At 62.0% G+C, this 121,896-nt stretch overlaps 1 protein-coding gene across 1 annotated transcript; it reads left to right on the top strand.

The window, feature by feature from the left end:
- Nucleotides 1-626: 626 nt before the first annotated feature.
- EEFSEC (eukaryotic elongation factor, selenocysteine-tRNA specific) lies at nt 627-111,302 on the top strand. Its single transcript, XM_055557006.1, has 7 exons — nt 627-1,108; nt 47,557-47,764; nt 55,049-55,145; nt 55,953-56,117; nt 93,374-94,030; nt 98,228-98,384; nt 110,923-111,302. Exons 1-7 carry the CDS (start codon nt 811-813, stop codon nt 111,108-111,110), a joined length of 1,770 nt encoding a protein of 589 aa, XP_055412981.1. The 5' UTR covers nt 627-810; the 3' UTR covers nt 111,111-111,302.
- The last annotated feature ends 10,594 nt before the right edge of the window (nt 111,303-121,896 follow it).

The following is a 121,896-nucleotide window of genomic DNA, read 5'->3' as shown; positions in this document are numbered from 1 at the left end:
TGGGACCTGCGTCTTGCTGGCAACGGCACTCCAGCTCCTGCAGGGTGTCCCTCACACTCCTCCAGGCACACCTGCCAAGGCAGAGCTCTGTCCTTCCCTGCTCGTGCCCAGGCACCGCCGGCCCCAGGATACAGTCTTAATCTGGACGACTTTCAGACAACCCAGAGCTTCCATCTCCTTGGCACTTGTGGAGATGGGGCTGGACTCCCCGACGGGGTTCAGGCCCCACCCCGAGGCCCACTGCTGGGGAAGGAGCGGCGTGTGAGTCGGCTGCGGTGGGACTGGAGACAGGAAGACCTGGCCTAAAGCCTCAGCTCTGCCGCCGGTGAGCGTTTAGATTTAAGTCCGGCCAGGTCATGGCTGCAGCCCACATCCCCAAGCATCAGGGGTTCACCAGGCAAATGTTCCTGAATTTCATACAGAAACACTCTTGACAGGCGGGGGTGGTAGTCCCAGCCGCTATGCTTGGCTGAAGCTGAGCAGTGGCAGCCCGTCCGTGCAGTACCCCTCTGGGCACTTTAAACCCTGCCGATCTCTCCTGAGAGCCACCTGCTGGGCCCAGGCAGGCATTTGGAAGTGTGGTCCGTGCCGCTGACCCGGGGCCACCCCTTTCCTGTGGGCGGCACGGCCAGAGCGTGGGGGCCGCGGGCCCGGCGCGGGACGTTCCTTTTGCTTTCAGTCTGGCGCTTCGGCGGCCCCGGCTCCCCGACGCCCCGGCGGGCGGACCGGGACCGGAAGCTTCGGCGGCGGAACGCGCGAGCCGGGCGCGGGCGGCGGCCGGGCCGGCTTAGCGGGAGGACCGGCGGCGGCATGGCGGGCCGGCGGGTGAACGTGAACGTGGGCGTCCTGGGCCACATCGACAGCGGCAAGACGGCGCTGGCGCGCGCGCTCAGCACCACGGCCTCCACCGCCGCCTTCGACAAGCAGCCGCAGAGCCGCGAGCGCGGCATCACGCTCGACCTGGGCTTCTCCTGCTTCTCGGTGCCGCTGCCCGCGCACCTGCGGCCGGCGCCGGGGGCGGGGCCCGAGCCCGAGCCCGAGCCGCGACTGCAGGTCACGCTGGTCGACTGCCCGGGCCACGCGTCCCTCATCCGGACCATCATCGGCGGTGAGCGCGGCCGCGGGCCGGGGGCCGGGGGCGGGAGGGGCCACCCCGGCGACGCCGAGCGCTTTAGTCTTCTTACCGCGTGTGTGCGTGACACACTTGCCACTCGTTCGCAGCACAAGTTGGGGAAGCTCAGAGACCCGCACGGTGCCCGGAAGGCGTCCACTCGCTGTCCCCTGGTCCCCCGTCGCCCGTCCCGGGAGTCGGCCGCCGCCCCCTCCCGCGCCGCTTCCGGGCTCCACGTGGAGACAGGGCGCCTGTGTATACGTCGACTCCTCCTCTTCTTGTTCTTCCTTTTCTTCTTTTTGTAAACAAGATGGTAACACCACATGCACTGTTTCACTGGATACGCCACGCTGCCGCCCCTATAGTGAGGCAGCACCCACTCCAGAGTTCTCGCCTGGAGAATCCCGCGGACAGAGGAAGCTGGGGGGCTACAGTCGGTGGGGTCTCAGAGTCGGACACGACTGAGCGGCTAAGCACACACACACCACAATACATCATTGCTTTTCAACATCACGTGGAAATCCGTTGTACACCGGGACCACCATTTCTTAATGTCTTAATGATGGACATTTCTGTCCTTTACCGTTTTTGCTCCCGATGCTTCTTCAGTGAGTTTTCTAGAGCAGACGTCTTTGGTGGGTGTGCTTGTGTGTCTGTAAGGAGAGCCCCTAGAACTGACACGCCTGGGCAGAGGGTCTTGGTGGGTACTTCTCAGATGCCCTCCTGTGATGTACCGTTTCATTAATTTTAACAGTACATGTAGTACACGAGTATGCATTCTACTCCTGAAGAAATAGAACGTCACAGACCAGGTAGAAGGCCCCTACTCACCCCTCCCTTCCCTCCAGAGGAAGTCGCTAGTGCACCTCTGGGGAATTGCCTTTTCACACCCATTTCGGTGCACTGGACTCCACGGACAGGGCTTTAAAACATGTTCCTTTTATGTAGAAAGACGGTCCTTTAACGCAAGCGCATGGCATAAAGGGTGTGTGGCTCAGAGACTCTCCTCTCTGTGGACCAAGACCCTGGTATCGCCCGCCTGTCTTCTCCTCCTGTTCCTTCTGACGGCACTCCCTGGGCCCACGGGCACATGTGGGAGCACAGATGGTTCAGATGGCTTCACTGGCCTGCTGGCGGACAGCGTCACTAGGTGCAGGGGGCCCCGGCTGTATGATGAGGGTCAGACATTTCCACCTTGCTGCCTCCCGACTGGTCCATGCTGCGGGCAGCCTGAGAGTTTCCTGTTTTCAGGAGAGGAAATGGAGGCACTTCTTATGGGTGTTAATGCAAGACCTGAGCACATGGAGGCGATGGGCCCCAGGCTGCTGCTCTTCTTCCTTCAATAGATCAGATGCGCGCCTTCCCCTCGGGGAAGTGAGGAAAAAGTGGCTTTTTCTTTTGAGTGGAAGGGAACGGCGTTCGAGGGTCTGCCAGCCTGTGGCTACAATCCGGTGTGTGTGCAGCGATGCTGAGTGAAGCGGTGTGTGTGCAGCGATGCTGAGTGAAGCGGTGTGTGTGCAGCGATGCTGAGTGAAGCGCGGTGTGTGCAGCGATGCTGAGTGAAGCGGGGTGTGTGCAGCGATGCTGAGTGAAGCGGTGTGTGTGCAGCGATGCTGAGTGAAGCGGTGTGTGTGCAGCGATGCTGAGTGAAGCGGTGTGTGTGCAGCGATGCTGAGTGAAGCGGTGTGTGTGCAGCGATGCTGAGTGAAGCGGGGTGTGTGCAGCGATGCTGAGTGAAGCGGGGTGTGTGCAGCGATGCTGAGTGAAGCGGGGTGTGTGGGGAGTGCAGCCCCAGCCCTCCGCCGAGGAAACTGCAGCTCCCTGGACAGGGCTGGGAAGCCGCTCTGCTGCCCGTGACCTGGGTCTGTGAATCCTCACGTTATCCTCATGACCCAGAGGCTTCGCACGTCTTGGTCTTCTTGAGACGGCTCTGGAGGCTGAGTCCTGGCTTCTGTCCCCAGAATCCTGCGTCCTGGACCTTGTCCTTCCTCTTGCCCTCTCCTCCTCCCTCGGCTCATGCGTCACATGAGGGATGGATGTTCATAAGATCAGGTCCACTCTCAGCCTCAAGACTGTCCTGAGGTTGCTCGTTGCCCTCGTGAGAACCTCGGTCTGCCTCTGCCCACTGCGAGCCTTGTCCCTGTCTCCTGGCCTCCCGACACACTGGCCTACTCCTTTTTGGATGGGCCAGTCTTGCATCTGCTGTTCCCTCCTCTCGCACCATCTGAACCCTCCTCACTGAAGCCTCAGCTTGAATGTCGCCTCCTCAGATAGGCCCCCTCGGACCTACTGGCCTGGTGTCCCTGGCTCTCTGCGCTCCTCCTTTCTCGTGTCCCGTTGTTCCCTGCAAGCCCTGTGTGCCGTCTGATGCGCCGGCCGATGCACTTGATGTGCTTGCTTGTCGAGGCCTCTGTCCTCTGTGGGAGCGAGCGGGAATAGCGTCTGGCTCACCAGTGTGTTCTCAGTGCCATGACCAGAGCCAGGCCTGTGGGAGGCACCCGATGAGTTCCGAATGAATGAAGCCATGTGCCAGCCCCGAGGCTGTCAGGGGTGGTGGTGACAGGTCACCAGCACGGTGTCCTCCCCCTGCAGATTGACAGTGGAGTAGAGAGTGAGCAGAACACAGGTCAGAGGGTCAGCGCTCATTCCGAGCCGTGCTGACCAGCCCCCGGAGCACTGGCTCTCTCAATGTGAGTGGACAGGGTGCCTGTCCGCCCTAGCCCCTGCAATGGTGTTTCTGGGCGGTATTTTCCTCTGATCCATTTTACAGTATAAATCTTTCAGAGTTAGAACTTTGCCAAGATTCAGTGATGGGGCTTGAGTGGGGGTGAGGGACTTGGACCCATCCTCGCTCTTGCCCTGGCAGGAAGGAGGAGGTCTGACAAATGCTGGCGGCTGGGCTCGGCCATCTGTAGTCGTCTGTGGCTGCTAGGATTAACAGCGTAGTGTGGCCCTGGTCTCCTGTGCTTGTGGGTAATGAATGGCCACTCTGTGCCCGGCCGTCGGCCTGATCGCTGGCGCCCTGTGCCCCCGCTTCGGCGGTGCTTCCGCCAGGCTTGCCCCGCTCTGGGCCTGCCTGGCCAGAGCTACTGAGCTGTCACACCTTCCACGTGTGGCTGTCGTTCCTAGCCTCGGAGGGCCGTGGGCAGCCCCCGGGAGCCTGTCTCTGCAGCCTGGTGGGGGGAGCTTTCTTTATGACACTTAAGCTTCTTCCGTTCTCTGTTCTTCCACGTCTCCGAGCTCACGGGACAGCATGGAGCAGCACGGTGCCTTCCGCCGTTCTCTCCAGGAGTACGCCTGCAGTCTGTCTGCGATGCTCTTTGGTCCCACGAGAAGGCCCGTGTGTGAATGACCGTGCGTTTTCCCCCAGGTTTTGACTCTGCTCATTGGCTGTCTGCATTTAGCGCCGAGCAGGCTGCGTGGCCCAAGCAGAGGTACCACACGGGGGGCCTGGCCACTCCAGGAATTCAAGTATTTTCTTCATGCAAAACCAACCAAGCCAAAAAGACACTTCTTGTTTTCTCCACCCCTAGTCTTTCAATGGATCTGTCTAGAAATTCGTTGTGTTGAGTTATGGCATCTTACGCTTGTCCTCAAATGCTGAGGCACGTTTAAGGGCGATGATACGAGTGGAGGCGCTTCCTCAGCTCTCACTCCTTTGGCTCCTAGAATCTGTTGGCTTTCGTCCCCTGCTCCTCGGTGCCGGGTAGGACCCCTTCTTCCAAGCCCAGAGCCCTCGGCGTCTCTAGGAGACCCAAGTCAAGCTCCGCCTGCAGCTGCAGCCGCTGGCCAGCGGGTGACTTTGCTGGGTTTTGGATGACAGTGTGGGAGCCGTGTAACGTCAGAGACGTGGCCTCGAGTTTAAATGAATGCAGAACATTTGAGCAGGAACCAACCAGGAAGAAAAATGGAAGCAGGTAGTCATATCTCATTCTGCTGGGGTACATTTTTCTTCTCATGGGGCTTGCCCTTGAGAACAAAACATATCAAATGTTAAATCAAAGAATATTTTCTGGTCATGCCAAGAATAGAAAATAATGCAGACTTGCTTTGGCGAGGCGAATGTTTTGCTGGAAGGTTATAATCAAAGTCAGGAGGAAACCGTAGCCACAGCTTTTAGTAAAGCTGTGATCATTTAAAATTAATTGCTTTAAAACTTCTCACTTAGCCTCAGATTCACTCCATCCAGGTTGGAATAAGATTTGGGCAGGCGTCCCAGGAGCCAGCCAGTCCCAGGCCCTAAGACCTGTTTCCTGCACGCTCGTCCTTGCGTTGGCCGGTCCTGGGCCAGGCTGGGCCTGAGGCTCCCTCTGACCAGCAGGCCTTTGAGGCCATGCTGTGGGAGGTGATGGGGAGAACAGTCTCTGGAGCTCTGGGGACCCAAGGGGACCGGGAGGCCTTCCACCTGCTGTTCCCGTGAGCCTGGAGGCCTCTGGGTGGCTCTTGGGCCAGGCAGCGTCGACTGTCAAGGCTGTTTTCTTAAACATTTGTTCTGAGATGTAATTCACATACCATAAAATCTGCCCGTTTCAGATGCACATTTAAGCATCTTCAGCCTGTTCCCAGAGCTGTGTAGTCTGTGCCACAGCCTGAGCTGCATCAGTGTGAGAAGATCCACATAGCCATAGGGGTCCCCACCCCTTCTCTGACCCAGGCCGAGCCACGGCGGTCCACACCCCCTCCCTGACCCAGGCCGAGCCACGGCAGTCCACACCCGGCTCCCTGACCCAGGCCGAGCCACGGCAGTCCACACCCGGCTCCCTGACCAGGCCAAGCCATGGCTGTCCACACCCCCTCCCTGACCCAGGCCAATCCATGGCTGTCCACACCCCCTCCCTGGCCCAGGCCGAGCCACGGCGGTCCCTACCCCATCCCTAACCCAGGCCGAGCCGCGGCGGTCCACACCCGGCTCCCTGACCAGGCCGAGCCACGCGGTCCACATCCCGTCCCCGACAGGCCGAGCCACGGCGGTCCATACCCCCTCCCTGACCAGGCCAAGCCACGGCGGTCCACACCCCGTCCCTGACCAGGCCGAGCCACGGCGGTCCCTACCCTCTCCCTGACCAGGCCGAGCCACAGCGGTCCACACCCACTCCCTGACCAGGCCGAGCCACGGCGGTCCACACCCCGTCCCTGACCCAGGCCTGGAAGCCTCTCGCCTGCTCAGCGTCTCTGTCTGTGTGCCCGTTCTGGAGTTTGGTACAAATGAATCCCACGTGCCATGGCCTTTTGTGTCTGGCTTCTTCCACCAAGCGTGTTGCTTCCAGGGTTCATCCGTCTTATAGTGTGCAGGATGCCTCATTCCTTTTTTAAAATGCATTTTTGTTTTTAATTGTGGTAAGATATATTTTACATAAAATGTACCGTCGTAACCATTTTTAAGTCTGCAGTTCAGTAGCCTCCATCTCCAGAGCTCTTTATTCTTACCAAAGCAAAGCCGTGCCTGTTAAACCTGCCCCGCCTCCTTTTCATGGCTGAGTAGCGCTCATTATATGGATAGACCGCCTTTTAAAAACCCAATCATCATGTGAAGGACATTTGGACTGTTTTCACTTTTGGACGATGATGAGAAACTCCACTGCGGACATTTGCGTTCAGAAGTTTGTGTGGACGTATGTTTTCACTCTCTTGGGTTTATACGTAGGAGTGGAGTTGCTGGGTCAGAGGGCAACTCGGTCTGCTTCTCGACGAGCTGCCGCCCATCTCCGGCGGGGCTTTCCGCTGCTCCGCTGGGCTTTCCCTCCAGCAGCGTGTGGGCGTCTCGTTTTTCCACGGCTCTGCCAACACTCGTGACTGCCTGGCTTTTGGACCGTAGTCATCCTGGTGGGTGTGCGCTGAGAGCTCACGGACACCTCAACTTGCGTTTCCCGGATGTTCGCTGGTTCCTTTTTCTCTGGAGAGCTGTGTATACAGATCCTGAGCCCCTTTTTTCAGATGGCTCATTTGGCTTTTGTTATTGAGTTGTAAGAGTCTTTATGTATTGTGGATACCAATCCTTTATTAGGTATCTGATTGGCAAATATTTTCTCCCCTTCTCTGGATTGTCTTTACTCAGTAATATTTGAGGTAAACAAGTAAGTGAGTTGAATTAAGTGGATGTAGTTTGAGAGGATTATGTGTGCCCGACATTATTCAGGTGGTGAGGGGTGAGGGGTGTCTGGAAGTGCCGTTTGCGAGTTTCTGGAAGGCCCTTAGGCGCCCCCACGCCCCGTCCCCGTCCTGGACCTGCCCGCTCGTCCTCAGCGACAGCAGGAGGAGGCTCTTTCCGTCTGTCCTCCCCATGGAGGGTCCCGCCCCACACCGCGGTCTTGTGCAGGTATGTTTTGATGGCCCCTGTGTTAAAGTCTTTTTTCATGAAAATTCATCGCCAGCATGTCAAAACCAGGAGCTTTCAAGTAACAGGTGCAAGTGAGTGTGCACTCGAGTGCAGAGTCCACGGGCCAGAGCTCTGGAGCCTGGGGCACCTCCTGTCGGGGAGGCCCGGGGAGGTGCGGCAGAGCTCACACGGCGCCCGGGAGCATCTCCCATCCACACGGGGGCTCTTCCAGGCCCCAATCATCTCACTGCGTCCTGCAAACTGGCCCCAAGGCGGGGGTTTCCCTCCACACTGAGCATCGCCCCCGAAAGGAGGCTGCGTGCTGCTCGGTCGGAGCAGCTCCAGGCCGTGTGTAGGGCCTCAGCCCTCACTGCTCTGGGGGGAGCCCGGCTCCTGAGCAGCAGTTTGTACATAAGTCAGTTTGTCAAAAGCACAGACTTGTGCCTCCATTCTCCCTGGATTATTGGAGTTCTGTGTGTTGTTAATTGGGTCTTTATTTTCTTGTAATTAGGCTCCTGCTGCTTTGAAGTGGCCGAGGCTGCTGGGGAGGGGGACCTAGCTGACGCGGTGATCCTCTCTTGGCAGGAGAAGAAACAAGTTTTGCTGTTGAGAGAGAAGTTGAGTTTCCCTCTGCCGTATCTCTCGTGCTAGGATGATGCCTCTGTGTCTCGGGGCTTCAAGGAGACTGCGATCACTTCCTTTGTCTCTAACCTACTTCCCGAGGACGTCTTTTTGCTGGCACGCACAGGTGCTACCTGCAGATAAACCCGACTGTTCCCTTTTAGAGTTAGTACTGGGAAATACCAGCGCTGACCTGCTGGGCCCCCTGGACGCGGGCCCCGATCCTTTGCCACTTGGGGTCACTCGGTGGCGTAAAGCTCCTGGAATGGGGGGCTCAGCCTCTGTCCCCTGATGTCGGGATGAAGGCTGTCTGCCTCCCGGCTGTGCGGCCGGGCGGTGCTTACTCTGCTGGGGTCACTTCCAGGGGAATTTCAGAGCCCCCTGCCCTGGGCACCCGAGACCCTCCTGTGTGTGTGACCCCGGTGTTCCCTGCTCTCTGAAATGCGATGTGTTTGGAGGTGGTCCTCAGAGCTTCTGCCCCAGAGGAAAAAGACTTTCCGTAAGTAGGGCTGCTTTCCCCAAGCACCTCTGGGGTCCACGGGCGGGCAGAGCACAGGAGGCTGGGAGGATGCTGGAGTCCCCAGCGGCGTCGGCTGGGCGGGGAGGGCTGGCCCCCGTTGGCTGCACTGGGCGTGTTTGGAGAGCCAGTACGGGGTGTGCCCAGCACTGCCAGCAGGCTGCTCAGGGATGCCGGCGTGTCCCCTCGCAGCACAGCGCAGTGACAGCCAGGAGCCGTAGGTGACTGCGGAGTCCCTGTCCGCCAGACTCCAGTGGCCCCTTCACACTGAGCAGCGCCCCGATTCTCCACAGCGGGGCGGGGGGCACTCCCGTGACCCCCGCCCCCCTCCCGCTCCTCCCCTGGCATCCTCAGCAGCGCGCCCCCTGCCTTCTGCCCAGCGCGGCCGCTTCCTGGACAGGCCTCCGTCCACCCCACGCTCGGTGAGCACCGCCTGCAGCGTCTCAGGTCCCAGCCCCTCTGCAAGCTGGCCTCCTCGCCCGAGCAGAGGACTCGCTCTGAATGGCTAATACGCTTTATTTCACTGCCTAAAAGGTTTTCATTTTCTCTCCGTTGGTATAAAGGCCAGACTCGGCGATAGGCTGACAGGGCCCTTCCTGAGGGGCCAGTGTGTCTGCATTTCCCAGGACCCCAGGCTTAACAAGCTGCTTGCCCATCTCTGGACAGAGAGACCGGGGTCTCTCTGGCTCTACCACATCTCTGGGAAGCCTCCCCGTCCCCACGCTGGCCGGGGGGAGGGCCTGACCCACCCGCTGGGCCCCAGACCCCGTGTTCTCCCCTCCGTGGTCAGTGCGTTCGCTGCGCCCCATGTCATCCGACTCCAGGACCAAGGGCAGGGCCTCCGCGCAGGCGCAGAGCAGAGCCGCGGGCGCGCGGGTGAGCAGGCCGGCCCCTCCGCCGGCGGCCCGCACCCTGCCTCCCGCGGGGCTGGGAGCCCTCGGCCACACAGGGTTCACTGCGGAGCAGACCTGCCTGGAGGTCAGACGAGTTAATCTTTCAGTGGAAATTCAATCCTCATATTTCATTTTCAGGCCACTTTGCGTAGCAAAGTAGTTTAACTCGGAGCAGATTTCTGCTGTGCTGATGGTTAATTTCATGGCCCACAGAGGGTCAGCACGCCGGGGCCGGGGCCGGGGCCGGGGCCGCGGCGACCCCGTGCAGCTCGCCGCACACGGTGAGGGCCCGCAGCCTGTTGTCTTAGGGAGGCCCTCTCAGGCATCCTTCAGCACGGCGCTCTGGAGTTAACAGGGTGACCTTTTCAAGAACATTTTTAAAAGCTACAACACAGATCCCTCCCACACCGTATATTTTCCTTTCTCCACGCAGTTCAAAGGGGCTGGGTTGTCTCATAGGTTTTTCGCCGGCGATCTTCAGCTTGACCCTGGTTGTTTAAATCTGCCGGAGGAAATTTGAACAAACTTGTACTTTGGTAATTCTTCTGCCTCTGTGAACCTTTAACCCTAAGGTTTCTTGGAGAGCCTGGGGCTGCATTGTCACCAGCCGTCCCTGCTGGGGCTCTCAAAGGCCATTGTCTGGCGCGTCTGTTTCCACTTTGCTACTGGAGTTCTCTGGAGGAAGGGTATTAATTCAGACCTGATCTGCAACAGGACGAGGACTTCTGAACTTGCCCCCGAGCTCGGGGACGGGGAAATGAACATAATGTGAGCCTGTGGGCCCCGTGGGGTCCTGCAGTAGCTGTGGAGGTGGGCGGCCTCCGGGGCGGGCCGGCGTGGTGGCTTCCCACGGTGACCCACCTAGGCCAGCTCTTGTCGGCAGCAGGACCAAAAGCAGTTCCTGCTCCTGGAGGTCCAGCCTGGGGCCCGAGTTCTCCCCTGTGACCTTCCTGGAGCAGCAGGTCCTCAGGAACCCAGGAGGCTGGATGTGAGCCGGGACCCCACACCTTGGCTGGGCGCGCCTGTGATTGCACCCTCCTGGGGAGAGGGGCCGGGCTGGGCGCGGGGCCTGCCAGGTCTCCATCGAGTTCTCCCCGTGCTCCCCACAGGAGGGCCCCGAGACCCCAGGAGTGTGTGGCACCTCAGTCATGGCGTTGGGGGCCCTGGCATTTGAGGCAGACTCTGCCCACCTCTGTCCTGACGGCTCCTCCTGCATCCTGGCAGCTGCTCTTTGCAGGAGCCTGGGGGCTGTTGGAGCCCCCGGCCCGCCCCCATAGCTTTCTTTCTCTCCTCCCAGGATTCATAGTGCCCTGAAGATCTGGCCAGCTGACCTGATTCCTTACGATCAGACTTTGAGGAAGGAAAGGCAACTGATACATTCACTCATTCATTCATTCTGCAAACCCTGAGCCATACACGCACGCTCGGAGCAGGGTTTGCGTGGGTGAGCGGGACAGAGTGGAGCTCAGTGTCCGCTGTGGGGGCAGTGCTGTGCTCTGTGAGCGTGCGGGGAGGACCGAGCAGGACACATGGAGATGGAGCAGTAGGCAGGCGGGTCCTGAGGCTGCCCTATGTGTCAGAGGCTGGTCTGGCTGACTCTCAGAGCCAGTGTCCACAACAGGAACCTGCTGTGGGCTGGCCGGTCTGGACAGATGATACTGTCTGGAGCCTGTGTCCCTCCCAGGTTTGCCAGAGGACGAGGCAGCGCGTGTCCTGTGGTCCCGATCAGAGGCCAGGAGGGGGACCCCGCCAGCTGCACGCGCCGAGTCCTGTGTCTGGCCCTGGACTTTTCTTCCCAGGGAGGAGGGCAGGACCATGGGGAGACGGGAAGCGGCAGGTACTCCTGGCTCACCTGAGCTGGACAGCAGCCAGGACACTGGGACGCCAGGACTGCGGTCTGCCATTAACACTGGACTGCCGAGCTGAGCGCTGGGCATTGCAGGCAGGGACTGGAGGAGCTGAAGTCGCCGGCACCCCTGTCCTTCCCTCCGGGTGCCCGCTGGGCTGAAGGGGCTGCGCTGGGGGCAGACTTTGCACTTTCTTCCCCCAAAGTGGGCTCCCTGGGGGCTCAGCTGGTGAAGAATCCACCTGCAATGCAGGAGACCTGGGCTCAGTCCCTGGGTTGGGAAGATCTGCTGGAGAAGGAAAAGGCTACCCACTCCAGTATTCTGGCCTGGAAAATTGCATGGACTGTATATAGTCCATGGGGTCACAAAGAGTCTGACACGACTGAGCGACTTTCACTTTCTTTTTCACTTTCCCCCAAAATGAGTTTGGCGTGAGGGTTGGCCGGAAGGGTGCGTGTGGGTACAGCATATGGGCAGCTTGTGGTGCAGAGCAGAGCTGCAGACAGCCCGAGAAGCCCAGGGCTTTCCTCGTGGGCTCCCGCCGGCAGGCTGGCCTCCCGCTGGGCTGGGCCTTGGCCTCTGCTCCCGTCGGGTCCTGAGCTGAGGGTCAGTGATTTACACCCCCGAGGCTCTCTCAAGATGCCGGGGTAGTCATCTGGGCATGGAGCCTGGACCCCAGGGTGCAGGTCACCCTGCAGGTTGGGGCCCATCAGGAAGAAGAACCCTGACTAAGCTCTAGGGGTTCCTCTGAGAAGCAGCAACTGGGGTCCCCCCACCTGTTTATTTCTCCCCCTGGAATCAAGTGGAATATTTTCCTGGAGAATATTGCCTAGATAAAAAGAAGTACTCTACACTTGTTTTGCAGATTCATTAGTCATTTCTATAAGTTCTTAAAAGTAGATAGGAAGAAAACCTGCCATGGAAACCGATGAAGTTTCTCTTCGAGGAATGACTCTCTTCTAGGAAAGATAAGAGGCAGTTATTTTGGGTCTGGTTTTGTCAGCCGAGTCTCTCCGTCTTCCTCTTACCTCGCCGTCTGTCCCGGAAGGGGACGCTGGAGCAAGCTCCCCGGTGACACATGCGTATCACCCTTTCCTGACCGCGTCCGGGCCGTGGAGAGGTGGCGCTGGGCGGCGGCGTCCCCGTCTCCCTGCCGACTCGGGCCTTTTCGGGCACAAGAGGGCAGTGTTTGCTCGCGGTCCTGGGTGGACACATCCCTGTGGGGTAACAGGTCAGCGGAGTTAGAATGACCTCGGGCTTTTCCGAGACAAAATAAACCGTAAGCCGCAGCCAGGGTGGCTTCCCGTGTACGCCTTTAAGCGCTGACCCCTCCAGAAAGTAGCTGCTTGCTGTCTTTTTTTTTTTCCTTAAAAAGAAAAATATTGTTTCTTTGAACGTTTATTTTTCATTTTTTTTAATCAATGGAAATATGGTTTGCAGCCTTGTACGTACAATGGCAGAGGTTAAAGTGTTGCGAAAGCAAAACAACCGCCTTCCAATTAAAAGCCATATGGGAGGGTTTCTGTTTGAAGCAAGGGGTCAAATGTATATGCCGCCCCTTTCGCGTCAGCGTAAAGATTACTGGGCTTAACTTTTAAAGTGTTTGAAGATGTGGGCTCAGGTGCCAGCCCTCGTCACTCGGTTTTCCTTTTTTTCTGCAAGTTTGTGGTGTTAGCCAAAGCAGGGACTTTCCAGGAGAGAAAAGAGGTGATCTGCCTGCCTCCCTGGGTTCACAGCTCTGGCTGAACTCGGCCGTGTCTGCTCTTGTACGAGGATTTGCCCATTTTCAGCTCCTCCGTGGTGTTTCCCCGAGCAGCTTTCAAGGCTGGAAGACATGTCTTGGTGCCCAGTCCTCCTGATCCCCCGCCCCCCAGATTCGGCGTCCCACAGCCTCCTTGATCCCCTCAGCCTGGAAGTGCAGGTTGCAGGTGCCTCTGGGAGGGGACAGCCAAGCCCCCGAGGAAGTGGGTGGAGCCCAGGTGTGGCCTCCGCTGTCGGACAGCCCAGCGCAAGGCCACGTCCCTCCCGCCAGCTGCACACCTGGGCCACAGGCGGTCGCCCCGCTCGCTCGGCGGGTTTTCCAGAGCATGGGCTGCAGGAACACCGGCATGAGGGTGGAGAGGCTGTGGCGACGTCACCCCTCCGCCCCGCTACAGGAAGCCAAGGGCTAGGGGTGCCGGACGCGAGGCCAGAGACACAGACGGAGGTGGCTGCCGCTTCTCCATCACCAGCCCCTCTGCCTGCCTGCGGCCGGGTGTGGGGGTCCAGGCGGAGCCTCCGAGAGCCATCAGGAGGAGAGTTGGGTTCCCAGGCTTGGCCTGTATGAGTGCCCCTCTTTTCACCTTTTGTAGTCACAGCGTCCGTCTTCCCAAGTGACTGTGTCCACAGGACAGACGCAGCGTGCACGTTGGCTGTGTGAGCATAGCTGTCCCCTCGGGCCCACCCGTAGATCAGTGGCGTCTGATGCAGAGTCTGACTGTGCCCGCCCTGCTGGAGCCTGGGGTGGCCTTCTCGCTTGTATCCTTGTGAAGCCTCTCTTCCGGCTTTTCTTAGCAGGGAGCCTGAGCGCAGGCTTTCAAAAGAGCCTCATGCCATGCTTCTCCAGCAACACAGTTTGTGAAAAATGCCGGAACCCTCCACTTCCAAGGGAGCCGGATTTGTAAGCGGACGGAGCGCTGCTTCCGCCTCGGGTCCTGAGCTGGTTTCCATCTGCGGTGCCCAAGGCAGGGGTGGCGAGCAGGGAATGGTACAGACGTTACTTGGCAGTAATTTCCAGGCAGATTCTTGAATGCCGTGTGTGCTTCGGGTCACCGTCAGCTCATAACGGAGCAACACGGAGTGAGAATCCCTGCCGTGGAGACGTGAGCGGCGCTGACGTGCGATGGCACGGATAGGAGCTTTCTGTGAGCGCAGGTTCCCCGTGCTATCTGGAAAATTCAGATTGAATAGCCATTCTGAAGTGCTCCCTTTTAAAAGAAGTCCTTCCACGAGCACTGCAGCCCGAGTAAATACCAGTAATTTTTATTTGCCTCTCCCTATCGGTGCCCTGCTGCAACGCTCCCGCACAGCCTATCTGGTCTTTTCAAGTGAACGTCAACTGATGAGTGTCGGCTTCCAACCTGCATTACGATCAGCCCTTCACACCACAGGCTTCTCCCGCGCCTCTGCCTCTGCAGCTGATTGCCAATACCCCACAGTACCTGGAGGCAGCCGCCGGGGGAGGGCACGTGCTGAAGCGTGGCCCCGGGCGCACAGGGCAGGGCTGTGTGCCCGCGTGAGAGGGCGCGGGGCCTGCCTGTGCCTCTCGGGTGGGTGAGGGGCTGCGTGGACCCGGGAACGCAGAGGAGGCTGGGAAAGTCTCCCTGCGGCCTGGAGGAGATGCCCGCTGTGGCCTCTGCCCACTCGTGGGGGCGGCCCTGGGGCGGCTGCTCTGAGACCTCACAGGCCAGGAGGGCAGAGGACGGAGCGGACATCCCTGGCCAGGTTTCCGGCGCGTCCTCCCCCTACGGGCATCCAGTGCGCTCGGGGGCCTTCTCTCCTCCCGTAGTGCAAATGGCTCAGCCCCAGGACGCCCAGGTTCGCAGCCAGTCAGACTTTCTGGTTTGCAGACACGGTCACCACGGGTCCTCTGCATGTCCTCCGGGAGGTCCATGGCTGACCTTCCCGAGGGGCAGAGACTGCCGGGCTGGGCCCTGCGGCTGCCAGGACTGAAAGGCGACTTTGGCTCTGGTGCTGGCCTGTTGTGTGACTGGCCGTTTGACTTTTCTGAACCCTCGTCTCTTCACACGCTGCGGAAAGGAATGGTGACTCTTTTATGGGACTTGCCATTAGGACCCCTGTGGCAGCTGTGATAGGGCCAGCTCCGACCTGGTGCCCTCCTGCCGGGGGCGTGCAGACCAGCTCTGAGGGTCCGCGTGGGACATCCCCCTCCAAGGGCTTGTGAGAGTCGAGCACCCCCTTCCCTCAGCGCTTCAGACAGTGGGAGCGAGCTCTGAAATTATGCAAGAGCTATGTTTCAAAGAAGGAAGCGAAATTCTTGCATTTTTTCAGGCAGAGAAGGGGAGGGAAAATAGATTCATTGTTTTGCTTGGCGGTTCCACAGGATGCAGGACCAAGCTGCACCCCCCCGCAATGGCATCATCGGCTGACTTTCTTTCTCTTTCTCTTTCTCCCTCCCCCCGCTTCCTACGCAAACTGCAACAGAACCCCCCTCTCCCGTACTGGGGACGTGCTGATGCTGGGCTCTTTTCTCTCCGGTGGTCTCTGGGCTCCTGGTCAGCACCTCCTGTGCGTTTGCTCTCCGGTGGCCTCTGGGCTCCTGGTCAGCACCTCCTGTGCGTTTGCTCTTCGGTGGCCTCTGGGCTCCTGGTCAGCACCTCCTGTGCGTTTGCTCTTCGGTGGCCTCTGGGCTCCTGGTCCGCACCTCCTGTGCGTTTGCTCTCCGGTGGTCTCTGGGCTCCTGGTCAGCACCTCCTGTGCATTTGCAGGGGGGTAGCCAGTGCTGGACCCGGGCTGATCTCGGGTCTCGCAAAGAGGCTCCCCGCCCGCCCTGGGGAGGGTGCCGTCCCTTGCGTGTGGCCAGGGCTAGGCCGGGGAGTGGATGTGCACAGAAAGCTGGGGGCTGACCCCTGGGTCCTGAGAGCCGGGGTCACAGGCCAGGAGGAGGCTGGCAGGCGCCGGGGGAGGTTGTCTCGGGGGACCGTAAAGTCCAGCGCCCACTCCCAGTCACACCTTCACACAGCCTGGGCGGGGGGACAGGGCCCAAGTGGGAACCCCTTGGGGGCAGTGGCTGCTCATAGCCTCAGTTTCCTCGTCTTCAAACTGAGGAGTCACGGTGCGGGCTCTGTGAGACTCCACAGAGAGGCTGTCTCCCTTATCTCAACGCACGACTCTGAGACCGACAGGGTTCTCTGCAACCTACGAGGTCTCAGTAAGTGGCGTTAGCTGTTAGGACCGCAGCTAAGTGTGATGTGATGTTTTAATTTTTAAAAGACATTTCATGTAAAAATAAACCATCTGTCAGAAGTCTCCTTGTAGGAAAGTTTCCTTGTGGGAGAGAAGGGCCAAGTGGATGGCATCTGACACGGCGGGAATGTCAGCTTGTCGGGCCTACTTTGTCATCGGCCGTAATGTCGTTGGGGGGAAGCTGAATTGACCCACTTGAACTACAAGTGCTTCGTTCCGTGGATCTGGCCGTGAAACTGTAAGGTGGTTGGAACTGGGAGGAGGAAGGGCCCACTGTATGAAAGAGGCCCGGAAAGCAGGAGAGACGTGGACATTTGTCAGAAAGCAGCGTGTGTTCTGCCAGGAGAGGCTGGGCTGCCAGAGGCCCTCGGTCGTCCTGCCCCTGCTGAATGCGAGCGGACCCAAAACATGTGATGAGGAACAGGCTGTCTTTAAAGCGATCTGGGTCTCCCCACGGCAGGAGAAGGACACGGAACACACAGCGGCACACGCGGGAGCACGGAGCAGCTGAGAAGGCTTGAGGTTTCGAGTCAGAAGCTGAATTTGAGCCGTTAGCTGTGTGACCTTGGACAGATTCCCCGACTTCCTGGGGCCTGGACTTCCGGTTAGCAAAATAGGAAAGAATCGTCCTAAGGATAAGAAACGAAGCTGGTGCGGGACGAGCGTTCAGTAAACAGTGTTCTTGGGAGCATTGCTCCCCCGGCAGCAGGCCCCGTCTCTGTGGCCGTGAGCGTGGGCTTCCCTGAAACGCTCTGGTTCCTTCTGTAAACGAACACCTGGACCATCAGTTCAGTGTCGAGGGAGGCTCGTAGGTGAGTTCACGTGACTCAGCCTTGGAAAGCTCCTTTCATTAACTCCTGATTTTAGTACCAGGACAGAAGAAGGCTCTTCAGAGACTGATGTGGTTGAAACCTGAGCTCAGCCTGTGTGTACACCTGGGGAAAAATTCAGAAAATTCAGGTTTTTCCAAAGACTGGATGGGGTACCCTGCTTTCAGTTGGGGAAACAGTTTCCCCCTGAGTTTACTGTTTATTTGGGGGGGCATGTATGTTTCCCAGTGTATCAAATATAATACATAATATTGATGTATTTTAAAGTTTTCGAGCTAACAAACATTAACCCTTTATGAGGGTTTTTAAATGGCCTTGCTGATTTTCCGTTTCCCCCAGATTCACATGAGTGAAGTTTCTGGCAGCTTTGTCTGCCTGGCCAAGCAGACACCTCCGTTTGGGACAGCGGGGAGGCCCACGGCAGCCAGTCTCACTGCAGTGAACTCAGAGACCTGGCCAAGCAGACACCTGCGTTTGGACAGTGGGGAGGCCCGCGGCAGCCGGTCTCCCTGCAGAGAACTCAGAGCCCTGCGCGCTTTCGCTGTGCCGTGCTGCGGGTGGCCGAGGGCACGGGGCTTGTTACGGTGGAGACGTTTGTGTCTTGGAGAAGCAGGCTCCAGTTTGTGTTATAAACAGGAAGGTTGGTTTGCGAGGAGGTGGACGAAGCGCCCAGAAGAGAGAGGGCACGTGGCAGCTCCAGGGCTTGTTCGTAGGTGTCGCACCGTGAGCCGGGCACAGATGTTCTCGGTGTAGACGGTCAGTGTCCGGGTCTCCAGAGGGGCCGCCCACAGACGCATGGCCCTCGAGAGCGGATTTCAGGCTCGGGAGGGGTCGACGTGTGCCTGGAGACCCCGGGCCGAGCAGGCTGTGCCCAGCCCATAGTGCTGAGCCGGGGTCCCCGGGGACTCAGCACGACTCGGGCCATGAGGGCTCTGTTACAGAGTGACTGGACTCTGGGTTATTTTAAAGGAGAGTCTCCTGGGCAAATGAGAAGCATGAAAACTGTCTTCTTTTCCTACAAGTGAAACTTTTATTAAACACTTTTTCCCCAGGATCTTTTCAGCATATGAAGTGAAACTGGAAGCAGTCTCCATATGTAACTTATATGTGGGGGCTGAGAAGCACGAAAAATTCAGCTTCTGAAGACGACTCTTGACAGGAAGTCAGCAGCACCCAGACCGACCGAGCGGCGAACGTTCTCTGAGCCGTAACTGCGGTACCTCAGCTGTATGCAGACTCAAGCTAGCTCAGCGGTGATGTCTCAAACTGTGGCCGTCTGGAGGGGCTGCGTCCGGGGCTGGCGTGTGTGGCTGTCTGGAGGGGCTGCGTCCGGGGCCGGCGTGTGTGGCCGTCTGGAGGGGCTGCGTCCGGGCCGGCGTGTTGGTAGAGGCAGCACACAAACTCCCAGTTCAGAGACACACCAGCTTTCCCGTGAAGCTCACTCACCATGCGGCTTCCCAGAGTCTTTCCCGGGGAACGTCTGTGATCGCAGAAGCCCAGGACCCGAGCCGAGCGAGACTGGCCTCCCGCTCCTCTACCGTGAGGCTCCCAGACCTCCTTTCTTTACCAGGCCCAGAAACCGCTTCTCACCGATAGCTCTGCCTTCTTAATGCTGAATCTCCCAACCCCTGCTCCCTGCTGTTGTTACTGGAATTGTTATTTTCCTGGAAAAACTCCTGCTGAACCAGCGTGGGTCTCCGCAAGAGAAGATGCTGCCGTGCGTTTTGGCCCGGTGCATGGGAAGCCACGCAGGGAGTGTGCCTGTGTTTGCAGGCATTTGCACCTCGCGGCCGGGAGGGAGACTTGCTTTCACAGCCTAGAAGGGCAGCCATGAATCCCAGTTCTGGGGGACGCCAGTGTGCATACCGACTTGTTCCAGTGAAAGGAAAGGAAGCCCTTGGTCCCGTTTGAGTCTCTGGGATGAATGGGGCCTATTTCTGATTCCGACTTGACTGAGGCAGTCTCTCCGTTTCCCCAAGTGCCGCTTCCCAGGGTGAACAAAACATGTTCTGTGTGCAAGAAATGTGAGATGCTGGCGGCGCGGGGGAGGAGCGGGAGAGGAAGCTGTTTGCAAACCTACTTAAAATAAATTTGAGGGGTCAAACATGGAACGCAGTTGCCGAAGAGAAAGGAAAAAACGCCTTAGGTCAGTTCAGCTGAGTAGCTGGGCATTCACGTTGGCCGGAGGACTGAGTATTTCTTGCTAATCAGATATAATCGGCCCAGATAATATTTGCGTATCTGAAGCTCGATCTCATTGCCTGTACATCAGGGAAATTAACCTAGCGGGGCATGTTTCTGAGTTCGGTGATTTGGACGAACAGACACCACTCGGAGGAGACGTGGGCTGTGCACCTCGTCGTCCGAAGCGTTCAGACCGGGGTCTGCAGTGTGCCTGTCAGCCCTGGGCCACGCAGAGGGGCTGGCTGGCGTTAGCACTTCACTGAAAAGCGATCGGTACTTCTAAATTAAACATGCAGAGTTATCTTCATGAGGCATTGAATGAGGTTGCTGTGTTATTGAATTTGGCCCACAGTTTAGCCAGTTCAGCAGGGTTTGGGAGTGTCTGAAGCAAATTAATATGCGAGCGAATTTGAGTCAGCAAGGTGGATGACTGTCTTATCAGGACAAAAAAAATCCTTCCCCATGATCCACACTTTTCAGGAGGTAGATAAAACCTGTTGTTTGAGGTTCCCATCTAAGAGTGACGACTTCAAATTGCAGGTTTTAACTAGTAAAACGCACACGATGGAATAGTTGCATTAAACGGGGAAAAAATAGCTCCCTTATCTGCATGACATGTAGCATAGAGGAAGCCTAGGTTTGCGGGGGAGGTTGTTGTTTTGGTTTTGCTTATATAGGTTGGAAGAAAACTTCATTTTCTTTGTTGTAAAAAAACTGAGGTGGTCCGAGCACCTGAACTTGCTTTGTCCTATAAGGCAGAGTGTGATTCTGCCTCTGCATCCTCTAACCTGGCCCGGCGCCTCAGCTGCTGTGGTTTCCTGAGCCTGATGGCCCGGCTGCTTCCCAGATCAGCCCCAGCCCCTGTCCAAGGCAGCCCCTCACACCCGCCTCCCAGCCAGCACGAAGTGTGTTTCTCATGGACACTGAGCCTTGCACACGAGGCTGTGCAGTCCGGGGTCAGGCATCCCTCATCCTAGTCCCGTCTTTAAAACGGGAAAGTGAGGCCTTGCAGAGGGGTGAGGAGGAGCGTGTGCCCAGGCAGCTGACACGGCGGGCGGCCCGCAACCCCGCCCCCGGCCCTGCTGCTGAGATGCTGCTGAACTGGGCTGGGAGGGGAGGCCTGTGACAGGGCTGGGGCTGGGGGTGCAGCCGCTGCAGCTCAGGGAGCTGGCGGGTCACTGCTCCGCACTGCAGCCTGATGCTCGAGGGCGGGCAGGAGGCCTGGCACAGCAGGACGCTCCAGTCTTTCACAGCCACCTGCAACTTTAAAGCAAAACGAGGAGAAGAAGGGTTCCCAGGGTGGCGACGGCCTTCACTTCCGTTTTCCGTGGAGCTCCTCTCCTTCTGGAAGCTCCAACCTGACCGTCTGCCTAATTGGGACCTGATCGAAGGTCATTCTTCCCTTTCCAGGGCCTGAGCTTCCCTCAAAGCATGCAGCCCCGGCCATGTGGGGGCACTTGAGGACACAGCCCTAGAACTCACGGCTGGCCCGCCACGTCCTTCACGTGGGAGACACGGGCCGCGTTCCGGGCACACGTGGGTGGTGGCCCCTCCCTGGCACCGGGCCGCAGGGCTCCCTCCGGGCCCTTTCTGCTGCAGATGAAGGGTGCAGTGCTGGCCAGGATGGCGGTCACGTTGCAGCCCCAGCCCTTGCCGTGCGGAGCGCACGCTGCATCTGCCCGCTCGTCTGCCGCCCTCCACCAGGACTCGCGCTCCAGCCGACGTTCCTCCCAGCAGATCACGTGCTTGGCAGACGGTGTGCCTTCTGAGCACTCTGCTGTGTTTTCAGCCATGGTCCTCGGTTCTCAAGGGGTCCTCCCACAAGCCTCCAGCCCGATTTCAGATTTAAGGGGGCAAAAACACAGGCACAGAGCAAAACAAGAGCCTTGATGTAAAATGGAAGTGGAACCTGGTGGCAGCCAGTGAGCCTGCGACAGGGTGGGAAGCGTCTCCTCTGACACGTCTGTCCTGGAGGAGTGTGCTGGCCCGGCACGGCCTGTCCCATGGACCCCGACCCGGCCCGGCATGGGGGGCGGCGGCTCCCTACCCTCAGGAAGGGCCCGGCGTGGGGGCCGGCGGCTCCCTACCCTCAGGAAGGGCCCAGGAGTGAGAGGTGACCATGAGCACTGCAGGGCCAGCGTGGCCGACTCCTTTCTGGTTTGTCGGTTGAGTTTGTGGACGGCGGCTGATGGTCACAAAGCTGCGGCCGAGTCCCTGCTCTGCTACGTGGTCCCCGCTGATCCCTGCAAGATTTCGGGGAGGAAAGTTTGTGTTTGCTGTTGCTTTTTAGTAAATGAAGAAGAGACGACTCAGAGGGTCCCACACTATATAGTGGGAAAGAGACTGATCCAGAAGTTTTATGAAAAGTGCTCTGTTTTCCTTTAGGCGCCTCACACCCGTGGAGGGAAGCACACGGGGCCTGGAGGATGCAAGGGCAAGGTGTCCTCTGCCTCATGTCTGGGAGCTGCCCTGGGGTGACGCTGCACACTGTCTCGCGTGGAATCGGGATGCCCTCTGCCCCTATGCACGTGGGGCCCAGAGTGTGGAATCGGGGTGCCCTCTGCCCCTGTGTGCCTGGGTCCCAGGGTGTGGTATCAGGGTGCCCTCTGCCTCTGTGCATGTGTCCTGGGGTGTGGATCAGGATGCCCTCTGCCTCTGTGCACGGGTCCCAGGGTGTGGAATCGGGGTGCCCTCTGCCTCTGTGCGCGGGTCCCGGGGTGTGAAATCAGGGTGCCCTCTGCCTCTGTGCCCATGGGCCCCGGGGTGTGGAATCAGGGTGCCCTCTGCCTCTGTGCGCATGGGTCCTGGGGTGTGGAATCAGGGTGCCCTCTGCCCCTGTGCGCCTGGGTCCCAGGGTGTGGTATCGGGGTGCCCTCTGCCTCTGTGCATGTGTCCTGGGGTGTGGATCGGGATGCCCTCTGCCTCTGTGTGCGAGTCCTGGGGTGTGGAATCAGGGTGCCCTCTGCCCCTGTGCGAGGGTCCCGGGGTGTGGAATCAGGGTGCCCTCTGCCTCTGTGCGCGGGTCCTGGGGTGTGGAATCAGGGTGCCCTCTGCCTCTGTGCGCGGGTCCTGGGGTGTGGAATCGGGGTGCCCTCTGCCCCTGTGCGCACGGGTCCTGGGGTGTGGATCGGCGTGCCCTCTGCCCCTGTGCGCGTGGGTCCCGGGGTGTGGATCAGGGTGCCCTCTGCCCCTGTGCATGTGGAATTGGTGCGTCCTCTGCCTCTATGCACGGGTCCCGGGGTGTGGATCAGGGTGCCCCCTGCCCCTGTGCGCGTGGGTCCTGGGCCCTGCCTGGTGGCGACCCCACCACACCCTCCTGTCGTGCTGCTGCCCCAGCCCGCCTCCAGGGGCCGCATCTCAGGTGAGTGGCTGATGGAAGGAGCAGCAGAAGGCCTCTCTTTCCACTCACCCTGTGTGTGGTCTCTCATCTCCACCTTTGGAATCCCGCCGACCCAGGCTTAAGTTCTGGGTGCACTGCTTTATGACTTGCTGAGGGACCTCAGGCTACTGTTGAAGCTTTCTGAGCTTCAGCTGGGTCACAAGCGAAAATGGGGCTCGTAACCTCTCCCCGTGAGGCTGCTGTAAGGAAAAGGGGAGACGCTCCAGCCCGCGCCTCCCGCTGTCAGTTAGCACTGCCGTAAATCCTCTGGCCTGACCTTTGTTGTCTTATCTGGTCCCGATAAAGCCCAGGCCCCGTCCCTCTGAGTGACTTCAGTGAGGTCCCTGCAGAGGGCCGACCTCTGATAGCGGTGGCGTGGGCATCTGATGTCACACTGTCGCCCCAGAGCCCACGGGCTTGGCCTCTGGGCTGTGCCAGCCTCCCGCCTGCCCACAGGTCTGACGCCCACCCTGCCTTCTGCCACTGGTGCAGCTGGAGCTCTGTGCGCGCACGTTTGATCCAGAGACGGCCATGCCTTCCAGGGACCAAGGAAAGCTCCGGAGTTTGGCTTCCGGGAGCGTGACCTGGGACAGAGGCGCCGTCTCCCGCCACCTGTTTCCGCGTCTGTAACCGGGGAGGCAGCATGCAGCCCCGCGTGTCATCAGCACCCCCGGGGCGCAGCTCCGAGCAGGTGCCCCGCAGCTCTTGGCTGTTTTCTTCTTACCTGGCCAATTCCTAAAACTACTGGAGGGGAATTTGAGCATCTGACCCCACCCGAGTCGCTTCCTGCCCTCTGTCGCCCGTGGCAGGGACGGGCTGGAGGCTGGGCGGGTTCGGGGCGGGGGGCGCGCACCGAGGCTGCTCGAGGACGCGCTGTGTCAGGTGTCTCTGTGCCCCGGCCCCTCTCAGGACCTCACGGAAGCAGAGTCCTCCAGGAGCTGTGGACACAGCCTTCCTGACAGGCTCAGCCACTGAGCTCTGTCCTCCGGGCTCATCCCTGCTGCAGTGTGGGGCAAAATTTCCTTCCTTTTTACTGCTGAGTAACGCTCCGTTGTCTGTATGTTCTTCCAGTTTTCCACACATAGATTAAGTACATGACCACACAGCGTGCGCACCAGCCTGCTTGTGTTTCCAAGTGTCTCTGCGGCTGGCGCGCAGCGTGCTCTTGCCCGCGTTACCGCTTGGCCTTTGTCAGTGCTGTCCGTGGCGACGTTGTGCTGGGCTGCGCTGAGAACAAGCTGTCTGCTTCCTCGCCTCTCGCAGAAGTCGCCGTGTGGGACTCGCCGCGTGTGTCTGGAGCTGGCAGTGTCTCTCGGGGACACTGGGGAGCGTGTGGTCTGCGCTGTCCCACTCCCCTCCGAGACGCTTGGTTGCACGGCTGAGCCGCTGAGGCTGTGTGCTGTGCAAGGCGGATCCACCACTTCTGACACGTGATGCCCAAATTCCACAGCCTCTAGAAGTTCAAAGTGTCTTTTTGGGAGTTTAGATGAAAGCTGATCTGAACTGACTGAGGCTATCAATAACTTTTTGTAAAAGTTATTTATGAACCTTTACTTATAAACTTTTAATTTTTTCCCATTTAGTGTGAATATAGGTAATGCCGCATCCCTGCTGTGTCATTACATGATGTATGGTATATTTTTATTTGTGTAGAATTGCCTTTCTATGGGTAATTTTTTTAAATGTATTCATAATCTTGTAATTGAAGTACTTCATAAGTAACTCCTTTTTACTTAATGATACAAGGTGGACATCTTTAATTTGTAATAGACCATTCCTTTGTATGGTAGGTATATATTTTTGAAAACTGGTTTTATAACAGCTTTATTGAGATTTAATTCATACACCGTACAATTCAGCCGTGTAAAGTATCAATTCAGGGGTGTTTGGTATTCACAGAATCGTGTGCACGTCAGCACCACCACCGTCAGGATAGTCCCTCCCCCAGTAGGAGACCCCGGCCCCGCACCGTCAGCCCACCCCGCTCCCCTTGCCTTTGGCAGCTGCTCAGTACAGCGTCCTCTGTCCCTGGAGGTGCCTCTGCCTGACGTCCTGTGTAAACGGAATCCTGTGTGATACATGGCCCTCTGGGTCCGGTTGTTCCACTGTGCAGAGTGCTCTGGGGGCTTGTCCACCTCGTGGCAGGAGCCTTGCTTCTTTTCCTTTTGTGGCCGGAGAACGTCCCATAGCTTGAGTAGGAAGCGCTCTGGTGTCCATCGTCTGAGGGCATCTGAGTGGTTTTCAGTTTTCAATGCTTATAAGTCATCGTGGACATTTGTGTTCAGGTATTTGTATGGGCGTATGTTTCCGCTCTCTTGGGTTTATACCTAGGAGAGGCACGGCTGGGTCAGACTCTGCCCCTGGTTTCTGAGGGTCCCCCGCCAGCCGTCAGGCTCTGCCCCTGCTTTCTGAGGCCCCCCCCCAGCCGTCAGACTCTGCCCCTGCTTTCTGAGGGTCCCCCTCAGCCGTCAGACTCAGCCCCTGCTTTCTGAGGCCCCCCCCAGCCGTCAGACTCTGCCCCTGCTTTCTGAGGCCCCCCCCCAGCCGTCAGACTCTACCCCTGCTTTCTGAGGACCCCCCAGCGTGTTCTCCACAGCGGCTGCCCCGCTTTCCCAGGGACATGGGGGCCTGGAGTCCCCGCAGCCTCGCCAGCACTCGCGGTCTGTCATCACACCCATTCGAGTGTGCGATGTGCTGTGTCGTCCTGGGTCCGGGGCTGAGGCGGGGCCGGGAGACAGGGAGGGGGTGCCTGGAGTCGGAAGCGGACACTGGGCACCAGCTCTGCCTGGGGACGGACGGCAGGAAAGGGGGTGCCGGAGCAGGGCGGCGTGGGGCGCAGTAGAGCAAGGCTGTGGTCACCTCGCGGCCCTTTGTCGTGGGGCAGATGAAAGGGGCCCCGATCGCTGTGTTTATGCCAGTCGGGTGCGGCCCTTGGGCTCCTGGCGAGCTGCCGCGTGGCCCCGGGCGGAAGCTTGGCGCAGTGCCGTTGTTGACCCTTTGTACTGGATGGGAGAGTATCTGCCTTGCAGGCCAGGCCGGGGATCAGGTATTTGGAATGCATAGCTAATGCGTTCCACCCCGACCTTTGGCATTATTATTCCACAGAATCACATCTAATTGACTATTTCCAAGCGTCCTTGTACATTTCACCCGTAGAGCAGGGCGGGCTGCCCGCAGCCCCTCTCTGCTGGGGCTGCCTGGGAGCCGCCCCTCCAGCCTCGCCCACTTGTTGGCAGGGCCCCTCTCCTCCCATGGGAGGACAGCCTCCCTGCAAGGAGGGCGTCGCAGGGATGCCCTTTCTCTAAAGGAAGAAGGTTTCTCCTCAGGGATGGCGGGGCTGGGGGTGGGCAGGGGACAGGCGCCGTCCAGGTGGGGCAGGCTGGGGCAGGCAGCCGCTCCCAGCCCTGCAGGGCTGCCCACGTGCCTCCCCAGTCCCTCCCCCTGGCAGCCCCTCTGCCAGCTGGCGGCCTCATCTCCTCTCCCTGCAGGATGGACACGGCCACTCGGGGCCGAGCCTCAGACACCTTCAGGGCGGCGGGGACTGCGCTCCACTTAGCAGCACTTACTAGAAAGTTGGCTTGGCCCAGCCTTTCTGGGGGCTGATTGTGGAAAATCTCTCTAGAGCCTTAAATAAATTCTATTTGTGATTTCGTAATTCACCTTCTAGGAAACATCGACATGAGCCAGAGCCATGTGCTCAGAGACGGCCTCACCTCCCACAGCAGCCGCCTGGTGGGCAACCGAGGCCCCTGTGCTACCCTTCCTGGAAACAGTGTTGACAGAGGGATTTAAAGCAGGAAAACGCCCGTTAAATGTAACATTACGTGAAGCCGTGGAGCCGGGAATTCCGCTCCTGCCGGGCTCAGTAGTGCCTGGCTCCCAGAGACGCAGGCACACGTGGAAAGAGATGTCAGACATTGGTCCAGCGGCCGACTTCCGGGGGCGGGGCGTCGGTCACCTGGCCGTGATGAAGGAGGGGCTTCTCATCAGTCAGCCCATCCTCCCCATCCAGGTACCTGGGCTGAGCTGCGCACAGGGCCTGCTTGGCAGGGCGGCGCCTCGCGTGGTCTTTGCTCTGCGTCTGTTGGCAGTTTGGGGCTCTTCCTTTAAACGCATTTTAAGGTTTCGGGGCCAGGCTGTTCTGTGGCTTTTGTTGAGGAAACATGAAGGAAATCTGCCTTCCTCATATTTGTTTAACTACTAAAGCATTTAAAATATTATTTTTCCTTCTCTGAGATAACCAAAACACAGCTGACTCGCCATCACGGTGCGGGGCTAGAAGTTCGCCCACGGTTAACTCCGTGCGATGAAGGGGGCAGATTTCACAGAAGTAGCTGCCGTGCGCTCAGGGGCTTGTTACTCTGCTGCCTCAGAAAAGAGAGCCAAGCCTGGGTCTTGCCGAGCACCATGTTTGGTAACAGCAGAAGAAGGAGCGTGCCGAAGCCCCCGGAGCCGCGGTCACTGGCAGCTCTGCCGTCTGGGGGCGGGGGCCCCATCCTCAGCCGCGGAAGGCGCCTCTCAGGCAGACCTGCAGCTGCAGGAAGCCGTCGCGTCTCAAAGATGGCCGAAACCTCGCTCTGGCCCTGGAAGCTGGGCTGGGGGCTGGGCAGAGGGCAGAGCCAGGGGTCTGCTGCAAGGACTGCTGTGAGGTGGGGTCCCCACAGTGGCCAGAGAGCCAAACTGGGCTGGTTGGGGGGAGCTCTGGCCTGTCTCCCCAGCAAGAGGTGCAGGACTGCCAGCAGGGCCGGGGACGCCAGGCCTGCGGAGGCAGCCTGGGCCACGGGCTGCCTGTGTGGGGCTGGAGAATGGGCAGCCCTTCCTGTGAGTGGCTCTGTGCTGGAGCCGGCAGGGAGGGTGCCGCTCGGCCGGCTTGTGTGAGGGTCGGTGCCCAGGCAGAAAGGTGAGGAAGCCGCCTCTTCACAGTGATTGTCTCCTGACCTCCGTGAGCCCAAATGGCTCGTAAAGAGGAAGTCCGGAGCCAGATGGAACGACCCCTCGTGGTGGACTGCGCGATGGACACACACACAGATGGCCCTGTGCTGGGTCTATGGCCCTCCTGCGCGTGTGAGGTCTGTGGAGCAGAAGGGAGCTTCTGGGCACACGGGATGTGTGGGTGGGATGTGTGCTCTGATGCGGGAACACAGAGGCCCTTTATACAATCTCAAATACAAAGCCATTGTTTTCTGACTGTGAAACTAATACAGACCTATTTTAGAAAATTTGGATAGTAGGCAAAATTATAAGGAAGAAAGTCATCATCTAGCTGACATGGTTGAAATTATAAATTTTATGTACGTTTTTTTCTGCGGCTTTTAAAACTTCACCATTGTATTCTAGGCAGTTTTCCCCACACCATTAATCATGTTCTCTAAGCATCGTGGTTTCACGCCCGCAGGCGTCCCATCGTGTGAACTCGGGGGACAGCGGATGTGCCTCGGCTCAGAGACGTGTGCTCAGAAGCCGGCAGTGACTCCCTGGTCCTGCTCGCTCCAGAGCCTGGGCTCGCCACGCGTGACCTGGGACCCAGTCGGTCCCGGCGGGCTCCGTGGGACTGGAGCGTCAAGCACCGGCCACCCAGCCCCGGCCTCACCGTTGAAGCGCAGCTTTCCTCTGCTGTGTGCTTCCCTCTCTCGCACCCGCATGTGCCCTGCATGTGTGTGGGGCCGCTGTGCATCCCCTTGGCACCAAGGCAGAAGTGCGCACGCGCTCGGCCGCCCCCTCCGGCCCTGGACTCGTTCTGTTCTTGTGCTCTGTGAGCAGCAGCATCCAGGGTGAGCCTGAGCGCCGGGCTGTGCTGGGCTGGTCACTCCCGGGGCTCGCGCACAGACGTGGCACCACAGGGCCACGGGCACAGGTGTGTTCACGCCTCTGATCCGCACCGCCGGGTTCCCTCAGGAGGCAGAGCCCGCCTGCACCCCCCAACCCGAAGCAGGGCTCGTGGCAAGCCCTGGGTCACCAGCCCCGAGTCCAGGTGCCCCGCCCCTCCCCGTGGCCACGCCACCCTCCCCGAGCGGCCCGGCCCCGCCCCTCCTGGGGACCCTTCCTTCTGGTGGGAGGGCTTCACTGCCGCCAGCCAGTCCCGCCTGCGTGGACGCCCCTCTGCCGAACAATGAGCACATTCAGGCCTGACTTGTGTTTTCAGTTATTAAAAAGCGGAGCCGCCTGTCTCTGCCTGTGACTTTCATCTCCAAGCCTTTATTACCCCCTGCCCCCCTTCCCATCGCCTCGTGTCTGCGGGTCCAGCCCCGGTGTCCCTGCCTGCAAGCCTTCTGGACGTGTGGTGGCTCCCCGGCAGCGCCGATGCCCGTGGCCCTGCACGGTTTTGTCGGGCTCAGGGCTGCGGCTGAGAGGGCAGTGGCTGTCCTTGCCCGCACGTCCCCAGGGCCTCACTCACACTTGCTTCCACGCAGCTCTGGAGCAGGCGCCCGGCTCCATCCTCTCCCCTCGTCCAGAGCGGGTGGAGCCCCGTCTGCCTTGGCATCAGGGCGCCGGGTAATGTGGTGTGGAGGAGACTCCTGAGTCCCCTGGACCGCAAGGAGATCCAACCACACCATTGTAAAGGAAATCAGTCCTGAATAGTCATTGGAAGGACTGATGTTGAAGCTGAAACCCCAATACTTTGGCCACCTGATGCAAAGAACTGACTCATTGGAAAAGACCCTGATACTGGAAAATATTGAAGGCAGGAAGAGAAGGGGAAGACAGAGGATGAGATGGTTGGATGGCATCACCGACTCAATGGACATGAGTTTGAGTAAGCTCCAGGAGTTGACGATGGACAGGGAGGCCTGGCGTGCTGCAGTCCACGGGGTCACAGAGTTGAACACAAGTGGATGACTGGATTGAACTGAACTGAACCATCAAGAAAATGAAGGCTGTGTCTAAACTCTCAGGACCACATGTACCCCCTTTTCTCTGCCCTGGCACACCAGCTCACATACCGGGGTCTGCAGACTTGGGATTGAAAAGCTTAGTCACCTCTCCCCTGTTCATCCTGGCTTTACTGCGTGCCCACTGTGAGCCAGCCTCCGATCCCGTGGTGGGGGACACAGGAAGACGTACCCTCTCTGAGTGCCAACGTGAGCCCTCCTTGGTGGCTGAGTTTTTACCACTCTCCAGCCACGCCTTGGGCAGGTCGGGGGAGAGTGTGGGTTGAAACCGCAGCAGCGCTGTGCAAATGTGAGTGGGACGCAGGCCTCAGCCCAGCCACCACCACAGAGCTGTGGAGGAATGAACCTTTGTCCTGTGCGGCCGGGGTTGTCCCGTTAGAACGTTTCCGGTCACTGGGTGAATGAGGCACCCTCGGGGGCATGGAGGTGCTCAGGGACGAGAGTTCGAGGCTGTCCCGGCGTGGGGCGGTTTGCTGTGGATCATTTGGTCACCGCTGTGATCCCAGACTCAAGCTGTTCACGGTGCACCCTGGCGATCTTCATCTTCTCTGCACACGACTTTGTGTTAGCTTTTACTATTGTTAGAGCTGCATTCCTGCCACTGCAGTGAAACCTGCCTGATCAAAGGCCCCAGACCCCGGCACAGGGTGCTCTGGTCACAGGCGGCCTTTGTCTGCGAGAAGCTTGGCCTGTAAACGTTTTATTAGACCATTAAGTGGCCGGCAGCTCTCCCACGCTCACTAACGCCAGAGAGGCCCGCGCACACGCTTCTACTTTTCTGAAACTCTCGCTCTTCCTGAGGCTCTGTTACCCTTTGACCTGATTTTCTCCGAGTCTCGCCCCGCAGATCTGGCTTCACCTGCGTGGCTGGGATGACCGTCTGTAGGGAGGACCTGCCTGTAGTGGGAGGCGCGCTGATGACTTCAGGGGCTGGAGCTCCGCCAGCCCTCTGGCAGCCCCATGCCTCCTAAGCATGGCTCTGCTCGTGAGCCTCCTGGCCGTGCAGCACCCGGGGCGGGGGCCCGAGGGCAGCACCTGGACTGCACCTGCGTCCTCCTCTTCAGGGTGACGTGATGATCCCACGCAGCTCACCGTGCAGCCTCGGGAGCGTGCACAGCACGAGTCGCTCCAGCACTCAGTGCCGTGGCCTGTGCCATGCGAGGCGTTCTGGGCGCCCCTCTGGGGGCTGCCCAGGGACCCAGGTGGCATTGGGTCCTTCCTCTGGCCGGAATCTGCAGCCCCATGTTAGTGGCCCCCTCGGGCCCCAGGGCAGGCAGAAGGTCCCTGTGTGCGTGACCAGCCACCAGCCTCGAACGCTGTCTGCGTCCTCATCAGGCCCCGGAGGAAGGGCTGAAGGGGAGGCCCCCTCTCTGCCAGGGGCTTAGCTCATCTCCAGACCCCAAGTCAGTGTCGCGACTCGTCACAACAGCAGAAGAGTCTTCCTAGCCTGTCCCCATCTTACCGACTGCTGAGGCTGTGGACACGCCGCTCCCTCTGTACTCTCGCTGGAGCTGCGGGCGAGGCGGGAGGTGTGTGCGTGCAACACGTGTGTGCTGGCCTGGAGGGCGTGGCGTGGGGGAGGCGGTGTGCTGTGGAGCACGCCTGCACGCCCCTCACGGGCCCTGCTGACTTGGCATTTCTGGATCATCCTTAAATTTTACCGTGATTTGACGAGAAAAAATTTCGACCTAAGAAAAATCATTCAGTGACAGATCACTGACATAAGTTGGTTAGAAATACGATGTGAGATTTAAGTTTCTGCTTCCTCAGTTACGTCAAATGAGGCGTCTAAGCAAAATTCTTCCTCAGCCTGTGACGGCTCCTTCGAGAGTGTTTTCTCTGCGGGCCGTGACCGAGCACAGAGCCGCGGCTGTCGGGGCCCCGAGTGTCCGCAGGGTGCTGTCCGCAGTGGCGCTCCCGAGGGCCCTTGTTTCTGGGGGGAGCCTGGGGGCTGCCGGGCTCCGGGTCTCCTGAGGGCTGCAAGTCAGGTGCCTTTGGGAAGGCGTGTGGTCAGCAGGGAGCAGCTCCCCAGTCGAGGAGGAGGAGGCGGCCGCGTGGTGGCGCCTGTCGCGGAGGCCTGGGGCTGTGGGCTGGGGTCGGGGCAGGTGGAGAACCGAGGCGGAAGGTGGGGTGTTGGGGCGTGAGGGCCCGGTGGTGGCGAGGCTCTGCACAAACTCCAGCCCCACGCCGCGGCCGCTGCATGCAGACGCGCAGTGGACGCTCCCTGTGGCCGGGCTTCAGAACACCCAGTGGGCTCCTGGTCTGATGTCCAGCTGACTCAGGCCCTAGGGAGGAGGGCTGAGGCCGCGGCATTTAGGACGGGACTGGGCACAGCGAGGCCACAGGGCCTCCCCGGGGGCTTGGGCTCTGAGGAGGCGGCCCTCCCCTCCGTGTGATGTCTGAGCAGCCCTGAGGGCGTGGCGGCGGTGGTGGCCGTGTCTGTGAGCTCAGGGCCGGGGATGCGCTCTGTGCGGCCCCCGTGGGTCAGCTGAGGCGAGTGTACAAACTGGTACTGGGGTTGCTTGGAAAATGCCCTGAAAGGTCAAAGGCAGGATGCTGAGGGGAGGAGATTCGGTGAAGCCTGCTGGTGTGTAGTCTTCATTTGCGAAGGGCAGAAATTCCGCCCAAAGTGCTGCTTGGAACCAGCGTGGTTTGTGGGCCGGATTCAGGCACAGCTGGATCCAGGCCCGCCTCTGGCCGCTGCCTCTGTGTGGTTCTGGAGCTGCCCAGGGCGCTCAGCGCGGCTCATTTTTGCCAGTCAGCGCCCCCAGCTGAAGATACAGGACAGACCGAGCAGCCAGCCGGGCCCAGCCTGTGCCTGGCGCTGGGCCCGGGGTTCCTGCCACGTTCGGGGGCTGAGCTGGGACCAGGGTCCCGGCGGATAGAGGCGCCCTGGGCGGGTGGCGGCCAGGGTGCGGGGGCCCCGGGTGGGTCTCCAGCCCCTCAGAGTGGCAGCTGTTCTCACGGCCGCCAGCCCCGCAGAGCTCCTGGCTTCTGTTACAAACCAAGCATTCGGCTATTTTTCTTGCTCTGGGAATTGTTGATAAAAACTGTCTGTTTAGTTGAAACATTGCAAAAGTTATACAGGAAAAATAAACAAATCTGAGGACCTGGCCAGTTGTGGCCTGGAGGGACATCAAAGGTTGGCCGGTCACCAGGCCCCACTTGCACTGGGGCGTGTCGTGTCCACCGCAGGCCGGGGGCTGGGAACCAGCTCCAAATCCAGCGCTGCGCTCGGGCTGGGCGTCCTGAGCTCCCGCTGGAGCAGCGGGTGGTCCTCACAGGCCTTCCTCCCGCCCCAGTCCAGGGGAGCCCAGGGAGCCCCCCACCAGGCAGCCCCCTCAGGCTTGCACGGGGGTCTCCCTACACCTCTGTTCCCTGGCACCCAGCCCGCTCACCCCACCTCCCGGGAGCGCTCACCAGGGCCCTGTGTGCTGCCTCCAGAAGCCGGGGTCACAGGCAGGTGCTGGCTGGGCCACGCTCAGAGCCGGCCCTGTACTCCCACTGGCTGTGGCTGCTGCCGGGCTGCAGGGCTGGGCACTGAGGCTGGAAGCTTTTCCAGAGGCAGGGGCAGACTGTCCCCGCTGGCAGCGTCCTGAAAACTGCCCTCAGGTCCCTGGCGTGGCTGAGGGAGCCCTCTGCAGTGGACTCTGAGCGGGTAAAACGTAGCCAAGCATCTTCACGCTAACGTCTTAGTAGGTAGTCGCTTTCGTTATAAAGTATTTGCAGTTGTTGTAAAGTACGTTTTCTTGTCTCAATTTTGGGAAAAGGCACAGGAAGAGGAAAATAGAAAATCACCCAAGGCGCTGGGGCTCAGGGCGGCTGCAGAGCTTGGCCAGCGGGGCGAGCAGGGGCAGGGTCCCCTCCCGGGAGGGGCAGAGAGCCGCGGCAGGGGCACAGCGCACGCGCGCTTTCTCTTATCCCATGTCGCTCTTACGGGGCTCTCTGCACGAGGCGCTGAGGGCCGAGGAGGACGCCCTGCACGGGTGTGCTTTGCGTGACTCACGGCCCTGAAATCCAGAGGAGAGTGAAAGACAAAGCCCCTCCGCAGCGGCTGCCCGAGTGGACCTCTGTGCCGCCTGGCCCCGACCCAGGCGCGCCTGTGAGAACCACCCCGGGAACAGCTGGGGACAGACTCCGTGCTCTCAGCCTTTCTGTTTTCGTTGTTACCAGAAAAATAATCGGCTCCGTGTCTCACGCGCCTGATGAAGCGGCCCAGACACCAGCTGTAGCTGAGGGCGGTTTCTGCTCTCCTTGCTCTCAGACGGGAGATTGGCAGGCCCCCGGCCAAGCGCAGGGCCCGCGTCCGGGCTTAGCACATCTGTTCCGGTCCGTCCATCCTCCCAGCTCTTCTGGGCGTGGTGCTGGGCCGGGGGCCTCATGGGCCCGGAGCGCATGTGCTGGGGCAGAGCCCCCTCCCCCGGCACCCAGCTGGCCGCTCTCTGCATCAGGGTGCCGTGCTTTTTCTGGTTTGGGGCCTTCCCTGTGGCCTCCTTCCTAAGGAGGCTGGGACCCTCTCCCCTCCCGTCATCCGAGGGGGCCTAGAGGCTCACAGAGGGAAGCGGGGAGGCTGCTGTGAAGGAGCTGGTGGTGGGCAGAGCAGCAGGCCATGCCGGCCACTCCCTGGACTCACTACTGCTCCACGGGCCTCCGGGAGCCTGCCTGACTCGCCGCCTCGGGCCCTCGGTACCCGTGTAGGGGGTTTAAAGTCTCTCCCCGCCCCAGTCATTTATGCGTTTTGAGAATCTGATCCTCAAAATAGAAGAGAGGACGAGGGGGCAGTGGGGAGTCTGGTCACTGAGGACGCCACGCATGGGTGTCTGTTCTGTTACGTCTTGTGGCCGTGAGGTCCTTGGTCGTGGCGTGTGGACTCTTCAGGTGCAGCTTGTGGGGTCTCGCTCCTTGAGCAGGGGTTGAGCCCGGGCCCCCCGCACTGGGAGCTCAGAGTCTCAGCTGCTGGGCCCCCCGGGCAGCCCCCACCTGTGAGCATCTGACATGGTGTCTTCCCTGCTGAGGACCCTGATCTGAATTTTCAGGGCGTGCTTTTGGAGTTCTGGGCCGGGAGTCTTGTCTCTGAACCACATGGGCTCTGGAGGCTCGCGCAGCAGCTCCACGTGCCCCTCATCCTGCCGGCCACCCTGTCTGCCCCACCCTGAGGAGTGCTCCCGCCAGGTACAGAGCGCTCCCGGGGCTTCTGCCTGTGTTTCCCACTGCTCTTCAGAGCAGTCATCAGAGGGGACGGCTCCATCAGCGGGTGTGGAGGCAGTGGCGTGTGGACTGCACAGCCTTATTGGAGTCCAACAAGGCATCCGGTCTTGTCCTGGGATCCCGGGACAGAGCCCCTGACACCTGGGAATGCCCGGTGGTCGTGGTGGACCCCTGGGCTGCGTCTGAGCTCTTGCTGGGGGAGATGGAGGCCAGCGGCATGACGGGACCAGCTCTGGGCCAGAGACAGCATCCTGACTGCCTGACCTCTGCCCCTGCCTGAGGTCAGGGGCAAGCGGACTGAGTTCAGTCCCGTGGCCAGGGTCTGAATCACTCACGCCCAAGGAGTGAGAGCCCAGCAGAAGTCTGGGCCCAGGGCTCCGCAGGGCTTTGTAGCTGGTACAGAGGTTGATGGCGGGCGAGGTGCCCTGAGCCCTAGGGGAGGCAGGGGCATGTGTGGCCTGCGCGTCTCTTCCTCAGCTGTCCAGGTTTGTGTCCTGCATGGTAGCGTTGTAATCGGCCGCCCGTCCTGGGTTCTGTTCTCAGAGACTTCACCCTGGGGCGGGGGTGACCGGGGCCCGACCCCGAGACAGCCTGGCCGCGAGGAGCCCTGGTGGATGCTGCGGGGCGTCATCTCCCTCCCTGGGTCTTTGCACAGGGTGCTGTGCCCCGTCACTCCTGGCTTGAGTCTTAGAGGCTCGCCGCCTGGGTGCAAGAGGCTGCAGAGTGGGCTCTTACTCGTGGGTGTAGGGGCCAGGTGCGGGGAGACACTCAGGACCAGGGCCCAGGGTCGGGGAGATGCTCAGGACCGGGGCGCAGGGGCAGGGAGATGCCCAGGACCGAGGCCCAGGGGCGAGGAGACGCTCAGGACCGGGGCCCAGGGGCAGGGAGACGCTCAGGACCGGGGCCCAGGGGAGACACTCAGGACCGGGGCCCAGGGGCAAGGAGACACTCAGAACTGGAGCCCAGGGGCAGGGAGACGCTCAGGACCGGGGCCCAGGGGAGATGCTCAGGACCAGGGCCCAGGGGCAGGGAGACGCTCAGGACCGGAGCCCAGGGGAGACGCTCAGGACCGGGGCCCAGGGGCAGGGAGACGCTCAGGACCGGGGCCCAGGGGAGACGCTCAGGACCGGGGCCCAGGGGAGACGCTCAGGACCGGGGCCCAGGGGCAGGGAGACACTCAGGACCGGGGCCCAGGGCGGGGAGACACTCAGGACCGGGGCCCGGGGGAGACACTCAGGTCTGGGGCCCAGAGTGAGGAGACACTCAGGACCAGGGCCCAGGGGTGGGGAGATGCTCAGGACTGGGGCCCAGGGGAGACGCTCAGGACCGGGGCCCAGGGGAGACGCTCGGGTCTGGGGCTCAGGGGCCAGCCCCCGTGCCATGATCACAGAGGGGAGGTTGGTGGTCTTTGAAGGAGAGATGCCCAGGGATTCTGTGCTGCTGACCGCCATCCGGAGTCCCTGCAGGAGGACAGTGGAGCCCGTTGAGCCCGAGAGGCTGACGGACTTCTCCCACAAAGACCTGTGTCTCCATTCCAGGCGGCCGTGTGTCCTGCACTCCGGGGGGATGGGGAACAGCCGTCCTGAGTTGTTGCAGAGGAGCGGGGTCTGGTCCCCGAGCCAGCAGTCAGCGCCTCCAGCCCTTCCGAGGGGTCTGGCCCATCCCTAGGGTCCAGGGAATGTGGGATGCATCCCTGCAGCCCCACCACATCCTCGCTGGACTGGCCCCCCTCCCCCCTCCCCCTCCTCCCTCCCGCCCCCCTCCCCCCTCCCCCTCCTCCCTCCCGCCCCCCCTCCCCCTCCTCCCCCACACCCTGCCCTGGCCGCTGAATTCCCCTCTGCGGTGCTTGCTCAGCGCAGACTTCGCATCTTGCTTTGATGTCCTTCACTGCGTTGACCTTATGGATCTGTGTGTCTGCCCATAGCACTGAGAGCTCCTTGAGGGCAGGGGTGGGCCACTCTGGGGGCTGCGTACAGAGCACAGAGGGGCCCAGTGTGGCTGGGGGGCAGCTTGGGAGGGAGGCGTCAGGGGAGAGGTCCCGGGGGGGGACGGCCGCTGCTCAGTCCCTCTGACTCCGTCCAGAAAAACGTCTGATTGTGTCTTGAACTCATTTTCGTTGCTTGCTTCAGTGGCCTCACTTGGCAGCTGAGGCCATATGCTAATTCCACCCTTTTCATGAAGGAATTCTGCTGATTTTACTGACTTTTTATGGTAGATTTCCCCCCCTTTCCTTCTTTTTTTTCTCCTGCTTCCCCAGTAAACAGATTCCTGAGACCACGCTCTCAGGCTCTGTGACCCTGCACGCTCCGACCTTGTTGCCCGGGGCAGCCTGGCCAGCCTCACCCTCCCAGCCCTGCACCCGCGGTGCCTTCTCTGCCTCAGGGCTCGCCGTGGCTGGGGCCGCGTTTCTGGAAGGGGCTGCCTGTGTCTGAGGCCACAGCACCAAGCACCGCCACTCAGAACTCTCAGAACGTGGCCCATCCATCTCGGTGCTCGGAGTGGGGGCCCCTTCCCTGGGGGGGGTGGCGGGGCCTGCAGCCTGGGCTGCTTGCTGCCCCACCCGGAGTCTCAGCATGTCTCCCACGTGGCCCCACGAGGGCCACTCCTCCCCGTCACTGGGGTCCCGGGGGTCTTCTCCTGAGGAACGCAGCCTCTGCAGATCTGGCCCTGGTCCTCACTGCACGCCGTCCTGCCTGGACGCGGCCGCCCACCCTGCGCCCTCCTCCCCTCGCATTTCTGTTTCTGGCACATGGGCGCTCGGCGTGCCAGGGGGCGTCACGCCCCAGGCCAGGAGTCCGTCCACGGCTCACGGCAGGCTGCTCAGGGCCCTCACTGCCCCCCAGTCATCTGTGTTCCTTGCAGAGGGGCTTGCTCACCACCAGCTCCGAGTGGCGGGGGGCTGCGGGGGCACCGGGGGTCACAGGACACGGCTGTGCTGGGCATCGTGGGCCCCCAGGAGCCCGGGGGAGGGCCGCCTGGTCCAGACGGGGCGGAGGCGTCTGAGCTGAAGTCCCCGCGTGCAGCTCCAGGGGAAGGGCCAAGCGCGGGTGCCCAGGTGCCGGGACGCGGGGCCAACAGCCGGGCTGGGGCTCGTGGGGGAGGCTGAGGCAGGGCTGGCCCCAGCGCCCTGCTCTCTGCCCCTCGGGGGGCTTGCACCATCCCATGGTCTCGCCCACTCGGGGGGGCCCCGTGCTTGTGGACCCAGGGCTGTGGGCTATGTGCCCGCCGCTGCAGCCACTCTGGGCCTCCGCCTGCAGGACTCGGGCTGGACGGGGCGCCTGGCCCCGTTGGACGCCAGCGGCAAGGATGGCGTCTGTCCTCAGGGACATGCCGGCCTGGGGCCGCCGAGGTTTCCACCTCACTGTCCTGGGAAAACTGTCGTCTCGGGCTGCCCGTGTCCCAGCATGCTGAGCCGGTGGGAGAACCTTGCCTGACACTGGGGGTATGCCCGCCGGAGAGGGGCCAGCCATGAGGCTGCAGGGGGTGCCTCAGGCTGGGGGGGGCCTGCGGAACTCCAGATGAGGCCTGCGGAGCCCCCACTCTGGGGCCCACGAGAGTTCGGGTCTCAGCTGAGGTTTTAAGCCCCACTGTACCCTCTGGGGGGGCCCGCCTGGGGACCGTGGAGGCCCTGCCCAGCTCCTCCAGGAGGAGCGCCCCCGTCTCGGCACCTGCCCTCCTCCCGAGACCCAGGGCGGGAGGGCCCAGGGCTCAGCAGGATTCACCAGCCAAAGAAGTGGGCATTTGCTCCGCGTCCTCCAGCCCCCTCTGGAGACCCTCCGCTGGGAGCTGCAGGCCGGCTTTGGCCAATAAACATGTTTTGTTTGGGCCATACAGTTTAAACATGTTTCTGGAATTGGTTGTCAACATTTAAAAGTTGGCACAGTTCATACAGTGGTCCAGATTTTTGGCTTCTTTTGAAAAATCAGAAGATCTGGCAACTCCAGGCCCGCATTCCTCTCTGGCCATGTGGGCTGGAGCTGAGGGGGGGCATCCCCTGTAGCGCGGCCCCAGGAGTGACCGTGGCATCCTCTCGCTCCAGGTCGAGGCCCCCCACGGGCCCAGCGGGCCTTCGAATTTGCCCACTGCCCCCACCTCGGGACAGGCATTCGTCCAGGGCTGGGGTCGGTGAGGCTGGGACCTCGGGTTCAGCACCTGCTTTGCCAGGCCCAGGGCTCTGAGGTCCGCCCGTGGCCCTCAGGTGACACTGAGCCTGGTGTGCAGGTGGGAGAACGAGGCTCCATGAGCAGGCCTCCGTGGGCAGGCAGGGAGGCGCCGGGGGAGCCTGTGTGCCCTACGTGCGGTGACCTGTGTCTGCAGGCCTTGCCCTCACTCCCGTCTGTGGGGAGGGGAGACACGGCCCGAAACCCGGGGACGTTTCTGCTTTGGGATCCCAGGCTGCATCTTCAGGAGTAGTTATCCCTGGTGCCACTTGAGGAGGATGCAGGCCGAGGGGCCCTGGGCCAGGCAGGGCCAGCTCTGCCTGGGGGCCCCCGCCGTGCACTGAGCCCCGGGTTTCTCTCATGCTGATGGGCTGCTGGCACGCCTGACCAGCCGTGTGCAGACCTGTGGTTCGTGCAGCCGTGGTGCAGTGTTGAGGCTTTCAGGCTTGTCCCCACAATGGGTCCCAGATCTGCAGAATTTTAGTGAAAAGCACAGACTTAAAAGTAGCACTTCCCCAGGCACGCGTGGGTGCGGGGAGGACCTGGGTCGGGGGCTCCGCGTCCCGAGGGCCCCATGAGGCACACACCTCACGACGTGCTCGCAGCTCTCAGCAGCCTGCCCCCATCGTGGAGATGAAGAACCAGGCCTGCTGTTTGGCTGGTGAGCGGAGCCGAGCTGCAGACTTGTTGCCGCGGGGCCTGGCCACAACCCCACCCCGATCCCAGCGGGCCCTGCGCATCCAGGGTCCAGGCAGTGAAGGCTCAGGAGTTGTCTGTCCCGGGGATCCTTTCATTGCTGGCTGCTCAGCAGGTCCTGCAGGGAGCCGGCCTGGCTCACCCTGCCATCTGGTGCCCGCGGACCACGTGGCCCGGCCTGCTGGCTGAGGCTGTCCGGCCCAGACGTCCCGGTGGCGAGGGCGCTGCCGGCTCACGTTCCCACGTCCAGCCTCGGTGTCTGTCCACACGGAGCTCTCCCACCCATATTTGGCAATTTGTCTCTCCCCCGCCCCTCCGAGGTGTCTGCCAAAATCCTGTATGATTCGTGTCATCTCCCAAGCTGTTACGGTATATGAGGGCAGGGGATAATTTAGTTATTTTTGACAAAAGAGCCTTAGCAAAAGTCAAAAAGGAGGGGGGAGTTTTCATACTCACTGCATGAAATAGACAATATTTCCTGAAACAGGAGATACGAACCTCAAAGAATTTAAAATAAAACATTCATTTTATTATTTTTTTAAAGAAGGAAAAACGAGGGAAAAAAAAAGTAGTATAGTCAGTCTTTTTATCCTAAGTACAGATGAAATTGATTAAACCTTAAAGACTGGCCTCCGCACACCCGGTTTATTAATTGAAGAATTTCCTCTTACCCAGAATGGGAAGTTCACATTAAACCGAGCTGGCCCCTGAGTGGCAGTGACACCTGAGAGCCGAGCGTTCTCCACAATCCTATTTTCTCTTCGGTGCGAGAGGAAATCCTAAAATGGTTACAGGGAGGAGGCGGGGGAGCAGAAACCCCACATTTTAAGGAAGCCTTCTTTCATTTCCTTGTAAAGCATGAAATCAAATTATAGCTCATGGCCCACAATTATTTTATTTCTACATTTCAAATTCCATTTTCTGCTCCTTCTCGCTGCTCTTGAACAGGAGTCGTACTGTTGTGCAAAGTCAGCTAAAAAGATTACCCCAGGTAGGCGATGGCACAGTAGCTGAGGGAAGCAAGCGCGGCCAGGACTGCCGGCTCGTGGTGGCCCTGGAGCCCGGCGTACCTACATCTCTGCATCCCCTGCGTCCCTCTGTCCCCCACGTCCCCTGCGTCCCCTGCGTCCCTCTGTCCCCTGCATCCACCACATCCCCCTGTCTCCCGTGTCCCCCCAGTCCCCCACATCCCCCGCATCCCCCCAGTCCCCTGCGTCCCCCTGTCCTCCACGTCCCTGTGTCCTCCACGTCCCCCGTGTCCCCTGCGCCCCTCCATCCCCCACGTCCCCTGTGTCCCCCACGCCCCTCCATCCCCCACGTCCCCTCCGTCCCCCACATCCCTCCGTCCCCCGCATCCGCCCAGTCCCCTGCGTCCCCCCAGTCCCCTGCATCCCCCTGTCCCCCACGTCCCCTGCACCCCTCCGTCCCCCACGTCCCCTGCATCCCCCACATCCCTCCGTCCCCCGCGTCCCCCGCGCCCCTCCATCCCCCGCATCCCTCTGTCCCCCACGTCCCTCCGTCCACCACATCCCCTGCATCCCCCACATACCCCACATCCCTGCCATCCCCCGCGTCCCCCCCATCCCCCGCATCCCCTGCGTCCCTCTGTCCCCCACAACCCCTGTATCCCCCAAGTCCCCTGCATCCCTCTGTCCCCCACACCCCCCCATCCCCGGCGTCCCCTGCGTCCCTCCGTCCCCTCTGTTGCCTCTGTCCCCTGCATCCCCTGTGTCCCCTCCATCCCGTGTCCCCTCCGTCTGGGAAGGCGTGCCAGTCGGCCCAATGTGGCCCTCTGCTCCAAGAAAACAGAGACCGCCTTCTATTGCTGTGCTGCCCTCTGAGGAGGGCACCACGGGCCATGTGTTGCTCTGTCCCAGGCGTCCAGGGCGGCTGGGAAGACAGAAGCGGGGAGAAGCTGTGAGCCCAGCGCCTGCTTAACACCCCTGCCTGGAGAGGTTGAAGGTCACGCTTTTCCCAACTGTCATCAGCCCTCGTTCTGTTGCAAGGAGACAGCCGGTTAGGGCTAGCATGCTCTTCGCGCACTCTTGCCGATCCCTCGTGCACAGCAGGCCTGGGGCTCACAGCGTCGCCTCGAGTCGCAGCAGACCACTGTGCAGGGCCGTGTTTTGCTCTGTCGTTTATCTCCCCCATTAGCTGTTTGTTCTTGTGGTGCTCTGGGTCTCTGTCGGCGTGCTCGGGCTCTCTCTAGCTGCGGAGCGTGGCTTCTCGTCGTGGACGTGGGCTTCAGTGCTCATGGCGTGTGCACTTAGTTGCTCTGCTGCACGTGGGATCTTCCCAGAAGGACAGAAAGTGAAGTCGCTCAGCCGCATCCGACTCTTTGCAACCCCATGGACTGTAGCCCACCAGGCTCCTCCGTTCATGGGATTCTCCAGGCAAGAATACTGGAGTGGGTTGCCATCTCCTTTTCCAGAGGATCTTCCCGACCCAGGGGTCGAACCCAGGTCTCCCACATTGCAGGCAGACGCTTTACCGCCTGAGCCACCAGGGAAGCCCCAGACCAGAGATCAAACATGTGTCCCTTGCATTGCAGGGCAGATTCTTAACCACTGGACTACCAGGGAAGTCCAGTTAACTTCTACTTACCAGGAGTTTAATGCATTTACTGTCATTTAAAGTGAAAGTGAAGTCGCTCAGTCGTGTCCGACTGTGTGGCCCCATGGACTGTAGCCTACCAGGCTCCTCCGTCCCTGAGATTTTCCAGGCAAGAGTACTGGAGTGGGGTGCCATTGCCTTCTCCAGGGGATCTTCCCGACCCAGGGATCGAACCCGGGTTTCCCGCATTCCAGGCAGACGCTTTACCCTCTGGCCACCAGGGAAGCACCAGGGAAGCCATATATAGTTGTATTTAACGTAAGTGCATTTGAGTCCCGAACAGGACTTGCTGTAAACACGGGAGTCCCAGTACTGGTGGCAGTGTCTGCGGGCGGGGCACCGGGCAGCTCAGACGCCCCCGACGCAGGTTCGCCTGCTCTCCACATCTCCCTCCGCGCCCCATCTTTATCAGCCCCGCCTCTAGAAGTTCTCTTAAAGGTCTACCCTCAAAGACTCTCTTAAAGAGGCTTTCATGCTTCCATTTAAGATCCCGTCGGCCACACGGCCTGTCCTTCTGAACAGGGACCAGCCCCAGTCCAGCTGCCTCCCCCACAGTCCTCTCCTGCCTGGACCCCAGAATCAGAGCGGCCCCGTGGTTCCCCCCCACCACTGGACCCCAGAATCGGGGCGGCCCTGTGGTTCCCCCCTGCCCCCACTGGACCCCAGAGTCAGGGTGGCCCCGTGGTCCCCCCGCCCCCACTGGACCCCAGAGTCGGGGCCGCCCCGTGGTCCCCCCTGCCCCCACTGGACCCCAGAGTCAGGGCAGCCCCATGGTGTCTCTCCCCCCACCCCCACTGGACCCCAGAATCAGGGCGGCCCCGTGTTCCCCCCCACCCCCACTGGACCCCAGAATCAGGGCGGGCCCCATGGTTCCCCCCGCCCCACCGCACCCCAGAATTGAGGCAGCCCGTATTTCCTCCCCCCGCCCCCACTGGACCCCAGAGTCAGAGTGGCCCCATGGTCCCCCCCACCCCCAGTAGACCCCAGAGTCGGGGCAGCCCCATGGTTCCCTCCCCGCCCCCACTGGACCCCAGAGTCGGGCGGCCCCGGGCGTCTCTCCCCCCGCCCCCACTGGACCCCAGAGTCGCGCGGGCCCAGGCGTCTCTCCCCCCGCCCCCACTGGACCCCAGAGTCGCGCGGGCCCAGGCGTCTCTCCCCCCGCCCCCACTGGACCCCAGAGTCGCGCGGGCCTGGGCGTCTCTCCCCCCGCCCTGCCTCCACTGTGGCTCCTGCCCCCCTGCCCAGCCCCTCCATCCTGCACTGCAGCTCAGAGGCTGGGGCCTGGTTTTCCGTCTGTGTTCACAGCCTTCAGCACAGGCTTGAGCTGGGGCAGAGCTTAGTCAGTCTGTGGGCCTGAGTGGGCAGACGGCGGCCTCCCCAGCCGCCCCTTGGTTGACCAGGAGTGTGGTCCTGACAGTGAGGGTCCGCTCCCTGCTGGCTGCAGAGCCGCCTGAGTGCCTTGCCATGGCTAGGGGCTGCGAGCGGAGGCTCCAGTTGTCCACCCCCGCCCAGCCGCCTCTGCTGCCTCCTGGGATCCTCGGGATGGGAGAGGAGACTGCCAGGCCCAGAAGGGCTGTTGCATATGGGACCCGGCCGCTCAGCTTCATCCGTGGCCTCCCTCCGGCGCCTCACACCGCCTCCACAGTAGGCGCTCGGCACGGCCAACACCAGGGCCTTCTGAGGGGTCCCGGGGTCACAGTGGCTCGAGGGGCCCCGCTGGAAGCCGGGTCAAAGCCAGGAGCCACCCGCGCCTGGCACCAGCCCCCGGTCACTCTGTTTCTTCCCCGCACTTTGATCCGGGGACGGGAAGTGACATAACTGGCCCGTCTTGTCTTTCTCTAAATCCCCAGTATTTCCACAGAATGAATCAAACAGTGTCTTTTCCGATTCCCATGAACCCAGGGTAGGAAATCACTCTTGAGTCTGCGGGGCCAGAAGGAGCGAGTGGGTGGGAAGCACCAGTCGCCCTAGCCGCTCACAAGTGCCCCTCTATGTTAGTCGGCCTATCAGCGCTTCCCATCTGCTGCTGCGGACTGCAGAGTCCTTTAAAGGTTTGCAGAGCAATTAGAGCAGGGCTGAAGTCTCTCAGTACTTTGAAAAATCACAATTTCCAATTCCATAGATTATATATCTTAATCGTTTTGGAAATAAAAGTAAAGAAAAACAAAGATCAGCATTTAACATGTTTTCTGTGAAATGAAATTTTCCGTCTGGGACTAAGAGGGCGTAATGTGTTTGGGGGGGGGGAAGTTTTCAACGGGAGAAACTGAATATAAAATGTTAACCATTTTAGCAAAACCAGATCATTAACCCAAGTTTGAGTTTTAATCAAAAGCTATGGGCATCCTATATAAGAAGTAATATTGAATTTAAAACAAAGAAAAAACTGGTGATGTTAAACATTCAAGAAAGGGTGTAGGTGCCCGACAGCCCATGGCGTAAAACTGCAGTGGAGGCCAGCGTCCTGCCGCCATCAGGAGCGTTTCCCAGCGCAGGGAGCGCCTCTGCGCAGGGAGCCTCGGGTGGAGTCGCTGGACGGCAGCGAGGTTGCAGAAGGTGCCTCGTGAGGGGCCGTGGGGAGCGCCTCAGGCGCGGGAACCCTAGGGCGTGCACTGCTGGGACGGTTCTTCCATGGCGGGCAAGGGAGAAGAGTCCCAGCCACGTGGAATGGTTCTGAGCAGCGTCTGGGAGGCCCTTCACAGGGCCCCTGGCAAGTGCCAGCCCGTGGCCTGGAGCGCTGTATGCCCCGGTGGGCAGGAGATCCGCACTGTTTGAACCTGGCCTGCAAAGGGGGCTCCCCCCTGCACACACACACAGACACACACACCTTGCCCAGCGAGGGGCCACGGCAGTCCAAACAGATCCTGTCAGTTATGCGCTGACCCTGCGTCCGGTAGACCCAGCGTGCCGCCGGACCCACAGGAGCCCCGGAGCGGCCGCCGGCCCCAGGCACAGACCCCCAGGGAAGGACGCTGCTCAGCCCACACAGACTGCTCACACTCGGCCTGAGGAGGGTCGGGTAGAATCTTTGGGAGTCAGCGGTTGTGACCACCCCGGGCCTACCTCTGATGCGGCTGAGGAACTGTACTGCTGGGCCTATGGCTGCCAGTCGCCCCAGCCTGGCGTCTGTGCTAGCGGCCCGGCTCCTGACCGCACGTGCGCCTGTGAGTCCTGCCTGCTGCGTGCCAGCTCTGACCCTCGGCTCGTCCCCGCAAGGAGGAGACCCCCTTCTCACAGGCAGGAGGCGGAGGTCCGGGCATAGGACACCGAGAAGCAGAGCCAGGGCTCGAGCTCGCAGCTGTCTGAGTCCAAACGTCCACTCTTTCCATCGCCAGCTGCCTGCTGGCCAGGGCCTGCATTCCTGAGTCTCTGGGCCCCTGCAGCGTCCCGAAGAGCAGGTGGGCCAGGCTTCTCTGAGGAAGCCAAGAGGACCGGGAGAGGACAGGGAGCAGCGGCAAGCTGCCAGCGTCCTCGGGACGACCTGGGCTGAGCACTGTCCCTGGGGGCGCGGGGCCACTCACTCACCACCCCCTGAAGAGCCCGGGAGGACGACAGGGCCATGTCAGCAGAGGAACAGGAGGAACAACAAAGCCAGCCGTGTCGGAGATGGGAGAAAAATAAACAGCTGAGGACAAGACAGCAGACAAAGAGAGGTGCTGGACCCCTGCCAAGAGGAGGGAGCGCCGGGAGCCAGCGGATGCAGGGCCTCGCGACACGGCACCCGCGGGGCTGGGGGCAGGCCGCCCGGGGCGCGGGTGCCACCGGGGGCGCGGGTCCCGGCTGCAGGGTCCCCCATGTGTGCCTCTCCTCTCCGAGTCTCACTGTCCGGGTCTGCAAAGGAGAGAGAGCATGTTACTGTGACTCGGGGACGATGGGTCGCCGTCCAGATAACACTCAAGTTAGGTCTCCCCCTTCATATTAGGCCAGGATAACTTCCTGGGTCAGTCTGAGGCACACTTGTAAGCATGTGTGTATGCACGTTTGGCTGCGTCGATCTCGGCTGTGTCTTTGAGGTCTTGGTGGCCCTTCCGTTGGCGCGTGCAGCCCTCTGGTTGCGGCACACGGGCTCAGCGGCTCTGCGGCATGTGGGATCTGAGTCCCCCGACTAGGGACCAAGCCCACGTTGCCTGCACTGCAGGGTGGATTCTTAACTGCTGGACTGCCAGCCAAGTCTCTGAAGCATAGACATTTAAAGCTGTAAAAGGACTGGAAGAAAACACATGAAAAATACATATAGTCTTAAAAGTAAAAAATACCCAGGTGACATACGAAGCGCAGAAACAGAAGGGGAAAAAGGAAAGACTGACCATTTCCACATAAAAAGGGAACATGTCTGCATGGAGAGGAAAGATTCATAAAAGCTAAAGGTGATTCAGGAGAGAGGCCTGGAATGCGCCTTCCCCACCCAGGATAGCTTCTCAGTGTTACAGCGTCTCTCTAAATCAGCAATAAAAAGGAAACAGTGTCAGGCGGGCCCTTGCAGGCGCCCCCAGCCCCTCCTCTCCGCTCAGCAGGGTTAAACTGTCTTTAAATTGGCAACAGAGTAACAATCCAATCTGAAGGGGAAACAGGGTCCATCCATGTCCCACCCTCCCCAAGGGGGCGGCCAGGCAGCACCAGTGCAGACCCAGCAGAGGCGCTGAGTGTCCCGGGGAAACAGGCAGGGAAAGAAGGCTGGGACGGTGTGGGAGGCAGGCGGGCTGCAGCCCTAGTCTGGCTGTCAGTCGGGTCCCAGTGACGGCAGACTCAGAGCCAGGGCTCGGGGAGGCTGGGCAGGGGCCGGGGCAGAGACCCCACAGGGTGGTGGGGGTCCACGGCCCAGCTGCGAGGCCGTCAGACAGCAGGCAGGGCAGAGCCGCGGAAGGCAAGCAGCTCACGTTGGAGGTAGAGGCCCTGCACACCAGCATCAGGAATAAGCAACTTGAGGCTGCACAGAGGTTCTGGTTTTCACCCGGTGGGTTGACAAAATCACACTGCCCACAGCCAAAGGGCGGCCGGGAGCAAGTCCTCCAGCTGCCAGGCCGCTGTGCAAACAGGCTCCAGGAGTGCCCGGCGAGCCTGCCCGGCTGCCTGTTTAGAGACACTGACCACAGCCATAGGGCGGCCGGGAACAAGTCCTCCAGCTGCCGGGCTGCTATGCAAACGGGCTCCTGGAGTGCCCGGCGAGCCTGCCCGGCTGCCCGTTTAGAGATGAGGACCCGGTTATAGAGCCGGGAGGGGCCAGCGTTCCCGGTCAGGTGACCCCGCACCCAGCTCTCGGGGCTGCGGTCTCCACTCGCCGCCTCAGCCACCCCTGCCCCTCTGACCTCGTCCTCTCTTCCCCCAGGGGCCCAGATCATCGATCTGATGATGCTGGTCATCGACGTGACCAAGGGGATGCAGACCCAGTCAGCCGAGTGCCTCGTGATCGGGCAGATTGCCTGCCAGAAGCTGGTCGTGGTGCTGAACAAGATCGACCTCCTGCCCGAAGGGAAGAAACAGGCGGCGATCGACAGGATGACGAAGAAGATGCAGAAGACCCTGGAGAGCACCAAGTAGGTCTGCTGACGAGGGGCGCCGGGGCGCTGGCTGCCGTCCGGGGTAGAGGCCGCGGTGCTTGTGCCAGAGGACAAGGAGCCAGAGCGGGGGCTTCCTGACAGGCGCGGCGGGTGGCTCCGTCAGTGCCCCGTGCAGGGACCCAGGCCACCTGCGTCTTGCTGGCCCGCTGCTGCGGCTGTGTCCTGGGGGAGCGATCAGAGCTGGGCACCGGCCCACGAGGGAGAGTCCAGGGATCACACGGCCTGAAAGGGCCCCAAGCACCCCCCCCCACCAACCTGAGACCCTGTGGGTGAGAACTCAGTCCTGCCTGCTCACTGCCTGCTCAGCTGAGACCTGGTTATTGGAAGGGGGGCGGGTTTGGGTGATGGCTGGACATGACCATCACAGAGGCTTACGGAGTTGGATGGACAGACGGACAGGTGGATGGAGGGGTGATGGACAAAGGCTGGATCACAGGGCCCTCTGGAGTATTTCATGCCAAGGGGTTTACGATTCTGTCCTGTGGGAAGTGGGGAGTCGTTGACTTTTGTGCAGGGGAGTACCTGAGAGAGGCAGGCTGTGGTGGGGAGGGTCCCAGAGACAGTGGAGAGCCCTGGGAGAGGGCGGCCGGGCGGCCTGAGCAGGGGCCAACGGCCTCGTCCCGCGCCGGCTGCTGGTCTCAGGGTCCGGGGGCAGGAGGGGTGGGGGACCGTGGGGCAGAAAGCCCCCGGGTGCTCGGCGGCCACGGAGGCGGAAGCAGAAGACGCCCACAGAGCGAGGGTGTCCGCACGCCCGGCTGTGTCCTTGGCCGCTTCGCGGCCAGCGCCCTCTGATCAGGATGGACCGCGGCCGCCGCGTGCCCCGCGGCCCCCGACCCCGTTGAGCCTCAGCCGCTGCTCCTCCCGCCTGGGGGCGCACAGTGGGGATGGTTTTGTCTCCCCGTCACAGAGATGGATATGCTCTCCCCTCTACGGGGCTTTTCTCGGCTCTAACACCTGCAGCTCTCGCTCAGAATTCTCCGGTTGGTTAAATTAAAGCTTCAGCCCTGAGAATGGGCCAAATATGTCATAAAAGATTTCCCAGTGCTGCCTTTTGTTAGCAAAATTCATCAATCCGATAAAATCGACACATTTAGATAAGTGGTGCATAAGAATTCAGACTTTGTTATTCCCAGCGGAAGTGGACGTGAGACTGTAAAAAGGAAGATAAAAAGTTGTATCTTCTTTCTAGTGAGTTATTTGATCTCCCTGCCGTTTTATTTACTTGTCAGAAAGGGGATACCAGGTCCTGGGGCTCCTGTACAGTGTCCGCATCGTTGGTTATAAACGAGACGTTCTGGGAAGTGCTTAGGATGCTGCTAAGGGTCAATTAATAGCAACCATTTAGATTAGGTAAATTTAAGGATAATTCTCACGTACACCTTTAAATTACCCTTCCTATTTTAATTTATTGGGTGAAGGTCAGTCACAGCCTTTATCGCACATGCAGAGGAGACTGGCCTCTGAAGGGCCGCTGACACCTCAGCTCTCCTCACGCAGCGCCTGGGGGTGGAGAGGCTCGGGTGTGCCTCCCAGGGCAACCATCTTGTGGGAAGAACTGAGCTGTTACCTCCACTCAGCTGAGAGCTCCCCTCAGTCCTTCTCAGGGGTCGTAGGGCTTCCCTGGTGGCTCAGCTGGTAAAGAATCCGCCCGTGATGCTGGAGACCTGGGTTCGATCCCTGGGTTGGGAAGATCCCCTGGAGAAGGGAACGGCTACCCACTCCAGTATTCTGGCCTGGAGAATCCCATGGGCTATACAGTCCATGGGGTTGCAAAGAGTCGGACACAGCTGAGTGACTTTCACTTTCACTTTTCCTTTCCTTACGGTCCCTTGTTAGGTAGATCGTCTGTAACAGCTGTTTCACACGTGAAGCAGCTTTCTGTCTAGAAAGGAAAAATATGGACAGCCAACCTATGTATGTATCAAAACCTAGAAAGTGGTAAAAACATGGTGCTTTATTTTTCCTATCCAAAGAGTAACTGAAAGAAACTTTGGAAAATAGAGGAAAGTTGTTAAAAGAAAGTGAAGCCCCCAGAAGATTTCTCAGAGCAGCGGCTGCTAATGTGGTTCCCCCCGTTCCTGTCCACTAACCGCGCCCTGCGTCACCCACCGTCTTCCATGTTCAGAAGGTGCAGTAAGATGTGCAGTAAGGTGTGCGTGGCACGACGCTGTGCGCTCATCCATCTGTAAACGCGCGGTTGCGGCGTTGAACGCCTTCACTGAGCTGGGCCCATCACCACTGCCTGCTTCATGGTCCCCGTAAACCCTGTCCCACTGACTGGTCACTGCTCGCCTCTGTCCCCCGGGCCCTGCTGGCCTCTGCTCTGCCTGTGTCTCTGGGAGCCTGACTGTTCTGGGACCTCATGGAAGTGGACTCAGGCTGCGTGTGGCCTTCTGCCTGCCCCGCTTCAGTGAGCACAGGGCCCCAGTCCGCCCGCGCTGGGGCGTGAGTCAGACTCGCAGTCCTTGTTTCTCGGGGCTTAGGCCGTGGCTTGCCTGTCCGTTCCTCTCCTGATGGACGCGTGTTGTCTCCTCTTGGCTGTGGGCAGTGGGGCTGCTAGGACCGTGGGGTGTGAGCCTGGCGTGGCCCGGCTTGCGTCGGGTGCATTCTCTCGGCGGCCCTCTGGGGGCCGCTGCGCCATCTCCCACATGCTGCGCGAGGCTCCAGTCTCTGCAGCCATGCCAGGAGGTGTGACGTGGCGCCTCGCTGGTCTTGGTTTGCCTTCCCTGGTGACTGCTGTGGAGACTCACAGGTGTGTTGGCTGTTGTCCGTCTTCTTTGGAGAAACGGCCGTCAGATCCTTTGCCCATTTTTTAATCAGGGGTTTGGTCCTTGAGCTGGAGGAGTTCTTTACATATTCTGAAGGCTGAGCCCACGTCAGACTTGTAAATGTTTCTTCCATTCTGTAGGCTGTCTTTTACTTTCTTGATAGTATTCCTTGATGCACAAAAGGTTTTAATTTTGATGAAATCCAGTTTCTTTCTTGCTTGTTCTTTTTTGCCTGTGCTTCTGGTGTCATATCCATGAAATCGTTGCCACATTCGATGTCACGAAGATTTTCCCAGTTTTCTTTTGCCTGAGAATTTTATTGTGTTAGTTCTTAAGTACAGGTCTTTGCTCAGTTGTCGGCTATCTTTTAGGTATGGTCTACGTTAAAGGCTCACCTCCATGCCTTTGCAGACGTCCAGCGTTCCTGGCAGCATGTGTTTCCCTTTTCTCCTTTCACGTGTGGCTCCAGAGGCCCCTGTCTGTCCCGGCCAGCACTGCCCCGCCTCAGTCCCCGCTCCTGTGTGGAAAGCTTGCATCAGGAGGCTAAGCCCTCCAACTTTCTGCTGTTGTTTCAAGATTGTTTTGACTTTGGGGTCTCCTTGCAATTCCCATCTGAATTTGAGGATCTCCTTTTCCATTTCAGCACAGAACGGTGGTTGCAATTGTAACAGGGACTGTATTGGGTCTGCAGATGGTTTTAGGTAGAATGGACACCTTAACAGGACTAAGTCTTCCAGTTCGTTGACACAAATGTCTTTCTCTTTATTTAGATCTCGTATCCAAGTTTTGTTGTTTTTGGTATACAAGCCTTTCATGTCCTTGGTTAGCTTTATTCCTAAATAGTTCATTCCTTTAGATGCTGTTATAAATGGAATTGCTGTCTTAATTTCCACTTCAGATTGTTTTGGCTAGTATATAGAAACACAGGTGATTTTTGTGTGTTGACTTCATACTGTGCAACTTTGCTGAATTCGGTTCTCCCCCTGTAAGCACACAGCTGTGGTCCTGAGGTATTTACCTTCCTGACTTGTGCTTTTCTTACTTAACATTTTATAGAGCAGTTCTTCGTGTGACCGTAACTCTGTTGCCGACCCTTGGGAACGGCTTAAGTTTTCTTTCCTGTAAATAAATAATCCCTGATGAACATCTTTGACCAGCATTCAGCTGTGCTCTCTTTTTTCTCTTGAGAAGAGTACCGGGTCACAGGGCAGGAGCCCTTCTGAGCCCTTTGCACATCTCTGGGTGCGCTGACATTTCTCACAGGCGAACTCTAGTGTCTAATTTAAAGATAGATTTGAAAACTCTAAGATGGAATGTTGCTTCACTCTTGTTATAATGATATGTGATTCTTTAATTACTGGTAAGACTGAGCACCTTTTCTTATGTGTGTAAATGTTGTGGTTTTGTGTTTAACTTATGCCTGTATGTTTTGTCTGCTTGCCTCTTGCGATTTTAATGCTTACTTTTTGATTTTCAGGAGTGTTTAATATCAATAAGGGTGTCATTAATTAACCCTTTGCCTGTCACATTTCCTATAAGTAAGTCTTTAGCGTTTGCTGTCTTTCCATTCCATTATTTTTTTACATGCAGAAGTTTCTAATTTTTATGTAGTCAAGCTCTTTGATTATTTTTCTTTGTGATTTCTTTAATCTCTGAAAGCATTTAAATTTACTCTTGCATAAGCATTTATCAGTGTTAACAGAAATAAAAATAGAAGGTAACAATGTAGCCGTATCTTCCCAACGCATCAGGTCATAGTGCTCTTCCTGCGGGCCCGTCCTTCTCCCCCACACGCACAAGTCTGCCGTGGCTGTTATCACAGCGACGCTGTGCTGTGTTCTAGGCTGCTCTGTTTGTTTCTCCACTGAGGTTGCCGTCTGACAGCATCCTGGGGACTCTTTCTCCCAGACCTGCTCTGGTTCCCTCCTGTTTCTGTTCTAACCAAGCTGTCTGCTTACAGCGCCCCTCCCTCGGCCTGGGGCCCCCTGCACGGCGCGTGCCGCACGCCCGCTCGCAGCTGACGTGGTCTCCGGCACTGACTTCCTCTCCCGGCCTCCGTGTTTCTTCCTCTGTGGAGCGCGAGCTGATAGGCCTGGCCTCGGCGTGTTTATCGTCAGGGAGCCTTGGACGTGGGGTCCGGACGTCCAGGGGCTTCGTGACGAGCTGTGACGTGTGGAGCACTGCTGTGCGCTCGGCCCTGTGCTGGGGCTTCCCTCGCAGCCAGCTGCTCGCAGTCACCCCCAGCTTTGTGTCTGGCTTGACTTGTGAGCACAGTAAGGAATCGTAAGTGTCGCTCGTGGTTTTTACTACCATTACTTTGCGTTTTGCTCTTCCAGACCTAAGGCTCAGAGTCCCTCTGCGTACACCTTTTACGTGCGTCTCACACACACACACACACACACATTCCCGGGTGTGATCTTAGCTCATCTGAGGTGGGTCTTGCGTGCTGGCGAAGGTCCGCCTGCGTGCACAGTCGGCAGCTCTGGGCCCGGCTCACGCGGTGGGGAGCCACAGCGGTGGGGGCGGGGGCGCCTGGGAAGAGGAGGCGCCCTCTCCACCCCACCCCCACCCCGCGCTGCTGGGCGGAGGGGCTGTGCTCCGGGCTCTTGCTGCCGCGTCTGGCCAGCGCCCCTGTGCCCCTAGAGCCCAGACAGCAGCCGAGCTCTGAACTGGGCAAGACGGCCACCTGTCCCCCGGGAGCCAGCAACCAGGACACTCGGGGCGCTCAGCAGACCAGCAGGCCAGGTCCTCGGGAGCCTGGGAAAAGGCCAGACACCAGCCCAACACGCCGTTGCGTTCTGTTCCAGTGCATTGCCCAAAAGGGTTTGGATAAACAGTAATTGAATTTCCGAAAGCTTTATGGTTAATCGCTGGAATTCTCAGCGCCTGCCTTCCCCTCCTCTGCGGCCCTGGGCCCGGGGCTGGCAGAGTGCGGGCCGAGGTATGTGTGGGACGGGCCCACGCCCCGCTTCAGGCTGAGAGCCGGGCCCGCACCCCGTTTCGGGCTGAGAGCTGGCTTCCCCAGGAGCCGCCAAATAGGAGAAATGATGCCGTTTCTCTGGGAAGGGGCTCTGAGGGACACAGACACGCTGCTGCTTGCAGTGGCCGCCAGGTTGCTGGTTTCCACTCTGACCAAGAGTCAAGGGCTTGAGGCTCCTGCAGGGGCGAGGAGGGCTCATGGGAACGAGGCAGGTCACAGCGCCACAGTGGTCCCCTTGCTGAGGGGCTCGTGCTGAGTCCTGGCTGTTTCTGCTGACTGAACCTTCCGTGGGTGGCTTCGGGGCTCTGTTGATCTTCAGGGCTCTGAGAAGGCTGGTTCTGGTCGCGTTTCCAGTGCTTTTATGAGGAGCCTCTTTGAGAGTCTTCACTCCACACTCGGCTGGTTCTTTGGTTTGTTGAGTCTTTGACATACACCTCGTGAATGCGCCCAAATCAAGGCACATCCGCCAGCATGCTTATCTCAGAGTTGTTTGTAACAGTGAAGACTCTGAAATGTCCTGGATGAGCCCCACTCGGGGGGACAGCGTGTGCATCCCGGGCCCCGCAGTGATGCAACTGTTCAAGGGCAGAGGCGGCCCGGGTTGAGCCTGAGCTCTGGAGGCGCCACCTGCAGCCTGCTGCCGCTGACGGCGGGGTTCGGGGCACACTAACTCGCCTTCTGAGCCGTTCCTTCACATCTGTAGGATGCTGACACTTTCGTCCTCATTTTCTGGAGTTTCAATGAGAGCGTCCGTGTCGTATTCTTGGCTTAGTCAAATGAGCCCATTGTTGTTATTTTTCAACAGATAAGTCTTTCTAATATACTGGCAAATAAACTAGAAGGATATGAAATTGTGTGACTAATGGAACCAAAATATGAAAAAGTAGTTCCTTGGCAATGCACGGAGAGACCGAAGTTGGAAGATGGGATCACGGTGATGAGCCCAGCACGTGATGGGAATGCACGTTGGGTGTTGTCTCCTTTCTGTGTTTCGTGTTTGTTTTCCAGTGGACGATGTCAGAGTCCACTGCATGGGAGTCTCTGCTTAAAGTGGCTGTGTTCGGGAGGCGGAGGCTGTGGGGTGGCCCGTGGGCGCCCGGCGCGTCCTGAGTCCCTGCAGAAGGCTGGGAGTGTTTGCTTAAAGTGGCTGGGCTCGGGAGGCCGGAGGCTGTGGGGCGGCCTGTGGGCGCCTGACGCGTCCTGAGTCCCTGCAGGAGGCTGGGCAGCGTCCGGTGGTCTTCCCTGGGGGTCTTTACTCAGGGACCAGGCCTGGCCTAACTGCGCCTCCTCAGGAGGGCTCAGCGAGCAGCTTAAACCCAGGGCCCCTCTAACGTCTGTGGCTTAGCACCAGGTGCTCCTTCGGGCCTCTGCATGAGGTCACCGGGCGGGAGCATGATGGCCAGCCACCCCGTGGTCCCTCCGGCAGGGCGGGCATGGAGGCCTCCGTCACGCCTGGCCCTCCGGCGGCCCCGGACATGCTTGATGACCTCGGCGGCCCTGTCTCTGTTCCAGGTTCCGAGGCGCACCTGTCATACCTGTTGCGGCCAAGCCTGGGGGACCAGACGCCCCTGAAACAGAAGCTCCGCAGGGCATCCCGGAGCTCATCGAGGTACGTCAGCTGCATCCATGCGGGGCTCCGCCTCCCTGCCCTTCCTCACAGGGTTAAACCCGAGCAGAACCGGGGTCTCCACCCGCAGCACAGGCCCCCACCCTGCAGGGCCAGGACGGCGTCCCATTAGAGTGCTTCTGGCAAGGAGGTTGGTTGTCATGTTCTGGGAGCCGCACTGAGCTCTTCTCATACGTGATTGTGAACATTTGCAGTCACATGATTATTAACGAACCTTGGGAGGCTTCAGGTATTGATCCGCATTTTGGCAGAAAAGAGCCTGGGGCTCAGAGGGCTTAAGTGACTTGCGCAGGCTCAACATTGAGCAGGAGGTGGAGCTGGGGTGCAGACCCGGGTTGGCCGGCGGGCTTGGCTCCGGGACCCACTTGCCCTGGGCCTGCAGACCTGGATCAGGAGTGACCACGCGCGTGGCCTCTGTTTCTGTGACTATGCAGGGCAGACTCTGCTGACTCAGCAGACCTGTTTCTGGGTGAAGCTTTGGTGACTTTTTCGTCGCCAGCTCCAGATCACACTGGTTGGGGAAGCTGGGGTGGTGGTTTCTGCTGCGGACGTGTCCGCGTGTCCCTGTCAGAAGCCTCCGGGCCGGGCCTGCTCACACACTCTGGTCTTCTTCGAAAAGCGTCGTTACCACAGGACCAGGGCTCTGTGCCGTTCAGTGCCAGACAGTTCTTGACAACGTCTTCTCTAGTGGCGTCAGGGAGGAGCAAAGCAGAAAGGGCCAGGCGGTCTCCAGGAGGGCGGGGGTGTCCGCCCTGCCTGCCAGCGTGTGGCACAAGCCTGTCTTTGCAGTTGCTGACGTCGCAGATCTCCGTCCCAACGAGGGACCCCTCGGGGCCGTTCCTCATGTCTGTGGACCACTGCTTCTCCATCAGAGGCCAGGGCACCGTGATGACGGGCACCGTCCTCTCGGGCTCCGTCAGCCTCGGCGACAGCGTGGAGATCCCGGCCCTCAAGGTCAGTCTGGCCTCGCCCCACTTCCTCTGGGCCCCTCTCGAGCAGCAGGGAGGGGCCGGCCCCGTGTACCCCCACTGCCGGGCCGGGCTACCCCGTCTTCCCTCTGTCCGTCCCGCCCGCAGCCTGGAACCAGGGCTCACCTCCGTGCTCAGAGCAGCACTGCTGACTGGAGCCTCGCGGGCAGGGGTTCTCGGTGAAGGCGGGAGGCCCCTGGGAGCACGGGCCCTGAGTGAGGCGCCGGGCAGAGCCCCTCCGCTTTCTGCAAGCCCCCGAGTCAGGGTGACAAGGACGTGTGGGCACTCATTCCCGAGTCCCTTGTGCTTCGCCGCAGGGATTTCACGTTAAACGCAGTCAGAACCGTGGCTGCTCAGGGCAGGAGAGTCTGGGGACACTGGGACAATGGTGCATTCCTAGTGTCAGCGCCGGCGCTACGTCCCCCGTGGAGACCTGGGGTGGCAGCGGGGGTCCCTGCCACCCCTCCTCCTGGTCCCTTCCGGCCCGGTGTCCAGTGGCCCTGATCCCTCCCCTCGGGGGGCTTTGTTTCCTGGAAAGGAAACACGAGTAGGCCACCTGTCCTCTCGTCCATGGGGAACATGGGCTAGTGAGAACCTGCGAGGCCCCCTGGCGTTCCGGGCCCAGGGAGGGTCTCCAGTCCTCAGAGAAGGCGAGGGGAGGGCAGTGGCAAGTCCGAGAACGCATCTCGGCTGGGTCCGGGGCCAGGGATGCGGCCCTTGGGGCTTCTGTGGGCCCGGAGGCTCATCTGCAGGGCAGGCCCGGGCGCCCCCTGGGATTTGTTGTGCTGGGTTTCAGACTTGCCCGGGACCATGACCTCTGAGCTTCCACATTCTCCGTGTGCCCAGACTTGCCCAGGACCATGACCTCTGAGCTTCCACATTCTCCGTGTGCCTGCGTGTGAGAGCCAATGGCTTGTCCACACAGGGAGGTGTCTTGCCCGGAACAAAGCACCCCAGACCACTCAGGCCTGGTTTGGGGGCTTAGATGGCAAGACGTGAGCTGGTGTTGAGAGGGGAGTTTGGAGCTCATTAGAGTTAAGGCTGTAACAGGGTGAGGATCTGGATACCGGGAGGGGTGACGGCATTTTGCACACGAGCTGGTGTGGCATTTGGGGCCAGAGGGTGGGCGGTCGTGGGTGGCTTGTGCCCCAACAAGCACTGTGCCCTCAAGAACCTCCAGGAGAGAGGTGAGGCTCTCACCCTGGGCAGGGCGGGCTCTCCACCGATGACAAGCATCGAATGACACAGGGCTCTCAGGGAGGGGGCGTGTGACTCTGGGGGCTGAGACCGGGGCACTGCAGCCCGAGCCCAGGGGCGCGCCTGGTAGGGAGGGGGCGTGTGACGCTGGGGGCTGAGACCGGGGCACTGCAGCCCGAGCCCAGGGGCGTGCCTGGTCACCTGGCCGCCCGCAGCCAGGAGGAATGGGGGGCGTCCCATCGGAGGCCCCAGGGCCTCAGCCTGGCCGACACCTGGGCCTCGGCCGCATGCCTCCAGAGGCGCAAGAGGACGCGCTCCCACTGTTCCTACGGTCAAACCTGCGGCGACCCGCCGTGGTCCCAGGAGTGAGTGGGGATTTCAGACGACAGGCCTGAGGTCAGGAAGCTCTTCCCGCCCACTGGGGCCTGGGGCTGGCCCTTCCTGTAGCATCTCAGACGGCTCACTGTCCGGGCTGCTGGTAGGAGATGCGGGCCTTGGGGCTTTGCGGGTGGGTCGGCGCTCACTGACGGCCAGCCCCGCTCTCCCAGTCCTCCCCGTGACCCCGTCTGACCTGGAGGAAGGCCTTGACCCAGGAGACAGTAGTTGAAGCCGCTGGGCTAGCGCCAAAGCTCGGCTCTGGGCACTGTGACCACGTCCCTGGGAGCCCCCGCTCAGCATCACGTGCCCGGGGTTCTGTGGCCCTGCAGGGTCGGCTCCAAACTGGACGGCTCTGCCCCGAGGCCACAACATCCCCGTCAGACTTCCCTAACCGCCTCGGACGCCTCTGACCGCCTGAACTCCCCGGGCGGCACGGCCCAGCCCCTCCAGATAAACAGCCACATCCCCTCCCAGCCGCCCGCAGCCTGCCAGACCCCAGCCCGGCCCTGCCGCCGTGTCCGCCCCCAGCTGGGCCCGTTAGCTGAGGGGGAGTGAAGGAGAACCGAGACCACACAGCTGACACCCCAGGCCCTGCCCCTCAGGCTCCCGGGACCTACCACGCTCAGCCGGGGGCCCTCCAGTAAGGCGTGGCCTTGGGGGCTCCGCTGGTGACGTGTCCACTGGCAGCCCACCATCAGGGCTGTGTCATAGGACCCGTCGGAGGTGCCGGCCGTGAGGAAGGGAACAGGGACCCGGGTCGGGCCACAGGCAGGGCCCTCCGCCCTCTGCTCCACCGCCGTCACAGCCCAGATCCCGAGGGCCCCCGTCCACGAACAGGGGGATGGTGGAGAGCGCCCCGTGCCCAGAGGCCGCCTTGCCATTCGGCACTGCCGTCATGGGGATCCATGTGGGTCCACGCACAGGGCACGTGGGTCCTCTCCTGGTTGTGCGGGGACAGGACGTCTAGCAGGCCCCTGAAGTGGGGTGCATGTCCGAGCCCGAGGGTCCGCTGAGAGCCACGTTGGTGTGATGAGGAACGGATGTCCCCATGGGGTGTGGAAACCTGTTCAGTGATGAGACTTTAGAGGAAGTTCAGATCTCGATAGCATACTCCTCCAGATGGGGTCTGCATGCAGGTGGACTCACCTCTCATTCAAACCCCACAGAGGGGGCACCGTCTGAGACAGGACCCAGCGGCGTCTCCCCTGTCCTTGCCTCCGCTGGGAAGCTGATCCCCGGGGTGAGGCAAGGCCCGGACTCCGGGAGGACTTGGTCCTCCCCCACCACCTCTGCCGCCCCTGCCTCTGGCCGGCCTCACCTGAGCCCTCCCTGCCCGCAGGGGTCTCTCCTGGAAGCTCCTGGCCACTCCCCGAGCGGCCGGCTGCACGCCCCCACGTGTGTTTCTTCTATGGGTCCCACTGCAAGGACCTCCTCGAGGGCAGAGACCGCGTCCACCGGGCTCCGCGCTCTCAGCACCCGACCCAGGGCCCAGCGCAGAGCAGGCTCCAGAAACCGTTCAGTGAACGAAGCAGCGGGAGAAAGCCAGAGAGAAGAAGCGGCTGGTTTCTTAGTAGGCTTTTGATGCAGGTGACAACCTCAGAGGGCCATGTGGACGCTGCTCCCCGGGCCCGGGGGCAGGACCGGAGCGGGTGGCGGCCTCTCCAGTGTGGGCCCACGTGCTGGCGCCCCCCAGACAGCAGGCACAGGGCTGACGGTAAGCCAGGCGCCCAGGGCTGCAGCCCCGGCCGAGGCCTCTGCCTCGGTGCCCACCTCCTCCTCAGCCATTTCCTGGTACAGAAGGCTCGTCTGGGACGGTGCCAGGCCGGCAGGGCCCCTAGCCCAGCCGCCCCGGCCCGGGCCGGCCCCATGGGGAGACGCGGCCCCCTGGGCCGTGGTCCCTCCTGCCTGCTGTCCTCTCGGCCGCTGCCATGACCCTCTTGGTTTTATTTTCCTCATTAAAGGAAAGTAGAATGTTTCCTGAGTGTGCGTAGAGCCAGTGTACCGCTTACACTGAATATTTATCATTCTTTCAAGAAATAAAACAGTAATAAAAACACCATAAACATCACTTTAATCGTGCACAGGCTTCAACTTGTAATAATCCTGGGGAAACGGCAAGTGAGATGTCTCCCTAAAGTAAAGGCACTCGCCTGTTTTTGTTCGAAGTTTTGCTCAAATGCTTTATTGTATAACCTGTTCCTATTTTTTAAAAAGTGCCAGCCATTGTAGGTTTTTTTTTTTTTTTTGGTCTTTTCAAAAGTACTTAAATGAGATGCTTCTGGGCAGCGGTAAATCAGAGTTGAGCCAGCCTTGGGGGACTGTGCCAGCTGCAGTTAGGTCCCTTGCTTGCTGTTAGTGACCCTCGTGTATGAGGACTCGGGCGCGGGTCTGTAGCTTAGGGCATGTCCAATAGGTTATTGCATCTGCCTGCCCGCGCGCCCTCTCCTCCCGCCCTTGCGCCCTCTCTCCTCTTCTCTCCTCTCCCGCCCGCACGCCCTCTCCTCCCGCCCTTGCGCCCTCTCTCCTCTTCTCTCCTCTCCCGCCTGCCATCTACTCTCCCACCCGCTTGCCCTCCCCTCCCCCACCCGTGTGCCCTCTCCTCTCCCACCCGCGCGCCCTCTCCTGCCCGTGTGCCCTCTCCTCTCCCGCCCACGCGCCCTCTCCTCCTGCCCGTGTGCCCTCTCCTCTCCTCTCCTCTCCCCCCAACCTGCGCGCCCTCTCCTCTTCTGCCCGTGCACCGGGGTGGAACTGTGGTCCTCGTGACAGGGCAGATTCCCGGAGAGCAGGTGACAGGTTCCCGCGTGAGGGTGGTGGGGGCGGGCCAGGGTGCTGAGCTGGGAACACGCCTGCAGTGGCCCTGCTGAGAGGCAGCTTAGTGAAGGTGACGACCTGAGTTGGGGAAGGGGCACTTTAGCTGACTCTCGATGATGGGATGAGTCAGACAGGCAGGGAGGTAGTGGGAGCAGGCCGGGGGAGTGCGGCGGTTTCAGCCTGTTGAAGACTGTGGTCCCTGTAAGGTGCAGGAGGTTCCGGAGGCTGCAGAGGAGAGCGTGTGCGTGTGCGTGTACGTGCAGAGGGGCAGGCCACAGGGGCCGGGGGGCTGCCCTGTGGCCCAGCAGGTTGGGGCACCTGGGTCCAGCAGGCGGCAGCGCAGTGGGCGTCAGAGCAGTGTGGGAGGCAGCATTCCCAAGCCCGGGGCTGGACTGATGGGGCCTGGTGCAGGGGTGGGCGCGTCCAGCTCGGCTCCCAGGCCTCTGGCTTGAGGAACAGGTGGGCTGGTGCGGCCATTGTGGAGGGGGAGCTGGAAGTCTGGGGTGGGGGCAGAAGTGGAGGGGAGCATGCACTGGATTTTAGTATGTTTGGACTCTTTGGGGGCATCCAGTTGGAGGGGCAGTCTCGGGGCTGAAGCTCGGATGTGTGGGAAAGCACGAATTCATGCACTGTTTGCGTGTCCAGCGCAGCCTGGGGGCCTCTGGCGAGGAAAGGCAGCTGTGCTCCTAAAGTTTTCTTCCTGATGCCTGGAGGCCCCCAGCCCTCCTCCTGGCCCTGGCGTGGGAGCCGTCCAGCTCTGCAAGGTGAGGTCTGAGAGGCCCCGCGCTGGCACCTCGGGAAAGAGGGAGGGTCCTCCCAGGGCTGTTTACACTCTCCAGGGTGACAGGCCCCCGGGCCGGCCCCGAATGGAGCTGCCCCGGCCTGCCTGGTGCCTGGGCCGGTCTGCGAAGCGTCCGGCCGCGGGGAGGGCAGCCGTACCCCCAGCCCCCGCGACGCTGCCGCCGCCAGAAACAAACAGGGTGACTGGGCGGAAGGTCAGGAGTTTAAGAGCTTGTTTTATTCGAGACGGGGCTAAGAGACAGGAGGGAGTGCGCGGGTTTATATGTGGATCCTGGTATTTGCTTTGAGCTGCGGCGAGTGGTCGGGCAGGGAGGGAGGCCGCCCGCCAGGGAACACTGCCAAGCAGAGCTCCACTAATGCGATCCAGACGCGGCCCATCTCCCGCCTAATGCAGTCCTTGCGGCAGGAAGGGCCCGGCAGGGCCGCTTAACCCTTCAGGAGCTGCGGTCGGACCACGCTCAGCCCTGGGCCCCACCCACCCGTCATGGGAGCCCCCTGCCCCCATCGGGGTGCTGGGGCGTCTCTGGTCACTCGACTGCTGGATGCACCCTTCAGGGCACTGACGGGGGCGAGCACGTGGGAGACGTTTGCTCAGGAATAAGGTGGCCACACGGTCTACAGGGAGGGGTGACTTGCCCAGGATCTCAGGGCTGGTAGGAGGTGGAGCGGGGTGGGACCTGGTCCCCAGGTACAGCTCTGTGCGGGCCCGGGACCCTCTGCCTGGTCAGTGTCCCCAGTCACAGCTCTGTGCGGGCCCGGGACCCTCTGCCTGGTCAGCGTCCCCAGTCACAGCTCTGTGCGGGCCCAGGACCCTCTGCCTGGCTACAGCTCTGTGCGGGGCTGAGACCCTCTGCCTGGTCAGTGTCCCCCGGTTGCCATGGGGGCTGTAGACCTTGCTTCCTGGGAGGACCGGCCACCACATCCGCTCACCTGCCTCCCAGGGCAGCAGCCGCGGAGCACAGGGTGTCCACGTGTGAGCATCCCCGACAGGGTGACGCCAGTGTGGGTGGAGGGACCGCGCTGGGACTGCCAAGCCTGCGAGGGCATGGGTGCCCGCCGGTCTGCACTGGGCCCTCAGCACATTCTGTGGGTGAAGGAGTCCCACGCATGTACGTGTGCTTCCAGCCGTGTGGGAAAGCGTGTGCGCGTACACGTGTTTGTGTAAACTGGTCAGGAGACCTGAGACGCGCGCGGCTCAGGGCCCTGCGTCGTGGGTCCGTCCTGGGGGGAGGGTGGAATCAGGGCGCGGAGAGGCTTCTGTGTTCTCGTCACAGTGCTCGCGTTCAGACCTGTCCAACAAGCTGGTACTCGTGTTTCTCGTGTGGCTTTTAGGGAAGGAAAACCAGATTCGGCGGCGGAGCGGCTTCTGTCGTGCGCGTCCGTCTCCTCTCCCTCAGCCCTGGGCCCTCACCTGCAGACGGGCAGGCGGCCCCAGGGAGGCGGCCGCGCACGCTGGGCCCAGTGCCGGGCGTCCTGCCGCCTCCTGTGCGAGCAGAGCAGGCAGCCCGGCCCGGGTCTGAATTGGCCTGCGGGCCCGCCTCGTGAACCTGACCGTCTCCCGGAGGGGGAGCCGCCCCCACAGCGTTCTGTGCTGCCCGCCGCCCGGAGGCCGCTGGGGGAGATGGTCTGACTGATGAAGCGCTGCCACCAGCGGCCGGAAGTGCTGGCCTGCCCACATCAGGCCCACTGTGCCCACGTCAAGTCAGGCGTGCCCGCGTTGGGACCAGCGTGCTCACGTCAGGTCAGGTGCGCCCGCATGGGGCCCAGCGTGCCTGCATTGGATCAGCCCTGCCCACGTCAGGACTGGCGTGCCCGCGTCGGGTCAGGCGTGCCCGCGTCGGGCCAGGCGCGCCCACGTCAGGACCAGTACGCCCGTGTCAAATCAGACGTGCCCGCGTCGGGTCAGGCCTGCCTACGTCAGGCCAGGCACGCCCACGTCAGGACCTGCGTGCCTGCGTTCCAGCCCCCTCCCGGCCGCAGCCGCGGGTCACGGGAGCTGGGAGCGCTTTTGAAGTACAGCCTGGATGTTTGGCTTGACCATGTCTGTTTGCTTAAGCATCGCCCTTGCCAGTTCGTTCGGACCTTCTTTTTCTTTTAAAAACATGCCGCTTGCCAAAGGTTATTTTGGATCTGTTTTTGTTTATCAGGTGAATTGTTCCAGCACGATTGGAAGCAGACACACGCCTGAGCCACGCTCGGCCGCGTGCATGCGTGCATGCGCACAGGCGCGCACAGGCTCCGTCCGTGTACACCCCGCAGGGCCCTAGAACATACATGGCACACTGGGGGTCTGGGAGCCGCGGCGGGGAGAGCGCCGTAGTCCAGGAGCTAGCAGTGGCAGGGCTGTAGGTGGGAGAAGCTGGGCGCTGACCTCGGGAGACCCAGCCAGGGGAGTGTGGTGGAGCTCTGGGCCCGAGTGGGGCTCCAGGCTAGGTGAGCTGCTTCGTGCCCCGGCGCCTGCGGCGAATTTCTTCCGCAGACGCGTCTCCTGCCATCGGGACCCACTGTGCGCACTCGGGGCTGCTCAGAAAGCCCTGTCTGCTCCGAGGGGCGCTGTGCCCAGACGGGTGGGGGGCTCAGCTCTCTGGGGTTGGCTTATCTGAGACAGGGTCCTGCGCGGAGGAGCGGCCTGACCTGGCACTAGGTCTGCTCCCCTCAGGCTGTCGGGGACCCTCCGTGTCTGGACTTCGCTCTACTCCACATTGCGTGGCCTTGGGCCAACTCCGGCTCCCGGGAGCCCCTCGAGCTGTGCTCAGTCCTCATTTCCAGTGACGCTGCATGGTCCCCAGGCCTGGGGTGCCGTCTGAGGCTGGACCCGGGCATGGTTGCAGTCGCCCAGTGACAGGGCTGGGGTCCCCGACATGATGGCCGTGTGATGTGGCCACCCCCAACCCCCAGCCTGCAGGAACCCGCATCCTCCCCCAGCCTGGGACCAGCGGAGGGAGGTCCAGCCGGGGAGTTTGGAGACCGCTTCCTTCCTCCCCAGATGGGAGCGGGGAGACTCACGTCTTAACGTTTTCTTCAGATTAAAAAAAAATGGTCATCAGTAAAAATTTGAAGTTTCTATAAAGGATGTGGAGGTGACCTCCAGTCCCACCTGGGCCCTTTGTGGGCACCCTCAGCCAGCTCGAGGGTGTGCAGACAGTGTGATGCACATGTTTGGCCGCGTGTTCTCCCACACGCACAACCCGTGCGCTGGTCCTTTTCGATATGTAGATGGAGATTGTGCAGTTACGAAGCTGACTGTACAGCACAAAAGTAATTATGTCTTTATCTGAGTTTGGGAATCTTTCTAGAATGTATTTTATACTCCTCTCGTTCCTTGAGTGTCTCAGTTCTTCCTAGAATACTGCGTGTAATTTCCTTTGCACGTGATGACTCAGCCCATTTACTTGAGCTCGTGGACTTTGCAGGGTTGGCGCTGACAAGTGTGGACTGTTTGCTTCTCTGAAGGGGGCCCTGGTAGCCTGTCCAGTGGGAGGGGGTTCCCTGTGCAGGCCACAGGGCTGCTTGCAGAGGCCAGGTGTGAGAGAGGGTTCAGATGGGCTTCTGGGCACTCCTGGGATTGCCTCATGAGGGGGGAACCCTCCCATTTGCCTTAACCCCAAGAGCAAGGGAACACTGAGAGGTGTTATCAGAGGAGGAGTGGGGAGAAGTCAGACTGTGGGGCCCAGAGTGGGTGTGGCGAGCCGGCTGGTCCCAGCGAGGGGTGGTGGAGGTTTGGTCCAGGGTGGTGCCAGGAGACAGGATGGCCGTGCCCAGCAAGCGACACCCTGGATGCAGGCAGGTGGGGCTGGGAGAAGGTGCCCACAGTGTGGGGGCCGTGGTGCCCGAGACGTCTGGGCAGACAGCATGGTGATCTGACATCCAGAGCAGCAGCGGAGTCCAGAGGCCTCCTGGACGGCAGGTCCCTGGAGCCAAGGGCAGAGTGAGGTCATTTGAGGAGTTTAAAGAGGAGGCCTTGCTTTCTGCAGAACCGTGGGGCATGCTGTGTGTATGTGTGAGTGAGGTGCCTCTGCATGCTTGCCCCCTCACTGTGGGCACCGCCCCGTTTCTCCGGCCCCTCTCACACCATCCCCAAGCCTATGTCGAGCTTCGGCGCCTCCCCTGTGCCTCTGTGTACTTCCTCGTAGTTTAGCCAACACCTTTGCATTCGTCGAGTTGAAGAGGGAGCTGGGTAACATCTGTGAGCCCGAGAGTGTGCTCAGCCACCGCGCGGTTTCCCGTCTGGGACGACACAGACAGACGTGTGCCCTCAGCAGCGGCGTCTGTGCTCTGCCCCAGGCCCCGGTGGCACTCACACGCCTGTGCTCCGGCTCCGCCTGCATCCTCCGCTGGTGCGCCTTTGAGGTGGGGGTGGCGTCCGTCCTGGGCCCACCAGTCATGTGCGGCTCCATCAGGACTCTGTTTTTCCTGGAGTTCCTGCAGCTCGCGTCGCCCTCTGGGGGCTCTTGCCCATCCAGAGGGGTCTGTCCGGGGTCTGTCTCCACCCCCCACACTCTGGAAGCTCCCTGAGCTGGGTGGGGGCAAGAGGGGCCGTGAAGGTGTCCCTCCTGGCAGGAGTGTGTGTATGGACTGCCTGGATTCTTTTTCACGGGCCATCTCTCGCTTCCCACTGTTTGCTTGTTCAGTGTGTATCACGTCTCGTACGCTGGGCTGTAGCCTGGTACCTCCTTACCCTGCTGTTCAGCCACTTGTCACGCTCCTGTGTCCGCCGGACGAGCCCCATGCTGTGCTTTCTGAGCCCTTTCTTCATCCCTGGGGCCGCAGGCTGCTGCGGACCCCCTGCCCAGCCCCAGGGTCAGCCGTTTCCACAGGGAGCCCACTGCTTCCCCGGGTAGCGCGGGGCGCAGAGGCCAGGGGCTGGGGCTGGGCCATCCCTGCGCCTGGACCTCTCACCCACCTGAGCTGGGAGACCGAGTGTGCATGCAAGCTGTGCGCACACGTCTGTAATTACAGACACACACGTGTCTGTCCGTCTCTGTCTCCACCCGGCCATGCAGGTGCATCCAGACCGACGTGAGCTCAGTGGAGCGCCTTCCCACATCGACCCGCCCAGCCCAGCCCCCACCGCCCTCCCTCTGTCCACCTCCCTGTCTGCTGAGCTCCTTTTGCTAGACTGTGAGCCCAGGCCCCGGGCGCTGTTTCAGTCCGTGGGCACCCACTGGCCCTGAGCCCCCATCCCTGGCTGCAGGAAGGCCGCCATTCTTGCAGACGGCGTGAGCTCTGAGAGCTAGCTTGGCAGATCAGGTGGCGAAACACCCCCTCCAGTCTGTCGTTACCTTAGTTTCTAACTGTTAGAAAAGTAGGTGCCGGCTTCCTCCTGATGGGAGAATCCAGGCTCCACCACGGCGAGGCGCGTGCCCCTCGCTTGCAGCGCCTGCGGTTTCTTCCCGGGGGCGTGTGCGCTCCCAAGCCCTTCCCCTGCTCTTTCTTCAGATTAAGATACCTTGGTACACACGTTGTTTTGTGCCTTGGTTTTTTCCCATGGAAGCTCTGTCTCCTAAGGCACACTGACGACCGAGCTCTCCCTTCTTGTCTCCCCAGCGCGAGGTGATAGCGCAGAGCCACCCGCTCGTGCCCGTGGCCTGTGCTCACCCCCCGCCCCCTGCGCCACGGGCGGCCCTGCAGCCACCTCCGCCCCGCCGCGTGGCCACGGAGCCCCCGCGAGGGAATAAGCGGGACGCTGTCCTCCTGCACGCGTGTCGGGGTCGGCCGTCTTCTGGAATGACCGCTCAGCCCTTCACACACCTCTGTACCTGGTTGTTCATCTTTCTGTGGGTCTGAGGTTCTTGTTTATTGAGACATGTGTCCTTTGTCAGATAACGTGTATTGAGGTGATTCCTCTCAGGCACTAGCTTGCCTTTTCATTTTCTTGATGATGCCTTTTGAAGGTTTTTAATTTTGAGAACTGCAGTTCATCGATTTTCAAGTACATGGCTTGTCTTTTTTTTTTTTTTTTGTCTCTAAGAAATCTTTGCGTGTGCTCACCCCACAGTTAGGAATACATTCTGTTTTTCTTCTGGAAGCTTTATAGTTTTAGCTGTATATTCCATGTTCTGTTCTATGTTCCATCCCAGATTAATTCCCTTGTATGAAATGAAGAAGGGATTGAAGTTTATTATTTTTTCATATTTCTTTTTCATTTCCATTTATTGAAAAGATTTGCTTTTCCCATTGAATCTTAGTGGGATCTTTGTAGAAAAACATTAGCTAATATATCCGGGTCTGTGTGTAGAGCCTGTTCTGTGCTGTCCGTCTTCTACTCTTATTCTAATCCTAGTCTGCCTTGATCACTGTAGCTTTTCATTCCAATCCCAAAGAAAGGCAATGCCAAATAATGCTCAAACTACTGCACAACTGCACTCATCTCACACACTAGTAAAGTAATGCTCAAAATTCTCCAAGCCAGGCTTCAGCAACACATGAACCGTGAACTTCCTGATGTTCAAGCTGGTTTTAGAAAAGGCAGAGGAACCAGAGATCAAATTGCCAACATCTGCTGGATCATGGAAAAATCAGGAGAGCTCCAGAAAAACATCTATTTCTGCTTTATTGACTATGCCAAAGCCTTTGCCTGTGTGGATCACAATAGACTGTGGAAAATCCTGAAAGAGATGGGAATACCAGACCACCTGACATGCCTCTTGAGAAACCTAAATGCAGGTCAGGAAGCAACAGTTAGAACTGGACATGGAACAACAGACTGGTTCCAAATAGGAAAAGGAGTACGTCAAGGCTGTATATTGTCACCCTGCTTATTAACTTATATGCAGAGTACATCATGAGAAACGCTGAACTGGAAGAAGCACAAGCTGGAATCAAGATTGCCGGGAGAAATATCAATAACCTCAGATATGCAGATGACACCACCCTTATGGCAGAAAGTGAAGAGGAACTAAAAAGCCTCTTGATGAAAGTGAAAGAGGAGAGTGAAAAAGTTGGCTTAAAGCTCAATATTCAGAAAACTAAGATCATGGCATCTGGTCCCATCACTTCATGGGAAATAGATGGGGAAACAGTGGAAACAGTGTTAGACTTTATTTTAGGGGGCTCCAAAATCACTGCAGATAGTGATTGCAGCCATGAAATTAAAAGATACTTACTCCTTGGAAGAAAAGGTTGGAGAAGACTCTTGAGAGTCCCTTGGACTGCAAGGAGATCCAACCAGTCCATCCTAAAGGAGATCAGTCCTGGGTGTTCATTGGAAGGACTGATGTTGAAGCTGAAACTCCAGTACTTTGGCCACCTCATGCAAAGAGTTGACTCATTGGAAAAGACCCTCATGCTGGGAGGGGTTGGGGGCAGGAGGAGAAGGGGACGACAGAGGATGAGATGGCCGGATGGCATTCACCGACTCGATGGACGTGAGCTTGGGCGGACTCTGGAGGTTGGTGATGGACAGGGAGGCCTGGCGTGCTGCGGTTCATGGGATCGCAAAGAGTCGGACACGACTGAGCGACTGAACTGAACAGTGAGTTTTGAAGTCAGGTCGTGAATTTTGAAATCAGTGAGTCTTTTTGTTCCTTTTAGATTTTTTTTCTTTTTTTGGCCTTTCTAGGTTCTTTGCATTCATGTAAAATTTCAAATCAACTTTATTTTTTTTTAAAAATATATACTGGAATCTTGATTGTCATCTGTATGGACTCCATAGAACACTTTGGGGACACTTGGCGTTTCATGAATATCGACTATTCCAGTCCATGAACATGGTATGCCTCTCCATTGCTTCAGGCCTTTATTTTCTCTCAGCAATGTCTTGTTGTGTTCAGTGCAAAGTCTTGCAGAGTTTTAGTAAACCTATCACCAAGTGTTTTATCTGACACTGTTTAAACAGTGCTTTAAAATTTTCTGTTTGCTGTTAGAGTGAAGAAATAAAATTGGTTTCTGTATGTTGATCCTGTGTCCTGCAATCTTGCTAAAGTCAACTCGCTGAATCCAGTGCCTGTTTTGTGGAATCCTTAGAACTTTCTCTGTAAACAGTCATGTTTCCTGGAAACACATATGGCCCTTTCCTACCTTTTTTGCCTTAGTTTTTTTCCTGCCTCAAAGCAGCAAGAAATAAGAGAAGGTTGCTCCATGCCCACGGCTGCACCCTGCCCAGACCCAGGCCCCTGTGGGCGGGCTATGCCAGTGACCCCGGGCTTGCTCGGGTGGAGAGCCCCCGGGGCCGGGCTGGGGGCCTCAGCCAGGTGCCCGCTGGGCGTCCTCCCCCCAGAGCCTGTGCTGTGCCCCGGGGCTGACCCACCAGGACCTGGCATCTGAAGGGCTGGCAGGGAGAGCCACGTCTTCCCAAAAGTTCGTCCTCATCAGGGGAGTGTAGAGGGAAAAGCGAGTCAGCTCCGTCACGTGTGCACCCTGGACTCAAGCTGATGGCGGGTCAGCTGTCTCCTCCGCACGGAGGGGGTGTGGCCTTAGCCGCACCCGGACCCGAGCGTGACCTGGCCCTGCTCTGAAGCTCAAATCTGTCCGGGAAAGGACCCCGGGGGCTTGAGGACCGTCCCTTAAAGACCAGCGGCCACTCCGGCGTCACCCAGTGGAGGAGGGAAGGGCTTCCCGGACAGCAGCATGTGCGAACACGCGGGAGCAGGGAGCGGCCGAGGCTGCGCTCGATGCGTGGCCTTCCGTCTGCGTGGTCACCGTTGCAGAGCAGAGACACAGACGGCCCCCCGTTAGGTGCGGTTGCCATGTTGACTGAGTGCCTCTTGTGTGCGCTTCAGGCCTGCGCTGCGCCCCCAGCGGGCACGTCCCGTGGGCTGGGCGGGCGGGGGCATCGTGTGACCGCGGAGTGTGCGCCCGTGACCCCGCATGGGGACGTGCCTAGTCAAGGGGTATTTCATTCGGGCGTCCAGACTGGAGTGAAGCAAAGGGGGCCGGTTCCAGAAGCCGCTCCTCGGGGGTCCGGGTGCCCCGAGACATGTCCTGCCCAGCGCTGGCCCTTGATGCCGCCGGACGCAGGCCGCTGTCCACTCCCCGAGCCGCGCTGACCCCCAGGCTGCCCTCAGGGCCAGGCAGCAGAGGAAGCGAGTTCAAGCCTGTCACCTGTTTGTAGTTTTCATAATTTCTGATTTGGCATTTTGATCAGTCTGTTTCTGGTCAAGGAAATGCATCCGCATCTCATAACAGGAAACCCTTTTGTGATCTTTACTTCAAGGCATTTTTCTCTCTCTCTCTCTACTTCCCCCGTCGTTTTTTCTCTTTTGGCAAAAATACAGGCTGAATATGATGTGCGTCTTATTAAAAGTTCAGCATAATTTATTGCCATTGGTTTGTTTACAAAGTCAACAATCCCCAACTGCACAGCGTGGCCTTCCTACAGTCACTGCTCTTTTCAGACTTTCTTGGCTTTTCCTTGGGGCTAGGGTTGGGGTGGGGGACAAGGAAGGACCCACACTTGAAGGGGTTGCGTGGCTCCAGGCTGATTCCTCCCAGGTCACAGCGCTAAGCAGACGCCCCACGATGCAGCAGGGCCACCGCCATCAATGTGGGGGTCCCGGGGGTGGTGGACACCGGGAGACTCCACCCCCTCCTCAGCCCAGCAGTCCTCCTGCCCTCAGAGCCCACAGGACGTGTGGGACCCGGTGGGGGGAGAACGGGCCCACAGCAGTGTGTCCAGCGTGGTCCCCAGCCCCTGCACACGTCTCTCAGGGGGAGGACGGAAAGTGGGGGTGGGCTGGCCCGGTCCCTAGGGCTGACTTAGCCCGGGCCTCGGGGGGCAGGGTCCTGGCAGAGCTAGAGGGGCTGCCCCCTCCCAGGCCAGCGCTTCCCTCGTCACTCTGCTGGGGGTGCCCCAAGCCCACCCTGGGACCTATAGACAGGACCTGGGGACATAGCCCACAGGGTCCGGCCTCCCGGCCTCCCTGGTGGGAGGCGACGCAGCAGAGGCCAGGGCAGAGTCTGAGCTGACCACCCTGGGCCGCCACCATGGGGCTCCCCGGAGCCGACCGCGTCTCCTCTCCCGGCCTGGCCCCCGAGGCCCGCACGTGTGCACCGAGCCCCGGGCACTCGTGAGGCCGCCCCCTCCTTCCCGCATCTGCCCTGCGGCAGCCTCGTGCAGCGACCGCCAGAGGCCCAGGCCACCCTGCAGGAATGCGTTGCCTTAGGGCCCCGGGCGGTGGGGACCTGTGGCCTCTGCTGCTGCCCGGCTGGCCTCCTGCTCTGCGTACCAGGGAGGGCCTTGCTCCGGCCCCCGAGGCTGGGCGGAGCTCCTGGGAGACCAGAGTGTGTGGTGGGGGCCAGTGGAGCGCTGCCCGCTCACCATCTTGAGCAGGTGGGCAGGGAGGTCAGGGAGACGTGGGCTGGCCCGTGAGGCTCGCTGAGACTCACCGTGGGGGTGGGGGTCTCCGCTCCGGCCTCCGCAGTCCCTTGCTTACGGTTAGATTTGACAACTTCCCCAGGAGTTGGGGTCTGCAGGGCCTCCACCTCTGTCTCTAGGGCTTCCCTTGTGTGAAGAGGCAGAGAGCCTTCCGACCTTGCAGTGGAGCGGCAGCCCTGGGCGCAGAGACCTCGAGACCCCGGGTGATCTAGAGTCTTTGCGACCTTTCCTCGCAGATCCCAGGGCTTCCTGCCTCCCCACCCCCCACTTCCCAGGGCCCGCATCAGGCGTGGGGAGGGGCTACCGCGAGCCTCAGTCCTGGGGACTTCCCCCTGGTTGGAGAGTTGAAAACACCAGCAAAGCAGACACGCGGCACGTGAAGCTGCTGACCCTGGTCTCCTGGCCTCTCTCCCAGGTGCTGGGCTCAAAGCCGGTGGCTGTCCCCGTTCCCCTGGAGACCTTGGTGCAGGAGCTCCCGGCCGCCTGCCGATTCCTGAGTGTTCACGGCCGCGGGGGTCCAGGAGCGGGTGTGAGGTCCCGAGCGGTGTGTGAGGCCCCAGGGAGTCAGCCCCGCACAGAGGCCACACGCTCCCTGTGTGTGTCGACCTCTGAGTCTTGAGAGGCTGCAGTAAAGACACAGAGGCCCTGAGGTGACCTGTGTGATTATGTTGCTCCGTGTCGGGTGCTGCAGGAGCGTCCAAGGAGGCGCGACCCGGCCAAGGGTGTGCCCCGTCAGGGCCGTGCGGTGACCAGCGCTGTGCCCACCCGGAGCGGCCGAGGACCTGGGGGCCGTGTGCCCAGGCCCGAGACGGGCGTCTAGAGGGGGCGGGGCCGGATGCCAGCCCCGACTCTCCCCACTCCCACCCCTCGTCGCCCAAGCCCAGGGTCCACTTTGGACGACCACCCCTGCGCCCCGACCTCGAGCCTCCTCAGTCTGCAGGGACAGGAGCTGGGGGCAGGGGGACCAGGGCCCTGGGTGACGTACGGGGGCTGGGTCGTCTCAGGGCCAGCAGGGCCCAGGGCAGATGGGCTGTGTGGAGTGGCTGCTGACCCTGGGCCTGGGTGGCTTCTGACTTCTACGTAAAGAAGACGAATTTTCTCATCGAAGGGGAAAAACTGCCCGATTATTATCAGGGCAAGTTGGTTAGAGTGTTAGTTAAGTCATTTGTCAAAGCTCATTTAGTTGTCAAAATTAAATCATTTCCCTCCATTTCCTGGAGGATTGGTCATAATGATAACTTTCTTGGTGCGGCATTTATCATCCTGGTCCGAATGGGGGATGGGGTCGGGGCAGGCGGGAAGGTGTCCCCAGAGCGATACGACTCCCTGGTCCTCCTGTGGCAGGAAGATGCTATTTTAATCGTGCTTAGCTCCTGTTATCACTTACAGCATAGCGTTCACGTAGCTGTAGCCACAGGCCTGGACTAAAACAGGGCGATACCAGTGGTCATGTTCACAAGGCAGGGAGAGGGACGTGGTGGGCTGTCAACTCCCCCACCCCAGCGACGCTGACGGCAGGAGATGGTGGCCCTATGATGCAGGGTTCTGATTTCAGCCGTGCGGCTAAAAAAATTAACATCCTAAAATAATTGTGGGAAAAAAAGTGTGGCTTACAAGAAAAAAGGGTCTTGCACAGAAAAGAAAAAGAGAAAACGGTCCAGTCTCTCATTTCTCAGATGCTCCTTGACGTTTCCGTAAGGTCAGTCATATACCTGCTCACAGCCCTCGAACAGCATGAAGGTTACAGCTGAAGAGGGGGAGTCCCCCCACCCCACCCCAGGCCCACCCCAGCCAGGCTTGCTGATTTTTCTAAATTTTTCTCAGAAAAAATTTTAGGCAATGTTAGCATACACACAACTCTGTATGTGTGTGTGTGCATCCGCACACACGTACATATATATATATATATGTAAAATTCTGTTAATTCACTCAGAAAAGTGTTTGTTTTTGTTCATCGCTATAACTTTGGAGGTGTTTGTTGGCGTCTGTCTCCCTTTAGCTGCCTGCTATAGAGCGTGTCGTGTGAAGGTGCTGCGTCGTCTCCACCCGCTGCTTACCCCTGTTGATGGACAGTTGTCCTCTTAAAAGTTACAGCTGATGCTGCATAGACGGCCTGCTTCAGATGTCCCAATGGGCTTGTGTGAGAATAGCCACAGTCAGCCCTTCGTGGTGTGATCTTGTGTGTACAGTTCTGACGCTCACCGCCTCGCCTGCCTGCAGCAGAGGGGTGTGAAGCAGCATCGCTGCAGGCCCCCGTGAGCCCGCCGACCCCAGCCTGCTGTCCCCAGCAGCCACGCTCTCCTTGCCCAGCATCCCTGCTCGTGACCCTGTGAGCCCGCCAACCCGGCCCGCTGCCCCCAGCAGCCACGCTCTCCTTGCCCGGCATCCCTGCTCGTGACCCGGTGAGTTCGTGAGCCCGCTGACCCAGCCCACTGTCCCCAGCAGCCACGCTCTCCTTGCCCCTTCCCTAGCCTACGGACGAGCTCTCTCTGTGTGTTGATTGGCCACTCGTGCTTTGCTGCTGGCAAATTACCTGCGGGCAGTCTCTGCCATCTCAGCTGTCTCTTTCACAGTAATGACTAGTAGTGACTGTAACCCTCCGCCGTGAGCAAATCAGCCGTGTCAGGCGCTGTGCATCACACGTCTCCCTCTCACGCGTCTCTGGTCCTTTGCACACGTGGTCTGACATGTCAGCCCCTCAGGACTCTGCTGTGTGCTCTGCCCTTCTCAGAACGGCCTCCAAAGTGCACACTTTCTTCTGAAGTTGTTTCTTCGTTCATTCTTTCGTCTGCAGTTACTCTTTGACTTTGCTTTCATGCGGTAGCACGGTGGCACCGGCGCCAGTTGAAGCACCGCCTTGGTCGTCAGCTTAAATGCTTCTCTGAGCTTTGTTGCTTTTCCCTGATTTATCCTCTGTTCTCCAAACTGTTTCTCTTCTCTCTCAGCTCCGTATGAATAGGCTTCAGCAGCTGAGACTGGTTTCTGCCTCCTCCAATCCCGTGTTTCCGCCTGTTTTTCTCAGGATGCTTGTAGCTGTTACTGCACGCTTATTTTTCAGATGAACTTTAATATCATTTTTTCAATCACCAAAAAGCAATTTTGATATTGTAATTCAAATAGAGCTGAATGTAGACTCATTCAGAGAGCGTTTGCGTCTTTATAGTCTCTAGGCTTCCTGTCTGCTGGCACTGTGTGTCTTTCCATTCACCTGGAGATTTTGAGTTTTCTTCAAATAGATCCTGCACATTTCTTCAGTTTTTACCTAAGCATTTCATCTTTTTGGTTGCTCTTATCAATTGGATCTTTCCTTTCATTGTAATTTTTAATTTCTCTTTGTACAGAAAGACTGTTGATTTTTTAATGTTAATGAGTAACGCACCACTTTACTGAAACAGACTTCTCTGTAGTTTTTATTATTTTTCCCGTGGATTCTCTTGAGTTTTCTAGGTATATAATTGTATCCTTTGCAAACAGGGACAATTCCATTCTTTGTTTTCAGCGCTTAGAGCTCCCCTTTCCTTCTTTGGTCTCATTACATTGCTCAGTGTCCCAGAACAGTGCTAGGTTGCAGGCACCCTTTGTTTATAATTGTAATCAGAATGCGCCTAATCTTTTATCCAGGGGGGCCCTAGCTTTTAGTATCATGTACCTTCCTTCTCTAAGAAGCAGGTATTCATTTCCTCCAATTTCTTTAAGTTTTAACGTCAAACATCATGGAAACCCTCTTTGGCATCTTACTGGGTGGCTGGTGACTTCTGTCCTTTGACCTGCTCGTGCGCTCTTTTATATGAGTGGTTTTTCCGGTGTTACCGCCCCGGGCACACCCTGCTCGGCCGCAGCGTGTTACTCTTTACCACCCACCGAGCTGCATTTGCCCCTCCAGCCGTCACAGTGCGCGTTAGCAGTCGTGATCGCAAGGCCTGGTGTCAGCTTTGGTCACTTCAGCTTTGAGCACCAGAATACCAGCTTCACGGGAAGAATTTGAAAGCTTTCGTTCTTTATTCTTCCTAAACAGCTTGAATAAGCTGTATGTTCCTTAGAAGGCTGAAGGTCTCTGAAACCATCTGAACTTTGTGCTTTTGGGGGGTTAGCACTTTGATGACTGTAAACTTTTTTCTTCTTTGTTGGTTTTCTTGATTTCCATCTCTTCCAGGGACAATTTTGGTAAAAGAGTTTACTAGAAAAATTTCTATTTCAGTTATATCTTCAGATTTATTTGCATTGAGTTTTGCAAGTGACTCTTCTTAATTTTTTTATATGTTGTCACTCCTGTTTTTTCTTCTTATATGTTGTGTTTGTGCTTTACCACTTTTTAAGAAACAGCTTTTACGCTTGTCTGTCAACTCTGCTGTCTCCTTTTCTGAATGAACGCCGTGGCTTTTCTCTTTGCTCTGCGCCCCTCTGCCTGGGTGGGTCCTCGCCTCCTCAGGCTTCCTGCGTGGCGGCTGGGCGCATCGGCCAGGCAGCCACTGCGTCTGCGGCTGTGCCTGCCCTCTGAGCCCGGCTTCGGTCGCGTTCCTCTCTGTGTTTCGCGTTACTTTCTAGACATCCTGCCACTTCTGTTTTCAGCTTTGACCCGAGAGTTGTTTAATGAGGAAATCTTTGTTTCCCAGTTGCGTTTTTTTTTTCTTCCTGTTCATTTGGTTGTGCATTTAGAGTTTTTATTGCATCGTTGGGGGAGAACGTGGCCTGTGTCATGTTGACTGTTTGGAGTTTATTGAGTTTTTCTTCGTGGCCTAATACATGATTTTGTACATGTTCCAGGGGCTCTTAAAAAGAAGACTTATCTGTTACCAAGCTTGAGATAAACGCCCCCCTTGCATCACATGTGTGGGTGTCAGTGCAAGCTGACAGCTCCCTCTGCCCCGTTCGCTGACGTGCTCGCCCTGCGCTCTGCTGGAGGCTTGCTGGGGCGGGTGCTGGCATCTCCTCGTCCTTTCTCCTCTGCTCCCGACACTTTGCGGTCCGCTGGTCTCTGACCCTTCACGACTCACCTCTTCCTGTGGATTAAGACCTTGCTGAATCATCAGTGGCCCTTGGGCTCATTTCAGCTTTTTCTGCCCAGAATTCAGGCTTGTTGGATTTCATTTTGGCAATTCAGGCCTCTTTTTTGTTAGGGCAGTAATCTTGATCTTTTTTTCACTTCTAACGTCTCTGAGTCATTTTGTTTTAGAGGTGATTCTTACTTGCAGTACAACACACCGTGACCTTGAAAAATCAAAATGAATATTTAAGCCCCACGGAGCCCTCTAGACTCACTTTCCCTGTCTGTGAAGTGGGTCGTCTTCTTCAACTGAAACGTTATGTGGTGTTTACTGTACACGTTATGCCGCTAACTGGCACAATGCCATCCTCTTCAAGATATTTCTTCCTCGGGCTTTGACAGATGAGCCAAGCAGGTCCAGGGAGGTGAGTTTTCCAGAGCTGCCCGACCAACCGTGTGTGGGCTGTGGTCCCCTCCTGCCCAGGGCTCCCCACTCCACCCCCCGTGTTCTTTCTGCTCATCGCTTGTAGCCGCCATCGCACCATCGATGGAAGCCCAGGTCAGCCTCTGTGAAGTGATTTCTGGCTTTCTGGACGAGCTGTGGCAAGTGGGGTAACCTAGTAACCAGGTTCACTTTTTACTTAATTGGAAGCAGACCACGGCGGGCTCAGGGGCAAGCAGACAGTCTCCTGAGCAGCGTCCCCCCCCACCCCACCCCCCGCCTGTCCTCTGAGCGGGAGGGCCGCCCTGCCGGGGTGGGGGCTGCTCACCCGAGGGCCGCCCTCTGGACACTGCTTCCGGCTCCTCGTGACCGTCAGAAACAGCAGATGGAGCCAGAGACTTGGGGAAAAAGGCCACCCGGTTCCGAGCCCTCACCTCCTGGGGCCGCGACCTCGGTGCTGAGCGTGGGGCGGGCTTGGCTCCTTGATGGGGGTCGCGGAGGTGCGGGGTCCGCTGCAGACCCTCCCGGGGGTGGACTGTCTCAGGCCGCCGTGAGGAGGAGGGACTCGGGGGCCTGCTGGAGGGAGGAGGTCCTTAGGGCCGGAACCCCCCAGCCCAGGGTGGTCCTGGGGGGCGGCCGTGTCCGCGCTCCCGGCTCTGTTCCTCCGGGGCCCACGTCCAGTCAGCTGGACGACCTTGCTGCTTTGTCTGCTCAGGGACAGTCAGTGCACCCAGCCCTGGGCTCCGAGATGAGCCTGCGGCTTGAGCTCGCCCCGCGTGGGAGCGGCCCAGCCTCAGCCTCTGCCGCCGCGGGCACGCCATGGCGGGGCTCAGCCTCCTCTGCCTGCAGGCCAGGCCTGGCCCTGCTCCGTCTGGGGGATGCTGAGGACGGTTGCAGGTGCGCCTGCCCAGTCTGGTCCCAGCACCGCCCTGGGCGTCCCTCACTCCCTCTTGGCAGTTGCGCTGTGGGTGAGGGGAGCAGGCCAGGGAGCCAGCCTTCCAGCTGTGAGCAGAGGGTCTCTGCGCAGGCAGAGAAGCATAACTGGAGGAGCCGAGCCCTCAGCAGTAAGCTCAGGCCTTTGCCTTTGGCCCAGAGCTGGCCTCAGGAGAAGGGGCTGCAAGCCAGCTTCCAGCCTGGCTCTGCCTCTGGGCGCCCAATGGCCAGGGCCCTGCTCACTCAGGCTGCAGGAGCCTGGCCGGCTGGCCTGTCCAGACTGGGAGCTCAGGCCTTCTGGGGCCAGGTCCACCCTGGCGAGGTGTGAGCCCCTGTCTGGGCGTCCGGGGTGCAGGGAGGCGTGAGCAGGGGGCAGGCACACCCACCAAGCTCCTGGCATATGCTCAGCTGAGCTTCCCACCCGCTGACCCTCTGAAGGACCCTCCGGGTCTGCTGCTCTGAGCCCCACCGTGCAGACGGAGGCCAGTGCCAACGTGCTTCACAGCACTGGCGTCAGAGCCCATGGGGCGGCTCCTCCCAGCGCCCGCTGTGCCCCTGGGTGGCAGCTCTGTCCTCTGTAGCTGGAAAGGGCAGTGTCGGGGGCCTCCCATGCACCCGCTCACCACTTGGACTGTGCACTGGGGCCGCGGGAAGACCTGGGGCGGCTGGCCATGTGCTGCTGGGAGGTCCGGCGGAGAGTGGCCGTCCCCGTGCCGGAGGGGGCGAGGGCCTTACAGGGGAGACAAGGTTTGGGTGAATGTTTCCCAGGGGTCCGCGTCCATCCAGGGACAGGTGGTTGTGAGTGGTGGGTACGGAAAGGGCGAGAACCTGGCCAGAGACCCAGGTGTGCCCAGCACGGGGCCTGCACGCGAGTCCTTGTGGGGAAGAGCCCGGGGAGGCCCCAAGCCTGGCTCAGCCAGGAAGGCTGGGCAGGAAGTCGAGGGTCAAGACCCTCCTGGGGGGTTGGGCAGGGGACTGCCGCTTCTGAGAGCTCACTGGGGCCTGGCAGGTGAGGCCCCTTCCCCAGTTTACAGACGGGGAGCAGGTGCAAGGCAGCACCTCGGAGATTCATTCACACGTGGAGTTTTAGCTGTGAGACCGTGGGTCCTGCCCTCAGCCCTTGTGACTGGGCTGCGAAGGTCCAAGCAGGCAGTGAGCACTCGTGGCCCCACTGGCTGAGGTGGGGGGCGCGGTGGTCCCGCCAGCCCAGTGCCCTCCTGCAGGGCTGCCGCTCCTGGAGGCCCGCCCTGAGGGGAGCGCACGGCTCTGCTGGGAGGCCGGGTGCCACACACCCTGCACTCTGGCTCCCAGCCCTCTCGTCTGACTGAAACGTGCCTAGGCCCAGGGAAAGAGACACGTTTAGGGAAGGAAACAAAAGCAGCAGGTCAGTGCGGCTGCGAGGGGCCCGAGGCAGCATCTGCGCCTTGAGGAGCGCACTCACCCGTGCCCTCCGACGCCCAGGCCATGCTGTGTTCAGACCGGCCGACAAGCCTTTCGGCAAGGGTAGCAAACAGGGCCCCCGAGCCCTGGCTGAGTGAGGCCGGGCGAAGGCCGCGGGGTGTCCTGTTTTCCCTTCTCTCCCTGGTGTGTGTGCGGCCATGGGAAAGCACTCTCCGTGGGGAAAAGCCCACTCAGAAAAGGTTTCAGGTTTTCTTGAGACGTCTGGTAAGGAAACAAGCTACACGGCGACGTGAACTACTGGAAAATAAGTGAAGAGAGCTTATTTACAGCACAGAAGATAGCCCTCGAAAAAATCTGAAGAATTAAACACTGGATTCAGACCAAAGTCACTGAAACAGCAGTGATGTGTGGTGGGAAAGGAGCAGCTGTGCAGCTCCCTCCGCTGACGGCTGCCTCCTGCACCGAGGCTGCGGTTGTCTTTGCAGGAATTTGATGCCTGCCATTTGCAGAAGCGGGCAGTGTTTGGCACGCGGGGCATGTGACGGGTCGTGCCTCCGCAAGGCCCGGGGCTTCCCTCTGTGGTCGCCCCCGGCCCCTCCCCTGCCTTGGTGCGGCCACTTCCCTGCAAAGCAAGAGTCGGGGGAGTGGTCGGCCAGGAGAGAGCTTGGGAAAGGCGGGGACCCAGGGCTTCTTGGGGAGGGGCAGCCTTTAGCTCAGAGCCGTGCCCACCGCCTCCAGGACACAAGGCCTCCGGTGTGAGGATGCAGCCCGTGCAGCGCCCGTGCCCGGGGACCTTGGCAGGGCCCCCTCCTGGCCTGTACCCCCTGGAGAGGGTTCTTAGAGGGCGCTGATCTGCCCTCCACTGCGGCTGCTCCCCTGCGTCGGCTGCTCTGCCCTCCCCCAGCTGTTGGAGACGCTCTTGGAAGTCCTTCAAACTCTGACTGGCCCGGAGCCTGGTGAGGTTCACGTGGGAGTCAGTTCTGCTCAGCTCTGCTTCTTGTGCGAAGCTCCCAGGCTGCTCCGTCTTGGGGTCCCAGCCCCCGAATGGTGCCCAGGCCACCGTCAGGTTCATGCGTGGCCATCAGCCCCCGGGGGCTGCGTGGTGGATATGCAGAGCATCCTCCGCAGCTGCTCGGGTGTGGTGGCCAGGAGGCCTGTGTCGGGAAGGTTCTGCGAGGGGCCTTGCTGCGCCGGGAAGGAGGCTGCTCGTTGGCAGCTACAGGCTGAGCGTCTTCTGCTCGTCCTCCCTTCTGGCTTCCCCCCCACAGCCCTGGGCACCACTGTGATGCCCAGTTCCTCTGCCACCGCAGCCACGTGCAGAGGCGGGAGACGGACCCTGCTGCCCACATGTGCCCTGCACCCGGGACAGGGGAGCCTTTGTTCGGCTGAGCGCCCACCGGGAGCGTGCCAGCATTCCCGAGGGCTGGCCCGCGCCCTCCAGGAAGGACAGGGCTGTCCCTGCTTGTTGAAAACTGGAACGTCGGCTAATGAGGAGCCGTTGAGAGACGGGTGGGTCCCGTCCCAGGACAGCTCACCACGGTGGGCCTCGCTGCTCCCCGAGGTGCAGCGGCGGCTGGGCGGGAGACTGCGGCTCCCAGCCTCCTGCTCACAGGATGTGGCCAGGTGCCAGGCCCAGGGGGTCAGGTTTTTTCTTCCCTCATCACCATTTAGCCATGTCATTGTGTGAAGAGCAGTCAGAGGCAGCGTTCGGCTCACCGTGTCTCTTGGGGACACCTGCAGAGAGTCAGCTCCCCAGGAAGGCGGCCTGGCCTGGGAACTCGGGCGGTCCTGGTTGAACTCAGGCTCAGTCCTGTCACATGGCCTCATGGGGCCCAGCTCCTGCCTGTGCCCGTCTTGGTACCGCTGCAGGCAACCCACTAATGCCCGGGGGCCAGGCGCCCCACAGGGTCTGGGTGAGATGCTGCCGCCTCCCCGCTGTGGGCTGGGGTGACGGCGGCCACGCAGGTGCCTCTGGGCGCTCGGGCGGACAGTCAGCGTGTCCCCACCCCGCCCGTGCTGGGCCTTCCCGGCGGGGCCGCGCTCACACTGGCTGCAGGCCCGGGGGTCCACGTCCAGACACGCTCAGGAGGCAGCTGCTCTCAGGTCTCAGGGCAGGCAGGTTGTCGGGGGCGGGCAAGGCTACCAGCCAAGCGCCAGCTGCTGTGGCCTCTGCCTCATGCGTTCAGAAGACAGGACGTGCCTGGGAGGACGGAGGGACCCGGGGGTGGCCACGCGGCAGCCGCTCCCGCTGGGCAGAGGCCTGCAGCCCCCCGCAGTGTTGGCACGGGAGGCTGAGGGCCCGCCTCTGGAGGCCCCACCTTTCCAATGCAGGGTATGTGGATTTGATCCCGGTTTGGGGAACTAACATCCCACATGCTGCAGGGCAACTAAGGCCGTGCACTGTGACAGATTCCACACATCACATCTGAGAGCCAGCGCAGCATGGAAAGAAACAGTGCCCAGGCCACGGGTCACCCAGCCTGCCAGCGCCTCTGCCCACCCAGCCCGCTCCTGCCCTGCACAGGCCACGGGACTGGGGGCCGTGACTTGCATGCACTTCTTCAAATCTTTTTCTTTTCTGTTGAGCACATGTTTTTTCCTGATTATAAAAGCAGTGTGTATACCTAGTGGGAAAAACAGAAAAGAGTAACGGGGGAACTGACCGTAATTCTATCGATCACTTTTATATGAACTCCCTTTAATTCACTTTCCTGTGTTATAGGCTATGTATTTGTATACGATGGACATCACTCTGTTTAATTTTTACTTAATATGTCAGTATTTCTGATGCATGGGGCACCAGTTTCACAAATATGTCCTGTATCTTTGAAAGCGCTTAGCTTGATGCTATTTCATTGTTTCTTACTATTATCCTTACGTTATTTTCTTTCTTAAATTTTCCAGAAGCACTTTGTGTGATGCCAGTGATGCCTGAGGCACGCCGTTTCCACAGCGCCTCACCGTGCCGGGAAGAGCACCCTCCGCGTGGGTGTCTGGCACAGGCTCTGGCCGCTTGTGTTCTTTTTCTGACTATTTATGTGGCTGTGCTGGGTCTCAGCTGTGATGTGTGGAATCCTTGTTACGATGCATATGGGATCTTAGCTCCCCGACCAGGGATCAAACTCACATACCCTACATTGAAAGGCGGATTCTTAACCACCGGACCACCAGGGAGGTCCCAAGGCTGCTTGTCTGTGAATCCGTGCTTTGAAGAACTGTATTATGTATTGCCTTTTTCAGTTAGAGTGGAAATGTATACTTGCGGAGAGCTTCACACACTGTCCCCTAAAGCTCAAAGCCAAGTTCCCTAAGATTCTGCTCCCAGAGAGAACCAGTGGTAAGGGCATGTGCACATCTGTTTGATGTCTGTGTGCACACACGCACACACACAGACGCACGTACACACAGGCACACACACACTCACACAGATGCACATACAACAGGCACACACACACACACATGTGCACCCGCACACATACACACAGGCGCACACACAGGCACGCACACAGACACATATACACAAGCACACACACATGCACACACCGGTACACACAGGCACACACGCGTGCACACATGCACACATTCACACACAAGTACACGTAGACACATGCATGCACATGCACGCTCACAGGCACACACACACACAGACGCACATATACACAGGCACACACAGAGGCACACACAGAGGCACACCCATGCGCACGCCCTCGGGAGTAAAGGGCCCGTGGTCCCCGTGGCCCTGGCTGTGGCCGTGTCCCGTGACGCGCTGGGTCTGGTCCACAGGAGGCAGGCGCGGCATCGTCACGCCCCCAGGACGGGCTCCCCAGCTGCCCCGGGGCCCTGGCCGCGCACGGCCCTCCGTGAGCGCCTCCTCAGAGCTGGTCCCGGCTTTCTGGACCAATTGGCCTGTGTGCAGAGTCACGTGGTCCCAGGGGCCAGAGGCCCCGCGCGGGGGATGAGGCGCGCCCGGGCCGCCCGGAGCTGGGTGCAGAGGAGCGGGGGCCGGCAGTGCCCCAGCCTCCGCGGCCGGCCGGCCTCCCTCAGCGCACGCTGCCATCATTCTCCCTGCGTGACACTCGACGGCAGGGAGTTAGCCAGCTTGTTTCATCTCTTCTTAAGGAAAAGTTAAATTTATAAGCCCAGCCCCGACCTTCCCTGTAACTCATGTGCTCATCCTGCTCCCTGGTTTGATGTATGGCACCGCTGTTTCATTAAACAACATACAGGAATAATTAGTTCGGCAACGATGCCTCAGAACAAAAGCTCTTGATTTAGTTTGACTTTATAAGTTGGTCTCTTTTGATGTGCAGGAGCACATCTGGGGTCTCAAAGAGAGCAGAAAGGAAAATAGACGACGTCTAGCCAGGCTGGGGCTCCGGGTTTCCCGAGCACAGCCAGTAACCCTTTGGTCCCGGGCCCCAGCGGCCGCATGAGCCCCGCAGACCCGTCAGGTCCCGCACTCTGCGCCTGGCGGCCTGGCCTTGCTGCAGCTCCCCCTCCCGCGTGCAGACCCTCCTCCTACTCTTCCCCTCACTCCGCGGGGGCTGAGTGTCAAAGCCCACGGTGTGCGGTGCCCTCGAGTGCTCCGGGGGCCGCGGGTGAGCAAGGCCTCAGCCCCATCTGTCCTGCGCTCAGGTTCTGTCCCCATGGGCTGCCCGGGGGTCTTCCGACCTCTCCCCCCACCAGCTCCTGCCGCCAGCAGGTGAGGCTGCAGCCTTGCCCGACCCCCAGGGCCCTGCAGGCCCCACGGTCACAGACCTCTGCCCCCTGCCCGCATGCGCCCCTCTTCTACATGAGCTGCCCCCCTCCTCCAGGCCCCTGCAAATAAGTCCCTCAGCTGGGCACCGTGGCTTCTCCCTCGAGCCCTGGCCTCCTTGCCGGCCCGGGAGAGCCCTTGGCACACAGTGCCCAGGAGGGAGTGACCGTCGATGCCGGAAGCTCTGGGGTGAGGGGCTTATATCCTGGCGTCTGGCCCCCTCATACCCCGCAGAGGGCCAGGCATACAACGGGCTCTGTGCACGGGGGTCTGGCCTGTGCGCCGCCTGGTCCAGCCGTCCGCGTGCATGGGGACCCCGCTGCCCAGGACCGCGTGAGCCGGGGTGGCCAGGGGCCTCGCGGGCCCGCGTTTACAGCCGGCGCTCCGGCAGTGCAGGTGCCGCCCTTGCAGGGGCGTTTTGGGCCAGATCCATGCGGATTCTGTTCCAGCTGGCTTTCGGAGCCACGGGGGCAGATTAAGTGGCTCTCTCTCTGGCTTTCGGTTTCTAGGGAACCAGGTCTGGGACAGGCAGACGGCGGGTTCCCTGAGCCCCCGTCAGGCGCCCTTCACCCCTTGCTGCTCCAGCCGTGCCCCCCTTGCCCTCTCACCCAGGACACAGAAGGACGCACCCGCTCTCAGCAAGGCCCAGTGGGAGCGCCAGGGCCGCCCTGCCTCCCCGGCTGGACGGGGCCCGGGACCGCCCGGCGCACAGCAGAGTGGCTGGCATTGCTGCTCCAGGCTGTCTGGCCCCTGCCTGTGGGCCACAGACCCCCGGGGCCTGCCCTGCCGGTGCCTGCACAGCCCCCACTCTCGCCTGGCCTGGGAGAGGCGTTGTTTATCCCCACTTCACAGATGAAAACACCGAGGCCGCAGCGGGGACGTGATGTGCCCCAGCCCCGCGTCCTGCCAGGCTCTGAGCCTCGGCCTGCCTGCGTCAAAGCCCCTGCTCGCTCCGCTGCTCAAGGCGAGTCCCCTGGGCTGACTCACACCTTTCCCGCCTCGGTGACACGTTTCCACACTCGGGGCCCATCAGCCCGCTGCCCAGGCGCCCGGTCCCAACCCGTCCATGACCCCTGCCCCATGGCTCCAGCTCCTGACCCTCGAGGCCGCGGCATCTGCCAGCGGGAAGGGGCCGCTGCCGGTGCCGGCTGCGTCGCCGGGGACAGCAGGCTTCAGGAGGCTCTCCTGTAATCTCTCTATCCACACGGCCCTCATTTTAATTTGCAAAATTGAACCCAGATCGAGAGCGGTAAAGCCAGAGGACGGTAAATATTCATGCCTCAGTGAGCGAGGGTGGCTCCATGGCCGTCGTGAGATTGGGAGAATTACCTTGGGGATTATGTATATTCATGGGCCGATCTTTATTTGCGATATAACATGACTCCCGTTGGCCTGTGTGTTACCCAGTCTACCCCAAACAGACTTTGTGCAAAGCTCCCGCCCTTAAGCTCCTGGAAGTCCTCTCGAGTGGATCAGCCTCTCCCCGCTTCCTAGGAGACAGGCGGGAATAATCGCCCCGCACCCAGCCGGGGGCGGCCACGCATCCTTCTGTGTCCGCTCCGCAGGGCGTGGTGCGGTTCTCGCGTGTAGGCTGCAGCCGAGGAGACGAGTTCTGTTCCCACGGCCGTCTCGCTGCCCCCCCACCCCCACCCCGGGCTGCAGGACCAGGCCTGGCCTGTGCTGCATGCCCCGAGCTGGGGAAGTGCTCACAGGTGACCACCCAGGGAGGCCAGTCGACGGCGGCCTGCCCCACGGGGCATCCAGCTCTGTTGGTGCAGCTGCTCGGGAGCACCCACGGGGGACCGGGCGGAGCCAGGCCTGGGCAAGGTGTCTGGCTGCTGCAGGTCTCTCCTAGGCGGCTCAGAGCCAGGCAGGGTCAGCCGGCCACGGCCCACCGCCTGCTCTCAGACATAAAGCTTTTCATGCTACGATGGCAGAGCTGAGCAGCTGCAACGGAGCCCGTGGGGCCTGGGAGCCCGACGTGGTGGCCGTCTGGCCTTCTGCAGAGACGTTTGCGGCCCCCGGTCCTTCAGCTTTGGAGGACGCGGGCCCTGGAGCCCCGTGTCGGGCTCAGCCCTGGCCTTCACGCGCTCTTGCGGCTCCATCGTCACAGCGGCCCCGATGGAGCTGGGCCGCACGTCTCCTTTCTGCTGATGGCACAGTACTAACAGTTGTCGTGTCCGCGGCCCACCTTCACCAGACCGTTCTAGCTTTTGATGCAGTGTGAATGGCTCCGCACGGATTACCTGGGGTAATCCCCCCACTGCCCGGGGAGGCAGGTGCATTTTCCATCTGAGGAAGCGGAGAGGGCAAGCCCCGTGTGCAGCGTCATGCGCCGGCTCGAGGGAGCTGCCGTGGGAAGCCTGGCCGCAGAGCCTGCGGTGCTGGGCCCTTGCCCTCAAGTGCAAGTTCATGTGGCAGCTTCACCCCCAGTGCCGCGCCAGCCTCCTCCTGTGGGCAGGACACACGGGCTCCCGTGTCCTCCGGGAGGCCTGGCCCAGAGCTTCCCCGCAGGGTCTGCATCCCAGCCCACCACTGCTGTCGGGGAGGCCTTGGGCCCCGTCTGCCCCCTCTCCACGGGGGTCGTGGTGAGACCGACGACTCCTCAGGCCTGTGTGAGGGCTGAGTGGGCTGGTGTAGGTGAGCTTGTTGGAACACTGCCCAGAGTATACAGTAGGTGCTCCCTGAACGGCAGCAGTGGCGGGGGAGGTGACGAGGTCCCCAGGCGTCTGAGCGGCTCGTTGGTTAGCACGTCAGCAGAGGGTCTGCAGACCACGAGCTGCGGGCCAGAGGCCGGAGTGGACCTAGGCCGTTGGTCTGGAGCCACGGAGAGCCGCGCTGGGCCCCCGAGGCCACGGGCGTGGAGGCGGCTGGGGTCCACCTGCCGCCGCCTTGATCACCACCTCACCTGCGCTGGGCCTCTAGTGCGTCCCAGGCTCCCCTACGCCCAGCCGGCCCCTCGATGGGACACGCCACCCGACTCGCCACCCCACCCGGGGCGCTCACGAGCTTGGCTTTCTCTGCTCCAAGTTCTAGCTTTCCGGGTTTAATCTTCGTCCATCTCACCTGCAGCCGCTGCGCTCCTCAGATAGCGTGACAGGGTCCCTCGCAGCCCCACCAGCAGGTGGGCGTGTCGGCTGTCTGCACTGGGAACCTTCCATGTCTGAGAGCCCTCTCCAGATTTCCAGGCAGACCCTAGTCAGCCCAGGGTTCACCGGTGCCTCGGGAGATCTCTCGGGTGTGGAAGAGACTCTGCCGGCCGAAGCTGAGCCTCTTCTTCGGCCCACGGCTCCCTGGGTCCTCGGCGTCCTCCCCACGGACGGCTTCTCACAGGCCAGGCTCAGCAGGGCCTAGGCGCCTTCGCACACTGCGGCCGGTTCGCCGGCTCTGGCTGGAGTTCCGAGCTTGGCCTGGTGTCAGGAGCAGGCGAGTGCCCCTGACCTTTGTCACCTGCGGCCCTGGAGCCTGCACGGCTGCCGGATGTAGTTCTCTGTGGCCGGGCGTTCTGGGTGACTGCCCCCATGGGCCAGGGACTGGCAGGCCATGGCCAGCGGTCAGTTTCCCTCAGTGGCAGTTTCCAAGAGGGCAGTTAAAGCCAAACCTTATTTTTATTTTAAAATATGGACCAAAATAAGGACCAAACGTGGACCTATTATGGCATCGAACACAAAAATTTCTATGAACCTTAAAACTTAGAAGTGGTTCTGTGCCCCCAGCAGCTGGCATCCTGTACCTGCCCCCCTCTGCCATCTCCTGGGACTGCTGGGCTCTGGAGCCCATGGGCTGGCAGGCTCCCCCGGCACTGTGAGCCCCGCAGCTTGCCCTGAGGGGCCCGGGAGGGAGAGGTTGTGCTTTCATTTCTGAGACTCCCCCGGTCTTGTCCGAGTGGGCTCATCCTTTGAAACCCCGTCGCATGCCCAGGACCCAGGCCACCGGGTTGGTTCTCCACAGCCTGAGTGTGGCCGTGTCCCTGCTTGGGACGCTTCTCCAGGCTGAGCCCCCCGGGTCAGAGCTGGCCTCCTTGGCTCACCTCCCAAGGATTCCTTACCCCCCAAAAAGCCCGAGGATGTCGTTAAAAACAATTAAAGCCCCAGTTGTATGGAAAACAGGAGAATCAGACATCATTGTAATTCAATTTAAACTTTTATGGGATGACAAATGCGTGCAGGGTGGCTGGGAGGAGGAGCATGGAGCTTCCTGGCAGGCCCCTTGTCACTTTTACGGTTTTCCATTGTTGCCTGACTGGGTGGCTAAGAACCTGGGTGAGTCTGTGAGGTCGCAGTGGAGGGGCGGGGCCTCTGGTGGGCCCCGCGGTAGGAAACCTGATCCCCCCCCTTCCGCCCCACTGGTGCCCACCACGAGACAGCAGCAGGAGGGGCCAGCAGGCAGCAGGATGGCACGGCCTGCCATGGACAGCCACCCGCCCAGCGCAGGCACCCAGAGAGCAGAGCCAGGTGGGCAGGCGCGGCGCCGGCCGTGGGGCCTGACGGCACATCGGTGCTCGCTGCATCCCCAGGACTCTGGGCAGGGCTGAGCTGGGGCGGTGCACACAGGCCCGGGGGTGACCGAGCTCCGGGCACGCAGCCTGGCCGGGCACTTGGGGGCGGGGCGGTGGCTGGAGTAGACAAACGCGCTGGCAGGCAGAGCCCCCCATCAGAGCCTGCACTCGGGTCTGGGGGTGCTTGTGGGTCCCCAGGCTTCTGAAGACAGCCTCCTCCTCTTAAGGGGCTTGTCTTGTTCCTGAGCAGGGGCCCCTGAGAGGAACGTCTCCTCGCTCTCCTCCCTGGGGGCAGCTGGCTTTGGCTGAGGCCCCCGGGGATGTCTGCATGGAGCAGAGCCCAGCGCTGGGCAGCAGCACAGCCTCTCGGGACAAGGCCAGGTGGGAGGGGCCAGGCCAGCGCTGCCAGGCCCGGTTCCTGGTGGTGCCAGTGCCCAGGGGCAGGGGCCGGGGCACCGAGCCAGGACAGGGAAGGGCCGGCCTGACCTCCTGTGATGTCACCTCCCCAGGAGCACGCCTGGGAGGCCGCTGGGCCTGGCCATCCGCTGTGGGGAGGAGCTTTGCCCCTTTGCCTCGGGGTGAAGTGGGGGCAGCAGGGACCCCCGAGGAGCCCCGTCCCGGTGGGCGCCAGCCGGGTGGCAGCCAACAGCCCGCAGTGCCGCATGGAGGCGCTTCCCGGCGCTGCTGGGGGCGAGTGGCCGTGGCGGTGGGCAGTCAGGGGCACTGAGGCAGGCGTGCGCCTCACCACGGGTCAGCATGGCGGTGCTGGGGAGCATGGGGAGGGGCGCAACAGGAAGGGCCCCCGCGGCGGCGTGCCCACGAGTGCGGGCACGGGTAAGAGAAGGAGGGACCGCGGCAGTCAGGAGGAGCAACCTGGACAGACCGTGCGGCCCGGCCGGCTGCTGTGTGAGCCTGCAGGCAGGTGTGCATGCAGAGACGTCGCCCAGCAGGAGCAGACGTCCACCCAGGGCAAGGGGACGAGTTGTCGAGTGGACCAGCGGCACGGCCCTGCCCTGGACGCTCACAGGCGCGTGCGCCTCGTGGGGTGCTCACATGGCTGTGAACGCCCGTGGTGGGACACGTGAAGACTCCGTGGAGGTTTCTGCAGGGCGGCAGGGCCACGGTCAGGCCTCGGGGCCTTCAGCCCCACACTGAGGCCAACGACGAGTGGCAACTCAGACGGGCCAGTCCCAGGAGGGAGCACAGGCCGTGGGCACCTCACTTGACCCCGCAGCTTTCTGAATGGTTCGTTCCTCTGAATACAAGTGGGTGGGGACTGACCCCCGGGACGCATCCGCTGCCCCCCAAGCCCAGGCCGCCGTCTCCCCAGCGGCGTCCCCACAGCCCAGGCTGCCCTCTGCCCAGCGGCATCCCCACGGCCCAGGCCGCCCTCTGCCCAGCGGCGTCCCCACAGCCCAGGCCGCCCTCTGCCCAGCGGCGTCCCCACGGCCCAGGCCGCCCTCTGCCCAGCGGCGTCCCAAGTTTGGCTTGTTGTGCGGTTAATGCACTGGGTGGGGATGTCTTATCTGTGCCCAGCCCAGCTCAGAGAAGAGGGAGAAATAAGAGCAGCCAAATTGAAACCTTATTAAACCAAATTGGTCAGGTCTGATGGAGCCAAACCTAGACGGATCTTTGAAAGCTGATTTCATTTTTCCCTCCGGTCTGAGCCTCTCTGGATTGCAGTAACTGATCCTGCTGTAAGCTTGTTAGTGTCAACCTTGTGCGTCTCTTCTCCTCTCCCGACTTACATTTCATTAAGCGCTGATGCAGTCTCAGGGCCCTGACCCTCGCCTTTGGCACAGCCAGGAGCTTCCAGGCTCATTAGTGGACGAAAACGGGTAACAGGTCCAATCTCATTACGGCCGGTGCCGTTATTACAGCAACCTCTGCCCGTCGGAAGCGCGGCTCAGCCCCCTTCTCTCAGCATCTGGTGATCCTGGGGGCTGTCCTCGCGTGTGGTGTGGTGGCTCTGGCTTCTCTGTGTCCTACGCTGCAGAAACAGCACTCCCAGAGAGCTGGGTCAAGGGCTGCGGTGCTCGTGGACGCTGGTGGGGCTGACGCGTGTGGGGTGACGGGAGAGGGGCTTCCAGAGGGCACAGGCCTCACCCCCAGGCCTCAATCCCAGATCTGTGAAGTGCGGTCACCGAAGCCATCTGGGTGTGGTTGGGTGAGCAGCGAGGACCAGCTTGTCACTCGACGAGTGTCCTGTGGACGCCATGTCTCTCCTCTGCCCTCGCCGCCACTGGCCGGGTGTCCGATCCTGCAGGCTGGTGCTGTGCAGGGCAGACGCACGCCTCGGGACCCCGCCTAGGCCCCCTTCCCTGCCGATGTTCAGTGGCCTTAGAAAGCGCCCCAGTCACTGTGAGCCCAGCCTTCCGCCGAGGGCCGCAGACGCCGGAAAGCACGGCGCGGAGGCTCAGAAGCCAGAGAGAGCCCCTGAGTGCGCGGGGCCAGGCCGACAGGCATCTGTCTGCTCTCCCACTAGCCCATCCCAGACCCCACCGGGCGAGGGCCTGTCCCGCTGGGGCCCTGCTGGCCAGAGCGGGGCGCTGAGGGGCTCTGAGGGGCCAGGTCTGAAGTCTACTGGGCTGGCCATCAGGAGGCACCACTGACCTCCGCTGGGGCGGGGGAGGTGGCTGGGCCCTGCCTCCAGCTTCAGAGCCTTCTTCCTGGATTCATGGTGGGGGTGTCCACCCTGCGGTCCCCGGCGCCACCCCAGGTCGGCTGGTCGGGTGGTCAGGGGACAGGCCAAGGGCCAGGCCTGCCTCGAGGTCCCGGAGCTGATCAGCCCAAGTCTCAGCCTGTTTGCCTTGTGACCTTGGAGACATCAAAAACCTCTGTTTTCTCATCCATAAAATTGAATGTAAAAATATTGACCTGCCTCGTAGGGTTTTATGGAGAGTAACTGACCCGGAGGATGGTAAAGCTTGTTTATTACTCAGAAAGGGCCACACTGCTCAGCAGGCGTGAGCTTGAGTTTGAAAAGCGTTGGCTTGTGTGATGGTATTCTCCTCCTCCTGCCAGCTCCCCTGCCCCTGCCGCCCCCGTCTCGTCTCTGGCCATCACTCGTCACACCGGTCCTTCGCATGTTGGGGCGCTTCCCCCGTGGAGGCTCAGGTGCCCCACACACGGCGCGGCAGGCACGCTGCAGGGACAGGACCCTGCGGAGGGCGGTGAGCATGCAGGGCTGGGGAGCAGGCCCGCAGCGCGGCCGGGGTGAGGGCCCCATGCGCCGGGCAGGGCTGGTGTCAGGTGACGCTCTGCGGTCACTCGGTCACCCCGCGCCACATTCCTGGAAGGCCGCGTCCCGGCGCCCGCGCGGACCGTGCGGGGTGCCTCTCTCTGATTGATTTTGACGGTGGCTTTTGACACCGCTCCTCTCACTTTCTCTGCCCCCTGACCTCCTGGTTAGGTGGTTAATGGTCTTTAAACAAACACTGGGGTTTCAGGCTCCACTGGGAAGGACCAGGCTCCTTCCGCCCAGCCCCTCTCCACGGGGAGGAAACGGGGGTTCCACACCCCGACCTCGTAGACTGGGCGCCCGCAACCTAGCAGCCGGCGCTGCCTTCAGTCAAGGGTGTCGGCGGGGGGCCGGCGCTGCCTTCCGTCGAGGGTGTCCGTGGCGGGTTTCTGCTCCTGTGTTGCTCTAAGCAGAGGTCCTCTGATGGTCTTGTCACCCCGATGTCGGTCTCTGCACACGTGTTGCTCGCGCTGTGTATGTTTGTGGGGCCTTTTCTGCGCCTGCTCCTAATTTAGCCGCCTTGGGCACAGAAGTGTGCTGCTGGGGTGGGCGTGTGAAGGTTTGGGAACAAATAAGATCTGTCTCCCCTGGTGGCTTCCAGCTGCGCCCCACTCCTCACCACCGCTGCAGCCCCCCACCGCCTCCACACCTCCAGGCACCCTGGTTGTGAGTGGACTTTCCCTGGCCCCCGCACAGCTGGCTGTTGTGATCAGGGTGTCAGCTCAGACACAGCCTCCGCAGAGGTCTTCCCTGACCTCTGCCCCAACACAGCCAGACTCCCCCAGCCCCCAGCCGGGGCCCCAGCATCATGCTGAGGTGTCTCCTCTAAGCAGGGCATGAACGATGCGCAGACTGTGGGCGTGTCAGTCACACGTACCTCCACACGCAGCCCCGTGCGTCTGTTCCACTCATGCTAATGGGCGTCCTGCGGAAGTGCCTGCAGGGCTGTTTCTGGATGCTGCGTTCTTTGTGGACACAGCTGGCCCTGTCCCCACACCTGGAACAGCGCCTGGCATGCAGCGGCCCCGGGGCCCGTGTGTCTGGCTCTGCCCGGCGACGCCCGCAGGCTGGCAGCGGGCGGGTCTGAGCGGGCAGGGGCAGCACAGCAGGCAGCGTGGCCGGGAGGCGCTGGGGCAGTGCTCTGCCCACGGGGGTCTGGGCAGCCGTGTTTGTCCTGCACTTTCGAGGCAGCCAGGCAAGGCCAGGCAGGCGGGGCATGATGGGAAAGCAAGGCTAGGCTGAGGGCTGGGGAAGAAAGTGCAGGATGGAGCCTGGGTGGGAGGGGGCCGAGAGGGGCCCGTGGTGCAGTGGTCAGGCTGCAGTGACCACCGCCCACAGCCAGGCCCGGGCGCCCCATGGACCTGCTCTGTGCAGGGGCATCTGATCGGGAACCCGTGGCCGCTGGCAGCCCTGGGACGCAGACCTCTCCGCCTGGGCCCCCGCCCCCAGGTGCAGACCCTGAGCCCGCTCTCTTGTTCCGCCCAGGTGGTGAGGAAAGTGAAGTCCATGCAGGTGTTCCACACGCCCGTCGGCTCCGCTGTGCAGGGGGACCGGCTTGCCATCTGTGTCACGCAGTTTGACCCGAAGCTGCTGGAGCGCGGCCTGGTGTGCGCCCCCGAGTCCCTGCACACGGTCCACGCGGCCCTCATCTCCGTGGAGAAGATCCCCTACTTCCGGGGGCCCCTGCAGACCAAGGCCAAGTTCCACATCACCGTGGGCCACGAGACGGTCATGGGCCGGGTGATGTTCTTCAGCCCCGCCCCCGACAGCCTCGACCGCGAGCCCGTGCTGGACTCCTTCGACTTCTCCCGCGAGTACCTCTTCCAGGAGCAGTACCTGTGCCCGGGCCCGGACCCGGCCGCGGCCGACGCGGCTGAGGCTGATGAGAAGGTGGGCCAGGCCTCGGCAGGCCGCTGCCCCCGGCAACAGTGGGCCCTGGTGGAGTTTGAGAAGCCCGTCACCTGCCCGCGGCTGTGCCTGGTGATCGGCTCCAGGCTGGACGCCGACATCCATGCCAACACGTGCCGGCTGGCCTTCCACGGCGTCCTGCTGCACGGGCTGGAAGACAGAAACTACACGGAGAGCACCCTGCCTGCGCTGCGGGTGTACAAGCTGAAGCAGAAGCACGGCGTCGTGGAGCGGGTGAGCATGCCTTCCTGCCTGCAGTCCTCAGATGGGAGCTGCGTCCACATCCTCTGGCTCGGCCGGTCAGAGCCAGGCCAGCACACGAGCGGGCCCTGCAGCTGCCTGGCCCAGCTGGTCAGCGCGGGCGGGCGGCTCCTTGGGCGGCCCCCGACCGTCAGCTGTCCCCGCAGCCCCACCTGGGAGCCCCCACCCGCTGGGCCCTGAGCGGACGTGCGTGCGGTCCTCCCTGTCCCTGTGGCTCCCTAGCGTCGAGTCCGGGGGTCAGGGATGGAGGTGGTGGTCCTGGGACCGACCGGTGTCCGCAGGCTCAGAGCCGCCCGCTGAGAAGCCAGCGCCAGGAACTCGGACACCCGTGGGGCCTGCCTGAGGCCCCACAGGCGCCGCGGTCCTGACCCCCAAGCGGTGGAGCAGGGTTGGCCATCCTGGTGCAGCTCTGAGTGTGTGTAGATGTGGGTGACGGGCGGGGTGTGCAGGGACTGCGGGTGGGTATGCAGGGCCCTGGAGCCCATGACTGCAGGCCGCGTGGCCTCGCCTCTGACCCCCTGTGCCTCGTCCTCTGCTGGCCCCCTGCCCTGACCCCCAGGGGCCTCTGCGCACACTGCCCTGGGTGCTCCACGCTGGAAGGCGTGGTGTTATCTTCACCCTGGCCGCCTGCAGATGAGTTTCAGTGAGAGTTGGCACACCCACGAGTTGGCGAGTCTCTTTCCCTCAGTTCCCTTGCTGGAGAAGCAGGGGCTGTGCACCCCAGCCCTCAGGGCCGCAGGCAGGGGGGCCGCCGTGTGGGCAGGGCCGGCCCCAAGCGCCAGGCCCCGTCTGCTCTCCTGGACTTCCCTCCTGGCGCAGTTGCCTGGGTCCCCAGCTGGCACCTCTCTCTCTGCCGTGCTGGGGTCAGCCTGGGTGTGCCGGCCCCCCTGGGCCTGGCCCCCACTGGCGCCGGACGGGCAGGGCCTGCGGGCTGGGCAGAGGAGCCTGTGGCATCGGCCCAACCAAATGTGGACGCGCAGACGCCACCGGGCACGCTGGCCGGCTTTGAAGTCTAGGCGGCTCTGCCGCGGCTCCTGGCTCGCCCCGCTCCAGTGCTGATGGGTCACTAATTGTGCCCGGGGCCCCGGGGAGCACGCCAGCCCGGGCGCAGGCGGCCTGAGACTGCCTCCGGCCAGCGCGGGCTCTTGGCTGTCCGGCAGCGCTGCCCGCGGTCCCCCGGGCCCCACCCGGACTCAGGCCACTCAGGGAAATCGAGACTCTTCTGGAGCCGCAGCCGAGCAGACCCTGCCTTGGGGAGATCAGATGGCCGCCCGCGAGTGCTGGCCCCGCCCAGCACCCAGGTCTCTCCTGCCTTCCCCACGGAATCTGATAGCCCGTGCCTGTTGGCCCCCCTTTGAAAATGGCTTTTTCTGTATAGACAGAGGGCCAGGGCGGCTGGCCATGGTGGAAAGTGCTGGGTCTGGATCCGATGCCCCGAGCAGGTGCTGGCCTGGCCCAGCTGTGGACCAGTCCCCCCGCCCCCAGCCCAGAAGCTGTGGGCTCTCTAATGGAGCTGGTGGAAAGCCGGTGAGGCCATGCGTGGGAGGGCCTGGCCCGTGTGAGGTGCCCGCAGTGCCCACCCACCATTCATCCCGGAACACGGTGCTTTGGTGCCCCTTCATTGGCACCAGAGGAGCTTCGCCCACGTTGGCACCCAGGGATGGGGACAGTCAGGGAGGCAGGGGCCGTGAGTCAGGGCCGTGGACACCGGGCCTGTCCCTGCGGGTCGGCGCCCTGGGTGCTGGTCAGGCCTTGGTCTTGAGGAGTGGGCCTGGGCGCCCTGTTAGTGGGCGTTCGGGCTGGAGCCAAGCCCCGAGGCCTCTGGAAGTTGCCCGACAGAGTGAGGTGACTTGCGGGCCAGTCTCCACCCCTGGGTTTGCCCAGGGGGCTTACGTGGGGTCAGTCACCCCCAGAGACCGTGTGTCTTCCTTACAACCACCTTGCAGGTGACACGCGTGTCCTGTGCCCCCAGGATGGGGTGCTGAGACTGGGGAGGGGCCAGGCCGCCCCGCCCAGCGCTGGGGGAGGCGCAGTTGTGGCAGCGTGCTCCTTAAGCCAGAAAGGACGAGCCTGGATGCCTTCGTCTGGGGACCTGGGTGTTGCCGGTCCTGGCGGCTTCGAGGGCCCACTGGCGGCAGAGGTCTCCCCCGGGGGCCCTCCCAGTGCACGTTCTCTGCGGGCTGGGCGCCTCGCCCTCCTGGCCCCAGGCGCCCGCGCCCGCAGCCCCCGCTTCCCCCAGCTTCAGCTTCTGCCGGCCGAGGTCTTGGCCCCTGGGCGGTTGTCTTGCTCCTAGGTCTCCCTTTTTCTCACTGACACCAGCACTCCCTCCTGACAGTAGCCCTTCTGGAAGAAGCCCCCGAGGCTCAGCAAAGCCTCGGGCACAGGCTGCAGGGCCGGGGGAGGCGGACCAGGCCCCCTTCCAGTGGCACCCCTGTCCCGGCGCCCGTCCTCCGGTTGGAGTTAGGACAGTCGCCTCAGGACTTGGGCAAGTCCCAAGCCGCGCCGCGGAGCCAGCCGGAGACAGACACATGTGTGACGACGTAACTAGGTGCGCCGCCGGCCGAGTCCCACTCGGGGGCCGGGGCGGAGGGGCTGCACCGGGCGGACCCCATGCAAGGCTCACGGCACTCGAGGACTGGCCCATGGCCATGGGGCCGGCCGGCCAGGTGGGTCCTTCGTGGACGCCGCGGCCCCTCGGCCCATCTCACTGCCCAAGCTCAGCGCGGTCCACGCCCGACGTCCCGGGGTGGGCTCATGGGGAAGCCGGCCTCCCCGTGGGACGTGCTGGTGTCTGATCCCCGAGGGCTCTGCTGAGGCTGGGAGCCTGTGGAGACAAGCCTGAGCGCCGCCCGCAGGAGGCCTCGCCCTCTGACCCCAGGGGTCACTGAACGCCAGCCCCGCGGCAGAGGTTTGCGGGGACCCACGGCCGCACCCGTCACTGCTGGAGTCTGTGTTCCGGGTGTAGGGGGCGCCCTGGCCCCTCCTGGCTCCCCGGCGGGCGTCTGTCCCCGCTGTCCCCCCGCTCCCACATTGGCAAGCGACTCGGACCCTGTCCCTGAGCTCGGGAAAACCCTTGCAGACAAGGGCCTGCGGGTCCGTGGGGCTCTGTGGGCCTCGCTGCTCCGGCCAGCGGCCTCAGCAGTGATGCCGAGCTCGGGACTGGCTCCCAGGGCGGGGGACGCCCACGGCTGGTCCAGACCCATGGGTCCATTTGGCTGTCGTCCTGGCCCTGCTGGCTGACCGGGCCCCCCACAAGGCTGGGACAGGGCTTCCGCGGGGGTGCAGCTGGGGGCCTGTGGAGGTGACAGGCACCCTCGCCCTCTGAGGCTGGTGACGCCTGCTCACCTGGACTCCCCGGTTCTGGGGCTCAGAGCAGCTGCTCCATGCAGTCCACATGCAGCAGGCCCGGGGCACCCTCACACAGCCTTGCTGGCTGCCACGCAGAGGGCAGGGCCATGCCTGCGAGTGTGGAGGGCACGGAGCAGTTCCCACGGGGGCGAGGCTGACGGCTCTCCGCGTGGCCTGTGTCCCGTCTGCCCGTCACCGGGAGGGGGTGCGCACGTGCCTGGTATCTGGCTGATGAATCTAGGCAGGGAGGGTGTGTTTTTTGCAAGGTTTTCAGGGTAAGTGGGGCAGTTTCTGCTCTTCAGAGCAACCCATCCGGGTCCTTGGCCAAACATCTTGGCCTCGTGGGCAGAAGTGCGATGTTCCTGAGCCTGGCTTGCGGGGACCCAGGAGGAGGTCCCCGCTGACTGCACGCCTGCCTCCGCATGCTGCCCAGGCAGTGCCCAGGGCCCGGAGAGCAGGAGGAGGCCTCCCTGGCACTCTGAGGCCTGGTAGAGCTGGTGCTTACACACACGCGTGCACAGCCCCTTTGCCCGCTCTCTGCAGAGGCCGTGGAGTGGGGCTGGCAGGGGGCCTGGGTGTGGGAGGTTGCCGAAGTGCGGGCGGGGCGGGCTTGGGAGTGGACGCACCCCCTCGGCCTTCCTGAAGAGCTGTCGGCTCCAGGGCCGGCGGGCGGGATGGCTGTGGGCTCCCGTCACCTCTGTGTATCCCTGCGGGTGGTGGATAGGAGGGCTGGTCATCAGCAGTGACGCGGGCTGACCGCCCGTGCGTGTGGCAGCCAGCCTTCCCCCAGCGCTGACGCTGTCCCCGGGCGGGTGGGCACAGGTGCTGGACGACCACAGCGTGATTGGCCGCTCGCTGTTCAAGAAGGAAACCAACATCCAGCTGTTCGTGGGGCTCAGGGTGCAGCTGTCCACCGGCGAGCTGGGGGTCATCGACAGCGCCTTCGGACAGAGCGGCAAGTTCAAGGTCTACGTCCCTGGTGAGTGCAGCGGTTTCCTCCTGCTCGCGGGAGCTGTCCCCTGCCAGCCTCTGCCCCCACTGCCCTGTGCCCAAGAGCCAGCGGGTCCCGGAGACGGCAGCTGTGGGCACCGCGTCTGGGCTGAGCGTGCGGGGCATGGAACCGCTCAGACTGGCAGCTCGGGGGGCACGCAGCTGCCTGGGGTTGGAGTTGCCGCCCCGTTCCTGCCTCCCGCTGGCTCTGAGGCGGGCCTGGTCCCCGTGGGGCTGCAGCGTGCGCCTGCTGCCTGGGGTCCTGCTTCGCCAGCCGGTGGCCACGGTCGCGGCAGCTACAGCGGAGGATGGGCCTCCCGCGGCTCTGCAGGCCGGGAAGGAGGCCAGGGAGTCCTCTGGGTGTCCCGCCCCACCCCAGGCGTGCTGGCCCTCTCACCTGGGACCGCACGGCCCACGGGGCCAGGCCGGATATCAGAGGCCGAGCTGCAGGTGAGAGCGAGAGGCAGGGACTGCAGTGGCCAAGGAACTCAGGCCCGGGAGTCAGGCTTCATCTGATGCACTTTATGTAGAATTTCCTGATGAAAACCTAGAACAGTCTGAACTACAGGAAGCCTGTCCCTGGGCTGTGTTTGTCCATCACAACCCGTGACTCCTACTTGAGCCTCAGGACGGACGTGGGGGCGTCAGGGTCACGCGTCCACACTGAGCTGTAGTATGGGACCAGCGCCTTGTGGAGCCGTGGACACTGCCCTCCGAGACCTCAAAGCTGGACAGGCTCGCGGGATGGCCCCTCCCCATGACACCCGAGGAGCTTCCCCCAAAGTCTGGGGCCTCAAGGTTGAATGGCCCGCGTTGACAAAACTGCCCCTTCCAAAGGGCCGCCTCTGTCTAGAAGGCCCAGAAGGTCGAGGCCCTCCCTGCGAGACAGCTTGGGGACCCGCTGGGTGGAGGGTGGAGAGGGTGGGGGACATGGCCGGTGGTGACGAGGGTCCCCCCGGTCCACCTCCGCGTTGCTGGCACCCAGTAACCCTCCCCGCATTCCAGGTCGTGCCTCCAAGGGACCCGGAGCCTGGCCGTGGGGCAGCGCCCGGGGGTGGCCGCCACGGGTGCAGGGGTCCCGGAGCACCACAGGGCCAGCCCAGGGTCAGGGGCAGGGCTCGACTGGATGCACAGGTCTAAGCATCCCACGGATGACGGTCTGAGAAGGCAGAGGGACGGGGGAAGGCGTAGGCCGCCGCGGCACAGATGAGCACGCACAGGAGAAGTGGAAACTCACGTTGGTGTCGGGGGCGGGCCTGGCGTCCTGGTCTTGGTGTGGTCGTGGCCCCCCAGGCTTCACACAACAGCCTTTGGGCTGCGCCGGCCCTCTAAGGTCGAAATGAAACTGTTGTCTTTCCTGTAAGATGTGCCCTCCACACGCACACCACCCCAGACACCGAGTCCCACCCGTGTACGCTGCCTGGAACGGATTCTCGGGCACCCTCAGGAACCTGTGCTTGGGACACCCCCTTAGGGGCGCCCGCCCCCGGGGCCACGCCAGCCTTCCCTGAGACACCATGGGCTGTGCTTGGGACACCCCCTTAGGGGCGCCCGCCCCCGGGGCCACGCCAGCCTTTCCTGAGACACCGTGGGCTGTGCTTGGGACACCCCCTGAGGGGCGCCCGCCCCCGGGGCCACGCCAGTCTTTCCTGAGACACCGTGGGCTGTGCTTGGGACACCCCCTGAGGGGCGCCCGCCCCCGGGGCCACGCCAGCCTTTTCTGAGACACCGTGGGCTAGGCGTGTGCAGGCTCTGCAGCCCTGCTTGCCCAGGAGGCAGGAACAGGGCTCCTGCAGAGAGCAAGGGCCTGCAGTCTACCAGACCCGCCTGAAATCCTGGCTGGAATTTTATCCTCCTGAGCCTCAGTTTCCTCATCTGTAAGATGGGTCTTTTGTGAGGGCTTTTTTCTTCCCAACTTTTTAAAATAACTTGATCCATAGGGAAAAGCGGAAAGAAAAGTGTACTGAACACTCATGTTCCTCAGATTTCACACCTGTTGGCACCGCGTCACGCTTGCTGTGCATGTGCTGAGCCGTGCAGAGGAGGCACAGCAACCCCCGCGTGCCCGCTCACACCCCTGAGGACGGCGTCTCCCCACAGCCACCCTCACCTGGAAGGGCCCTTCCGGGGAGGAGGACCCAGCAGGACCGGGCCCAGCCCCGAGCATCACGTCCCCGGAGGAGCCCCGCACGGGGCCGTGGCCGGAGCAGGCAGGGGCAGCGTGGCTGACATCTGACATCACCTTTGAAAGGACTCGGAACATGAAGTTGCACGTAGCACATGCTCCCGACCGCGTGAAAGGGAAGTCTTGCAGAGAAAAGAAAGAAAAAGTGAGTGAGAGCGTGGCACTGGCAGGCTGCGCGAGGCTTCTGTCCTCTTTAGCTTTCTCCAGCACGCGGTCTTCACTGAACGGGCCTGGCGGGTGCGTCCACGACTCTGGGCCGAAGACATGGAGACCAGCTCAGACCCCTGCACTGAGCCTGGACCTGGGCCGTCCTCAGCCACAGCTCTAGGGTCACGGGGGCCCCAAAGTCACGGGAGGCAGCCCCTGCCGCCCCCAGGCCCCACCATCTAGAGGCCAGGGAGGCAGTGAGGTTCACGGGCTCCTCCTGCCTGGAAGGATGAGTCACCCTTCGCTGGACTGCAGACGGCCTGGACCCGAGGGCAGGGCCCATGTGGGCCCCGAGCCCCAGCTCTGGGGCCGCGCTGTCAGGGAAGGCAGGCGGGCTGCCCCTGGACGGTGGGTGGCGCAGGGGGCTGGGGGCTCGGTGAGAGCCTTGGGAGGGAAGTGGGCTCACTCCAGGGGGGCCCCTGTGCGTGTTTGAGCAGAGGTGGTCAGGGTCTGTGGTGTGTGGGGGTGGTGCTGCAGGGAGCCTGCACACTCCTCGGGGAGCCTCACCTGGGCCCAAAGTAGCTGCGTCAAGGCAGCAATCCTGAGGTGCGGGGACCCCCCAGGAGGATCCCCGGGCGGTCAGCAGCCTCCCACCGGGTCCTGTCCCCAGCCGGCCGAGGACACTCCATAAAGCAGCTTGGCAGAGAGAAAGGAGGGCTGCAGAGAAGTGAGGGCGAGAGCTGAGGCTTCAGAAAATCCCTGTAAAGTGAAAACAAACCGTCCGTCTCTCCCTGGCGTCTCACCAGACAGGCCTGTGGGGACGGCCGTGCAGAGGCCTGGTCCCGAGCCGGCCCCACGCCGCCCTCTCCGGAGCATCCTGACCGGGGGGGACGTGTCACTGAGCGCTGGGAGCCCTTGGGGTGCGTCTTCCCCCCAGAAGAATGGCCCGCCTCGTCCCTCTTTGGCCAGTGAAGCACTTCTAAGCGATTGTAAAAATTATATGAACCCCATCGAAGAACTGTTACAACAATGTTTATACCCAGTATTTGAAACAAAGACAATGATATTATAAATAATTGTAGATGATGAAGATAGGCAAGAAAAAATAACATCATTAAAAGAATTTTACAAGACGGACCGTTCACAGAGATGGATGGAGTAACACAATACAGTAAAAATATCTGCAGTAACATGAACACGGCCCCGCGGACAGAAACCATCTGCTGGCCCCTCACCCGGCCGGGCCCCCGGTCATCCCCGCGGGCCGCGCCAGGGTTCCCTGTGCCCCGGGGGCCTATGCCCAGCAGGCCAGGGCCGCTTGGGAGGCCATCCAGCAGCGCGAGAGCCGGGGCTGAGGGCTGTCCTCTCCCGGTCCTGCCACCGGCCAAGGCCAGCCCGTCCGTGTACCCACGGCACCCGATGCTTCCTCGATGCAGAGCTGTGTCTCTGGGGTCGGGAGCGAGTCCATGGCCTCTGGGTGCCTCAGGCAGTGTGCGGTAGCAGAGCCGCAGGCCCGGGCAGCAGCCCGCTCCCTCCTCGTCCACAGTGGACAGACAGCCCCCAGCAGAGCCGCAGGCCCGGGCGGCAGCCCGCTCCCTCCTCGTCCACAGCGGGCGGACGGCCCCCAGCAGAGCGCAGGCCCGGGCGGCAGCCCACTCCCTCCTCGTCCACAGCGGACGGACGGCCCCCAGCAGAGCGCAGCCCTGCACCCCTTTCGCCTTTAACCAATGTTTGATGTTCTTAAAAAAAAGGTTTTTTTTAACCGTGGAAAAACTTTGGCCACAGAGAAGAGACTCCCCCGAAACCAGCGAGATGCTTGAGCCCTGCCCCCGCCCCGACCGGGAGCCCCCCCCCCGCCATGCGCCCCTGTGCCGCCTCCGGTGGCCGTGCCCCTGGCACAGGCAGCATTGCCAAGGTTTCTGTGGCTCCGGCCTGGGCCTCGCGGGTGGGACCCACATGATGCTGCATCCCCGGGGGGTGCTCGCCAACCCGCCCGCCCGCCACCCATCTGAGCACAGGTGGGCGTTTCCCGGGGGGCCCTGCGGCCAGCTGGCCTGGTCCCCACCTCGTGGAGGATGCGGTTGGTGGGCTCTGGAGCCGCGCAGCTCAGCCCTAAGTGTCAGGCTCTGCGGAAAGACCAGGGCAAGGGGCAAAGGGACACCCCAGCGTTCAAGCGGAGACTGGGCTGCTGTTAGCTGTGCCCCATCTCTGCCGCCAGCCCCTTCCTGTCTATAACGGGGCTCAGAGCACCTTGGATCCTGGGGTGGGAGGAATGCGGGGCTCTCGTGGGGAAGCGCCGTCTCCACGCGAGCCGGCCCGTGATTCAGGGGTCAGCTCCAAGCAGAGGGGTCAGCGGGGCCTCGGTCCAAGAGCTCAGGATGGAGCTGCCACCAGAGCTGGGTGCGGCTGCTGTGGGCACCCCTAGCCACATCTCCTAAGGCCCGGCCCTGCACCCATCTCTTCCCCTGACCAGGCTCCTGGCCCCCGCTTCCCGGACCTGAAGAACAAGCCTGGCAGCCTTTGGCCTCCTGGTGGCCCTGGGCTGACCTTGAGGGAACCGTCCTCCCCACAGCCCACTGTGGGTCTGGGCCTTGCCTGCCAAGGGCAGAGCCTGCAGCCACCGGCGAGCCCACGGCTCTGGAGGAGGGCGCAAGCCTGACCGCTGCCCAGACCCTGGCTCAGGGCCCCTCCCCGCAGCCCCAGGCCCAGCGGAGCCCCAGCCGGCAGGAGCGGTGCGGGCTGCAGCACCAGGTGTGTCTGAGCCTGTGCGTCGCCCGTGTGTGCCCGTGTGAGTCCACGCTCCTGTGTGTGTCTGTGCCCGTGAGTGTGAGTCTGCCCTTGTGAGTGTGAGTCTGTGCCCATGTGAGTGTGTCTGTGCCCGTGAGTGTGAGTCTGTGCCCGTGTGAGTGTGTCTGTGCCCGTGAGTGTGAGTCTGCCCATGTGAGTGTGAGTCTGTGCCCGTGTGAGTGTGTCTGTGCCTGTGAGTGTGAGTCTGCCCTTGTGAGTGTGAGTCTGTGCCCGTGTGTGTGTGTCTGTGCCCGTGAGTGTGAGTCTGTGCCCGTGTGAGTGTGTCTGTGCCCGTGAGTGTGAGTCTGCCCATGTGAGTGTGAGTCTACCCATGTGAGTGTGTCTGTGCCCGTGAGTGCACTCGTGTGGTGGTGTTTTTTCATAGAAGGGGGGTGACTGAGAGGCCAGCTTCCTGACAGGGCAGTTGTAAAACATTCATAAAACTTTTATTGGACTTGCCACCCTTCCAGATAAATATTTTTCGATTTTATGGGCTTGTTTTAGGGCCCTAAGCTTAATCGTGGCTTTGTAGCTGCTTTAAAAAAAATTTAATTATTGTTTTGGCAAAGGGAGCCCCCGCCCCCACCCCAGCAAAGGCGGCAGCTCTCTGAGCTCACGAATTCCTGCCTGTCAACTCTTGCCCTCTCCCTGCGTGCCCTCGCGGCGTGCCGGGGTGAGCCTGGACGCGGAGGACAGCGGGAGACGAAGACTCACTCCAGTCCCCACTGCCGCCCCGGCCTTGTGGGAGGGCGGGCGGTCCGGCCCACGGGAGGACGGGCTCGGGGTCCCGCTGGGCACCTGCCGCCCCCGTGGAGCCGCCTGCCGGGCTCACACGTGTGGGTTTGCACAGCCCCTGGCTCCTTCCTGCCCCTCGCGGGCCGAGCTGTGCCCCATTGCCCCCCAGAGCTCAGAGTGCTGCCGAGCGCTGTGCGGCAGCTCCGTCCTCCCCACGGTGGCGATAGGCGTGTGCCCTAGAGGGGTCCACACACGCTGTGTGCATGCCAAGGGCAGAGCCCGGCTCCGTATGCGGTCACGCGTGCCCGGTGGGCCCCAGCGGGGCTGATGGGGTGTGCCCGTCCATACTCCATGCTTTGTGCTGGACGCGGCCCTGAGTGCTCTGTGTCCCGTGAGCTCCCGTGGGCCTCGTAGTTCAGAGATGCCGTGGAGGCTGTCTCGTGCTTCCGGGCCGCCATTTTTCCTTCCTGTCTCTGCTGAGGACACGAGCCCCAGGAAGGAGCCCCAGATGCCTGTGTCTGTGCACAGACGGGGCCACTGCGCCCGCGCAGGCTGGGGGCCTTCTTGGAGGCGGTGGCACCGCGCTTCGCTTGAAGGGGGCGGGGGGCGGCCTGGGGAGGGCTGTCCCAGGCGGAAGCGCCCAGAATACGGGGGTCGAGGGGACGCTGGGTGTGGCGTGGGCCACCTTCTGGGGGCAGGATTGGAGGTGACTGAGGGTCCTGGCTCCAGGAGGAAGGGCTGACCCAGGCTGGGGGGGCGGAGAGAGGGACAAAGATCAGGCCAGATGCGGTGGCTGAGCAGGTGACGTGAGGGCGGGGGAGCCAGGACGCGCTGACGGCCAGGCGTCACTGCGCCGTGCCAGGCGCCCGGGGTCAGGGACCCTCGCGGCCACAAGGCCGATGGCTGTCAGAGCCATGCCGTGGGGACGCAGTGACCGTGCCACCAGCCTTGGAGGGCACGCTGGGGCGCCCCCAACACCTGCCTCCCCTGGGCCTGCGAGAGCCAGCCACGGAGGGTGGACCCCAGAGCCCCTGTGTCTGGGCAGGAGTGTGGAGGGACCCAGCTGTCACCCCCGAGCCCCTGTGGCAGTCCGGACTGCAGCCCACCTGCCCGCGTTGGAGCCGAGGCCGATACGTGATCAGACCGCCACCCTTGGGCCCTGGAGCCGACCGCCCCAGCCTCTGTTGCCCCTTCGTTACCCCGGATGAGGCTTTTTCCCGACTCGTAAAAATGACAGTTTTAATACGTGGAATTTTTTTTTTTTTTTTTTAAGAAAACCAATATGAAGAAGACTTTTATTGTCAATAAGCTCTACCTTTTAAACCAGTTATCATAGTTTCTGCTTTAGGTATTTTAATTGAAGATTAACTGCCGTTAGAGAGTGTATGCATTTAGGGAGGGAGTGAGTGTCTGGAGGATTCAGATTCAGCTTTCTTGCCGATGGGGACTGTGTCGGTGGGGCCACCGGGTCCCAGGCCCGCACCCACCAGCCTCGGGGGGCTGTGGGTGGAGGAGGCCCCGCAGGAGGGTCAGTGACCAGCGTGGGCTCCTGGAGGCAGGGCCGGCGGGTGTGTACCCCTAGCTGGCTCGTCCCGACCCAGGAGCCCCCCACTCAGAGCCGGGGGGAGGCCAGCGCGTGGCCGCCAGGAGCTGCCCAGGCCTCCGCAGCAGTGGCCCTGCCTCCGGGGCCTGCTGTTGGAGGCGTGTGTGCACAGCGTGTGCGCGTGTGTGTTCTCTGCAGACCAGCCTGCTCTAGGACTTGTGTGTGTGTCGGCGGGGTGGGGGTGCTGGGCGGGGGTAAGAGGGGCTGTGCAGGGTGGGGGGCGAGGAGGAGGCCTGGCAGGAGTGAAGCCGTGGGTGCGGGCACACAGGTGTGTAGGAGACGCTGGCAAGGCCGGGCTGGAGAGCTTGGACGCCGGCCCAAGGAGCGGCTGAGGATTGCTGAGAGGGGCGCGTGGGTCTTTGTTCTGGAAGGATCTTTGGCTGCCGACCCATGGGCAGATCAGAGAGGGAGCTGGCCCGAGAGCCTGGAGGCTCCTGCCAGGAGGCTGGTCCCAGGCCTGCTCTGCCCGCACTGGGGCACCCACCACCGCTGCAGGGTCGAGGCCCGCCGGGGGTTCCAGGCCGAAGCCCGGGAACAGCCCTGTCACGCCTGCCCTGGCCAAGAGCAGCGGGAGCCGACGCTGGTGCTGCGGGGTCCCCGGGCGCCCAGCAGCCCCGCACCGGCTGTGCCCCCGTTGCACGCGACCTCGGGTGCCTCTGCCCAGGCCACCCCCGCGACCCACCCTCTGTCTGATGCTCGCAGCCAAGTCATTTCCTACTTCAGAATGGTTTTCTTTTTCACCTTAAAACAAAGTCCTTCCTTCCGCACGGCACCCTGCTTTCCCTCCCCACACACCCCTGGTCGCCAAAGCCTTAGCTACATTGTAATTTCAATTTACACAGTGTGGGGAAGATTTCTGCAAAGGGTCCTTTTTTGTTTTTGAAGAATTCATCATTGCTGCTAAGAAGCTTAATATAAATTAAAGGAGGAATTAGGCAACATTAAGACATCAAAATAGGGGTGCAGACGCCCACTGCCTCGCCTCCGCCCATTAAAGGGCCGTGAGGACCCATGGAGCGCGGGAGCCTCAGACGGGCCCGTTGCCGCTGCCGCCTCTCAGATTCCCTTTGTTGTAGGGACGGCGGAGCACACGTCTGATAAAAGCCTAATCACCTTATCTTTTTAAAGCAAATTGCATCTTTGTTTACATACGGGGTCCATAGCAGGACGGGGAAGGAGGGAAACTGGGCCCCCTCTGCCCAGCCCGCCAAGCTCGAGGCTGGGAGCATGTGAGCAGCCTGGCCTCCTGGAGGAGGCGTTCCATCCAAAGTCACCATCCCCCGAGTTCGGCAGGAGTGGAGTCAGGGTGCCAGTCCTCAGGCGGCCCTGCCCGCCCGCCCAGCGCCGAGCTCGCTCCTCCCATGCTCCACCACCCATCTGGCTGCCCGTCCTCCTTGGCCCCGGCCAGCCTGGGCCCAGTCTAAGCTGCCTCAGCCACATCCGCCCCGTTCTGAGTGGGGCTCTGGCTGAACTCACGGTCCCCGTGTCCCTCTGAGCTCCCCAGCCCCCGTCACCCCACGATGCGACTTCCACAAAGCGACCCCCACCCCCGGCCTGCCACAGCGTCTCAGCTCTGCCCAGAGCTGCTTGCCCCGGGAATGGCTGGACTTGGGCCGGCCAAGGGGGGCCACTGCGGGGGCCGTTGACCCGAGCCTTTTGCAGGGCTCCGTTCCCACTGGAGGGTGCGGGCCGCCCACCCGCGTGGAGGCCCCTCGCCCAGGCTGGCCCCTGACATGAAAGCCACGCCAGCAGCTGGAGGCAGTTTGGCGGCTTTGATGGCCGTGTCGGGGCGGCACCCGCGGCCCGGCCTTGGGAAACAGCACGGCTACATTCTTCCCTGATTACTGAGCCCGGCCTGGCCAGCGGCCTCCAGCCCATTGTGCCTTTGTGTGGGGCTGGCGCTCGGTGAGAAAGGCCAGCCCGGCCCTGGGAGAGTGTCCCCAGGGGGAGCCGCGGGGAGCAGCGTCGCCCCCAGGGTCACGCCCACCGCCCCCAGGCCACTGGACGGGGGTGGGGCAGGCCGCTGGGCTCCGAGAGTCCCCAGGTTTAGGGAGAAGGGGCAGAGATGCCTGAGCCTGGGTTCAGGCGCTACAAGAGCCTGGAGCCTGGCGGCCCACCCTCCTGCCCCTGCCAGCCGGGTCACGGGCGGGCCACTTGCCCAGTAGGTGGCGTTTCCCGCTGGGTGGCCCCCGGTCTGTTGCCCTGAGCACCCAGGCGGGACCTCACCCACCCTCTGGTTTCATCCGACACACCCTCCTGCACCCACAGGCCAGACCCCCGTCCCCGCCCTCGCCCCTGACCGGCCGCTGGGGAGCTCCTGCCCGGGGGGTTCCGGGAGGCCCCAGCAGCCTGGCTGGGACGGTGGCTGAGGAGGAGTCAGCAGAGAGGGCAGGGCACGTGGCCAGACGCGGCGCCCTTGGTGTCGTGGCCGCGGGGCCACACTCAGGACCCAAGATGTGAAGGAGGGGAGAGGCGCCGTCACCCGCACAGAGGTCCACATGGCGGCCCCCGGTCAGCAGTCGCCCAGGGCAGTGGCCCCGGGGTGGCAGGCGGTGGGAAGGGCCACCAGAATTCAGCCTTGGCGGCTGAGACGCTCCCTGTCTGCCCGCGAGCCCGACTCGGGGGGCACCTTGCGGACACGGAGCCCGCGGTCCCCCCAGAGCCTTGGCTCCACAGCCCTACCAGCATGGGGCCAGACGCTTGCTGTCCCCAGGCGTCACACTCTCCCCAGGACCGGATGCTCAGATGCGGCCCTCAGCCCTTCCACGTGGCCGGTGCGCGGCACCAGGCCCCCGGGTCCCCCAAGTCCTTCCCGGGGGGTCCAGCCCACGGCACCGCCCCCGCTGGCCTGCAGGCCGCCCGCCCATCTTGCTGCTGCTTCCTGCCTGCCCCTTCTCAGACCCGAGCTCTGAGAACGTGCCCCCGGCGTCTTCCAGGCCAGGAGCACTGTGCGCAGGCTTCCGGGCGACCACCAACGCCCTGACCTGCCCTCCGTCCACGCCACTGGCCTCTCAGCCGAGGGGAAAGGCCACCATGAAACAAGGCGGCTCCCAGTAGCGTTGCCAGGAACCCCAACAGCCAGCTGCCCCAGCAGACGCTCTCTGCTGGTCGGCGTGCTGGGCTCGTGTCCAGGCCGCCCCGTAACGGAGCAGAGGGCAGCAAGAGACTCTGCATCCTCGCCAGCGCCTGGTAGACTCCCGGCTCTGCTGCTCCGGGCGACGCGAGGTGTGTGGGTAACAAGAGCCCTCGCAGCGAGATGACCGGCAGATTGGGGCACACCTGTCTCCCCGCCGGACGCCGATCCCAGGAGCCCCCTGCCTCTGCAGCCGTCAGACCTCGCGGCACTAGAGGGCCCAGGCACCCATGCCATCCGCCAGGCTTGGTGCCAGCCCCCGCCCTGCAGGAGGAGCCTGGAGGCAGAGGGCACCTGCCGGCCTGGCGCCTGCGGGAGGGCTGGCCCGGGGCCCTTCCCACGCCCCGCGCCCTGGCCCAGGGCCTGCGGTTCCACAACCCACTGCCCAGCAGGAGCCTGGATCCCCAGGGCAGTGGGCCCTTCGGCCACCCCGTCCCGGAGTCTTGTTGGCTGAGCACCCGGACCCCCGGGCGGTGGAGAGGCGGATGGAGCCCCTTTCCAGGGGCAGGGCCGCCCCGACCGAGTCTGCGGTCACGCCCGTCCCAGATGCCCCAGAGCTGCTCCTCGCACGGGTCCCCTGCTGCGCTGTTTCCCACAGTCTGCCTCGGGTGGACACCCCGCTCCTGGGTGACGGGCTGGGGGCGGCCGCCTGCATTCAGCCCCAGACGTGGCCCAGAGTTCACACACCCACCCAGCCCAGCCCCCTCAGGCCCCGCTCCCCACGGGCATGTGGGGTGGGGGGGGACAGGGGTCTTCCTGGTGTGACGCAGGGCTCCTCTCCTCGGGGAGCCAGCCAGCGCCCGGGCGGGGAGGGGAGGACCTCCCAGGCACCGGCACAGGTGGGGCAGGGGGCGCCCACCCCCACCCTGCAGGCTCCTGACACCCAGCCGGGGGTCTGTGGCTGATGGACCCCTCTGTGTGTGTTAGGAGTGAGTGCCTGTCCTGGGGCACAGCGGCCTGCCGGGACCCTTGCTGCCCAGAGCGGGAGGGCACAGCTCACTTCCACCAGGACCCCCGGCAGGGTTGTGGAGCTCACAGAAGGGGAGTGGCTGGTCCTGGGGTGCCCGCTGGTGCAGGGCTGGCCTGAGCCTCAGCCCATCCCCCCAGGGCTCCCGGGTAGGGTGGCCCCCACTGGAGGCCCACGAAGAGGCTGCCTCCTGCTGCCCCCAGGCAGGCTCCTTGTAAAGACAAATCCTGCAGAAAGGGGCCCTGGCGTTGGGGAGGGCAGGGCATCCGCGCGGAGGAACAGCATCAGCCATCATGAGCGCGCAAGGTCCCAGGACCGGCCGCGGGAACAGAGAGCAGTGGGCAGCAGGCGCCAGCAGGAAGCGAGTTCTGCCGTCGCTCAGCCAGCAGCGGAGACAGTGGGTCTGCACCCGGCCTGGGTGCTGAAAGGAGCCAGGGATCCGTGGGGCCGCCCTACCCTGCCTGGAGTCGGGGGACAGCGTCCGCCAACACCCAGGGAGGGGGCACCAGCCGGAGCTCACCGGCCCCTCCTTCCACCCTCCTACCCTCCGGGGTCCCTGGGCAGAACCGTGATGCCGCCCGCAGACTCACCCCGGGCCGGAGAGCATCTGGGGTCTCGGGTGAGAGTCAGATTGAGCGCCAGGGGCAGCGAGCCGTTCGCGGCAGGAGAGGACACGGCCAGCAAGCGCGGGGCTGCCCCAGGGGCCTGGGCACAGGGTGGGCACAGGCAGGGAGCTGGGAGCTGGTGGGAGCCTCGCTGAGCCCCAGGCCAGATGGGCTGGTGGCCAGACAAGTGTTGGGGGTGGTGCGGGGGCACAGGAGGGCCGGGCCCGGCCGGTAATTGGGGGGGTCCTGGCTCTATGGGGGAGCGGCGGGCCAGGCCAGTGCTGGGGGGTCCGGGCTCCATCTGGGGGGTCACTGCAGAGTCGGGGACCAGATGGAGTGACGGGCTCCTCCTCTGTGCCTCGCAGGTGGCCTGAGCCCCGAGTCCAAGAAGATCCTGACGTCCGCCCTCAAGAAGCGGGGCCGAGCCGGCCGGGGCGAGGCAGCCAAGCCAGAGGAGGCGGAGCAGCCGGAGCCCGCCCAGCCCGTGGGCCTCAGCCTGTCCTTCAAGCGCTACGTCTTCGACGCCCACAAGCGCATGGTCCAGTCTCCCTGAGTGCCCGTCGGCCCCCCAGACCCGGCCAGGCCTCAGTGCCAGACGTGCCTCCGCCTCCGGGTGCTCCCCAGAGGCCCTGGGGGGCTCTGTCCCCGCACCCCCGTGCCTCTCGCCAGAAGAGCCGTCTTGAAAGGCTCCAGGTGTCCCAGGTTGCCCAGTTGGCAGCCACAAATAAATGCCCATGGTGCCCACCTGCTGTGCTGGTCCTCTGCTTTCACGGGTGCCCCCTCCCTCCCAAGGCGAACGTCAGGAACTGCCGAGGCTCCTGATGGGCCTGGGGCCACGGGAGGGACCCAGACTCAGCACCCAGTGGGCTGAGGGTGTCCGTGGAGCGTCAGGCCCTTAGGCAGCCTGGGTGGCCCCGGGTCCCCTGGACCTTGAGGGAGCAGCCACGTCTGGGAGGGCACCTCCCGGAGGAGCACCCATGGGGATTGGAGCTGCAGGGGCCAGGCCAGTGCCACAGGGCAGGAGGCAGGCTGGGGGCTGCCCCCACACACCGGCACCAGGAGCTCCCAGGCTGGGCGCTGAGCCCCGCAGAGCCACTCAGAGACCCGCAGAGGCCCTCAGAGCCCCACAGAGCCCCCTCATGCCCCACAGAGCCCCGCAAAGCCCCTCAGGGCCCCGCAGAGGCCCTCAGAGCCCCCTCAGAATTCCTCAGAACCCCACAGAGCCCCCTCACGCCCCGCAGAGCCCCACAGAGCCCCCTCATGCTCCACAGAGCCCCGCAAAGCCCCACAGGGCCCTGCAGAGGCCCTCAGAGCCCCCTCAGAACTCAGAACCCCGCAAAGCCCCTCAGATCCCCACAGAGCCCCCCTAGAGCCCCGCAGATCCCCTGCAGAGCCACTCAGAGACCCGCAGAGCCCAACAGAGCCCCCTCTGAACCCCACAGAGCCCTCAGAGACCAACGGAGCCCCTCAGAGCCCAACAGAGCCCCAGCCTGGCTCCTCTGCCCCCTGCAGCCCAGCCGTCCCTGCAGACGCATCACAGGGCATCGAAGCATTTACAGACGTTTGCAGGGTGGGCAGATGCTCCAGTGACCCTGGCTTTGGCCTGCAGGTAGACGCAGAGGCCTCCCTTTTACCCTGGTAATCTGTGCATCATGCTATAATTTGCAAACACGGCATTAAAAGTAATACCAGGGACAGGTTGTGTTCAGGTGACTAGGGCCTGGTCAGCCCTGAGCCACAGCCCTAGGAGGGCAGGGTGCTGTGGACCCATGCGCACGGCCGTGCTGGGTGGGAGGTCCGCGTCCAGGACAGTAGCGGAGGGCCGGGCAGGCAGGGAGAGTCCAGACCCAGCCCCCACATCCCAGTCGGGAAGCCCCTGTGGAATGTCACCAACTCCCCACCACCGGCCAGACTCCGGAACCCGCTCCCATTCAGCCCCCATCCCTGCCTGCTGCCATCTCTCCAGGACGGGGTCCCCAAGGGGTGACTTCAGGGAGAGGCCCTGCGACCCTGGGTGGGAGGTGGACTCGGGCAGGGACGCTGAGCCACAGGGCGGGGGCCCCCGGCCACGGCGTGCAGCTCCAGAGCAGCGTGCCTGCCTGCATGGCCCGCGGCCCAGGAGGGGACGCTATCAGGCCTGGCATCGGTCGAAACCTGAGCGCCCCAGCCGCGTCGGCCGGGCACAGCCTTCGGAGGGGGAGCGCGGCTGGAGGGCAGGCGGGCAGGTGGGGGCTGGCGCCCTGTGCTCTCGTGGGCAGTCCCCGCTTCCTGTTGCTCCGGGCACCCCCAGACCTTCTGCGTCTCAGGAAGAGAGGGCCCTGTGGCAGCCAGTGGCATCTGCAACCCCTGCCCGCCGGGTGTCCCGGGAAGCTGGGTCCAGTTTAGAAGTGGGGGCCACCTGTACGCAGTGGAGCTGGGCTTTGAACCCAGGGTCTGGACGCCCCCAGAGGCCCCCACCCTGCCCCAACGCCTGCTCTGCAGCCTCAGAAAGAGCTGCCCGCAGGGAACGGGCCGGGGGCGGGCGTCCTGCCACAGGCTCGCTCGGCAGGAGGGGTGGCTGCCATCCACAGGCCCCTGGCTGGCTGGCGGGGCTAATGCACCAGCCAGGCGATAAGGCTTATCTGGAAGCGTCTCTGGAATCGAGACTCTGATGGAAACAGGCTTCTGGGTTAATACAGTTTTGACAGATAAAGTCTCGTCGACGGGAAGCCCCGGGGGCCAGGGTAGGCAAGGGGGCGGCTCTGTCCTTGCCGGCAACTGCCCGGCCGGCGCATGCGCGCGGGCCCATGTCGGGGGGTGGCCCGTCCGGGGGCCCTGCCCTTCAGGCTGGGGGTCTGGCGTGTCATGGGAGTGGGGTGACAGTGGGGTGTCAGGTCCGGCGCGCACAGGGCGACACCATTTTTCAGGCCAGCTTGTCCCTGGGGCCTGGTGGGGTGGGCGTGGGGACTCACCGCCCCACTGCACACACCCGAGCTTCCCCGAGGGGGCCCAGGCCTCCTCACAGCGGCTGGAATTTCCAGGCTCCCTCTGGGGGCTCAGGCCAGTCCTAGTCACGGCCTCCCAGCTCCAAACTCAGCCGTATCTGTCCCCCTTGGCTGCGTGAGGTGGGGTGAGGTCACATCCCTCACCCTGGCTGGGTCCCTGGGAGCCTCCACACAAGCAGTCCTGATTAAAGAGAGTAATTAGCGTTTGGCTGATAACGGAGCAGGGCCACTCATCAGCCAGCTCAGGCAGGGTAAGGGCGCGATGGTTGGGAGGCAGCCAGGCAATGGGGTGCCAGGCATGGGGTACCATGCCCCTGGGGCAACCAACCCCAGCCCTGGGCCTGCGGCAGGGCAGGGAGGCGGGGGCACAGCCACAGAGGCCGCAAGAGTGTCAGCTCAGCATTCAAGAGAAGCCCCCAACTTCCAACTTCCCACCAGCTCTGGGCACCCCTCACCAAGCCCCAGGCCCTCCCGGTGGGCAGGGGCCTCTGAGGTTGGAAGAGGACCCCCAGGGCGGGCTCGTGATGGGCCAGTGGGGCGGAGCCGGGCAGGGGGTGGGGGTCGTGCAGGCTGAGGCCGAGTCCCAGGGAGGAAGGGGAGGGAGGGGACAGGGCTGGGAAGACACCTGGGCTGCTCACTGCACACTTACTGAGCACCTGCTGTGCGCCCCCAGCCCCCCAGGCCGGCAGGTTAGAGGTCGTGCGGCCACGGGATGTTGCTCAACGCCGTCTCCCTCCTCCGTTATCACCGGGTCTGGTGGGGAGACAGCTCGGCAGAGAGAAACGGCCGCTTCCTGCGGCCACAGCTGGGCTGCAGATAAAGGGCGGCCGGGAGCCCAGCCTCCCACCTCGTCCCCTGGGGGCACCCAAAGACTCAGCCTGGCGCCCAGCTTCCCACAGCCACCACCCAGCAGGGCACCTGCCCCCCAGCCACAGCCGCACCCTGCAGCCTCGGGGGGCTGTCCACCCCGTCTGGGGACGGGGGAGGTGGGGGTGGACCAGGTGGACGCAGGACCCAGGCTTCCCTGGAGCCCCAGGCAGGCCCTCGGGACCCAGCTTCCCCAAGGCCTCCAGCCGGGCCCCGAGCACGCTGACCCCTGGTGCCCGTGCCAGGCGGGCCCTGCCCCGTCCAGCCCGCCTCAGCCGAGTCCCGTCCAGGACTGTGTGGGCAGGACCTGTCGGGTGGATGGGCAGGTGGCCCAGAAGGAAGGGCTGCAGCCAGGCAGCGTGGGCGGCCCGCATGGCCTCTGTCCTTGGCACCTGGGGGCAGACATCCGCCCCATGGTGGGACCCCACAGTGGAAGGGGTGCGGGACTCCGGGACGTGGTGAGCCCAGCCCCACGGCTTCCAGGAGAAGTGGCACCCAGGGGTGCGGCGTGGGGGGTGGCAAGGCCAAACGGGAGAGGAGGAAAATCGGGGCATGCTCTGCAGGGCCGGCGGCGGGCGGGCGGAGGGGGTCTGGACACAACTGGAGATGCTCAGCCAAGGAGAATCTGGCAGAGGTGGCCGGGCCCCCCAGGGGGCAGACAGGGTGGGCAGATTGTTGTGCAAGGGGCAGAGACTGGCCTGAAGCAGCCCACCCTCATCCAGCTCTCAGGCCTTGGGCGAGTTGGGGTGGGGGTGCCGGGTACCTGCCGGGTATGGGGGGGCTCCAGCCGGGGACGGACTGGGGAGCAGACGCCCCGCTTCCTGGGCCCCCTCCTCACGGGGAATCAGAGGCAGACGGGGGTCCTCTGCCCCCAGGGCAGGTCCCGGCACAGAACGGGGTCTGGGTGTGCGGGGGGACGCCGGGTGGGCCGCTGATAAGGAGAGACAGTTATCAGAGTCACAGGGCGCCACTGATAGAGAGACAAGATCTCTCAGCGGGCGGAGGCGCTGGGACGGGACCCCCCCGGGGGTGCCCACATCTCGGGTGGAAACACTGAGGCTGTGGCCCGGCAGGGCGCCCCCCACCCACCCCCAGCCGGAAACCCTTACAGTGGAGCCAGGGGCCAGGCCTGGACTGGGGCGGCCAGCCTGAGGCACCCGCAGGCACAAATGTGGACGTTGGCGGCTCCTGAGGCCACCCTGGGGGCAGGGCTGAGCCGGTACCCGGGCCCACCCTTGAGGCTGCAGCTCAGACGCCCCCTGGGTGCTGGGAACGGGGGGCTGCACAGACAGAGAGAGACGGACAGAGACAAATAGCAGGAGAGAGAGAGACAGACCCCAGGAGAGACAGCGGGGCGGACTCTGAGAGACACGCAGAGGGGCTGGGGCACCCTGAGCGCCGAGTGCACCCTGGGGGCGGCCCCAGAGATGGGGCAGGGTGGGGCATGGGGCCTGGGGCCGGCCCTGCTCCGATTGGCCGGGGCTAACTGCAGTGGAAGCCCGTAATTGATTCCCTGGGAGGATGGGGATCATTTCCATGCAGAGAATTAAGATTTTCTTCCAAGATGGAAATAAAGATTAATTTGCAATTTCCTTCCTCACTGCACACAGGAGAGTGGCTCTGCTGGAGGCGGCCTCAAGCGGGCAGGTGGCAGAGGGGGGCAGGCGGGGGGCGGCCTCCCCGGGGGAGAGCGGCCTCCGGGGGCTCCTGGTGCCCCCACCCTACATACCCGTCATGGCTCCGAGGGGCAGCCTGTCCCCCGAGGGCTCCCAGCTCCGTGCCCGCGGCTCACGGCACCCCCGCCTCCGGGTCTCCACTCGCCACGCCAGGCCCACCAGCCAAGCCCAGGTGGGGACCCAGACTGGGCCCATTGGAGAGAAACGCTGGGTCCCCATGGCCTCCAACTCTGCACCCTCCACTGGGGCCCAGGAGCAGAAAATGACAGCCCAGGCACAGACGCCAAGGGGCACCACACCCAGGTCCCCGGGCCGGGCATCCCAGGCTTGTCCCCGGCAGGCAGGGCACAGGGGCCACGGCACGCCCTCCACCCTCTCCAGGCCCACTCCCTGTCCTCACACCCTCTGAGTGAGCCTAGCCTGCCCAGGCCAGGCCGAGGCCCACCCACAGCCGCGGCGCTGTGTCCCAGGGGCCCCTGTGAGTGGCCCTAGCACAGCCGGGGGCCAGCGGTCTCACCCGCATCTCTGCCGTCCCCAAGGGCTCAGGGCCTGTGTTCAGTGTGGCCTCTGGGCAGTACCCTTGGGAGCCCCAAGAATATGACCTTGGGCTCTTGGCCATGTGTAGCCCTGAGACCCGCCACGCTCACCTCCACACCCCGCCCATCCTGCGCTGCCTGGTGGCCCACCGTGCGCCCCGCACCCTGGGGTGTGAGCAGCCTGGAGCTGGCCCACCGCGGGCCCTGCAGCCCGGGGAGTGAGCAGCCTGGAGCTGGACGTCTCACCTTGTGCCAGCCTCTCCTGACAGTGACCTCTGCATGACCTCCTCCAGCACACGAGGTGGGAGGAGTAGGTTTACGAGCCGGAGGCGGGCGCATTCCTCCCGGGTGCAGCCCGCCGGCCTTCGCCTATCTCCCCATCGCCACAGGACGGAGGGCCCGGCTGCCCCCGGAGCCCCGAGCACCCCTCCCCAGCCCACCTGCGGACACCATGTGCTCCAGAGCGAGGATGTCACCTGGCCTGCACACCCCGGCCCCCCAGGCCAGGCGGGGCCCACTGCTGCAGCCTCTGCTTGCAAGCCTCCAGACACTGGGCGATCTGCCCCCCACCCTGGCTGAGATGGGCTTCTCCTCGCGGGGGGACACCGGGGGCCCCAAGTCTACATTTGCAGCTCCCTGCCCCCAGGGCTGACCTGCGGGGCTGCATCCCCCGGCCAGCACCTCTGAGAAGCCCACCCCCATGTCACCCCACATCCCAAGACACCCTGGTTGCTGTCGGCCACTGCCTGAGGCTTGTCGCCTCATTGATTCCTTTGACCAGTAACAGGACCGGAGTTCCCTGCACGCTGCCTGGGTCCTCGGGGCACCTTGGAACAGCCTGCCCCCTCTGAGGGGCACCAGGAGGGCGGGGACGACTGCCGCCCTAGCCTCAAATCTGTGAGTCCCAGTCCAGCCTCTCTCCAGGGAGAGTCAGCATCCAGGTCCTTCCAAGGGCTGCCTGCCCCCGGGGTCACATGGCTGGTTCCCAGACCCCACAGCCCCCTGCACCCCACTTTCAACAGCACAAGCAGATGTGGGCCCAGTGAGGCCTGGAACAGGTGCGCCTGCAAGACGAGTGACGGGCGGGACCTGCCCTCCTGGGGAGTGGTGAGGGTGGAGGGGCTCGCAGCAGGTGCCCACCGCCTGCTCCGCAGCCGCCGCCGGGGGTCTCCTAGAAAGAGACAGTGGCTGCCCCAGAGTGGGAGCGGCGCTGAGCTTCATCAGCTGATGAACCAGGCGCTGACCTTCATCAGCTGATGAGCCGGCGAACAGCACGTGCCGGGCGCAGCCACACGCCACAGGGGACGCCACCCCATGAGACACGCTGCCCTGGAGTTACTCGGGTGGCAGTGGTCACGGAGGTGGGCAGCGCTGGTACTGTGTGGACGGGCCTGGAAAGCACTGCACGGAGGAGGGACAGCCAGACGCTGAGGAGCCGGGTTCCCTGGCTCCCCGCGCGTGGGCTGCCCAGAGGCGGCTCCCTGCAGACAGAGGGCGTGTCCTCAGGCCAGCAGAGGATGGGAGGAAGAGGGCGGAGAGCATGGGGGACAGGGTTCTCTTCCAGGTGCTGAAAAGGACCTAATGCTGATTGTGGGGATGGCATACAGCTCCGTGACTGTTCTGAAGCCACAGACTCACACACACGGAGTGAACTGTGTGGTGTGTGTTATATCACAGAGAAGCTGTTTAAAAAAAAAAAGTAGCAATAAAGTTACCATATGACCCAGCAATTCCACTCCTAGGCCTGCACCAGAGAGAGCTGAAAACATCCAAAGCGTGTGTGAGTCAGGACAGCAGAAGAGTGGAGAGGACCCGATTCCGTCAGCTGACGAGTGGAGAAGTGAAACGTGGAATTAAATACGGATACAGGCTCCACATGGGCTTCCCTCACGGCTAGGTTGGTAAGTCATCCACCTGCAGTGCAAGAGACCCAGGTTCGTTTCCTAGGTGGGGAAGATCCCCTGGAGAAGAGAACGGCAACCCACTCCAGTATCCTTGCCTGGAGACTCCATGGACAGCGGAGCCTGGCGGGCTACGGTCTATGGGGTCGCAAGAGTCGGACAGACTCAGCAACGGCAGCACCACAGGCTGCACAAGGTTGAAGCCTGGAAACAGGCTCAGTGAAAGGAGCCGGACAGCAAAGGCATCCGCTGGGCCATGGCATTTTCAGAAGGGTCCCGAGTAGGCAACCCCATGGTTGTAGACAGCAGCCTGTGGTTGCCGGGGGCCGGGGGACCTGGCCGGACGGCAGTGGGGGCTCGTGGGTGTGGCTCCCTTCTGGGGACAAAGCGTGGCGACGGTTGCACCGCGTTGTCCACACGTGAAACCCACTGGACGGCCTGCTTTCACTGGGGAGCTTCCCGGCATGTAACTTCCGGCTCCCGTCGGCCAACGCCGTCCTCCCAGCCTCCCAGCCAGCCCTCAGCAGGGGCCCCACACCGTCCGGTCCTCTCTGGTGGGAAGCCGGCGCCCACCCCCGGGGGCTGCGGGTCAGAGTGCGTGCGGAGCCTTGGCGGTGGCGGGCGGGGACGGGGACACCCAGAAACTCGCACGCGGCCTGGCCCGGGCCCCCGCCGCCCGCTGCGCCAGCCCATGGTGGCTCTCGGCTCCCAGGGCTGCAGGAGAGGCCAGTGGGGTTCTGCAGGGGGAATCGTGTTGTTCTTGTTTTAAATCACTCCAGTATTTGTCGTATTTATTAGGGAACTGGTTCAAACATGTGAAAAATGTACAGAGCACAAGACAGTGAACTCCCACCAACAGCCACGTGGGCAGGGAGTCATGGGGGCCGCAGCTGGGACCCTCCAGACTCCACGGTCACGCCTCTGCGGACCCCCAGCCCGCCTAGTCGTGGGGAGCAGGCCTGCGTGGAGGGGGCGGAGCCACCCCCTCCTTCGCTTTCCCAGGCTGCAGGAGCAAAGTTCACCATCAGGACCAGAGGTGGGGGGGCCTGGGTGCCTCCAAGACTCTGAAAGTCTGTAACTAGCTGCGTTTTTGAAAATCACTGCCAGCTGCATACAGGAAAAGTACCCCTCTCGCACACACGGCTTGTTAGTCTGAGGAAACCCACTTGGTCCATTACGGTCGAGTCGCGCCCTCCAGATCCCGCAGGCACCCGTGGCCCCTCCTGCCGGGGTCAGGTTTCTGTCCACACAGTCATGCGTCGTCTCGAATGTCCCGTGGCCGTGCTTCCTCCTCCGGGTCCATCCACCGTCTGTAGTGTGGACAGTCGTTCCCTTTGCCGCTGAGCAGGTTGCACGGTGTGCGTGTCCATCAGCTGGGGAGTAGTCAGGTGGATTCCAGTTTGGGGCAACTGTGAATAAGCCGCTGAATTTTTAGGTGAACCTGAGTGTGACTTCTCTTGAGTAAGTGGCTGGTTGTAGAAGGCTGGGGTGTGAGGTTCTGACGCTCCCGGTGACCGGCAAGCTGCGTCCCCTCCTGACGTGGCTCTCTTGCTCCCTCCCCGGGGGGCCAGGCGCTGACCCAGGCTGGGGGTGGCCGGCGAGGCGCTGCCAGCCCAGTAGAGGGGAGATGAGAGACAAGAGTCGTGAACACGCAGGCTCATGTTGGGCCCCGAGGGTGATGAGGAGGGGACGGTCGGCGAGGTCCTCGCAAACCAGGGGAGCCATTGGCCTGAGGCCCAGGGCACTGAGCCGGGCCCCGGGGTGGCGCGTCCTGGCATGGCACCGTGCCTGGGGTGGATTTACTAGGCACTGCCTGTACCCAGGCCGTGCGGGAGACCTCAGAGACACACCCTGCTCACAGCCGAGGGCCCGTGGGGGTCGCGGCCAGGCGGGCAGAGCTGGGGCCCTCCCTGCCTCGTGCTGTGCGACCCCGGGTGGGTGGCAGGCCCTCTCTGAGCCCCTGCCCTCCCGAGCGTGCCGCAGCCCCTGGTGGGAAATGGCACTGAGGCGCCCGCGGGCGGGGAGAGACCCGCGGGCGGGGCGAGCCGCGGGCCCCGCGCTGCCGCCGGCCGCCGACAGAGGGCAGGAGCGGCCCGCGCCTCCGAGGCCGGCGCTGAGGCGGTCGGCGGGGACACCTGAACGCCCGGCCGGCCAGCCGAGGTGCCTGCAGGGCCCGCACCCCCCAACCTCCAGGCTTAGTGTGGAAAGCGAACACAGGCCGCCTCGGCCAGCAGTGTTTACAGTGGTCACCTGTTGAACCAGCACTCACTCTTTTGGACACACAAGGTTAAACAAAACCTGAATGTCAGCCTCACTTTCTTTAAACTTGGCTGTTTGGGGCTCAAGCTCCATGCAGGCTGACGATGCTGTGTGCAGACGGGCGTATGCCTCACGCCCCGGACCCCAGTGATCCTCCCCGCGAGGCGCGCCCCACCACGACCCCCAGTCACAGCTGGGGCTCCGAGAGGGGACAGGCGTGCTCGGGGCCGCCCCCTGCCTGGTGCAAACACGCATGTCCTGTGCATGGGGCACGTGTGCAAGAGATGGACGGACCAGGGCCCAGACGCACCCACAGCCCTGGCCAGCACCCTCGTGCACACCCCGCACGCCCGCAGCTGTGCACCCAGGCCCCCTGCAGGCCCGTGCACCCCGCACGCCCGCAGCTGTGCGCCCGGGCCCCGGCAGGCCGAGCCCCACCTGACGGCTGTGGGGGTCTGTTGCTGCCCGGCAGGCCCGAGAGGGTCGCGGTCCCCGGGTCACCCCAGGCCCGGACAGGGGCGCCTGGCCGCCACCACAGGTGGGTCTGGGACGCCACCCCTGCAGGGAGCGGGAGCAAGTGGCCTTCACCCAGCCCCGCAGGCCCTTCCTCCCGGCCACACAGCATTTGCATAGCGCTCCCCAAGCCCGCAGATCACATTACATGGAGACCCGATGATAATCTTTGTTGAAATAATATTTAACACATGCTGCAGTTTTAATTAACTATCTGAATAATCTCAAATTAATACCAGAGCTTTAAAAATAAGTTTTCATTTTCGCATTTGGTAACATAATAGCGGTCCGGGCGACCCGTTTCCTCCTTTGATTTAATTAAAAGCCCTTTTGTACGTCCCTTGTCACTTCAGAAACGGACAAAAGCCCCCGAGGTGGGCAGCCCGGGCCCCCGACTCAGGGCCCAGCGCCAGGGTCACGGCTACGGAGTGCCATGCAGCGTGGCCGCGTGTCACGCACATTCACACGCAGGGAGGGGCCTGGCCACAGACACACACGTGGAGGCAGCACACGGCTTCTACCCTTGCACGAGTGTGCCAGGCCGCACGGCCACGCCCTGCACCAGCCCCGCAGGGGGACAGCTGGCTGGCCACCCGCTTGGCA

The sequence above is a fragment of the Bubalus kerabau genome, chromosome 20 (assembly GCF_029407905.1).
Source record: "Bubalus kerabau isolate K-KA32 ecotype Philippines breed swamp buffalo chromosome 20, PCC_UOA_SB_1v2, whole genome shotgun sequence".
NCBI lineage: Eukaryota > Metazoa > Chordata > Mammalia > Artiodactyla > Bovidae > Bubalus > Bubalus kerabau.
The sequence above is the reverse complement of the archived record's forward strand: the minus strand, read 5'-3'. Positions and strand labels throughout refer to the sequence as shown.

What these genes read in the sequence shown, in the direction of transcription:
- EEFSEC (XM_055557006.1), top strand. Translation starts at nt 811, where the DNA reads ATGGCGGGCCGGCGGGTGAACGTGAACGTGGGCGTCCTGGGCCACATC. An exon ending in TGGAGATCCCGGCCCTCAAG is followed by an intron (nt 56,118 to 93,373) that starts GTCAGTCTGGCC and finishes TGTTCCGCCCAG; the next exon opens with GTGGTGAGGAAAGTGAAGTC. An exon ending in GTTCAAGGTCTACGTCCCTG is followed by an intron (nt 98,385 to 110,922) that starts GTGAGTGCAGCG and finishes TGTGCCTCGCAG; the next exon opens with GTGGCCTGAGCCCCGAGTCC.